Raw genomic sequence first — 144,179 nt, forward strand, 5'->3', positions numbered from 1 at the left:
TGTGTGTGTGTGTGTGTGTGTGTGTGTGTGTGTGTGTGTGTGTGTGTGTGTGTGTGTGTGTGTGTGTGCGTGTGTGTGTTGAGAAAGGCGAGACCTGCTGTGAAATGAAATATCAGTGTAATCCTGCATGTTTCGGCTGCTCGACATGAAAGCTCACTTCAAAGAGAGCGAAGAGTGTATGAACATTGTTGTGAAGGCGGCCCACCTGCAGTCAACACACACACACATTCTTGTACTTGCTGCATACTGAGGACCGGGTATAAGTGCCGACAAAGTGAGGACCAGCATTTCCACTTTATAAATCAACACAATTTTACAAATATCTACTTCATGAATGACATCTATAAAGAACTACCGGGTAGCAGTACCATAAAATGTCTGCAGGTGGAGCCCCAGAGCAAAAAGTGTGTGAAACACCAGGGCTGGAAAACTGGGTTTTTGTACCAAATTGAGGACCGAAAATCAGAGTATAGCATGATTACCAAAATGTCCTCACTTCATAAAAATTACCTCACTTTGTTGTTTAAAAACCCTCACTGGTCCTCAGTATGCTGCAAATACAAGAACACACACACACACACACACACACACATTCTTGTACTTGATGCATACTGAGGACAGGGTATAAGTGCAGACAAAGTGAGGACCAGCATTTTCCACTTTATAAATCAACACAATTACAAATATCTACTTCATGAATAACATCTATAAAGAACTACTGGATGCAGTACCATAAAATGTCTGCAGGTGGAGCCCCAGAGCAAAAAGTGGGTGAAACACCAGGGCTGGAAAACGGGTTTTTGTACCAAATTGAGGACCGAAAATCAGAGTATAGCATGTTTACAACCTAAGGAAGTGATTTCAATGAAAACAAAGTGAGGACCGGCCAAAATGTCCTCACTTTGTAAAAAAGGACCTCACTTGCTTGTTTAAAAACACTCACTGGTCCTCAGTATGCCGCATGTACAAGAACACACACACACACACAGGTTTTGCTGTGTGATAACTCTCCTGCACCAAAGCCCATTCAAAAAATCAACGATTTTACATCACAGCACACAGGAGACACAAACTGACCACACGGGGCAGCAGTCGCCCAGCAGCTCATTTTACTGAATGGACTTTGGCTGAAGTTCACTCCGATGTATTTTAACCATTTTAGGACGTTCTGCGCTCCACTTTCCTTCAGGCTAAAGTTCACACAGGCTTTATTTTGTGTGTTGATGATATTAAAATACTATCATGGCTAAAGTGCAGCCCTCCTGCTTGGTCATATTTGGTCTGGGCTGGACCGACTGTTTACCCAGACTCTTCAGAGAGGCCGCGAGGTCAAGCGCCGAGCTCTGCACTGTTTGTTTTTCATAAACGTCTCTCAGCAGCGCAGATGGACTGAGATGAGCATCATGTGGAGGAACCGAGACGGTTCAGATGATCTGGCATTTTATATCCAGATCGAGTGAGGAACTGAGGCTGGAGATGTTCTGGTCCCATTCTGGTCCCTCTTCTTCCAGGGAGTCCTGGTCAAGATAGAAGAGACAAAATTAATTTCAAATATAAAAGCTAAAGGGAATTAAGTAATTAAGTAGATCCTTAATCCAGAAGCATCAACAAGTAAAACAACAGCATGTTTCTTTCATGATGGGCCATAAAAACTCGTTTGAAGGTGCAGTTTTTACTGAATTCTGACGTCATTCCAGGAAAAATCTGATCTGAACGTGATCGTCTTACAAAGTCCTGGTGGAATATTTCTCACATTTGGCTCAGTTTACTCATCTGGATTTGAGGATTACCTGATTAGATGTTTGGTTGTTGAAGGTCAAGGTAGCTGTGGCCTCACGAAAACCTTTTCACCCTGTGAAGGTTTGCTCTGTGATGTCTCTGATGGTATCTTTGATTTTTTATTTATTTATTTTTGGTCCAAAATTCGACGTAGTATACTGTCTATATTTGGAAAAAAAAATTTGGGTCCAAAATTTGACAAAAACGACATACTATACTATCTCGTCCAAAATTTGACCAACATTTTTTTTTCCAAATATTTTTAACAGTTTTTTTACAATTCTTTTTGGACAAAATAGTATAGTATGCCGTTTTTGTCCAATTTTAGACAAACTTTTTTTTACAAAATGTTTGTAACATTTTTGTAAAAAAAAAAATACATTTTGTAAAAAAAAAAAATTACATTTTGTAAAAAAAAAAGAGTAAAATTTTGTAAAAAAAAAAAAAAAAAAAGGTAAAATTTTGTATTATTTTTTTTCTCGTCTTCACCGCGTCTCCATGATGAGATGCACCGATTTGCTACCGTGTGATTTCATCATGAGATAGTTGTGTTAACAAGGACAAAGACGAAGTGGCTACTATATTTAACGTAAGAACACTTACAGCCTTTTTCTTCTTCTTCTTTAAACGACCGACTCCAGAAATAGAAACATTTGCTCACGAGGACCTCGTACGTCACTCTTTTTAAACCTGTTTGACGTCTTTTTCGTTATCGCGGTTGGAAAAGCCTCGTTTTCAGCCCAGTCTTTGGAGGACGGTTTGGATTCCGCTGCATTATCAGCTGGAAACAGTGGCCGAACAGAGCGATAGCAATCGTCGCTGTGGGAGCAAAACACACACACACACACACACAGAGAGAGAGAGAGAAAACTGTGATCTCTCACTTTTTAAATCTTAAGCTCAACATCTGGGGAAGTGTTGATAATGAGGTCTATTGTGTCGTCGTGTTTACGTTTGCGTCTCAGGCACACGTCTGCTTGTTCTTTTATCAGCCGGCTGAAATCAGTGACTTTATGAAATGGTTTTCAGCAGCAGCAGCAGCAGCAGCGGTGATAAGCAGCAGAAACCAGACAGATTTTCTCAGCGTGGACTTCATGTTTCACGCCGCTGTATGATTCACCTGTCACAGTGTGCGTCATCTTCATCTCAACAACATATCAACATTTCACGCTCTCTTAAAAACCCCATTATTATCAGTTTTAATTGGACACAAACCCTTTTAACCCCTGGGACACTTTGCTGTGGCAGGTTTGACGTCTGTATTTTGTCTTAAGTGTTTGTATTATGTCTATTATCACTTTAAAATGAAATAGAATAAGTCTTTTATGTGTACTAATGCGCTATTTTGCACCTCCATGTTTCTACTGTAGCCTGAATGGACAAAACAGCCAGGGTGTGATTTAGCATTTTGAAATGGATGCTTGCTATGCGAATAAAGAAATCTTTTTATCTATCGAGATCGTTATCTCGCTAGCTAATGTTCAACAAGTGATCTAGGTAACAAGTACACTAGCTAGCTACGTTCCCAGCTAACAACACAACCTAACTGCATGATTAGGCAACAACATGTAATCTATGTAACAAGTAAACTAGCTAGCTACATTGCTATTTAACAACAGGTAACCAAGCTAGCTACATTGCTAGTTAACAACAAGTAATCTAGCTAGTTAACAAGTAATCTAGGTAACAAGTACACTAGCTCGCTACATTGCTATTTAACAACAAGTAATCTAGCTAGCTACATTGCTATTTAACAACAAGTAATCTAGCTACCTACATTGATAGCTATCAACACAACCTAGCTACATTGTTGGCTAACAACACATCATCTCACTAGACTGCTAGTTTAAGTAACAACTAGTTATCTAGCTAACAAGTAATCTAGCTAGCTACATTTCCAACTAACAACACAATCTAACTACATTGTTAGTTAACAAGTAATATAGGTAACAATTAAACTAGTTGGCAACATTGCCAGTTCACAAGTAATCTAGGTAACTATTAAACTAGCTACCTACATTGATAGCTATCAACACAATCTAGCTACATGGTTGGCTAACGACACATAATCTAACTAGATTGCTTTTTTCAAGTAACAGCTCGTAATCTCGCTAACAAGTAAGCTTCCTTGCTATATTGCCATCGCTGGCTAGCTCTTTTGGCTAGCTGACAGCAAGTAACTAGCGATGTAGCTTGCTAGCTAGCAATTTAACCTTTTATTCTAATAAAACCTAATTTTTCAAAAACAAAAAGTGTTTTACTCTACTAAATTTAACTCCCTAAGTTGTTTTTTTTAACATAAATTAAATACTCAAAAGTCATTTAAATTTAAATGTGTATTCTGAATTCACCTTCAAACAAATCAAATGTCTTCCACAGTGAAGTGAGGGAGTTCCTGCCTTGTGTTGACACTGACGTCGTGTTAATGTGTGAGTCAGAGAGTTCAGTAAAGTCAGAGGAGACACTTTCACACACTTTCCTTCTCTGACCCTGAGGAACTCAAACCCTTTACAAACATTTGCTTTTCTACGTCTGTGTGAAGACACATTTTATCACACAGGTGAATGTGATTTGGCCTTTTTTTTTCAGCTCTTTTCTGTACATGACATATATAGAGTAATATATTATCTGTTCTAAATCAAACACATTCCCAGTTTGTCTCTGAAACTTGGTTTTAAACTGTTTTTAAAATTATTTTTAGGATCCCAAAGGACTTTGAGCTCGAAGCACTTGAAGTTTCCTGTTGAACAAAACAGGAAATGGTGTCATTAGACAAATGGTGACGCTGTCATTTAAACCTAAATATATTTTTATGTTTGTAAAGGTCACTCCTCTCACACCGTAAATAAGATTCTAACTTTAGTTCCTGATTTATTTTTTGATTGTTAGGGATTCTTCTTATACCGCTTAATCCCAAAATGGTAATAAAAAACCCAGTATAAAAAGTTTTCCTGCAACGTCGGGTCTTTTCCGTCTAATTTAGCCGCGGGACTGCGTTAGCCACGCGCAAAAAAAGAAAATGCATAACTCGCACTGATATACTCACACAACAGTGAACACTTGGCACCACCTAGTGGACTGAAACCTCAGACGTTTAAATTTGTTTGACAAAAAAACGATACATGGTGTCTCAAAAGTAATTTTTTAACGTATAACAATATCGCAGGATAAAATATCGTAATATTTCATGGTACTGATTTGTTTGTTTTAACCCCAGTCACTAGCATTTAGCTCTTCCTAAATGAAAATGTGGCGTCATGGAGTCCAGGCACTGTTTTCCAGTTAGCGCCGTTAGCTGCGTTAGCTCCTTTAGCTCTTTTAGTGGCGTTAGCTCATTTAGCGCCGTTAGCTGCGTTAGCTCGTTTAGCGCCGTAAGCTGCGTTAGCTCGTTCAGCGCCGTAAGCTGCGTTAGCTCGTTTACCGCCGTTAGTGTGCCTTCAGTCGAACTGGAGCTGTCTGTTTGCTAAAGGAAAAGAGCAGCGCTACAAATAACTAGCGTACCTGTGTACTGCGTATGTGTGCCTCTGTTTTTAAAGTTTAGCGTTTAGAGACTCATTTTAACAATCGGGACATCACGTAAACATGACGTCGCGTGCGCTAACGTGGCCAGCACTAGTAGAAATATTAGTTTAATAATTTGAACATGTGCAACATTCATTCATTCTGCTGTACTTTGCAAAAAAATTACTGTACTGTTCTTCTTCTAAACCCTATTTTTATGTAAATTGCGCCGTTTCGTCACAGCTGACCTACTTTCTCCTCTGAACGCTCGTCCGTTTTGTTTTTGCCTCCTGAAAACCAGAGAGAATAACATGAAAGAATACAGTTTAATCCGAGCTGGAAGGGGATTTTATAACGAAGAGTGGACGTTTGGTGTCCTCGCTGTGCTCTTTTTGCCTGGAAGGGGTTTAGCGTCCGTGCTCGTGCCTGGATGCACTTTCTGCTTCTTTGGCCTCGTCTGAGAAACAGTGTCGACGGTTTTTCCACCCAGAGAAAACTCGCTCTGTGAGGAGGAAGGCGATCGAGACGAGGTCTGTGGTGAGAGTGTGGTTCACATTCCTGCAGCTGACGCAGCTGAACATCGTCTGAGTGTTTACCTGAGGTCGTGGAGGTTGGTGAGGAGTCGTCCGTTTATCCTGACAGCGGCGTCTGGACGCTCGGTAACAGCAGCATGAGACGGCACCACGGAGACTTCAGGAACAAGCAATGGGGAAACCAAACGACAACAACAACAACAACAACAGCAGCGTGTCTTTATGTACAGTTTGTCAGTGATTGTGCAGCAGAGAGAAACATCCAAACTTCTGACTCATTCACATCTTCACTTTTATCTTGAAACCTGAAAATAATAATCTTCTCAAATTTAATGATTTCTTTGTTACACGGAGCAAATAAACCCAGAAAATATTCACATTTAAGATGCTGAAAAAAAGCAAAATCCCACCCAAATGACGATTGAATTGTCAAAATAGTCGTTGATTGATTTAATGATTGATTAATAATGAATTAGTTGATTAATAGAAGCCATATTTACATATATTTGCGAAATAAATCCAGAGAAATGGGAGGTGGAGTCTGTCATTTGTCCCCGAAACACTTTTAAAACATTTTTACGTTTTATGTCTTTAACGTTTTTGTTTTTTGAAATTATTTACATTGAAAATTGTCCCTATATGTGTGTATATGCATATGTGTGTGTGTGTATATGCATATGTGTATGTGTATATGTATATGATTATATATGTATGTATATGTATATATATATGTATATTTATATACAGTATATGTGTATATGTATATATATATGTGTATATATATATATATATGTGTATATATATATATATATGTATGTGTGTACAGCGTTGAGGTAGGGACAAAAATTTACAGTTTCACAAACAACGATCATTTTTCAGCTAACGCTAGCTTGCTTGCTAACCCATACTCGAGTCGTTTTTAGCTAGCAGTCCACTATAGCTATACCGTCTTTTTGTGACGATAATAATGATTCCCGCATATACTCGCACTATTACGAAGAATTAGTAGAATAAGTATCTGAGTTGCGCCAAATTTAAGAAACCTGGTAACGGCTCGAGACGAACAAAAAAGTCCATGGGGGCCATGACCTCAACGCCACAGGAAGTCGACCATTTTGAATTTTTGGCATCCAACTTGGCGATTCACCTGTTTTTGAAATGAATGTTGTCACTCGCTAATCGTATCGTAAGCATATATTAATAATAATTATAATTTTTAAAAAACATGTGAATTTGTACTAGAAAAGATGACCAAAGATGAAAAGTTACTTAAAGGTCTCACAGATTCAATTATCGGAATTTTGACGAATTTCGTGAGATGAGAGATCCGGCTAGAAGCGCATGAAAATTGAGTCAAAGGCATAGCGCCACCTGGTGACACCACATGTATATTTTTATTCCTCATAAATTACTGTCGTAAGTTGACTCTGTCATAAATTAAATGTCCTGATGTAATCGAAGGCGTTAAGAAGGAAAATCTGGAAAATGTCATTTTTGCGTCCAAACGACTGAAATGGATCCACGTAAAAACATGCTGAGGATTTTCTTTTACTGCTGGAAAGTTTCACTCTTCGCTGCTAAACTAATCAGCTAAATTCTTTCAGGCTGAGTTCAGTTTCCCCGTCAGAGGTAAAATCACTTTTTATCCCGGCAAAATAAAAAGACAACATCCATTTAGTGGCAGCTCTTTGTTTTGCCGCACAGCGTCCAGTCAGCTCCGTGGGAGGCCGACGTTTTTTAGCAGCCGCTGATTTAACGAGACGTGGATTCTGCTGATTTTTACTGTTCCCAGGGAGAAACGACTGTCGTCTGCTAATATATCAGCAAACTGTCTGATGAATTAATCTGCTGGTTATCCAGTGGGGGTTCTCTGCGACCTGAGAGACAAACAAAGAGATGATGGGTTTTTCTGTCTCTGAAATGAGAATTATGACTAATGAGGCCATGGAAGCAGGCAGCTTCATTTGTTTGGTTTTGCTCCTGTGGAGATTATTTTCCTCTCTAAAATTAGACTTTATCGTCCCCTCGTGAGGAGAGTGTCGGTGTTTACGTCGTCTCGTCGTTGTGACGCCGATATCTCAACGATGCCTTGAGGGAATCCTTCCAAATTTGGCACAAATGTTGACTCGGACTAATGGATTGAGTGTTTAGATTTTGGTGTCCATAGGTGAAAGGTCAAGGTCAAGGTGGAGCCTTTTGAACATTAAATCTCTTCAAGTCAACAAACATTTTGGTAGAAAGTTGAACACAATCCAGGGTTTCCAGGGGTCCTTGAAATCCTTGAAAGTTTGTTAATTTGAAGGACGTGGGTCATGGAAAGTGTTTGAAAGTGTTTGTGCAAGGTAGAAGTCAAGTTGAAATTGAAGTAACTTGTTTTTGTATCATTTGTGTCCGATTTACCAATATCGCAAACTCGAGTATGTACTGAGTCCGATCAGTCATTTTAGACCATTTATATATGTATATATATCTATACATATGTATACATGTATACGGATATATATTGTATGACATTTGTGTCAACATAAAACGTGTTTCCACAAACGTAGAACAAAGGAAGAGCAGGATTAACCTATCGTCGACAGGTCGGTGGTCAAAGACGATGATGTCTTTAAGCTTTTTCTTCACTTCCCTGCTTCTCCGGCTCCTCCTGACCAATAAGATCAAAGCTGCCTCTGTGAATTTCATCTCAAGGGAGTGAAATTCAATAAAGACTTTAATAAACGGTGGCGATTAAGAGACAACTTAAGGCCAACGAACAGCGGAGAGACGACTGTGTCCAGAGTCGGACATGTAGGTCACAGACGTGAGCGCGAATCACCGTAGCAGCTCATTAGTGACAAGTGTTTGAATTTTGTTTGAAGGAAGAAGCCAAGTTGAAATTGAGGTAACTTGTTTTTGTGTCGTTTGTGTCCGATAGCATTACCAATATCGCAAACTCGAGGTTTCTACCGATACCGATATCAGTCCGATATCTCAACAACGCCTTGAGGGAATCCTTCCAAATTTGGCGCAAATGTTGACTCGGACTAAATGGATTGACAGTTTAGATTTTGGTGTCCATAGGTGAAAGGTCAAGGTCAAGGTGGAGCCTTTTGAACATTACATCTAAAGTCAACAAGCAAATATTTTGGTAGAAAGACACTGGGTAGTTCAGGTCCTTGAAATTCCAAACCCTAACCCTAATTTCCAGGCGGAAAATCCTATCCAGGACAGACTAAGGATTAAGTGTGTAGATCACGTTGCAATAGGTTAACGCGCGTTAAGACATGATGTTTGCATGCTGTGACACCAGTTAGCTCCACTAGCTGCATTAGCTCCTTTTAGCGCCGTTAGCGTTAGCCTACAGTGGAACTGGAACGGTCTGTTTATTTAAAGGAAAAGAGCAGCGCTACAAATAATGTTAGCGTACCTGTGTAACTGCGTATGTGCGCCTCTGTTCTTAAATTTTAGCATTAGCTTTAGAGACTCATTTTAACAATCGAGAGTCACGTAAACACGACGTCACACGCGTCTTTTTCCGGTCAGTCGTCGTGGAAACGGGTTGTGCGTTAGCGTTGACGCCATTAACCGCCTTAAACTAAATTAAATGTCTTTTGGTTCAAGTTGAGATTCTTCAGTTTTGAATCCCGACTCCAGGACTTCACACTCGACATCCATTTCATAATTCCTATGAATCAGATTTACGGGTGACCTTGAACGCCAAACATGGCGCTGCGATCATTTGGACGCTGAGTAGCTTTGACAGTTTGCCTTGAACGCAGATAAAAGAGAATTCCGGTGCAAACGTCTCCGTTTCGGTCGCTCGGCGGTGGAGTTTTTATTTTCCGAGTTTGTGGTTTTTTTTTCCCTCCAGAAAAGACGACTTGCGCTCGTCGCTATCCTCGCTCAAACCGGCCGCTCTGTGAGAGTGACACTAACAACATCTGCCATCTGTCATCCTGCTCCGCTGCGAGCACATTAAAGTCGAGCCGGCGATCGGGACAATAAAATAAAAATAGAGCTTGTATTGCCGTAAAAAAAAACAAAAAAACAGAAATATATTTGTGTGTGTGTGCTTTGGGGGTATTACAGGCGGTTTTAACTGCTTTATTATAATTAGTTTTTGCTTTAATGTGTTTTTTTTAGTTCATACTCGTGACTCGTCTCGTAGTAATTTGTACATTTGTACTTATTCTACTGTGTGTACCGTGTGGTCCAAAAACTGCTATTAAATCCCGTAATTGTCTGTTATTTGTCGTACTTCTACACTACACTTGACCTTTCTACCTTCCTGTTACAGCCTGATGACACACACACACACACACACAAACACACACACACACACACACACACTAACTAATGTGTGGGGCGTATAAAAGGTGACATTTACCTGACGTAGACGATGATCGGTGGTGTTTTTGTTGAGCAAACAGAGTCAGAGCAGCTGTGAAGACATGAATGAGGTCGTTGTTGTTGTCGAGGTCAGACGTCAGTCGGTGTGAACGTTACGTAAGAGTTAAATCAGGGCTGAGAATCACAGGATCAACCTCTCACGATACCTTTAATATCACAATACGACGATTCTGTGATGATCAATGTATTGCGAGAGAATCGTAGAACGATATCTAAGTGAAGATTAGAATTTTGATTTTTGAGTATATTTTGGAATTATAAGTAGAATTTTGAACTTTGTGTAGATTTTGAAAATGATTGCTAATTATTGATTGATGATAATTATTAAGTATATTTTGGAACTATAAATCGATTTTAGAATTATAAGTAGATTTGGGAAATTAAAGTAGATTTTGGAACTTTAAGTAGAATTTGGAATTATAAGTAGATTTTGGAACTATAATCAGAATTTGGAATTATAGGTAGAATTTCAAACTATAAGTAGAATTTGGAATTATAAGTAGATTTGGGAACTATAAGTAGATTTGGAATCATAGGTAGGATTTTTAAGTCTTTTTAACTGCTCTACAGTTGGACATTGCATGAAGCTTCAGCCTCAGCTTCAGCTTCAGCTTCAGCCTCAGCCTCAAAAGCTGATGTAATGAAGCCTATTTTTAGCCTAACCCCCGCTGCGTCGACTCGTTTGCTTTGAAGACCGTTTGACTAAGACCATTTGAATCAGTTCAGTCAATGACACAAGAGGGAGCTTTTTGCGGGGAAAGACATTAAACCGATGCCCCCCCTGGTTAAATATGGAACGTTCATAAAGATGAGGAACAGAAGTGAAGCTTCTTCTTCTTTTACTTCTTCTTCCCGAGAGAAGAAATAATCCCTTCCTCCTGAACTCGTGTACGAAGACCAAAATCTGATCTAGAGCTGAAACAATTAATCCTCAACTATTTTGATCATCGATTCATTGTTTTTTTTATGATTAAATGAAGATTTCGGATTGTTTTAGCTTCTTAAATGCTTCATTTTGGTTTGTGGACAAAACCGAGACATCGGAGAACATCGTCATTTCCAGGTTTGACAAACACTGATCAAGAGGAGGAAGAGGAGGAGGAAGAGGAGGAGGAGGAGCTGTCACCAACGCCGCGGGGACACTTCCATATTTTTTCCAGCCCTGGGCAGAATAAAGTATCTAATCTGACAGATAGCAGCAGTTTGCTGTTTTCTGTTGTGTTGAGCAGCGACTGCGGTTTATAATTATGTCTTTGACTCACAATGGTGGACTCTGAGGAGAGAGAGAGAGAGAGAGAGAGAGAGAGAGAGAGAGTTTATCAGCTGTGAGCCGCTACTGTGCCAGGAAATGCCTACGTTAAGGCGACCGGGATTATGGCAATAAAAAGACACACACACACACACACACACACACACACACACACACACACACACGGGAGAATAATGCAAACAAACCTCACGGAGCACAAAAAGAAAGCAAGCCTGTGAAGAAGAACGCAAACACACACTTAATCTCGGCACACACACACACACACACACACACTGAACAGGACAGATTTATGCACCTTATTACTTTGTCACAGACTGTTGCGTAACCACGTGTTGATACAGTAGGTGTATGGACATCTGTCATGATAATGTATGGACACACACACACACACACACACACACACACACGTGTAAAGCATTCATAGTGACGACATTCATTGACATCATGCATTCCTTAGCCACCCTTAACCTAAGCCTTACAACTAAGTGCCTGAACCTAATTCTAACCCTCACTAAACCTTATTCTAACCCTAACAAGACCTAATTCTAACCCTAACTAAACCCAATTCTAACCCTAATTAAACCTAATTCTAACCCTAACTAAACCCAATTCTAACCCTAACTAAACCCAATTCTAACCCTTACTAAACCTAATTCTAACCCTAACTAAACCCAATTCTAACACAAACTAAACCCAATTCTAACCATAACTACACCGAAATTCTAACTGTACCTAAACCTATTTCCAGCCCTAATTCTTACCCTAACTAAACCTAATTCTAACACTAGCTAAACCCAATTCTAACACAAACTAAACCCAATTCTAACCCTACTTAAACCTAATTCCAACCCTAATTCTAGCCCCAACTAAACCTAATTCTAAACCGTAATAAGTCTGATTCTAACCCGAACTGAACCCAAATCTAACACTAACCCTAGACGCAGGATTTGATGCACAAAATATTGTATTGATCTAAATGAGAGGTGTTCACTTTTAATTATATATGGAGAAAGTCCCGGCTTTTCCACTGTATGTACAAGCACCACATCTGTGTATATACAGTGTGATCATGTTAGTGGTCAGTCCTCTCTCTGAAGTACAAGAAACCAAGGCGTGAAAAATGATTTTCATTTAAAAACAAATCCTCAAAATTTGCCCTAGTTTGAGTAAAAAGGTCGGTGTGAGTCTGAAGTTTCCTGAACCGGCTCGTCCTCGGCGTCTTCTCTGCCCTGAGGAAATCCACGACTCCTTTGACCTTCACTCGCGTCGCTCACTCACAGCTCAGCGCCGCACTGATCTGGGCTCTGCTCGCTCTCGATAAGCAGCAAACCCCTGTGTGTGTTTTTGTTGTGTGGTGGGATTTTCCTCTTCCTCTGCTGCTGCTGCTGCTGCTGCTGCTGCTGCTGCTGCTGCTGCTGCTGCTGCTGCTGTGTTTGTCTGCTTCTAATCTCTGGCGGCAGTTAATCCACAGAACATATTCATGCCGAGGTTCTCATTGTCACTAATGAGCTGCTACGGTGATTCGCGCTCACGTCTGTGACCTGCATGTCCGACTCTGGACACAGTCGTCTCTCCGCTGTTCGTTGGCCTTAAGTCGTCACTTAATCGCCACCGTTTATTAAAGACTTTATTGAGTTTCGCTCCCTTGAGATGAAATCCACAGAGGCAGCTTTGATCTTATTGGTCAGGAGGAGCCGGAGAAGCAGGGAAGTGAAAGAAAAGCTTAAAGACATCATCGTCTTTGACCACCGACCTATCGACGATAGGTTGATCCTGCTCCTCCTTTGTTCTACATTTGTGGAAACGCGTTTTATGTTGACACAAATGTCACACAATATATATACGTATATATGTATAGGTATATATATATGTACGTATACATATATATACATATATAAATGGTCTAAAATGACTGTATCGGACTGATCGGTATCGGTAGATACTCGAGTTTGCGATATTGGTAACGCTATCTGACACAAAAACAAGTTACCTCAACTTCAACTAGACTTCTTCCTTGCACTTTCAAAACACTTTCCATGACCCACGTCCTTTTCAAGGTCCTTTTCAAGGATTTCAAGGACCCCTGGGAACCCAGGTTTGTGTTAAACTTTAGATTTACTACCCAGTGTCTTTCTACCAAAATAAATGTTTGTTGACTTGAAGAGATGTAATGTTCAAAAGGCTCCACCTTGACCTTGACCTTTCACCTATGGACACCAAAATCTAAACGGTCCATCCATTCGTCCGAGTCAACATTTGTTCCAGCTTTGGTAGGATTCCCTCAAGGCGTTGTTGAGATATTGGACTGATATCGGTAGATACGAGTTTGCGATATCGGTAACGCTATTGGACGCAAATGACACAAAAACAAATCGTATAAACAAACTTGAATGTCTCCATTCAAGCCGTCGTCATCTACTTAGTTCATGCGACGCTGATCCAGTCGCGTTATATTTCGTGTCGCCCGGTGACATGTCGCTAAGACAGACGGAGGCTACAACAACAACATTGTGCGAGTAAAGTAAAGACAACGACTAAAACGCAAAGAAATGTCCACGAAACGGTTGAAAAAGAGTTTGATGGGGGGAAAAAACACTTCTTATCTCCGCCCACCCCTGCTCTGCTGCTGTATACACACAAACGCTCCCTCAGTTAGGTCTGATAGTTTTGCTTGACAGAGCCTTACATTGTTTAAATGTAAAGCTACCTTCATTTTTATATACGTGTGTGTGTGTATATATGCATGTTTTGACCTTTTAGAATCCACATATAACGGTTAATTATTAATCCCAAACAACTTTAATGCGATTTCTACATTTGAGTTTTAAGTGTCTTTCTTTTTACTGAGGCGATCATCATTAGCGCACACTCCGCGCTTCCTTTATGACCACGTTTTATTGTTTCGGCGGCCACTTTGTGGCTCGTCTCCAACCGTCAGGCTCTTTATGAAAAGGGGAAGAGATGGTTCTGTGACCGCAGGTGAGGATGCGTTTAAGTGCAGCGACCGTTTCCTGAGTATTCTGACCGCTGAGTGTTGGGCCTGGTGTTAATGACTCTTAAGACTCTGCAAACACTGAGGTTTTTTTTGCCCTGGAACCAAAGGCTCTGGGATGTTTTGGGAGTTTGAAGCATGAGCTAATTTCAGCCGAACTGTGGCTTTGGTCTCAGGTTGTTGGCGTGTGTTGAATTATAAATGACTAAAACAAGAGGCTGCGTTGTTCACAGGTGAGGAAATGTAATGTTTGTCGACGGTGACCTTAGTGTAAACCTGCTCTTTATGATGCAGGGAACTCATTCTCATAGAAAAGGAATGTTTATTTCTGCAAAAGAAGACGGTTGTTGTTTCCGGTAATGATTTTATATAAGAGGTGCTTTGTTCTCCTATCATTAGTCTAAATATAGTAACTGAAGAGGTTTGAAGTGGAGATTTTTTTCCTTTGCTATAAGAGAAGAGAAGATAATACTGAAATAAACTGGATTCAATTACAACAACGACTTTGCCGTTAACTTCCATGAACTTCAGTGGTTGAAGGTAAATGATCTCCTTGATGGTTAATCACAGAGTCCTTAGAAGATAAGAAAGACTCCGTAGTTTAATTAGAACGATGTGTTTTCTTTACAAAAGCCTGAGATTAGAACAATAGGGAAGATTCTGGAGGAAGAACAGGTCTATCTTTGTCTTTTAATTCAAGATTACACACTCTTCTTGTCACGTTTCAGGGATTACGTAGCGCGTACATTTTAATTTAATTGTGCTTCAGAGAAATTAACATAAAACGTCGCCTGCTCGTGCCACAGGTGATGTCCATGTATACATTTACTTAATTTAGCAACATAAACAAACATTATAGAGGGCGCTAGCATAGACGTCAAGGAGCTAGCTGCCTTCTTTTAAGCCTACTATTGTAGCCATTAGTCAGATCTTGTGCGTTTGCTGATATCTGAACAGATGTGTGTATGTATATATGTGTGTATATATATATATGTATGTATATGTATGTATATATATATATGTATGTATATATATATATATGTATGTATGTATATATGTATGTATGTTTGTATATATGTATGTATGTTGTATATATGTGTATATATGTATATGTGTATATATGTATATATGTATATGCGTATGTGTATGTATATATATGTATATGCATATAAATATGTATGTATATGTATATATGTATATATGTGTATGCATATGCGTGTATATATATGTATATGCGTATATAAATGTATATATATATGTATATGCGTATATATATATATATATGCGTATATATATGTATATACAAATATACGTATATATGCATATGTATATATATATGTGTATGTATATGCATATATATATGTATATGCGTATATAAATGTATATATATATGTATATGCGTATATATATATATATATATATATATATATGCGTATATATATGTATATACAAATATACGTATATATGCATATGTATATATATATGTGTATGTATATGCATATATATATGTATATATATGTAAATGTGTATATATATGTGTGTGTGTATAAATATATAAAAATGACTGGTATGGAAGTGAAAGTGAAGCATCTGAAACAATGTGATGCATCAGAGCAACTTCCTTGTTTGTCGTAGTTTGAGTCACTATTTCACAGTTTGTCTTGTGCAGCTCTTCTCAGAACAAAGTGCATTCAAACAGAGACACAGTTTCCTGCTCTGGATTATTATTTTTTTACGTTGGATTAAACGTCGGGGAATCGTCTCTCCATGTTTTCGCCCGAGTCGTTGGATTCTCTCTGTCGACTCAGACCTGTGAGTAAAATCCTAAACTTACTGTAACGGCAGATAGAGCAGAAAGGGAAAGTCCAGACGATGGAGAGGGAAAATGAATGGTCTCATTCCTTCCACTGGTTTCTCTGTGGAGCTGAGTTCATTCTCAGAGTCACAGCCTGTACACATTTAACAGAGTCACTGTAATACGCTCCAGTGTCGGCTGATACAAGGAATCAATAATAACAACGTCATGAGACACTCAAACCACTCCTGCATCATCTCATGAACCTCTCTCCTCCTCTTCTTCTTCTTCTTCCTCTCTTCTTTTTGGATTAATTTCTAGCTTTATTTTACTTTATTTCACCAGGATAATCCCGTTGAGATTTGCAAACAAAGCAACAAAGACGACAGAGAACCTAAAAGCAGTGACAGACCAGATTGAGATTTGAAGTCATTCAGAATGAGTTTAAAATAATCCATATACCAGATTTTGGAGTTTGAACGTGTTCTGTAGATGACTGGGATGCCCTTCCCCCCCCCACATTGTGTCTGTATACTGGGGACGGTACGGAAGATTATTAAGTACAAACATGTAAAAATGTGGAAAAAAAACGTAAGGAAACGGCATGAATTCTGAGATTAAAGTCAGAATTCTGCATGAAATCAGAAAAAAGTCAGAATTCTGAGCTGAAAGATTAAATTAAAGAAATTAAAAAGGCCAGAGATTAAAGTCTGAATTCAGAGATTAAAGTCTGAATTCTAAGATTTAAGTCTGAATTCTGAAATGAGTTAGAATTCTGAGACTAAAGTCAGAATTCTGAGATTAAAGTCAGAATTCTGAGATTAAAGTCTGAATTCTGAGATTAAAGTCTGAATTCTGAGATTGAAGTCAGAATTTTGAGATGAATGTCCAAATTCTGAGATTCGTCAGAATTCTGAGTTGAAAGTGCGAATTCTGTGATTAAAGTCTGAATTGTAAGATAAAAATGCAAATTCTGAGATTAGTCAGAATTTTGAGATTAAAGTAAGAATTCTGAGATCAAAGATTACATTAAAGAGATTAAAGTCAGAATTCTGACTTTTTTCCCCTCAGAGTTTGGACTTTAATCTCAGAATTCATGCTGTTATTAATTTTTTTCATTTGTAAATTTCCCTCCTGTCCTCACTTCCATGGCACAGCTCTCCTCTCCTGCTGCGACAAACATGAATAAGTTAAAGTCCAGAATTCTTCCATTGATCCTTGAACAAACCTCGAGGAGGAGCGAGCTCCCAGAATCCTCTGTGGTTTTCATCAGAGTTAATGCAAGTTAGTTTATCATTATGGTTTTTTTAACTGAAGCCGCTGCTGAATTAGCCGAGCTCTCCATGCGTGGGAGCGCCGCGCTCGCAGTTAGCGGAATGATCGTGAACGCAGTGAGCAGGAAAACATTAGAACGCTCAAAATCAGCATTTAAATGAAAGTGGAAAAGTCGTTAAGAGCTCGACGGACGAGCTCGTCCTCGACTTCTGAGCGGGAGAGAAGTCGCGATAACGTCGGCAGCGAGTTCTCGGTCGAGTCACGGCCGCCGACGTTTCACTGCACGTACTTGGCAGCAGGAGACGGCTGCTCGCTAATCCAATTACAGCTGTCAAATAACAGCAGACAGTCATCGTCCGTGTCCCTGCACCTGGAGAGGAGGTTTTCTTAAGAGGGACGTCCGTCTGCTAAAGGTTAAAGTCGCGAGTAACGAGAGTTTTCCGCGTCCCGCGTTAATTGAAGGGAGTCAAATAAAAAAAGAGTCATTTGTGGCTAAGACGACATCTGCTGTGGAGACGGAAGCTGCCAAGGACAGAGCTTTAACCTCGGCAGAGCAGACGGTGAGAGGTAAAGGTTTAAATTAGCACGTCCTATAGGAGCTAACGCACACACACGCACCACTGAACCTTGAACGGCAATTAGCAAAGATAAGCTCTTTGCAAACAGATGTAAAGAAGTGGAGGGAAGACGTGTGTCACCTCAGGATTTATGGATCTGCCCCACAGTACAGTGCAGTATAGTACACTACAGTACACTACACTACAGTACAGTACATTGCAGTAAAAGTATTATTTTAATTGTTATTTAACACCAAATACCTGAAAGCTTTGTTTGCAGAATCAAATCAAATGTCCACTGAGACGCGTGTTCCGATCTCAACTTCCACTCAGTCTTATCTCATTGTTTTTGTTTGATTTGAATTTAATCCAGCCTCACACACAGAGCTTCAGTCTCAGTTATGAAATTGAAATATTCGCAAACCCCTAAAGGAATAATTTGACAGTGAGCTGACTTTCTTCTCAAAAACAAAAAGTATCTCGGAATGACTTGAAATTTACCGTCATAATAGTCGGCATCGCCCTGAACAAGGATCTGTCGAAAATATTGGGAAACCTCTTAAAGAATAATTTTAATGAATTTTTGAAATTCAGGAAATGATCCATTTGCCCTGATGCACGGAATGACTTGAAATTTACCATCATAATAGTCGGCATCGCCCTGAACAAGGATCCGTTGAAAATATTTGTAAATCTCTTAAGGAATAATTTTTATGAATTTTTGAAATTCAGGAAATGATCCATTGCACTTTGACAGTGAGCTGATTTTTTCAAAAAAACAAAAAGTATCTCGGAATGACTTGAAATTTACCATCATAATAGTCGGCATCGCCCTGAACAAGGATCCGTTGAAAATATTTGCAAATCTCTTAAGGAATAATTTTAGTGATTTTTTGAAATTCAGGAAATTATCCATTTTGCCCTGATGCACTTTGACAGTGAGCTGACTTGTTCAGGGTGATGCTGACTATTATTATAGAATATTTCAAGTCATTCCAAGATACTTTTTGCTTTTGTGAAGAAAGTTGCCTCACTATCAAAGTGCATCAGGGTAAAATGGATCATTTTCTGATTTTCAAAAATTCATTACAATTAAAAATCAGTTCGAGTCAATACAAGGTGTGTTGTTAGTTGGATTATTCTGGATGAAAACGGATACATTTGCTGATGAAATCCCATCGATGTGGAGAATATCGTTAATCTCTGCCATAAAATGTGAAACCAGATCATTCTTTGTCTCGTTCAGACCTCAGCGTTTAAATTTCTGCCGTAATCGCTGCAGACTTAATCCAGGCTGAATTTTGTCCTGCCGTAATCCGACAGACGGGATGAGGAGGAGATGAGTTAAGTTGAGTTACATCACCTGAAAGAAAGAAAGAAAGAATGAGTGACGGTGAGAGTTTAAGTTAAGGCCTCCTCAGATTAGTCAGTGATAAGTGAAAGGGATTTTTAGACGGCGTGAGAAAAAAGGAAGTGTTTCTTTGTTCGATTGATGCGTTTATAAAAAAGCAGAAATGTAAAAAATAGAAGTGAGAGAAGCAGCAGTTAACCTTTGACCTTTAACCTTTAAACTTATATTATTCATAACTCTGACTTTTGTAGGTTTCACAATAAAAGACAGCAGCGTTTGTTTGTTCAGCTCCTACTTCCTGAATGAATTACACGTCATGTTAAGGCTTTTATGTATTTTATTCACACGCACACACACACACACACACACACACACACACACACACACACACACACACACACACACACACACACACACACACACTCCACAGGTCAGCACATTTTTTAAAAAGTGCTTGCTCAAGATTCTGGCGTGCTTCTTTAAAGACGAACGCGTGAATCAGCAAAAACACCAGCCAGTGATTTATGTAAATGATGTTAATAAGAAGCGGTTTTAGACGCTGCAGTTGGACAATGGTCAAGAAACATAGAAGAATAAAATAAAATAGACCCTTTCAATAAAAACAAAGAAGAAGACAAAACATGGCAAACATTAAAATGCAGAAGCTGTTGTTTTTACTGAAACTGTGAGGAATCGGTAAATAACAGGATACACGTATACACTGGATTACGCTAATAATTTTAATGAATTTTTGAAAATCAGGAATTTTTTGCAATTTGACAGTGAGCTGGCTTTCTTCAAAAAAAAAAAAGTATCTCGGAATGACTTGAAATTTACCATCATAATAGTCGGCATCGCCCTGAACAAGGATCTGTTAAAAATAATTGCAAATCTCTTAAGGAATAATTTTTATGAAATTTTGAAAGTCAGGAAATGATCGATTTGCTCTGATGTACTTTGACAGTGAGCCTTTTTTTAAAAAAAAACAAAAAGTATCTCGGAATGACTTGAAATTTACAATCATAATAGTCGGCATCGCCCTGAACAAGGATCCGTTGAAAATATTTGCAAACCTCTAAAGGAATTTTTGAAATTTAGGAAATGAAACATTTGCCCATGACTAGAAAACTCCTAAGAGATAAATATCCTGGATTTGAGACCTGATGACAGATGACGTCCCAGGAACACGATCCTGAAACACGATCCTGAAATATCCTCAAAGGTCCGAAGAACCAAAAATAACTGTGTCAAACGTAGAATGATTCATCTTTGGTTATTTATTCTCACTTCCGCTTCTCTCATTTATATCCCATAGTTCCAGCGTTAGATACATCACTGGTTATCTTTTAACTAAAACATCTCCGACGACCTAAAGGTCACATGACTCACCTCGTTAACGCAGCTAGCCGCGCCGCGTCTGCGTCACGCTGCGCCGCGCTCTGACGTGGTAAAGGTCTATACGTAAGACTCCAGCTGGTGTGTGTGTGTGTGTGGAGATGTAAAGGGAACACGGTCGGGGTCAAAGGTCACTCGCTGCACACATGGAAGATGAAAAGCAGAAGGAAGTGAAGATGTGGAAGAAAACCGAGGAAGACGTAATGAGGTCAATGTCAGAGTGGAAGTCCGTCGTCGTCAAGGAAAAACTCTATATTTATCCAAGGAAAATGTGTTTTTAGTCAATTTAGGCGACAACTCATACGAGTAAAGAGTAAAGACGACTTAAAGATTGGTTTTGTTTCAACGAACAAGCTCAATTTCTTAAATTATCAATCATTTGAGCTGACTTTCTTCTCAAAAACAAAAAGTATCTCGGAATGACTTGAAATTTACCATCCTTATAGTCGGCATCGCCCTGAACAAGGATCTGTTAAAAATATTTGCAAATCTCTTAAGGAATAATTTTAATGAATTTTTGAAAATCAGGAAATGATCCATTTGCCCTGATGCACTTTGACAGTGAGCTGACTTTCTTCAAAACAAAAAAACAACGCTCGTTCTCTCTCTGTGAACTGTTAAATGTCCATTGTCGTTGACAAAATTCGTCAAAATTGCCCAAATTGATTAAAAATCCGTTCAGCCGTTAGGGCTGTTTTTACAGTGCACGAGTTAAACTCTTAATAAATAAATCCACTTTCAGTCACATCATCACAATCCAGAATATTTACACAGTACTGACTTTACTCTTTTCTGGCTGTTTAACTTTCACACGTCGACAGAATATTTCTTGGACAAAGTCGTCAGATTAAGAGACCGTTTCTGCCTTTCGCTGCGTTCCGTCAGTGTTTCCTCACCCTGTCATCACTCCCCTTCTTCTTCATCCTCTTCTTCTTCTTCCCTCTCAGTCCTGGATGACTGGATGAGAGCTGACAGACTCTCGGTTTAAAACCCTCTCAGTCTTGTGGCCCATTAGCTCTGTCAAGCGTTCAACTTTCCTCGCCGACCGCGTCTGTTCTGCAGCAGAAACCACGACGACGACGACGGCGACGACCGGCGCAACCTGAAGGAAGCGGCGTGACGGCCAAGGAGGTTTCAGACTCCTGGCAAATCAGCCCAGTGATGATATAATAATCTGTTCTGGATTAAGCAACGCTCGGTTGAGCCGGCGCCATCACCTGGCGTGTACGCATATATTTGGAATGTGGTGGAAAATCTGCATAAATTTACGTGTCCTACTTTTTTTTTTTTTTTTTCTTAGCAGAATGGAAAAAATTACATACATTTAAGACAAATTTCCCTCAAATATAACCTTATTTTAAATGTAAATACTACGTTACGGCTCTTTAAGAATCATCTGGATTTGTTCAAAGCTGCAGGGCGATGAAGTCCCGCGGGGCTTCTGGAGTGCGGCGTACGCTGCCGTCACCTGAGGCTACGCTAGCTCGCTGCTGCTGATCTGAGTAAAGGCCTCTCATCTGTGGCCTGGCTGCTTGTCAAAACCACGGCGTATCAGTTTCCACTTTCCAAAACGGGAAAATACAAACAGAGATCTGCTGTGGGAGTGAAGCAGCTCTGCTCTCGACCTTTAGAGAGTCATTTAAATTTGAAAATGTGTAGTAAATGCATCATATTAAGACATTAAATGACCATTATGTGACATCAGAGATTAAAGAAACATGTACAGCATGTTTATTATTTAAAAAAACATTCTAATTTGGCCACAAACTCTCCAAACATGTAGCTAGCTGCTAAGTACTGGAAATAAATACGATACTGGACCAAAAAACCTGCGCAAAAAAGGTAAAAGGTACAATGGAGAGTCATTTAAAGGTGAAAATGTGTCAAATATATCATATTAAGACATTAAATGACCATTATGTGTCATCAGAGATTAAATAAACATGTTCAATTTAAAATACAACCTGTTTATTCATTAAAAAAACATTCAAATTTGGCCACAAACTCTCCAAACATGTAGCTAGCTGCTAAGTCCTGGAAATACTATAACGATACTGGACCAAAATGGAGATGGGTTGAAATTTCAACGCTGAAAAAGGAGAGTAAGTTGACGACATGATACTTTTGTATGAAATACCGTGTAATGCGTGTCGCAAATTGATCAGGTTAGCTCGCTGGCTAGCAAATGTAGCTGTGAGTCTCACTTCAGGCTTCAGTTTCAGAGATTCTCTGGTGCTCCAAGCTTCGCTAATAACAGTGGTACAGTCCGTTAATTCATAGAAAACATTTTAATTTGGCCACAAATTCTTCAAACAGTTAAGCTAGCTGCTAATTACTGGAAAAAAAAACGATACTAGACCAAAAAACCCTCGGAAACCGACGTCTCAACCTCCAAAATGAGAGTTTACAATGGAGATGGGTTGAAATATCGACGTATAAATGCCGTGTAATGTGTTTTAGCAAGTTGACAAGAATAGCTCGCTAGCTAACAGCTGTAAGTCTAATGCTAACCAAATTCAGACTTCAGCAGATACCCTTAGCTGTAAGTGAAGCTGGGTCATAATTGATAAAAAAACAAAGTTTATACACTTTTTAAGACATGAAACTTGATTCTTATGAATGTTTTTACCACACAATCGTGACATAAAGCACTGTTCAGCAAGAAATTTGTCATTTTCTGACCATGAAAGTCTTTTAAAACCACAATTAAACCCGTAGTCAAAGTGATTCTTTCTTTCTTGACACGCTGAAGACACCGTGACCTTCAAACAACACCGTTCTCACGGAACTTATTTTTGTACATTTAATCCTTGAATTAATTTTCCTCCTGAACACAATGTCCTCTCTCTCTTTCCGTCCGTGCAGGTTTTAAACGGCGAGGAATTTAATTTCCTCTGCCTCAACGTAGATTTCCTTACACAATGTCATGGATTTAAAGTTCCGTGCTTTGGTTTTTATTTGTGAGCCTGACTCCGTCTTATCATAACATGTCGCGTATTTGACTTTTTAAAAAAGAACATAAGCAACTTTAAATTGTGTTTTGTGTTTGTTCTGTAAAGAATATGCATGGAATATGGAAGATGTGACGGTCGGTGAGAGCTTCTTATGGATAAATCCACCAACGTAGCCTGTGTGCTTCGCTTTATTGGATGGATTTGCACATTTTTGCACCTTTATTGTGAGTCTGCTTTGTGTATGAGGAGAATTCTTCATTCTACAGACAGACAAACTGTAAACGCATGTTTTCTTGATGAATGAGTGTCAAATTATTGATTATGATGAATAATTTCAAACCCGGTTGTGAGAAAGTATTTACTTCTTAAAAGGGTGGTTTCACCCATTTTTCCTTTTCGATTTTCGATAAAAGTTGACATTTTCTTTGAAGGAAGTGACTGACATCGACTTTTTGTCAATTTTATAATTTTTTATATTAATATAATTTCAATCCCATTTTCTCTGTTGTTGAGGCTCTGATGCTAAAATAACTCATTTATTTCAGGAAATGTGTGAATTAAAAAAAAATATTTTTTAGGTGGTGAAGTGACCATTTAACTTGCCACCACTAGAGGGCACTCTCTTCCGTTTACTCCGACTTCTTTGCATCATATTTTCTTCTTGCTTCGACTCCGTAACGTGGCTACTTCGTGACTTATTTACGATTTATTTAGTGTCTATAATATGTTTTTATGTTATGTAGAGTATATATTATTATTTTTATCATTTATTAGGTGATGCTAACTGCGTCAATATTCAGCCTTCCGTGATTTTTTGAGTTCCGACTACAAATGGAACGCACCAAAATGCCGGTTCTTATTCACACTAGGACTGAACAATTACTTGGAATTCTACTGCAATTATTGTTTTTCGCAATTTATATATTATTATTTATTCAGAATCGTTCACACTCGTCTACGACTGAATAATTTTAGTTTTGTTCTCCGCGTTCTCTGTAAATAGTGATGCACACGTACAGATTGGTCGGTTTCTCTACATATTTATGTAAAATAATATTTCAAAACAAATCTTAAACGCCGTCTTTACCGACTTTATTAAGTTGCTAAAATATGTTCCTAGCTAGCTCGTAGCTCATGCTAACTGCCACGTTAGCGATGGCAGACGTCCTGAAAAAAAACGGTTCTATGTGAGTGAAAACCACGATAAATAAATAAATAGATCTTTGCGTACGCGTATTTTAAATTAGCCACATAAATGTGAAGATAAAGCATTTTGAACCATGAATGTGTTCAGTTTCTCTCCGGATATTCGGGGTAACGATGACGAAACACTGCTGTAAAATCCTCCACAGCGACGAGTCCATAGATTTATTCCGTGTACAGTATGTGTGGGTTAAGCATGTGGAACATATGCCATCTGTTGGATTGTAATCACAGTGTGATATAAGTCAATGTTTACACGACACCAACGTTCCTGTCGCTCTCCATCTGTGTGCGTTTCCAATCACAGAATGAATATTGTGTAAGAGGATTACGTGCTTTGGTCGTGTTCTGCTGCCGGGCTTTTTTACCAACGTGAAGTTTTCCGATGATTTTTTTCACGAGTTGTTTTGCAGCAGTAGAACGGGTTTGAGTCGCTCTATCTACCGTTTGGACGTTTGCCACGAACTGCTCCGCAAAGCTCGACGTGCGGTCGGGTTTCGTTATTCGCGGGGGTTAAATCCGGAGGTCGTGACAATCCTCCCGCCTCCTCGCGACCTTCTGTGAGGAACGACCTTTGCTCCTCGTGTTCTCCGTGTACGACCTCCGACATTTACATCCACTCAGCAGCCGAGCTTTGCTCCACGCGAAGGAGACGAAGCATGAATTTATACAATAAACGCCTTTTAAATCAGGGCTGCATTTTTCAGATCATACTTTTAAAAGTGAAGAATGAATGATGATTTAACCAAAATCACCATATTTCCCAATCCTAGCATCCTGTCTTCATATAAAACTAATAACCTCTGTGTTTTAGTCACTGTTCGACTAAGAAAAATAGAGATTTATCATTTATCATTATTTTGTAGTAATTTGACAACGATTTGACTCTAACAGACATTTTTCTTGCATTTTAAAGTCAAACACTCCAGTTTTAAGCCTGAAAAGAAAGATCAGATTAGATTTGACAAGTATTTCAGTAGGATATAGGTATTAAATATAAAAATACAATACAAAAGTATGTAAAATGTGTTGATAAATTTAAAAAAATACTATGTTTTTGTGGGTTTTTGCACACGATTATTTGAGGACGTGAGCAGAGCAGGAGAAAAGTGCAGTTACGACACAATTATTGCACATTTCGATTGACTTTTCGCACAAAAAAAGGAGAAAAAACTTGGATATGGAATAATAATAATTCCTGTATAACTGTAGCAAGGAAAACTTGTCCTTCAGGTGTATCAGTATATGTTATGATTTATGCGTTAACTTTTAATTTAACTCCACTTTTATACATTTCAATGTCTTAAAAAGGTGACATTGAGTGTTTGAAAAGTTCTATAATAAAATTTATTGTTATTATTACACATGATACAAGATTAAGAAGAGTAAATATACAACAAAATGATGATAATACAAAGATAAAATAGTGTTCATTCGGGGGTCAAAGGTCACCTGACTCAAAATGTCAAAGACGATCGCTGCATTAGCATAAATCTGATTCTTTTATTATTATTTTTACACGTTTATGTTAATGCAATCTGCCGGCGCGGGGTTTTAATGACACGACTGCCTTTTTTAATTTGTAATTAAAAGTTAAGAGACGGTGATAATCAGAGTGATTATGTCAATTTGTCTCTGCTAATTTCCTTGTCTGCAGGGACTCTGTGCTTTTACGGTCACATGAATGTCAGCGCTGCAGGCCTGATGCCGGTGATGGAGGAACTTGTCAGTGAGAGGTGAGACTTCATTCTCCTTTTGTTTGTGTTTGTGTTTGTTTGTGCATCATCAACACAAGGTTTTACATCTTTACATCTGAGTCAGAGCTGATCTGCTCCTAATAGCACATGGTCTACGGGTACAGTTTGGTGTAACAGTACACGGGGGTTCACACGGGCCCTTGAAATCCTTGAAAGTTTGTGAATTTGAATATTACATTCATGGAAATTTTGGAAAATGCTCCAAAATAAATGTTCATGTATTTTTTTCTTCTAATGGGTTTGTTGAGTCAAAGTTATGAAGTTAATATAATTAGTTTATGATAAATGGTCTATGATAATTTACTCTATGATAAATGGTATATGATAATTTGCTCTACGATAAATGTTCTATTGACAAATGGTCTATGAAAAATGGTCAATCGATGAATGGTCTATGATAATTTGCTCTATGATAAATGGTCTATGATAATTTGCTGTATTGATAAATGGTCTATTGATAAATGGTGTACTGATAAATGGTCTATGATAATTTGCTCTATTGATAAATGGTCTATCGATAAATGGTCTATGATAATTTGCTCTATGATAAATGGTCCATTGAAAAATGGTCTCTGATAAATGTTCTATTGATAAATGGTCTATGATAATTTGCTCTATCAATAAATGGTCTATGATAAATGGTCTATGATAAGTCTATTGATAAATGGTCTATGATAAATCTATTGATAAGCCGTCTATATTTCCACTTTTCTCGTCTTAATGACCGCTCAAAGCTGTTTCATACAGTTTTTTCCATTCACCCATAGTTTCTAGAGCTGGGAATCGAACCAACAACCTTCGAGTCAAAAGATGACTTGCGTTACCACCGAGCTACCGTTCAAAGATCTCTGTCTCTCCAAATGGCAAAGACGGACTTTGACCGTCATGAACGAAGACAGTTGTGTCCAACTTGTCCAGCCTCGATGTTCATTGTCCCTCAGGTTATTTGAGTTTGCGCCCCCTGGTGTTCAGGACTGACTGATACTTGACGGCAAATCAACACTTAAAAATACCCCAACATCCTTTTGAGCGTCTGAGTCTTCATCCTTTTCTCGTTTGTCTTTGCTCTTTTCTTAGAAAAACACCCAGCGTGACTGTATCTGCTGCTGCTGCATTGTTAAATAAAGCAGCATCAAAGACCTGAAGTGCTTTGCTTCTTTCTTTCTTTCGAGGCTCTTTTCATCTGCACATATTTTGCTTCGGCTGAGGAAACAACAGACGTAGCAGAGGATTTTCCTCCTGCGTCGCTCTCCCTCTCTCTCAGCCTCGGCCTCGGGCCTCGTTGGTTTGATTAAAACCCGGATCCGGCTCAAAGTGTTGGGTGGTCTTTTTCGTTTTTGCCGCTTTAGAATGTAAAGAGTGTGGGGTGGTGTTTTTTTATGGGCTCCTGTGCTCGGTGAACGCTCTTCAGCCCAGAGGCTGAGAGAGTTTTTCTTAAATCATGGCTGTGAAAGTGCACTGGGATGAGGGTTTTCTTTTTGTATTTATTTCCAGCCTCTTGCTGTGAAGCACTGGATTTTTTAAGAAAAGATGGTGCATATAATGAAAGCTCCAGGCATCAGATTACACAGAGATTGAAGGCGTGTTGACTGTTTATATCCTTTATAAACTCACGGTACTTTCTCCACTGTTTGGACTGGAGGAGACCAAATCAGAGCACAGGTGTGCTTCTGCTTTTTGGACTACATTTCAATAACAACTCCTTATATGGACGTCATGGAGGTGTGTGTTTGTTTATTGGTCACATCTACAGGATTTACAAAATTGAGTCAAAGTTATGAAGTTATGTAGCGATAAATGGTCTACGATGGTCTATGATAAATGGTCTATGATGGTCTATGATAAATGGTCTATTGATAAATGGTCTATTGATAAATGGTATGATCAATGGTCTATGATAAATGGTCCATTGATAAATAGTCTATGATAAATGGTCTATTGATAAATGGTATGATCAATGGTCTATGATAAATGGTCTATGATAAATGGTCTATGATAAATGGACTATGATAAATGGTTTATTGATAAATGGTCTATGATAAGTGGTCTATTGATGAATGGTTTATAATAGTCTATGATAAATGGTCAATGATAAATGGCCTATTGATAATTGGTCTATTGTAAAATGGTCTATTGATAAATGTTCTATGATAAATTGTATAATGATAAAGTGTGTAATGATAAATTATTTATTGATAAATGGTCTATTTTGTCAAAAAGTCACAAAATAGACAATTTTTATTTTATTTTTGTTCATAAAATGCGACACAAACTTCAAAATTTGACAAATTAAATCACATTTTAAGATATTTTAAGTACTTTTTGGCTCAGGTTTGTTTATATACTTGGTGACTAATAAAACAAAACAATTATTTAATTAGATTGCCAATAGTCTGTGCTGAAAAAAAATTATATATAAAAAATATAACACACTTGATGGGTTAACTTGATGCTTAAAGGGCAATTTTACCCATTTTTTCCACTTCAAAGGAAGATAACACTTAAAATGCTGCGTTTGTTAAATTTGAAATATATATTTATTAATTTTTCCAGATCAACTCATAAAAGTTGACTGTGTGTGAAGTTATTTGTTTACAGAAATGACAGTTATGTTATATTTCACAGAGGTTCAGTAACAAGCTTGTTGTACAAAACCTTTTTTTTTTACCATAATTTCAAACACGCGAGTGTAATAATGAGACCACGTTATAGAATAATTTTAAACGTCCTTAAACTTAGCCTCATACGATGATGCGATACCAAATCAACGTTGAGACTGACGTCGCGTCTGTGACCGCAGCGTAAACAGCAGCAGAGGTGAAATGACCTGCGATGGCGATTCCTTTAGACGTTTCAGAGGCTTCACTCTGTCGCCAAGTTCATGTAATTTAATTTTAGTAGAAGTGAAGGGTACGTGCAGCCATTTGTCTTCTCAGCCCGTCCTCCCTGACGTCCTCCAGCTCTGTCAAACTCACTTTCACTGCACTGTAAATGAAGTCTGAGCCAAAGACAAAGAGTTTTCCACCTTGAGGGAAACGAAGTTTAACCTCACCTTGTTTCAGTTTTGCGATAACCTCATTTGTTATCATCTCGGCAACAACAACAAAAGTGTCTACAGAAGAGCTGCGTCACAGTTTTGTTGTCTAACGCTAAAACGTGAACATTAATGGCGGTGTAAGGTTAGCTTCTTTTCTTCCGTGTGACGATGATTGTGTGGTTTTTCGCCGTGACCCAGTTTCAGGCGGTGATTTATGAAGCGTCTTCTTTAACGTTTGTGTTAAACTGCTGCGTCATAAACATCCTTGAGAAGAGAGAGAATCTAAATTAACATAATGTGTGATTTATGATGATGTTTCTTTCTCAGCTGCCCTCGCTCTGAACCGCTGTTCACGCTCTGCATCCGAGTGTCACACGTGTTAAATCACCCACTTATGTAATGTGTAATGTGTGTGTGTCATATTTGATGGTTTGAGGACACACACACACACACACACAGGCCTAACTTTTTCATTTTCGTTGCATCAGCACAAAATTTAAGTTCACCGAAAACAGTTGTATTTGATTTTCGCGGTTTTAGATTAATTTGAAGTGCAAATATAGTGTTTTTTTGTGTATTTACAGTAATATCTGCTGACTTGTGGTAGTAATGTTGTTATGACAATTAAAAGGGTAAATAAACACAGGATAGAATAAGGCGATAAGGAGTACATAAAAACACAGTGATGTAGATTAAATATTACTCACCACTTTCTATAAATTATTTACAAAATTAGTTATAATCCTCATTTTAAATCATCTTTATTCATTAAAAAAATAGATGATTTATTATAAATACATCCTTTTTCTGATTGTAAATTGCCAGCTGTTCTCATAAATGACTTACTTTACTAAAGTAAATGGTTACTTTACTCCATATAATAAAGAAATTATTGTAAACTCAATCATTTTGAGTCAATAAACATTTTAATTTAGTCAAAGACATTTTGAACATTTTATTGTTTATTAAAATTGTCTTATTTGTTTGTTGAGTCATAGTTATGTAGCAATAATTGGTCTATTGATAAATGGTTTAATGATAAATGGTCTATTGCTAAATGGTCTTTTATAAATGCCTATGATTAATGGTTTATTGATAAATGGTCTATAATTTTCTATTGATAATGGTCTTGCTAAATGGTCTATAATATATGGTCTAATGATACATGGTCTATGATAAATTGTCTATGATAAATGGTCTATAACAAATGGTCTGTTGATAAATGGTCTATAACAAATGGTCTATTGATAAATGGTCTATAACAAATGGTCTATTGATAAATGGTCTATAATAAATGGTCTATTGATAAATGGTCGATAATGGTCTATTGATTAATGGTCTATTGATAAATGGTCTATAATAAATGGTCTATTGATAAATGGTCTATAATAAATGGTCTATTGATAAATGGTCGCTAATGGTCTGTTGATAAATGGTCTATTGATAAATGGTCTATAATAAATGGTCTATTGATGAATGGTCGAAAATGGTCAATTGGTAAATGGTCTATTGATAAATGGTCTTTGATATAAGTTAAAAATGATCATTAAATGGTTCTCAGTATGAGCTACAAGGCAGATAATTCATGAATGAATTCATGATAATTCATGTTCTCTTTCGATAAACTGGCACCAGACCCTGAAACAGTCAGGTGATCGTCGTCTGGACAGAGTCTGCACGTCCGACACATCCTGTAACGCGACACCTCGCCCTCACGTCTGAGACATTTTACACAACGGCGAGAGCAGAATTCTTCCGGGAAGTTCTGACTAAACATCGATAAATCACAGTCTACCGGAGTCAAAGTGATCGGATGACAGAAATATTATGCTCGTTTATTCGGTTTCATTCATTCCTCGTCCTCACCGTGATCTCCTGCTACGAATTGAAACGTAGCAGATGAAAAATGGCCCTAAAATACAGTTGATGGAAACAAACCAATTGAAAGTTACACTGTGCGTCAGTCAAATATAAGAAGTTTAAGTTTATTTCTGTGTATGTTGTAGTTTATTCTGGAGAATTCATCACCGAAAATTACCGAAAAATAGAAGATTCATCAACACAATAAGACAAGAGTCATATCATCAAAAATCATAAAAACCGTAACAGGCCAGTGTCCGTAATTTGCAACCCGTAACAGCCTAGCATTCATAACCTTTATCAGGCCAGTGTTCGATATTTGTAACAGGCCAGCGTCTGTAATTTGTAACCCGTAACAGGCTAGTGTCTGTAATTCGTTACCCGTAACAGCCTAGCATTCATAACCTGTAACAGTGTGTGTTTGTACCCTCTAATAGGCCAGTGTCTGAAATGCGTAACAGGCTAGCGTTCGTAACCCGTAACAGGGCAGCGTGTGAAATTCGTAACAGGCCAGTGTTCGTAACTGGTAACAGGCCGCTGTCCGTAATCCGTAACAGGCCAGTGTCCGTAATCTGTAACAGGCCAGTGTCCGTAATCTGTAACAGGCCAGTGTCCGTAATCTGTAACAGGCCGCTGTCCGTAATCCGTAACAGGCCAGTGTCCGTAATCTGTAACAGGCCAGTGTCCGTAATCTGTAACAGGCCGCTGTCCGTAATCCGTAACAGGCCAGTGTCCGTAATCTGTAACAGGCCAGTGTCCGTAATCTGTAACAGGCCGCTGTCCGTAATCCGTAACAGGCCGCTGTCCGTAATCCGTAACAGGCCGGTTTCCGTAAACTGTAACAGGCCAGTGTCCGTAATTCGTAACCCGTAACAGCCTAGCATTCATAACCTGTATCAGGCCAGTGTTCGAAATTTGTAACAGGCCAGCGTCTGTAACTCGTAACCTGTAACAGGCCAGTGTGTGTTCGTAACCTTTAACAGGGAGGCGTCCTAAATTCGTAACAGACCAGTGTCCGTAATCCGTAACAGGCCAGCGTCTGTAATTCGTAACACGTAACAGCCTAGCATTCATAATCTGTATCAGGCCAGTGTCCGAAATTTGTAAGAGGCCAGTCTTCGTAACTGTTAACAGGCCAGTGTCCGTAATTCGCAACAGGCTCGCATTCATAACCTGTAACAGGGCAGCATCCGAAATTCGTAACAGACCAGTGTCTGTAATTCGTAACCCGTAACAGCCTAGCATTCATAACCTGTAACAGGCCTGTGTTCGTAAACCCTAACAGGACAGCGTCCAAAATTTGTAACCCGTAACAGCGCTGGTTCATTACAATTAGATCTGGAGGCTTGAAAACAGGACTTTGTCAGAGTCTCTGCAGAGTAATTTAACGCTGAAGGTTGTGGCAGGGTTTACCCTCCGTACGCCTGAACCTTTCTTTAACAGAGCGTCTCCTCTCACCTCGAGCCTCCTGTCGTTAATCATCACTCTCTGCAGCAGCAGCAGCAGCAGCTGAATCTGCATCACTTTCACTTGCCTCCGTCTCTCGGCGTCAGCGTCACGTCTGCAGCGTCGCAGAGTGAGTGCAGAGTTGGCCGACGACCAAGTGCAGCGTCTTCTTCCTTCAATTATTCATTCATGTAACCTCAATAATAATAATAATAAATAAATATATTCATACAAAGAGCTTTTGCTCCTCTTCCTTCACAAAAATCCTCCAAAATAATCCGTGACAGGTCTTCTCTGCAGCTGAGGACGAGGTCGTGACCTCAAGACTCTCAGATTATGAACTGTGATGACAAATAAATACATGTTATTATGTAATGAAACACGTTACTGTCATTTTAAAAGTGTTCTGTTTCATTTTAGGAAAAACTTTCATTAATTTTGTTCAGTTAAACCTAATGGAGTGAATAACTTTATATCCGTGTGTGGCAGAGTCACATGATTTCATTGTTAAAGTCACTTTAATATCCTTATTTAAGTTGAGTTGTGACTCTTAAAATGCAGCGATGTGACTAAATCTGTCTTTTATTGATAAATTATCGCGATCATTTAAGTTAAATGTGGTTTTTAAACTTCTGCGTGAGCAGAAATTTCCAAAACATTCAAATTTATTTAATTTAACAGCGGCATAAACGTTGCTTTAACCTTAGCGACCACTTTATTAGGTACACCCGTTCAGCTGCTTGTTAAAGCACTTATTTAATCAGTTAAAGTAAAGTAATATTGTAATAATATTAATTATTATTACTGTTCGGTGCAATTAAAACCCAGTGTGTTAAATAAACGTCCCTCGTTGTCCCTGAGGGACAGAGTTGTCCACAGTGGAGACACAAAAATGAACCAAGGTCGTCCGACAGATCACGACTTTGCTGCCGGTAAAGTTAGACTGTTATTTATTTATTTACCTTCACGTCTGCAGACATGTTGACTTACTGAGATTTTATGATTTATGCAAGAATTTAAACGCCTAAAATAAACTGGACAGATTTCAGACTCGCAGTCAAATGTCTCCGCTTTTTTGGAAATCTGTGAACAAAAGCTTTCAAGACGTCACCTCGGCTTCTTCCAGTGAAACAAAGGCTGCGTCTCTGACACCAGAGAGAGGAACAATTAGCTGTTTCTTTTGCTCTCTCTTGTGGCACAAATCAGATATTTTAGAAGAATTAAGCAGGTGAAAAAGCTCATGGATTCAGAAATCATCAGATTTCTATGGTTTCAGGCCTCATTTCAATGTGGAAATAAATCAGAGATGAAGCTGCGATCTGTAATCTAAGACATGTCAGATGTTTACTCTGTCAGCGCCACTTATACGACCTCAAAATCATACGTGAATGACAAAAACAAACTAGTTGACAACAGGGTCAAACCAGTCGACTTCTTACCTTTTAAAGTTCTTGCGGTGAGGATTTAAAAAAAAAAAGATATTCACGTACATGAATGAAAGTTGGTACATGTGTTAATCATGTCAGGACGGTCCAAAAAGTCAATGAGGACTTTGCTGTAAGTCCTACAGGAAGGTCGCCATCTTGGGTTGAACGGCCGTTTTTTGGCGATTTTGGTCTTTGGCTTTGGTCTGTTTTTGTTATTTTATTATGAGGTTTCTTTTTAAAGAATGTAGCGACATGTCGGATGTTTACTCTGTCAGCGCCACTTATACGACCTCAAAATTGTACGTGAAAGACAAAAACAAACTAGTTAACACGGGGTCAAACCAGTCGTCTCAGGCTGAGGTTTCATACCTTTAAAGTTCTTGCGGTGAGGATTTTTTGAAAAGTTTAATCTACATGAATGAAAGTTGGTACATGTGTTAATCATGTCAGCACGGTCAAAAAAGTCAATGAGGACTTTGCCGTAAGTCCTACAGGAAGGGTGCCATCTTGGGTTGAACGGCCATTTTTTTGGCGATTTTGGTCCGATCATTTTCAATTTTTATTATGTTTTAGTTATTTTTATTATCATGAGGTTTCTTTTTAAAGAATGTTTTAATTGAGTGGGTTGAAATTGACAGCAAAAACCCCAAAAAAGCCCCTCATGCCCTAAAACCAACCCTTAACTCTCAAAACCCCTTAAATAAGGCAGATATAAAGTGTCAGAGCTGGTCATGTTGATTGTGTACATCCTGAAAAGTCAAACTCAGTGTGTTTGTGTCATCACTGTTTCACACTTTTGTTCTTCAAAGAGACACAAACACATTATGAATGATGGCCGTGTTCCATTTCCCTGTCCCAGTTTGCCGATGTCACCGGGCCAGCGGAAGTGGACGCGGCTAAATATCAATCACATCGCTGCTGCTTCCTCTTCCTTCCTGTGCTGCTGTGACATTAAACATCTGTATAGGAACAGGAAGCCTTCAAAGTCACGGTGAATGTGACTTTAACAGTGTTTTTTTACGCTCTGACTTTGAGTCAGTTCTCGTTGTGTTTGTGAAGCAGGGGGCGGGGTTTGTTTAACGTCACTCCACCGAAGGAAATATCGACTTTCTGTTTAATATTCGTCCAAATTGGAGTTTTAAAAACAGCAGAGACTGAAATGACTTTGCAACGGAGCGTGTCTGGTTTTTAAAAAAAGAGAGAATTATGAATTTTCACGTCTTCTGTCTTGAATAAAATCAGACTCATGGTTATTTCTTTTACCCATAATTCGGCGTCACTTAATCTGATTAGCGATGGCTTCAGGGCGGCATTTGTAAGTAGTCTGGCCGTCCTTCAGTGAGAGGACCGTCTTCTGGTGAAGTGTCCTTAAGAACGTCTTTGAGAGGACGGATACTGGTCATTTAAAAATAGACGCAGACTCTTTTGGGGACACGAGACAAAATAAACCACATTTTACTCACTTTAACCAAAGGTTAAACTAATAAAATCCACACTAACTTAAGTCTATGATAGTTGCAGCTTGTATTTGCCATGAAACAAACGGCCGTTTCTGGATTATTTGATTAAACCTCCCACCAAAGTCCAGTGAGAAAATCAGCCATTTTTACATCACAGCATTCAGGAGTTGTTGATCCACTGCTGCTTCTGTCAGTGACTTTAAATGTGGTATTTTATAACTTCTGTGTTTAAAATACTTTGTTAGAATTAACATAACGGACAGAAACGTTCTAAAAAGAGCAGCAGTAGAGCAGCAGCTTCTGTTTCCCTGTGAGCTAAAAAACGCAGATTTTCTCAATGGGCTTTGGTGCGGGAGATTACTCGGTCTACGGACTTCAGTTTACAGTCAGAAAACAGCTGTTTAACGTCCAGATTAAACAGAAATTATGTCCTGATGATTTTTACAGGCAGATAAAATCATCTTTTACTCGCTTTCTCCCTGGCGGCGTTATTTTAGCCTTCAGAAATCTGAGCTACACTTTTAACACAAATTCATATTCATGTGCCACGAACCCTTTTAATACAGACACGGTGTCGTCTGCCCCGCTGTGTTAAGTCAAACCACTCTGACTCTTATTCGAGCACCTGCGTGGCATTTGTGGGCTTGGCTTGCTTTTCGCTTTCTTGGCCTTTACCGGAGAGAAAAACGAGTAACCAGGCAACAGAGAGGACACTCGCACGAGTCGTCTGCTGCCGAGACGACGACGACGACACGAGCAAAGTGCTGTTATTTTTACAAAAGACAAAGGCAGGGAAGTGGAACTGGAGTTAAACGCGGAGTGTGATGTGCGTTAAGTAGGATTATTGGTGGTAATTACAGGTAAAAGATCCTCGTGTGAACGCTGTGCTTCTTTCATATTAAAGGCCATTATCAACACATTGTCAGTAAAGTGAAAACAATCAAACAAACAAAAGCAGAGGTTTGGTTAGAAAACAGAACAGCTCCAGTTCTTCTTCTTTTATCACAGGTCAAAGTTATTTGACGTTCTCTCAGTTCGTTCTTCTATAAGTTCCTCCAGGCTTTACACAAGTTCCCAATCACTTTTGAAGTTCTTAGACTCAGATTGAGGTTGTTCCTCCATAGTTTCTCTTCCTCTTCTTCTTCTAATAATTTCCGGCAGGCTGTACAGTGAGATGTTTGATGCTGCCTTCTACAGTTTGGAGTTCTTTATCACAGTTCCTCTCATCGTCTCAGTCTCATCCACTTCTCGTCATTCTTCATCGCAGCTCAAAGTTCTTCAACCTTACCGCCCTCTGCTCTCTTCAGTCTCTTTATCACAGTTCTTCTTTTACCCTCATCCTCATTCCTTAATATATCCAGATTCTTCCTCTCTCTCAAAGTTCTTCTCATCTCCTTAGTCCTGGATGGGTGAACCAGTTCCTCGCATCTCCTCAGTTTCGTCTTCCTTGAAAGTTCCTCAAAGTAGTCCAGAGTTCCTCAAAGCAGTCCAAAGTTCCTTAAAGTAGTCCAAAGTTCCTCAAAGCAGTTCAGAGTTCCTCAAAGTAGTCCAGAGTTCCTCAAAGCAGTCCAAAGTTCCTTAAAGTAGTCCAAAGTTCCTCAAAGCAGTTCAGAGTTCCTCAAAGTAGTCCAAAGTTCCTCAAGGCAGTCCAAAGTTCCTCAAAGTAGTCCAGAGCTACTCAAAGTAGTCCAGAGTTCCTCAAGCCAGTTCAGAGTTCCTAAAGGCAGTTCAAAGTTCCTCAAAGTAGTCCAGAGTTCCTCAAGGAACTTTGAGCTGCCTTGAGGAACTCTGGACTACTTTGGACTACGCAGTTACTCAAATCAGTTTAATGTTCCCCAATGTCAACGTTTCCTCAAGGCACTCCAAAGTTCCTCAACAGAGTCCAAGTTCCTTCCTCTAACCCTCACTTCCTCCTGAAGGCTCCTCATGATGTCATGGCAGCACCTTGAAGCTTCCACAGCTTCCTCGTCTCCTCAGTCTCTTTATCACAGTTTGAAGTCCTTCTTCATCCTCAGCCTCATTCCCTCAATCCTTCTGGATTCTTTCTTTCTGGAAAAGCTTCTCTCATTTACTCAGTACCATTTCTCCCCCAGAGTCCCCAACTTCAAACTTCCACCACACATAAATGATCTTCTATAATGAGGAGGAAACTGAGTCATATTTGACTTTGTCTTCTTCTCACTTGTGTTAAAGGTTATTCAGGTAAATTTCAAGAAACTTTGCGGTGAAGAAGTTTGACTCTTAGGACCATCTTCTACCATCTTCAGCTGTGAACAAACTGCTGCCGACTGCAAATAAAAAAAGACTTATTAAAAAAAGCTGCCAGACTTGGATTCAGCCGAAGATAAACGATTACAAAGTGAGCAAAAGACGGTTTGTAGCTTTAAATCCTGCAGATGTTGCTTCGGCTCCGCTCAGCGCCTGCAGTGTCTCCATCACAGGGACGAGGGCTGAGGTTCTTTGTCTTCACGGCTCAGCAGCAGAGCTGTGCGTTGACAGCAGGGGGTGAAGCAGCCTGATTACTCTGCTAAATCTCTGCGCCTCACGCTGAGAGCAGATGTGCTGCCTTTTCTCAAACATCGGCCCCAATTTAACGGAAAATACTTCTGCACAAACTTCTGCGTCTTCAAGGCGTCGTCATGTGACCCAGAACTTTCAAACTTTGATCAGGCAGGTTTTTGTTCCTTCACTGTTCCAATGGATCAAGACGGATATCAGTACTAATACTAGTACTAGTACCACTACTATTACTAGTAATACCATGACTACCATTACAACAACAACGACTACCACTACTGCAGCCGCTACAACCACTACTACCCCACTGCCTCTACTTCCAACACTACTGCTACTACTACGACCATTACTACTACTATTACTTCCACTACTTCTACCTCTACTACAGCTACAGCTACTATTACAACCATTAATACTACTAATACTTCTACTACTACCCTACTACTACAGCTACAGCTACTACTACAACCATTAATACTACTATTAGTTCCACTACTTCTACCCTACTACCATTACTATGATTACTACTACTACTACTACTACTACAGCTACAGCTACTACTACGACCATTACTACTAAGATTACTTCCACCACTTCTACCCTACTACCATTACTACTATGACTACTATTACTTCCAATTCTTCTACCCTACTACCTCTACTCCCATTACTACTAATTACTACTACCATTACTTCCAATACTTCTACCCAACTATCTCTATTACCATTACTACTACTACTACAGCCACTACTACGACCATTACGACTACTATTACTACCACTACGTCTACCACACTACCATTACTACTACTATTACTTCCAATACTTCTACCCTACTACTACTATAGCTACTACTACGACCATTACTACTACTATTATTTCCACTACTTCTACCCTACTACCATTACTGCTATGACTACTATTACTTCCAATTCTTCTACCCTACTACCTCTACTCCCATTACTACCACTATTACTTCCAATACTTCTATCCTACTACATTTACTGCCATACTACTGCTGCTACTAGAACTACTACTACTACTACTACTACTTCCACTAACACTGAATGGGGTAATCCATTATGAACTGATTACTAACACAGTGTTTTTTTGTAAATAATTTAAACAAATGACCTAATGTTCTGGTTTCTTTGCTCTACGTAACAGATAAATCATTAAAACTGTGTTTTTTTGGTTATTCTTCATTATTTTCTGAACCAAACGACGATCAACAGAACGATCAACAGATCGATTGAGCATTAGTTGCAGATCTCGATGTCCAGTAATGACTTTAAATGCTGTCATCAATGGATTTGCTGGATAACTAATTAGAGGTTTGTTTGAGTCGAGGCTTAAAGTCCAGTTGTTTTTCCTTCTCTGCTGTAATTACTCATAGCATCGATACAGAACATACGAGGATATGCTTCATTTCTGTAGCTGCAGACACTGACGTTATTTTTCACTCTGTTTTATTTTCTGTTTTTACCTAAACGTGAACAAAAACCTTCTTCTACTGTGATTTTAATCACCACGCCGCTCTGCGAGCATCTCTCTGCTGCTGTGATGACGGCCAAATGAAAGCAGAGTAATTCATATTTGGTCACCCGACCGTTGCCTGGCAACGAAAAACCCCGACGTTTGACTCAAGTCGTCACCGGCTCTGAATTATCCCCAAACATTTCCAGTCAGTTTATCAGCGTCAGACTTTGTTAGTTACACATGAAATATGGTATTTTTCCACATAGAAAACAAGACTGTATTTGTATCATTTGGGCTTCAGTGTGTGTGTGTGTGTGTGATATCGATCAATACGACTGATGACTAATATGAATAAAAATGGGATTCAAACAGAAACGAATTACCAGGTGACGTCCAACACTGATGTTGTTATGTATGATTATGTGGTGTCGTGTTTATATATCCTGACTCCAAACATAGTGGGAAAAAAATCGAAGTAAATTAATCCCGCCAACCAAATTTGGCCCAAAGAACTCTTTAAGGAAGTGAGGGCTGAATAAAATTCTCAATTTCTTTTTTAAAAAGTGTGTTTTTGTCACAAAACACAATCATTTCCTTCAGTCTTTATGTTCTCATCATCTGAGTTTGTTACTATGAAGCTCATTCACAATTTCCCAGTTAATTCTGGTGTTCCCCAAGGCTCCGTCCTGAGTCTTATTCTTTTGTATTTAATAACTGTCAACTCTTGATAAGAATTAAGATTTTTTTTTTTTTTCCTAACGAAGCAACGGTTGAATTTCTCTTTGGTGGCCGCCATGTTAGACGTTTACAGAAACTGCTACTAGCGCACCGGGGCGGAAAAAAAACTATACATATCGTTTGCCGTTTTTCAGAGATTCCATTACCAGATGTGTTTGCGGAGTAAAATCAAATCTTTCGGGCAGATTCAGCAGAGTTCACCCAGGCTAATTCAACCAGGAAGACCCTTAATATTCCATTTTCAAGAGAGTCTTGGGAGATTTACTCTGACAGAACTTGTAATATTTCTACCAAAGAGACCAGGACCAGCTGTTGTGGCCTTGTCTTGCTGCAATGCCTCGTTGCATTTGTGGCAAGATTAATAGATTATGATCAGATAATCCTTTATTTATCCCACATGGGTAAATTTGCATCTTCTTGGTGGATGTCGAGACTAGCATGCTAGCATGGTAACATCCTAGCAACTAGCATGCTATTATCATCAGGGTTTGTTGGTATGAAGTTAATTCAGACCACATCTAGTTTGTCCAACTCAGAAACGTCATACTCTCTTTAACATGAAAGCTTTTTTTGAATTGACTTGAATTTCACCAGTTAGTTCTGGTGTTCCGCAGGGCTCCGCCCTGAGTCCTATTAGTTTTTATTGAATAACTCTCAACTCTTGATAAGTAGTAAGATGTATTTTTTTTTTTTTTTCCTAACGAAGCAGCAGCTGAATTGAAAGACAGCTGCTCTTCGGTGGCCACCATTGTTGGACGTTTAATTTTACATCTCACGTAACTATGGACAGCAGGACTGTACGAAAACACTTGGACGTCGGGTTTCTCCGTGGACATGGTCTCCATGGTCTTCCTGGTCTTCATGATGCTTGTCGTTTGTAAAAGTAAAAGGTAGAATAAGTGCTAAGATACAACTTTTTTTAAAGCTTCACATTCTTGATGAAGTTCACCCAGAGGAGATTCCTGTCCTGACAGTTCTGGCTCCTGCTGCCAGGTGGTCGCAATTTGAGCCCACATTACTTCACAATGACGGAATCGTTTCCACGTGAGCAGATGTCACTCGCGTCTCTGTGAGTTAATTTAGCCTCACCTCTCAAGCGTGTCTTTGTGTGATGGGGATTGGAAATGGGGGGCGGGGGGGGGTTCTGATGGCTCGGCACCAGGTGCAACCCATTTCCACGTTTCCCCTGTTGCATTATGGGCAGCACTGACATCAGGATGTAGCCAATACATGATTGATAATTGGGGGATAAATTGACAGTAACGTTAAGTGAGTGGATGAAGGCGAGCTTCATGTTGGGTGGCACTCGAGTGTGTGTGTGTGTGTGTGACTCACACCTCGTAATCCAATTTGAAGTTTTTTGACAGCCGAACACTCTGGCGTCACGTCTGCCTGATGCCTCACTCTAATCTGTCTCTGATCTGAGATTTCGAATCACACGAGGTGAATTAGTCAGACATTCTGTGTGGAGAAAAAAAACGCAAAAATAGACGCCGCTACGTTTCTATTTCCTTCACTTTTTCTCTGCTGAAATCAGAACGGTGAGAGAAAAGTGATCCCATCAGTGTTTATGAGCTTTACTGTGTTTTTCACAGGAGGAATTAGCTTAGCTTTGCATAATGACTGTAAATACAGTAGGAGGTCACTCGTCTCTGCTCAGTAACAGATGTTGCAACAGGAAAATAAAACAAGTCAAAGCAACACATTTTTCTTTCTTTAAGTGTTTGTTTTATTGTGGTTAGTTTATTTTAAATAAAATTATTTATTCTAGTTGGGTGACTGCATCTTACTGAATGTCCTGCTACATAACTTTACATAAGAAATAATGTTACGTATTGTTACGCTACCTAAATTTACATAACAGTAATGTCATGCTACATAACTTTACATTAGACGTAGGTTTTTATACTATATTTATTTACGTGAGTCTTAATGTTACCCACATATTGTTATGCTACATAAATTTACGTAAGCCGCAATGTTACATATTGTTATGCTACGTAACTTTATCTTCGACTTAATGTTACGTAATGTTACACATTGTTACGCGACGCAACTTTACATAAGGCGTAACGTTGCATAGTGTTAAGCTATGCTACATATTAAGTTGCGTAACTTTTGTTAATGCTATGTAATGTCATAACATTACGTAACAATAGTGTTACATATCGTTAGGTTACATAAATTAACACAAGAAGTATTGTTACGTAGCGTTATAAATTGTTACACTACGTAAATTAAGATAAGACGTATTGTTACGTAGAGTTATATATTGTTACACTACGTAACTTTGCATAAGACTTAACGTTGTGCGTCACTTTACGTAAGCCGTAGCGTTACACAGCGTGATGTAGTGTGACGTATTGTTAGGCTACGTAAGACTTGATGCTACATAACTTTTTTGTAATTCATAATGTTACGTAATGTCTGGTAATACGCAAAGTTATGTACCGTTACGTATTTTTACATTGCGTAACTTTACGTATCATCTAAATTCAAGTGTAAGACATATCTTTGATTCCTTGGTGTTGAAAACACTCATTTTGCTCCTCCACCACCTCCTTGTTGGCGTTCACAGACGCAGCAAACTGATTCCCCTGGAGTTGAACATCTTAGAGTTTGTAATAAGCTGAGCTGAAGCCGGTAACTATGGCAACCTGAGGTCAGAACCACCGTCTACCTGAGAGCTCAGACGGTCAAAGCAATTTTGGCAGATGGTTCTTGTGATTTTTTATTTTTTTGGAGAGAGAAACTAAACTTTGGGCTCTGTGTGTTTTTAATCTTCCAGAAGGATTTTCCCACGATTGAGACACAAAGTTCAGAGCATTGTTGTGAGGCTCGAGCGTCAAGTCGTGGCTGAAACTGTTGTATCGTGTGCCAAATTGTATTTAGATATACCGTCTTTTTATGTAAGACGTAATGTTACTTGACGTTAAGCTACGTACGTAACTTAACATAAGACGTAATGCTACATGATGCTAAGCTACGTAACTTTACGTAAGACGTAACGCTGCACAATTTTAAGCTAGCAAAATTTATGTATGACGTAATGTTACATCATGTTAATCTACGTAACTTTATCTAAGATGTAATGCTACATAATGTTAAGCTACGTAATTTAATGTAAGACATAATGCTACACAATGTTAAGCTACGTAGCGTTACATAAGCTGTAATGCTACATAATGTTAAGCTACGTAACTTCGCGCAAGACATAATGCTACACAGTGTTAAGCTACGTAACTTAATGTAAGACGTAATGCTAAATAATGTTGCGTAACTTTACGTAAGACGTATTGTTACATAATGTTCAACAATGTAACTTTACGTAAGACTTAATGCTACACAATGTTAAGCTACCAGAATGTATGTACGCCGTAATGTTACACAATGTTAAGCTACGTAGCTTTACGTAAGACGTAATTCTACACAATGTTAAGCTGCGTAACCTTACGTGAGGCGTAATGTTACATAATGTTAAACTACGTAACTTTGCGTAAGACGTAACGCTACAGAAACTGTTGTATCTTGTGTCATATTTGATGTATATATACCGTTTTTTGGCCTAAATTTTAAGTTAAATTGTAAATTTGTAAGGACTTTTACAATTCCTCTATTCAAAGCACACGTACGTACACACGTACGTGAAGCAGCAAAGCCAACATACGAAGTACGAGCTTCACCACTGGGAGCAGTTTAGTGTCCATGTACAGTTTCTCGCTCAAGGACGACGAAAGAAAACTTTTGGGAAGCTCCGCGAATACTAACAAGGAAAAAGTCAAACAAGGAGAATGTGTTTTTGTGAAAGGCAGCAGAGTTACATTCATGTTCTGGGGTAAATGTGTTCCTCCTCATTCATTCATTCACAACAGCACAGACTCTGAAGTCTTTTGTCCTGCGGCACATAGTCCACACTCTCGGGTTCCTCTTCTATTCTGACCTCTCTCTGGTGTATTTAATGTCAGGACGGTTAGTGCACACTTATTGTCCTACGCTGCCTCCGCCATCGGTCACACAACATTAGCCCGGTCCACTTGGGGGGTGAAAACGGGGGGGGAGTGGGGGATGGGGGTCGTCGCGTAGCGTTCAGGTAATCAACCCCCGGGGGAGTCCGGATGAGTTTCTACGACCTGAAATGGGCTCACCTATAAAAACAGGAAGTCCTAGTTTAGTTAATGGACTGGGAAATGGTGAGTTTAACAAAGTGCTCTGTCCTGGAAACACAAAGTGGGCCAAACCACTGATGAAAAGCTGAGTTCAGTTCATTGACGCAAGAAGACGAAGCAACAGTCGCTGCTCAATTCACAATTTTCTACAACATTTAGTCAATGAAGATAGGATTCACGACATTAGACTGGTTACACTTTGTAATAATTACACATTAATAAGCTTAAGTGAATACTTAATTCAATATTTCTGCCTTCATTTTACAAACTGGACCTTTAATATAACCTCACACAAGATGCTCAGTTTGAGTAAAAACCACTTGAATTGACCGTAAATTCCAGCATTAATAACAGTTTGTAAAGCATGATTTAATTGAATACAAGAGTGCAACTAACTGCTTTTTTAATGGATTTAATGCTTAATTTATAGATGTTTAATCTGCCATTTATTAAGCGTGAAAACACAAATCTTAAACATATTACATATTGACTTATTAATCAAAAGTAAATTCAATTATTACAGTTTATAAACGACCATTGTAAATGTAAATGTTGAATTAAATATTTACTTACTCCAATCATTGTATACATAGTCATTTTAAATGATGCAACTTCATTTACTATTATCCTCGGTGTCTTACAACACACTGTATATTATTATAATAATAATAATAAGGAGGACTCCTCCAAAGAATAAAAGAGATTATTATTATTATTATTATTATTATTAATAACCCAGTTTCCCATCACTGAAAACACTCCACACTTGTGATTACGGTGAAGGACGAGGTATCAGGAGTCAGATTTATGACGGTGACGGCAGAGATTTGATGTCCAGGTAAAGTCTTTGTCAGTCGTCTGTCATTTAAAGACTTGATCCAATGACCTGGAAATGTGTCTGAAGCAGGAAGTGACAGCGTCGCTGACCCTGAAGATTCCTCCTGAATATGAATATATATACGCCCACAAACAAACAAACACTCTATAACGTATGTAAATAACTGTTACAGCAGAAAAACAAAGATGTAATGATGCAAAACTAAGTAATTTTACATAAGATGTTACCCTACGCAATCTTAAGCTACTTAACTTTACAAAAGACTTAATGTGACGTAATTTTTACATATTGTTACACTACGTTCAATGTAATGTTACATAGTGTGATGTATTGTTATGCTACATTACTTTACCTAAGATGTAATGCTACATTTGTAAAGCTACGTAACTTTAACTTAATGTAAGACTTAATGTTACACAGTGTGATGCAGTGTTACGTGTTGTGACGTAAGACGTAATGCTACATAATGTCAAGCTACGTAACCTTACATAAGACGTAAATAAACTGCATGACTTTACGTGAGGCGTAATGCTACACGTTTTTAAGCTAGGTAACGTTACGTAAGACTTAATGTTACATATTGGGATGTAGTGTTACATAATGTCAAGCTACGTAACTTTACGCAAGACGTTATTAAACTATGTAACTTTACGTAAGACGTAATGTAAGATAATGTTAAACTACGTAATTTTACAAAAGACGTAATGCGACATAGTGTTAAGCTATTTAACTCTACGTGAGACGCAATTAAACTACGTAATTTCACGTAAGACGCAACGCTACATAATGTTAATCTACATGACTTTACGTGAGACGTAATTAATCTACGTAACGTTACGTAAGACGTATTGCTACACAATATTAAGCTACGTAACATTACACAAGACATAATGTGACGTAATGTTTACGTATTGTTACACTTGGTACGACGTAATGATACATAGTGTGATATTACATATTGTTACGCTACGTGACTTTACGCAAGATGTAATGAGATATAATGTTTAACTACGTAACTTTACGTAAGACTTAATGCGACATAATGTCAAACTACGTAACTTTATGTAAGATGTAATTTTATATAACGCTAAACCACGCAGCTTTACGTAAGACGCAATGCTACATACAGTATGTCAAACAACATTAAAATGGTAACACAAACACAGCATTACGTAGGCATTAGTAAATACAAAATTAAATGTTTATAAAGCAGTGAATGAATGATTGAGGAGTAAATTGGTACTCACTTGTTCACGACTGCGCTAAAACTGACTAAGAAACATTTACGAGTCCCAACTTTTTTACTGTTGTTGTTTCCGATGTCGGGTTTTGATTTACGTCTTCCTGTAAGAGGAAGGAGGTTCCTCCACCTGACGACTGATTTTAAATTCATGAAACTGGAGCACAGAGGCTCAGACGCTATAGTTTATGATTTAGAGTGTAATAGTAGAAATCCAGGCAGCCCATTTGTCTGTAAATCATGACGGTTTTAATTCTTTGGGCCCGTTTATTTAGCAGATTTGATTTTTCCTCTCCCTCCGTCTGATGAAATATAACGATTTAATGGTAATAAATAGTAATAATAAATAGCTTAACTTCACATTAATGGTCTGTGTCTCTAATCTGCACTTTATGTCTGCACTGCAGTGCATTATATATGCAGTATTTTAAGAGAATTAATGAATAAACTTAAACTTAAATGCAACAAAATCCAAAAGCATAAAGTTTTGGATCTAAGTTTTAGTCATTTAGTAATTGGTTTATGTAAATTATTTGAAAAATAAAACCATTTTCCAGCCACTCTGGAAATAGGAAAAAATATGTGATTTTGTTCAGTTTTTGTGTCACAGAGGCTGAGACTTTGTGTAAAAACTGTAACTATTGTTGATTTTTGTGTTTTTGTGAGTGTCACAGTAACGATGACAGTCATTATCAGAGTCAAACACAGACTTTGTGTGAGATTAAGAAACCTGAAGAGAACTGAATGGTTGTTCACTGCTGATGATGATGATGTAGAAGACGACACAAAAGGAGTCTTTTGTGTCTTCCACGTCCTTCCTGTGACGCTGGTGTTTTTCTCTTTGCCTAATTTCCCAGCATTGTACCTTTTTTTCCACCTGCAGAGATTCTGGAGCTTCACAAACACAAAAGCAGCCAGTTCTCTGTCGTTGAATCTCAAATCGAGTGCGGCCAAGTTTGGGCTTTTCTCTCGTCATCGCATGCAGATTTGCTTTGTTTTGACAGTCTGTGCCGTTAAATACCAGTTTGTCTCCGGAGTCTCGCGTCTGACAGCTCGTTTGACGGCTGCCGTTGTCGTCCTAAAACACTGTCGGAACAAAGAGAATCTCTAAATACTTTCATTGCAGCAGGAAAATTACATTGTATTGTTTTTTTTATTCTTATCATTTCCTGAATTTCAAAAATTCATTAAAATTATTCCTTAAGAGATTTGCAAATATTTCCGAGAGATCCTCTTTCAGGGCGTGGACTATTATGAGGGTAAATTTCAAGTAATTCTGAGATACTTTTTGTTTTTTTGAAAAAAGTCAGCTCACTGTTAAAGTGCATCAGGGCAAATGGATAATTTCCTGATTTTCAAAAATTCACTAAAATTATTCCTCAAGAGATTTGCAAATATTTCCAACAGTTCCTTATTCAGGGCGATGCCGACTATTATGACGGTAAATTTCAAGTCATTCCGAGATACTTTTTGTTTTCGAGAAGAAAGTCAGTTCACTGTCAAAGTGCATCCGGGCAAATTGATCATTTCCTGAATTTCAAAAATTCATTAAAATTATTCCTTAAGAGATTTGCAAATGTTTTCGAGAGATCCTCTTTCAGGGCATGGTCGACTTTTATGACGGTAAATTTCAAGTCATTCCGAGATACTTTTTGTTTTTATGAAGAAAGTCAGTTCACTGTCAAAGTGCATCAGGGCAAATGGATCATTTCCTGAATTTCAAAAATTCTTTAAAATGATTCCCTAATAGGTTCAGTCTGGTCATTCTTCTCTGAACGTCTGGCATCAGTGGATGGTTTTGAGTCTTTCTTGAGGCAGATTATGTTTCATACATTCCTTCCTTCCTCGTCCTCCTGTGAACGTTTCTATAAAAGAACCTGTTTCTCAGCGGTAAAGTCAAAGATAACAAACGTCTAATTGGAACAAAACTCCGGTTTGACCCCGAGCAGAAACTGACGCGGACCTTAAAGAGCTCGTCAGCGCAAAGACAAATAATCTCCTCACTGTGACTAAAACACCACGTCAAAACTACAAAGGTGTGTAATTCCAGATTTGAAACGCAGAGGATTAGAAATGATGTTTGATTTATTGATCCTGGGGTCTGGTGAGGAATTTCTTCAGTCTTTTATAAAAAGTTTATTTAAAAAAGATTAAGCGCACGCGTGCGTCGGTTTGAGCGGTGGACGTGGTTTATTTTTCTGTGAAACACACGTCGTTGTGTTTATTTTCACTCGCTACAGCAGAGTTTTACTTTGGGAATAGGGTTTTTTTTGCCAACAGTTGACATGAATTATTGTGCTAGAATGAATTTGAGAACAAAAATGAGAAGACAGATAGGACCAGATGCTTATTTCACTCGTAGAAAGAGCATAGATTGCATCTCCAGCTCTCAAAATACGAATGATCTTCTGCATTTGCACCAAAAAACGACCTGATAATCAATATTTACGCTTTATACGCTCAGGTTTTTCCATCACGTCTGCTTTTCCTCTTGAGAAATCCTCACAAATGTAAAAAAAGACACACAATGAAGTCTCCTGACGTAGTAATTCCCCTTGTTTATGACCATTTTAACCAGTCTGCCTATATATAATATAGTATAACATAATATAATGTAATATAATGTAATAACAGGCTCGTCTTTGCCTGCAGAGATAGAAGGCGGCAGCTATTGTTTGCAAATCAGGATTCCCTCTGAAACCTTCGGCTCCAACCACAATGTTTTATTCATTTATTTTAACAAAGGAAAACGCAATGTGATTTTGGATGATACCATATCTACTCACATAGGGGGGGGTGTGATCGAGCAAAATTCAGTGTGGACACATGGTCTGCATGAGCATAAATTAGCTTAAATCATGGGACTACAGGTGCAAATTAGCTATTTAGCTAACTCTGGTACAGACCCGGTTTTGTACATGGTCCCTGTCGACTAAACTAATAAACTAAACTAAACTAAAAGCAACAAAAACGGTAGCGTGTGGGTAATAATTTGGCTTTTTTTGGATGGTTTTCCTGACTTTTAATGATATGAACTTTAATAGCTGTTGCGTTTGTCCAAAGTGGCCGCGCAAGCTAGCAAAACAAGACAAAGTATGTAACAGAAGGCAGGTGAGTTTACCCGTTTGTACGAATCAGAATCAGGCCCGGGTGTGGGTTCAATTCCTGGCTCTGCTGAGTCGACATGTGTCCTTGAGCAAACGTCTACAGAGCCTGGAGGATTTGAGGCTTTGGTGCGCGGCTTTAAACGCTTTATTATCAGAGGAGAAAAGTCGATAAACCTCAGTGGAGTCGACGTCGCTTGTTATCAGGTCTTCAGAATGATCATCATCATGATGATCTTCTCTTGCCTCGTCATCACAGTTTTTACTCGCAGAGCAGATTTCCCTTTCCTCAACATCTGAGATCATCAGCTGTGACATCCTTGCAAAGATAATGCCCCCCCCCCCCCCCCCCCGACTCCACTTTTGGGTTCTATTTTTAAATCTCCCGTCCTCTGTGTTAAGGAAGCCTCCGTCTGTCTGTATGCGTCTGCTTAAAAGCTCTCACCCACAAATGGAGCTTGTGTTTTTTGATGTTGGGCCTCAGATGAACAGAAGAACTTTCTAGGACAGAAGAAGCTCATGAATCATGGATCGATGCTGATGTTGACGTCAGGAGGAGGATTTCACTCCCGACGTCTTTTCTTACGTCTGTTGTCGTGCGTCATAATATGGACATTTTGCGTGTAAAGTTTATTTTTTGCTACAAACCAGTGTTTTACATTGTTGTGACGTTCATTCTATTGCGTCAGTGCGAGAATTAGTGCTGGGCGCGTACGCAAACTCCGTTAGCGGTGTCAACGTTAGCGCATGACGCATTTCCTCGATGACGTGACGTCGTGTTTACGTGACATCCCGATTGTTAAAATTAGTCTCTAAAGTGACGGAGTCAATGCCACGTTTATCAGTTAGCTCCGTTACCTGCGTTAGCTCCTTTAGCGCCGGTAGCATAACTGGAGCGCTCTGTTTGTTAAAAGCAAAAAAGAGCAGCGCTACAAATAACCAGCGTGTGATGCGTATGTGAGCCTCTGTTTTTTAAAGTTTAGCATTACTTTTGAGCAGGGGTGTCAACTTCCTGATGAGTTATAGGGAACTTCCTGTATCGTGGCGAATGGTCGAAATTCGCCAAGGGTTGCCATGGTCACGCTGTTTTGAATCCGCAAAACTTTTCAACAACTTTGCTCCTACATGGATTTCTAATAACGTACGCAGATTTGTAGGAACGTTCAACATAGATTAGCGAATCGCCAGAAATGGACACCAACGTTTAAAAAATGCAGACTTCCTGTTGAGTTGAGGCCGTGGTCTTCCCACCAAGTTTCAGGAAATTAGGTGCAACTCTATGCTGAAGTTATAGGGCACTTCCTGTATCGTGGCGAATGGGTTGCCGTTTTGAATTCGCAATTATAACATAATATTAAGTGGGGGGGCCGCATGTAATCGATTGGGGGGGCCACATATGGCCCGCGGGCCGGCAGTTTTACACCTGTGCTTTAGAGACTCATTTTGATAATCGGGAGTCGCGTAAACACGACGTCACGTGCTTCTTTTTACGGTCAGTCGTCATGGAAACGCGTCATGCGTTAACTTGACAACATGATGGGGGGAAAAACAACACCTGTCATCCTTCAGATGTGGATGATGTCAGTTAAATGTAAGATACAAAACCTGGCTTTGGCTCCTCCCACCGCAGCGCGACAACAATCTGATTATCTTCGTTATCGCTCCTCTCGCTCTCGCTCGTCGTCTGTAATTCTGCCCATCGGGCCGAGAATCACTCGGAGCTGTCGTTAATCCGTGTAACTGTGACAACGCGATTAGTTTCTAAAGCAGAATTCTGGCGTCTCAGAGGAAGAGGACACGGTTTTTTGTTGTACAATCAGATGTGGGTCGTATTTTCCTTCTCTCTAATGTTGTCTTGTTTGATGTGGGGCCCCCCCTGGAGCCCTCACCCCCCAAAATCTCTTAAAAGAAACCCTACATTTGTGTCTTTACTTGGTGAAAAGTTGCTTTTCACAGCTTCAAACAGTCTTTCTATTTTTTTGCCACAGTTTGTTAGCGTCGTGTTAGCAGAGAAATTCCTGCTGAATCACTGACGTGTGACGATGGTTTGGACCACGGAGGCTTGTTAGCGCCAGTCACTGCAGCAGCTGGAAGGAAAAAAACAGCCTCTTTAGATCCAATCAGTGGCTTTTTAACAGCCACCTGATACAGAGTCACTGCTGAAGGCTTCACTGTAAGAAACAGTCTGTAGATTATACGCTTATATACTGTTGGACTGGCGATTCTACTACGTATTATCTTGTAAAATTGCATTGTTTTTCACTTGTGCAGACCAGGGCGCTGGTACAGTAGCATTCAAAAGTTTGGGGTCACTTAGAAATGTCCTTATTTTTGAAGGAAAAGCTCTTTTTTTCAATGAACATAACATTAAATGAATCAGAAATACACTCTATACATTGTTAACCTCTTCTTCCCTGACCCTCTTTTTGGAGTCCCTGCTCGAAAATGACATGCCCAAACTAAATAGAGCAAATCTCTGCAGTTACAAGCTCTATGTGGATTATCATGGTATCGAACTACAGATAGCACTTGTGAGTTTCCACCAGGGGTGTAAGTTTCACTGTAGATGCCACTGTGTCAGAGTAAATGTACATGGAACACAGCATAACTGAAGGATTTTTTTTCTCGCCTAAAAAAAATATTGCATTTTAAAGCAAATATCACCTTTAAAATATGCAGTAGGAGCTTAAAAACACATGGAGGTCGTGTAACAACATGTGGACATGAGCTGTGCAAAGTCTGATGCTGCTGAAGTGAAGCAGGGTGAAATGACAGAGGTTTTAGTAAAGAGATATCTGGGCGTTCTCTCTTTCGGCACAGTTTGGCACCATCTGTGCCATTTGAGATTTCTTAGGTACCAAATTATTAAAAACCCATTTAATTTTATTTACATGTCACTATTGGTCTAAAAAGAACTTGGTTGATCGACATCACTGAGGACCGTGTCCAGATGCATCGAGAAGATGTTTGTAAGAAGTTTGTAAGAGACTATTGAGCGCTACCAGAACAGTTGGCATCCCGGTCTATCTTCAAAAAGTTCTTGAAGCCCAAGCTCTTCTTCCAAGAGCATCTTCTGCCCGAGCACTTACCTTTCACCACCTACATGATCTCCACTGTTCCTATCTCGTAAAGTTCTTTCCGAGACTAAATGCTTACATGTAAAATGTAGAAGATGGTCAAATAAAGTAGTTTTGATCTGATCCGATCTGAAGTTTTAGGAGATCAGAGTTCCTTTTTAAAAACATCCACTTATACATAACATAACTTTCTCCTGCATCATTGGTGAAGCATTGAACTAAATGTGAATCTTATGAATGGTCTGCTGTGAAACAGCTGTCCAGTAGAACCTCCTCGTGTCCGGTGAAGATGTTTTCCCAGTCGCCCCTCGTTTCACTCCGATGGCCTAATTGAGGCGGCTGCTCGCTGATTGCAGAGCCAGGAGTTGAGCTCAGCTGCAGGTCAAAGGTCATGTGTATCACGTCTCCTCAGCGCTTTACTTTAATTGACTCTGCTGCAGATTTAAGAGCAAGTGACTGCAGACAGGAGTTCTTGGTGCAGCTGCAGAATCAATGTAACTGGAACTTGGTTTTTCTGTTCGTTAAAGCTGCCACTTACTGCGCCACCTACTGGCACCAGGTGGTCGGGATCGTAGGGTAAATATTTGATAATTCTTAGGGTTTGCTCCAAGATACCTTGGGGATGGTTTCAACACCTAAGCCTCCAAATGTCTGGACTTTGTTGTTGCTTATTTTAACCAGAAAAGAGCCAGAAAATGTGCTTTTGCCCATTTTTCCAGAAAAACTTTCAATATCTGGCAGTTATTTACAATTTAATGCCATGTTTAAAATAGTGTATTAACAATTTAAAACAAAGAAATACAACGTTTTTATTGAGAATAAACACTGTAGTTGTACACAAACCCCAGATTTTGCACAGATTTTGTGTTAAATTTGAAATTTGCACAGTGTAAAACATATTAAAAGTCAATTTTCACCGGCTTCCTGCAACAGCGTGAGTAAAATCATCATAATAACCACACGTTGACTCGGACGTTGAACTTCTCAGCTTTCAGAAACTGTTGGAATTTTTCCGATAGCACAAACCGTTGCGTAATTACGGTAATGTAAACGTAACGTAAACGTTAAAGGTGCCATATGTAAGAATGTGGCCAAAAACGGTTACTACATTCAAATTCAAAATACAGAGGTCTTTTAGGTTTTCATTTTCTGACGTAACTGGCAACCTGTGGTTGCTCTGCAGCTGAGACTCTACTGACTGCAATGACTAGTAGACGGCTGCAGGTGGCGCCACATGCCAAAACATGATTTGCAGTCTGCAAAATATTTTTTTCAATGCAAATATTTTGTCTGTACTGTTGTTGTTGGTGAGTTCAGTTTGTTATATGAACATTATTCCTGAGTCTCTGTGACATATTAGGAGGATTTTATGGCCAGTTGCTTTAGATTTATTACAGAATGCACCTTTAAGCAGATTCCATAACTCTTGCAGGGCCTCAGGTACAAAGTTGTTCGATGTATTTTCTGTTTTTCAAGGCACACAACGTGAAATTTTGCAAACTGCGTCACAAACTCTCGATCTATAAAGCACCAAAACTCAGAGTAAGATCTCTTATGTGTAACTACGGTGAAACACAGAGGTCACGACCTCCCGTTTCATCCTCTTCGATTCGCGTAATCACGCGTGATTTGGTGCCGAGCCACTTTGTAGCGAGTAGCTGTTTTTTAAGAGCCTTAAATAGAGCGTTGGTGTCGCTTGTTTTCGTCCAGAAAAACAGACCAAACTGCGTCCGACTGCACAGTCTGAGACGCTGTGGTGACGCTGAAGCACACGGTGATGAATCCCTGGTTACACCAGATCAGAGCCTCGGAGATCTCAGTGCCAGAGTCATTGCTGAGTTTCCTGCTGACACAGTTGGTGTTTTTTTGTTTTCACGCGTAGCGCCCCCACACTGTGTTGGAAGCTAATGCGTTTGCACACATCAGAGCCATCACTTTCTATGGTTTTTATGGCATTCGCCGTTGAAATAAGAATGAGTCAGATAGAGACGCAAAAGGGGGGGGAGTGAGTAAAGAGAATGACGAGTGAGTGATTCTGATTCACTTCAATGATGTTGTGCCGAAAATACACACACAGTAAATCTAGTTTGGTGTTTGGTGAATCTGCAGTCCTAATATTAATATTAATTAATATTAACCCTCTTCCCTCCAGTGTTTTTGTCTGCAAAGTTCACTTCAGGATGACTAAGAAGAAGGAATAAATGCCAGAATAATTAAGAGAGCATTAAATTCAACCTTCCGTGACACTAATGGCGCTGTTTTCCCTCCTCCAGACAAACGCACATTTGATAGCTAATTAAGGACTTTGAGAATTAGGACTAAAGACATTTTGTGGAAATCTGGCACCTTGGCGTCACCATCAGACATATGTTTTTACCCGGATCTTGTGTTCACACTGATGCTTTTTTGGTCCATTTGGACTGTTGACGTTGAAGAAACACCGGACGCAAGGGAGTGATGCTTTTCTGTTGGGCAGGTCAGCCAACCATCGCTCTGGTGCCCCCAAGGGGAAGGGTACAGTTGGGGCTGGATTATTTTGGTCCTCTTCCTAATGGAAAACGCCAAAAAACACATACCGTAACTGGACCAAACCAAGCTGTTCCACTCAGGTGCCGGCTGCTTTGGGACGTGATGCTGAGAGGCGAATAACGACGGCTAAATGTGCATTTGAAAAGCTTCGAGGGGGAGGAAAAGTCTCTGGAGTCCAAATCACTGTCAGATCCCAAAAAACGAGGGGAAGCAAAATCTCTCGCACACCCGACCGACGGCCGTGTTGAGCAACAATAACATAAATATTAATGTCTTCACTTCGAGGAAAGGTCGCACCGACAAATTCAAGATGAAAGAAAATTAGCGCGCTCTTACCGAGCCCCCTTCCATCTCGCAGTTTTGTTAATGATGGATCCGTCGGGAATCCGTCGGCGTTCCCATTTGATCTGATTAGCGCGTTGGCGCCCGTGATCAAAGAGCAGGCCTCATTTGCACACCATCACTTCTTCTTTTGAACCTCGGATGAGAGTGAGAGTAAAATAATTTGCCAGAGTGGGACGAGATGTGACTCCTGACTCCAGCGGGGGGATCGGGGGGGGATGGGGGGGGGGGTGTGGTGAAGCGTGTTATTAGCATATTACAGATAATGTTGGACCGAAAAACATAAAAGTCAGACGTAAAATTGGCACGAGACGAGTTTGTGTGGACGCGCAGGACAAAGGACGGAGGGAATTGAAAAGTCCAAATGATGCTCGTGTAATGGAGCTTTTTACGGCTTCATGAGGCAGGTGATGGCGAGTTACCCCCCACTGGTGACCCCGCCCCCAACGTATGAGACCGCAAATCTCAGTAGGATTATTGTACAAATGTGAGATTAAAGTGAGCTCTTAAATTTCCGAGGGCTTTGATTTATGGCTTCTGTCTTGGGACAAAAAAAACCCTCTTTAGTCTCTGGTTTCAACCTTTTATTTGCCCAGTGAGGATGTTTTTGAACTCCAAGGTCAAATAACTCAAGATCTTGGTAAACGCGTTAATTTCGTCTTAATCTGCTGGATTTCTGGCATCATTTTAGCCACTTAAGTGTTTATCAAATCCTAACTTTTTCCAAGTTTTCCACAAATAACGAATCCTCTCTAGAGCGTGAAAACCACCGTAGCTCCGTGGTTTTCTTGTGGGGTATAAAAACCAAACTACCAAAGAATAAAAAGTCATTTAAAAGAATACAAATAAGATAATTCAAAAATAGTGTGCTGTCTGGGTTTGTCAACGCAGAACGGTGCTAGCAAGCTAATGCTAGCTACCAAACCTGGCAAACTGTGACACTCGTAGGAGAAAAATACCATAAACATCCTAACATCTGTCAATAACTACAGTATAATAATATCTGCTGACTTGTTTGGAACCTTTAACTAACCGGTGCGAGTAATGTTAGCATCAGGCTAATATCTTGTAGTTGCAGCAGGGTTTGTTTTGGGGGTTTTCTGCTGACTCATGGTTCTCTAAAGTGTCTGTAGATATTTTTTGTGTCTCGGTTGAATGTGAAAACATGAAATTATGTTTTTAAATACAGGTTAGATTGGGGTTGTGTGTCCTCGTCTGAGTAAACAATAATTATCTGACGTTTTCTGTGAGAGTTAATCATCATCGTCATGTTTGTGATGTATAAATGTATAAAAAATCCGGCGTAAATACGTATCGCGTAGAAGACGCCACGTCAAATTTGACTCTAATGTTCTTTAACTGTGTGGAGTTGGATGTTTTTAGTGTGATGAAGGACTTTTGAAGACTTTGAAGTCTGATTAAAAGGATTATTTTGACATTATTTCAGCAATATCACATAAAATTAACATGTATACATGTATTTTTTGTATCATCTCTCTCAATGATAATTATCTGACATTTTCGACCCTAAATGATGAATTTAATTGCATTTAACTAGTTTTCTAATGAAACTGACAGACGTTGCTGCCTTTTTATTTGCAAAACTAAATCGCTTGAGCGCAAGAACGCCGTAAATACGTATCGCGAAGACGACAAGGTCACCTTTTTTTCGCGAATAAAAGAGAATCCAATCAAATTTGACACTAAGGTTCTTCAGACTCAACGATTAACTTTGTAGATTCGGTCTGGAAAAAGGTTATTTTAAGACGTGAGTTCAAGTAGAACACCTGACATTTACGAGGATAAACACGTTCCTCAGGTATTGTGTCACAGCTTCTGCGTATCAGTCCTTTTAAAGCCTCTCTGATTTTCTCACTGTGATGACTCCGCTCTGATCATGGAGCACTTGTTACCGTGGTAATGGAGGAGATATAAATAATACCCTGTGGCACCTGGAAGCTTTCATTACAGCATTAACGTTTTGAGATAAACAGCGATATCAAACGTCTGGAATCGTCTGAGTGTGAACATGCAATTAAAAGACGCACCGTCGTCGTCTTATAATACGAGATAATACGAGACCTGACGGAGATTCAGGAGCGTCCACTCATTTTCAAAGTTTTACTGATGATACTTTTAGTGTTGAATTGGTTATTTTGTGCTGACAGGCTGCGCAAAAAAAATAATCCTTAACCCTCGTAAAAAGTTCTTTAACCCTTTTGTTACCAATCCCATCGTCGCCAACAGGACTTGGCACTAACTATTATCCCGTAGACCACGGGTGTCAAAGTCAAATTCAAATGACCTGGGGGCCAATGAACGACTAGTGTGGTCAAAAGGGGGCCGGCCTAGAGAACAAAAAGTTGGGGAAAGTTCTTTCGACAACTTTTTCGAAAACCCTTTCCCAAAGAAAGGGTTTTTCAAGGGTTCTTGGTAACACTAATGGTTCCAGAGAACCCTTTAAAGCCCCTTTGATGAATAAAGGGTTTTAAAAGGGGTTCTTGGTGGAACCCTCCAAAAGGGTTCTCTGATGAGGACAAGCAGAAGAACCTTATATGGTGTTGTGTAGAACTTCAGGAGTCCCTAAACGGTTAAATAATAGCCAGATTAAAAGTTATCTTTGATAAATTCTACAGCCATAAAATCTAAATAAATCCAGACGATGATGCTCATACTGTACGAGGTTTAATTGTGATTAAATTGTGGACTAACGGACGTCGTTGTTTGTGTTTTTCTCTGTCTTTTCCGTAGCGACAGCATGCCAAAGCGGATGGCTCTGATCTGCTTCCTGTCTCTGGTCATGCTGATGAGCATCCTGGGAAACCTGCTGGTCATGGTGGCCGTGTGCAAGGACCGACAACTCAGGTACAAAAGACTCGGCTTTGACCGTTTTTAGACCGTTCGTCACAGATCTGCACAAATATCACACAGTGATCATCTCAAATATGTTATTTAGGTGAAAATAGAAAGAACAATTATGTAAAAACGGCCATTCCCGACCAAGCTCTAACGCTGAAAAACCAGAAACATGCATCAATAGGACAGTAGACGTCATGTTTTATTGTCAATTTGACTCTAGTTTGGACCAAAATGGACGAAAACAGTCCATTCATGACATTATTACGTCGTCTTCCATCAAACGACTCAGTTTCTGAACTCAAACCTCTGCCTGAGCGAGTAACTCATCAGTTATAAGTGTTTTATTGTCACCCAATCAAACGTAATCAGCACAGATCGAGGACATTTCACTACGAAGAAAAAACAGTAAAACCAGTTTGTGCTCATTTTAATCAAGTTCACGCATCAAAAAACACACAGTCTGTGTGTTTATGGGATGGCATTAAAGCCGCACACACACACACACACACACACACACACAGATCTGTAATCTGAACATTACACGTTCGTATCTCACAGCGTCACAATCTGGTATTTTGAAGCCAAACATGTTGTCGGGACACGACACACGGCTCCGTCTGGACACGTTCAAAAATCTGAGCTACAGCCAAGTCAAGTGGAAGAAGTGAGTTCCTGTTTCTCTTTAGGAACTTTTTCTGACATAAACACTGAGCTTATCAGGGCCCAGGAGTACTTATGGAGACCAAAACCTGGTCCCGAATGAGGTAGAACCTCATTTCTGAGGGCTCATTTTTTAATTCCGGTGGTTTTGTTTAGACTGTTCAAACGATTGGATGTTAGTGTAATATCTTAGATATCTTACCTCAGTAGTTCTTTTTGAGAGTCCATGTAGCTCTGTGTGGATCTGAAGGTCCAGCGATCGCTATATCTGACCCCTGACCTCCAGTAACATGATCATACATGGACGGAAACGCCTAGTTTGGAGTGAGATGTGACCTGTTTGGCTTTCCGTAGGGTGGTTCCAGAACGTTCCACCACTGACTCGCCTGCGTGACGTCAAAATGGTCGTGATCGCGACCTCGTTCAGATCCACACCGGAGTTTGTGACGCCCCTGGTTTACACACACAGTACAGTCGAACAGTGTTTCTGATTGTCCTTCAAGAACCACCGTCAGAGGAATCTCGCGTACCACCTGTTGTCCACGTACCACAGCTTGAGAACCACGGTCTTTCCAAACTGCATCGCGGTTTTAAGAGTCCGTTTGGTTTATTAGTGACAGACGGAGGGAAAACACTCACAGTCGTCCACACTGACTCAAGCTATTTATAGCAGAGGCTGTGAGGAAGGACTGACTGACTGACTGACAGACAGACAGACTCACCTGCAGAGATTGGCTGCAGCGCTGCGATGCAAATAAGTGATTACCAAAGCTCATCGGTGTGTGACGCTGCGCCGACCTGTCAGGGTTTATTTTCTAATTCGACAGTGGACGGACTGATGAAGAGACCACGGTCAGACTCACTCACTTGTCTGTGTGTGTGTGTGTGTGTGTGTGTGTGTGTGTGTGTGTGTGTGTGTGTGTGTGTGTGTGTGTGTGTGTGTGTGTGTGTGTGTGTGTGTGTGTGGATAAAACTGAGCATCAATCACACAGCAGCTGTGAGACCAGACCAAACCAGAGCAGACCAAACAGTCTAGACCAAACCAGAGCAGACCAGATCAAAACAAACCAGACCAAACTAGGCCAATCAGAGCAGACCAAACGAAACCAAACCAGAGCAGACCAAAACAAGACCAGAACAAACCAGAATAAACCAGAGCAGACCAGACTAGACCAGAGCAGACCAGATCAAACCAGACCAAACCAAACCAAACCAGGCCAAACCAAACCAGACCATACCATACCATACCAAACCAGACCAAACTACACCAGACCAGACCAAACCAAACTAAACCAGACCATACCATACGAAACCAGACCAAACCAAACCAAACCAGACCAAAGCAAAATAGACCAAATCAAACCAGACCAGACCAATCCAGACCAGACTAGAGAAGACCAAATCAGACTAATCCAAACCAGACCAGACCAATCCAGACCAGACCAGACCAATCCAGACCAAACCAGACTGAGCAGACCAAACCAGACTGAGCAGACCAAACCAGACTAATCCAAACCAGACCAGACCAATCCAGAGCAGACCAAACCAGACTAAACCACGCTGCCTACTCCGACACTTCCAAATAACTTTTCAACGACGACGACAGTGACATTTTGATTGACGTGTAAACACAGTCAAGATACATTTACTGTTTATTTAAATATGTGATGCAACGCAAACAGTGAACTTTGGTGATCAGTAGTAATAGAATTGTGTATTTGTACAGAGTTTCCATCTATTAACTCAAAAATATTAAATTATTTAAGATGATAGAGAATAAAATCAGTCCTGAAAATGTACACGTCTGAATTTTGTCATATTTTCGGTGTCATGGCTTCTTGTATTAGCAGCCAGAGGTAGAAACCAGGGCAGCCTCTTTTAATTTAAAACTAAATTGCCTTTTAACCATTCATTCATTAATAAATTTATTTGTAAAGCACTTTTCATAAAGTTATCTCAAAGTGCATTCATTCATTCATTATCTCTGGGTTACCCTGAGAGGATCATGGGAAGGAGCTGGAGCCATTTCTAATGCTGCTCACTTGAATAGAAATGTTTTTTTGCTCATTTATTTTTCTTTCTTTAATAATATTCTTAAAACATGTAAATATTTTCTTAAGCAAACATGATTCGATTGCTATTCATGATTCACTTCAAACGTCAAACTTGACATAGAGTAGTTTGGATAAGAAAACGCCAGAAATATCTGCAGAAATGTGACGGATAGATCACTAAATTGTTCATTATTACATTATTGTCAGGTCATTATGTCATTATCTTATAGTAGATTATTAATATAAAATAGATTATTATACTGACGCGTTTACGCTTCTCTCTCTGAAGGAAAATCAAGACCAACTACTTCATCGTGTCGCTGGCGTTCGCCGACCTGCTCGTGTCGGTGCTGGTGATGCCGTTCGGCGCCATCGAGCTCGTGCACCAGCACTGGATCTACGGCGAGACGTTCTGTCTGGTCCGGACGTCGCTGGACGTCCTGCTGACCACGGCGTCCATACTGCACCTGTGCTGCATCGCCCTGGACAGGTAGGCACATGAACCTGTCTTTGCTCAGTTAGATTTAATAGCTCTCTGTTCAGGAGGTTATATTTTGGGTTCCGTCTCTGTATTTATTCAAAAACCACTGCGCTGACGTTCTTAAAAAACAAGAGGAGGGTTTGGAACGTCCCAAAGGAAAGCTCATTCATTTTTCATTAACCTTTCCTTCAGTGTTCGGTTTCATCTGACCCATTTTCCCAAAGCATGGATGTGGTGTTTTTCATCGTCCTCCTGCCGCACGAACACTGTTGCCAACTCCTCACTGAGTGAAGACGCTATTGGCTAAAAGTCGCTAAAGGACGTCATCACATTGGCCGTGTGTTTGTTAATTTAATGGACGCTGTAGGAGAGAGAGGAATAGACGAAAAAAGAACTTCTTCAAAGTACAGATTCTTTCTCCTTTATCTGGGCTTGGGACCTGCAAGAGTGTGGTAATTGATTTTATATTTACAGCCAGGACATCACTAAAGTGTGGCCACAAGTTACGTTTCCCGTTAGCACACATTAATAAGGCCCAGATTACCAATGCAAGTTACGTATACCGTAACCTTGCCTCACTAACACGTGGGCACAAGTTACGTATATCCCTTTGTTCCGCATTACTAATGCGTGGTCACAAATTACGTATACCGTAACCTTGCATCACTAAAGCGTGGCCACAAGTTATGTATCCCTTTTTTCCGCATTACTAATGTGTGGCCCCAATTAACGTATCCCGTTACTTCGCATTACTAAAGCGTGGCCACAAGTTACGTATCTCGTAATCTTGAATCACTAAAGCGTGGCCACAAGTTACTTATCTCGTAACCTTGCATCACTAAAGTGTGGCCACAGGTTACGTATATATCGTAACCTTGCATCACTAAATCGTTGCCACAAGTTACATATATCGTAACCTTGCCTCACTAACGCATGGCCACAAGTTGCATATCTCGTAACCTTGCATCACTAAAGTGTGTGCCACAAGTTTACGTATACTGTAACCTTGCATGACTAAAGCGTGGCCACAAGTTGCGTATCTCGTAACCTTGCCTTACTAAAGCGTGGCCACAGGTTACGTATACCGTAACCTTGCCTTACTAAAGCGTGGCCACAAGTTACGTATCTCGTAACCTTGCATCACTAAATCGTTGCCACAAGTTACATATATCGTAACCTTGCCTTACTAACGCATGGCCACAAGTTGCGTATCTCGTAACCTTGCATCACTAAAGTGTGGCCACAAGTTACGTATACTGTAACCTTGCATGACTAAAGCGTGGCCACAAGTTGCGTATCTCGTAACCTTGCCTTACTAAAGCGTGGCCACAGGTTACGTATACCGTAACCTTGCCTTACTAAAGCGTGGCCACAAGTTACGTATCTCGTAACCTTGCATCACTAAATCGTTGCCACAAGTTACGTATATCGTAACCTTGCCTCACTAACGCATGGCCACAAGTTGCATATTTCTTAACCTCGCATCACTAAAGTGTGTGCCACAAGTTGCGTATCTCGTAACCTTGCATCACTAAAGTGTGGCCACAAGTTACGTATACTGTAACCTTGCATGACTAAAGCGTGGCCACAAGTTGCGTATCTCGTAACCTCGCATCACTAAAGTTTGTGCCACAAGTTACGTATACCGTAACCTTGCCTCACTAACGCATGGCCACAAGTTGCATATCTCGTAACCTTGCATCACTAAAGCGTGGCCACAAGTTATGTTTCCCATTACCTAACATTGCTAATGCTTAGTCATGTACCGTGCAGTATTAATGCATGTCTGTGAGTTGCGTGCCCTATTCCCGTGCATTATTAATGCATGGCCACGTGTTTTAATAAAAATGAAGGACAACCCTTGAAGGCACAGATACAAGAGAAGTTTTAACTAAATTAATTAAAGGATCTAAAGATGCCGAGCTCAGCATCACAGAATTACACGTCAGGGGAGCTTTGCGCTCTTTTGTACATACATCTACCTCCACGCGCTGCAACAACACCACTTCCATTAGCGGTTCACAGCGCGGCGCTCACCCTTCATTACTCCCCAGTCCTCCCACCTCGTCCTTTATCTTCCAAACACTCCATCATCCTCTTACCATTCACTTTAATTGCCTGTTCCTTTTGTTGTTGCTCGTGTCAAGAACGCGTCTGCTGCTGATGTCGGTATCTTTTTCCTGCTCAGTCGCTCGTTGCTTGTAATTATAGTGATAAAGAAAATGAAGCAAACTCACGCTTTGTGCTTGCACTCACCTACGCCACGTTATTGTCTGGGAGCCGACAGCAGACGAGCCGCTCGCCGCCATCACCGTTACAGCGTGGAATCACTGGTAACAATCACGTCCATAATCAGTCAGTCTGCTGATTGTTATCAGGATGAATCAAGGACTTGTTTGGTCCATAAAATGTCACCAAAGACAGACAATGTTAAGAAAGCATCACGTCGTCATGACAAAAGTGTTCTTTTTCAACGCAATATTTAAAAGTAACTAACAGATAGATAAATTTAAGCTGATAACGTAAGCAGATAGATAGATAGATAGATAGATAGATAGATAGATAGATAGATAGATAGATAGATAGATAGATAGATAACTTTAAGCTGATAGATAGATAGATAGATAGATAGATAGATAGATAGATAGATAGATAGATAGATAGATAGATAGATAGATAGATAGATTACCTTATGCTAACAGATAGAACACTTTAAGCTAACAGATGGATAACGTAAGCAGATAGATAGATAGATAGATAGATAGATAGATAGATAGATAGATAGATAGATAGATAGATAGATAGATAGATAGATAGATAACTTTAAGCTGATAGATAGATAGATAGATAGATAGATAGATAGATAGATAGATAGATAGATAGATAGATAGATAGATAGATAGATTACCTTATACCTTAGATGTGAATAATTCATTTCAACATCAGAGATCTTTATTTGGCAATGTTCCTCAGCTGGAAGACGCAGTTTAAGGTTTAGCATTAAGGGTCAGTTTTAATTCAGTTCCAAGTGGCAAAGGACGAGAGGAAGGTGTAAAAAATAAGACACTGGACAGCATAAAACAATCGATATTCAGGCCAAGAGTCGCAAATAAACCTGTATAAATACCGTACGTCGATTGGATTTGCCTCATCGTAGTTTGACCTCGGCATTAGACACGCTTAGTTTAAGTACAGGTACAAGCTGTGTAAAGAAATACCAAGATCTTCTGCTTATGTCCACAGGATTGTGATTGCCAACTTCATTAGAATTAAATAAGGTTCAGGCTAAGTTCCTGCAACCTCACTTCCTACTGGTCATCAGAACTTACGCTCACCTTGTTTGAAACATCCAGACCATATGTCCTGTGAAATTTGTAGTGAAAGAGCAAAAAAAAAAGGCAGTCGTGTCCCCTGGTTCCCTCTCAGGCAGAAGCTCCAGGCTCTTCAGCTGTTCTGGTTCATGTCGGAGCCACAGTTTGGGCAGATCCTGCCCTCAGGCTCCACTCAGGGTCCCACACAGTAATCACCAGAGTCACTGAGCAGCTCCAGCTAATAGGTTTGTGTCAGAAGAACCTTTGCAGGACTTTAAACCTTTAACCCTGGACGTCAAAGAACAGGCCGTTCTAACACATGTTTGTTTTCACGGAGAGCACATTCTCGTCCATTAGCCGCGCGTGTCGTAAACACGCCAGGACTAAGAAGTCCTCGGCTGTAAACGAAATGACGACAACGCGGAGTCGCCGTGAACAAACGTCTGCAACGAGGAACAAAAGAAAGACTTAGAATAAGATGAAAATGTTTACGTGTTTGTGCAAAAACACTGTGGGGACTCTCAACGACGGCTAAATCCTCGTTTTACGGCCACTTCCGTTGTCAAAGAGCATGTTTATATCGATGCTGTTTACTGTACTTTAAGTGTTTCTTGGGTTTCACTGCTAAATAAAAACCCTTAATGAATTTTGCCTGTAAAGACACAAACCACAGCAAAATACACATATGCATATTTTGTACATGTGCACAGAAATTCATTGTTAAATTTACACTGTTCCATAGTTTAAATCCCAAAAATTGAAACTTGTGTCCATTTTTTGGCCTATTTGACCTTTTGTATGAGATTTAATGAATTTAAAAAATCTTATTTGCTCTCTGAGTCACTTTTTATGAGCAAACTGGAGACTCTGTGGCGTTCTAGCGTTTTAGCTAACTCTCTGTTGTTAGATTACCTCTCCCTGCGCACTACGCCTCCTCATGACCGTGTTTGTTTTCAATTGTTAGCTAACAGTTAGCGCTGCCAGAGTTCAATCATCAACAACACATTTCACCACCGTACGAATCCTTTTTAACTCCTGAGTTCTTTCTTTCATCATAAATAAGGTTTATATCTCAAAACTAAACAATTTTATTTCCAAATAATGTGAAATATCATCATAAATAAACCCTTTTCTCAGCCCCCTATGAGCAAACTAGACACTCAGTGGCGTTCTAGCGTTTGGCTAACTCTCTGTTGTTAGCTTACCTCTCCCTCCTCACCACCGTGTTTGTTTTCAATTGTTAGCTAACAGCTAGCGCTGCCAGAGTTGTATCATCTTTTACGCATATTTTAACAACATTTCACTGAAAACAACACATTTCACCACCGTCACGCCCTCTATCTTAGACTAGGCTAACGTTAGCTAACAGCTCTTTTATCATTTTTAACACATATTTTAACAACAATATTTCACTGAAAACAACACATTTCACCACCGTCACGTCCTCTATCTTAGACTAGGCTAACGTTAGCTAACAGTTAGCTCTTCTATAATTTTTAACACATATTTTAACAACAATATTTCACGGAAAACAACACATTTCACCGCCGTACGAATCTTTGACCACATCAGAAGAAGAATAACGTAAACACAGATGAAAAGTGTTTTATTTAGAGCGAGAAACAAATCGTGTACGATATTTGTACGACCTGCGTATAAATACTGTGTCATTGAAGAAGAAAACCAAAACAGGATGTGGACATAAAAATATGTCCCAGACATTTTATTTTCTCTACAGAGCAGAAGAAAAATCTTGTTTTTAATCAACTTGTAATGAGTATTTTTTATTCCACTTGGCTTTGTCGTCAGCCAGAGATTTTCTGTTTGCCTAAAAAACACTTTTTTGGAACGACAGCAGCACATGGCATTGGGCAAAGAAAAATATGTCTTCAAAACGTGTTAAGCAAACAAACTTGGTCGTATTTATAGGTAATGGAAGCCATTTTGTTTGTTTTCGTTGGCCAGAGATTTTCTGTCTTCTTTCTGCCAAAAAATGTTTTTTTTTACACTCATTCATTGCTTAATTAATTTGTTTCTTTTAAGTTTTAATCCCAAACATGATGGATTATCCTTCTACACACTGTTGTTTGTTCTTTGTGGAGAATAAAATCATGCGACGTCATCAGAATCCCTCGCGTCGGCCTCTAACGGCGTCGATCTGAGCTCACGTCAGCGACGAGGACGTGAAACGGTTTGTGTCTGTGGTTTTTTTGAAAGTTCAGCAGAAGAATAATGGAAGCGGAGGCCGCTGTCGTCGGTGCTGCTGACACACTTTTACCTCCATTGTTGTTCTCGGTGTAACCTGCGTCACTTCATGTTTCTCTCAGATCGGTTGAGTCATCAGCGTTTCTGTCATAATTCACCACCTGTTAAAACCAGACACTGTAAAAAAAAAGATCTTTTTAGGCTCTTAAAAACAAGGGAAACACACTTCATCCATACACAAACAGTATGGATGTAATTTGGAAAATCATAGTAATGGCATCTTATTTCTGCAGTAATCACCAAGTAATATTTAAAAAATACATATTAAAACTGTCTGATATACATGAGGATACGTTTTAATGTGTTTATCATCCGTTTTTAGGTGTAACCTTGAATGGAAGTCAACAGTAATTCTCATTTTCAAGCTATAATAATAAGAATATTACTGAAATAAATAACATGATTTTACTGAAACTGTAACCATCAAGCTCTGATTGGAAGCCAACAGTAATTTTCTTTTTTAAGTTATAACCTCAATATTATGATATTACTGATATAAACATGTTTTCACTGAAATATGATCTCCTTATAACCAATGTTACTGTCAAGCAGAAAATTACATCTTTTAATGATCTGCAAATCAAAAATGATTTCATAACAACATGATAGAGCTGAGCTGAAATACAACTTTGCGATAGTGAATTTTGTCATGTTGGGTTTTTAAGAGTGTGTTTTGTAGCTCAGCCTTTTGGTAAAAACTTAATAAAATGCAACAATTCTACTTTAAAAACACCTGACGTGTAACGCACAAACTGGACTGGAAATGCTAAACCGGAAAAATAAGGTCTATGGGATCGTGAAAGAAATGGTAAATGTTCTGTATTTATTTGGTGCTTTTCTAGTTTTAAACAACACTTTGGATTTGGTTTATTTTTATTCAGCGGTGAGTCAGGAAACTCAATATGAGAAGCCTGAAAGCAGCACAATATACAAACAAACAAACAAACATACTGAATTTTGTGATGTTGGGTTTGTAAGAATATTGTTTTATAGCTCAACCTGTTGATAAAAATGTTGTTTTCCTTATATTTAAAAATAATAAAACAAAGTGTATACTGGAAAATCTTGTTTTTCTACCTGCTGCGTAAGGCATCTTCTTCCTGGAAATGCTAAACTGGAAAAATAAGGTCTATGGGACTTAAAGAAATCAATACCTCAATACCAGGACCCTGAAAGCAGCACAGGCTAAATGGAATTCACTCATTCATCCAATGATGAAACCACTGTGTTGTTTTTGTCCTTGACCTTTCTTGACCTTCATGTGACCTTCTCCACGACCTTCACACCACAAACATGGTTCTTTGAGCTGGAGCACTCCCGAAAACAAATAAAAGGAAAATTAAACGGAGAAAAAAAAACAAAAACTGGAAAAGAAGCATCTGTTGCCTTCCTGTCGACTTCCTGTTTCAGCGGCTTGACTGACAGGAAACACCAGCTTCTGTGCGTGAGGCGAGGAAACGCAGAAGAAAACAGAGAAAGGAAGTGAACAGCTGCGGAATAAAAGCTCCTCATTCATCCAGCGTGAGCTGAAGGATGCTGAGACGAGCTGAATGGAAATGAATCAACACTAAAAATACCAGAACTGCCACGAGGAGGAGGAGGAAGAGGAGGAAGAAGAGGAAGAGGAGGAGGAGGCGATCACTGAAGAGGCTAATGTTCACCGAGGAGAAAGACAAACACCGAGGCTGCAGCAGAATACTGAAGAAAAGACGAATTAAGAGATAAAGAGCGAAGGAAAGATAAAGAAAAGTGACTTTTTTTCTTACTCCTTATATTTTCTATTGTTCTGTTCAAATACAAAGATCGCGATAGGGAAACTCGTCGTATTCTGTTTACGCTAAAGCTTTCAAAAGTAGTTTTCCTGCTATTTTAACGTCAACTTTGTCAGAGCGCTGAGGCCACGCCCCTTTGACGTAGAGAAAATCCTGTGAAAATTGTGCTAGCGCGATTTTTGTTTTTCCAAAATGGCCGACATCTGGGTGGGCGGAGCTAACGGGAGTGCGTTAGAAATTTGTTTGAAATCATGAGAGCAACGACTTTACCAAGTTTGGTTAAAATCGGTTAAAAACAACTATGTGCGACTTAGACGCGATAGAAAAAAGGCAAAACATTAGCATTTAACGTAATTTTTGGCAACACATTATTCTCTTTTTTATTTATTTCCTGACGAACTGATGAATGATTTTATAAATCCGAGCCCTTGATTTGTGATTTGTGATCGTGAACAGGCGAGAACATCTCTTAGATGTCGCTCTGTTGCTGTTGCTGAGCAGGGATTTGAATCCGCTCCAGAAAAACAGCGCTGCCATGTTTTTAAACTCACCCCAGGAACGATATATCATCCATCTTCTATCGCTTTATCGTCCACACGAGCTTTATCGAAAAGAGACGACGTCGTGTTTGTGGAAGTTCACGTACGATGTTACGCAAGACGAACGCAACGAACCTGAAGCTGCGAGAAATCTTCCAGAAATCAAAGCAAAGGCTTGTTGATCTTTGGAATCACCGACGTGAACGTTTTTCAGTTTTTTTATATTTTTATATATTTATCGTCACAGAAAAAACAACAACACACTGTGACACAACAACACAGACACACAAATGTTGTGTAGAATCCAGAGGGAACGGAGAATGTTTACAGTTCTCACGGTCGGGAGACGACGGCGTCTGAGCGCGACGAGAGTCTGAGTCTAATCTTCTCCAGGTTAACGTGTGTGTGTGTGCGTGTGTGTGTGTGTGTGTGTGTGTGTGTGTGTGTGTCTGCATTCACAAACATCCACACACACCGTTAAGAATCCGTCTGTAACCTTTCGACACACGCGACTATTTCGGGAAACCAAATAGAAAACAGTGACTTGACCTTTTTGTTTTTTCTTCTTCTTTGAATCACACACACACACACACACACACACACACACACACACACACACACACACACACACACACACACATACACACACACACACACACACACAGTGAAATGTCAGGCAGCACATGTAGGTAATGAGCTGAGATCACAGTTAAACTCTCACAGCGACTGACGATGACAAACTGTTTCTGTGACAGAGTCAAGTGTTAAAGCTGCTCTACGTCATTTTTACTGCTGTTGTTGTTATTATTCTGCATCTGTTTGGTTTTAATGAATGAAAACGATGTCATTCATTCATTCATTCATTCATTCATTGTTTGCCGTGTCCTTTAATCTGAAAACTGTCCTAAGACCTGAGAGTGAGGGAGCATTTGTGTGTATACAGCAGCAGAGCAGAGGCGGGAGGAGACGATTTCTGAAGGTTTTCATGGACGCTTTAATCTGAAAGAGTATGAGGAAACTCATAGACATAACGCATTCACAAGTCCCTTATCTTAACCATCACAACTTACTGCCTAACCCTTAACTTAAAACCAGATCTTAACCCTAAACCCAGGTCTTAACCCCATTGTCTTAACCCTAAAACTATAATCTTAACCCCAAAAATATATTCTTAACCCTAAAACCATGGTCTGAACCCTAAAACCAGGTCTTAACCCCCATTGACTTAACCCTAAAACCTGGTCTTAACCCTAAAACCAATGTATCTTGCCCTAAAACCAGGTCTTAACCCTAAAACCAGGTCTTAACCCTAAAACCAGGTCTTAACCCTAAAACCAGGTCTTAACCCCCATTGTCTTAACCCTAAAACTATAATCTTAACCCTAAAAATATATTCTTAACCCTAAAACCATGGTCTGAACCCTAAAACCAGGTCTTAACCCCCATTGACTTAACCCTAAAACCTGGTCTTAACCCTAAAACCTGGTCCTAACCCTAAAACCAGTTCTAACCCTAAAACCATGGTCTTAACCCCAAAACCACAGTCTTTACCCTAAAACCAGGTCTTAACCCTCCAAAATGCCATGTTAAGGACTGAATGTGAGTTTTTTTTAGGGTGTTCTCACAATGACACACACACACACACACACACACACACACACACACACACTCATACACACACACTCTCATACACACACACACACACACACACACACACACACACACACAGGTAAAAACTGCAGAAGCAGAGAATTTGTTTTTTCAAACAATCTGTGATTTCAGCTCTCTCTCTCTCTCTCTCTCTCTCTCTCTCTCTCTCTCTCTCTCTCTCTCTCTCTCTCTCTCTCTGACCCACTTTTCTTTTCTCTCTCATCTTTTCTCCTTTGTCCCATTTTCTCGTCTTTTTCGTTCTCTCTGTTTTCTCTCTCTCTCTCTCTCTCATCCTCCTTCCCTTTCTCTCTCTCTCTCCATTCATAACGTTCATCGCCAGCAAACGTATTAGTGAAATCACAACGTGACAGAAAACTGTTGTTCCTGCCAACACACACACACACACACACACACACACACACACACACACACACACACACACACACACACACACACACACACACACACACACACACACACACACACACACACACAGGTAGAAAGTATATAATAATATAATATGATATATACATATATATATATATATACTGTATAAATGAGACTCAGCTAAATCTCACTCTCATTGTTTGTTAACGACCAAAACACAACACAGTTTTTATAAAAATGTTGTTATTTCTGTGACTTTTTCCCTGTTTTTTCATATTTATTTATAATTAAACACAACTCATGAATATTCACTAGTTTTCAACAAGAAAGTCACTTCCAGTCTGGTGTTTTTTTACTTTATTTCTTATAATTAAACAATTAAATTTTGGAGCTTTTTATCATGGTTATATGATCATATCTTTAATACATTATCCAGCCTGGTAATAACATACTAATAGTTTGGTAACAAAGAGGTAACAACATTAACTTTATTACGTCATAACGTTATTTTCCCAAAGTCATATCCCAGTTATTATATATATGTTGTGTTTGTGTTTGTGTTTAATTAAGATTAATCTTAATCTTAATCTTATGTTATTTTTATTAGTGTCATAAATAGTTAAATAAATGAATATTACGCATAACATATTATTGTAATTTTGTTTTTATTGTTATTACCAAGTTATTACTTAGTAATAACGACAGAAATGAGCTGCTAATACCGTAATATTTCTTCTCTGTTCCTTAAAATAATAACCACACAAGTTTTACCCTTTAAAACATGAATTTACTCGTCGTGTTTTAATCTCGACTGTTTGTGTTGATTTTCCAGTTAAAGCCAAATCTTTTATATGGAATTTGTGTCAAAAAATGTACTTTATTGTGTTAAAAATAAAGAAAAATGTCTTTAACAAAACTGCAGCTGACAGGTTTTTCAGTCAAACCATAATAGAAAAAGAATTGATGCTCCTTCTTCTTCTCTCTGCTACGAGGTCAAAGGTCGCCTCCGTGTGACGCTCAATTGTCCGACTAATAAGAGTCACGGGGGACAAAAGACGAGGCGACGCCGTCCGTCTTTGACAAACTGAAGCGAACCGTCGTCGTTCTCTGCAGCAGAATTCACAGAAGTCAAGGCCGAGCCTGCGACCGTTTACTGAGCCGCGGGAAATGAAGCTGTCGGGATTTACGGCTCCGGATGATGTGGATTGTTTGAGTTCTGCAGACGATCTGTGACGGAGGACTGACGATTTACAAAAGAGAGAAGAAGAAGAACGAGGACGAAAGGTTAAACTGGAACACGAGAGAATGACAACAGGCAGAAATAGAACGACTGAAAAGACAAAGACAGAGGACACATTTTGCAAAGACGTTGGCGGCAAACGTTCGTCTCCTTTTGCCAAAGACATTTGAAATTTAAATGAGAAACAGAAAAGAAAGACATTATTTATTTATTGGACAAATTCATTTTGAATAACAGAGAATAAATGGTGAGAATAAATATCTCAACTCAAGTTTTCTTGATGAGAATCTTGTTTCTTTCTTTAGCTAAATTAGCTTGTGGCTAAATCTGGTACGAAGCATCTTTTTTCCTTTACTGAAGTTGATGTATTTTGTACACGATCCCTAACACAAATAAATGTAATAAACTAATAGAAAGTAAACTATTACTGTGTTTTCCTACCTGCAAAATTGAATTTTAACAACAAAAACGATTCTATTAGTATTGTTTTTTTAAGATTAAGTTCTCAAAATGTACTGTAAAGGAAAGCTGGACGATGGATAATATCTCTAAAGTATAAATAGCCATCTTTTTTAGTTTTCTTAGCATTAAGATTAATCTTTAAGCAGCTGATTCTGAAGGTCTGACTTAGAAAGAGATCGTCTGAAAACATCAGGGTATCGTCTGCGTAACGGCACACCTCAGATGTTATTAAGCCTTTTCCAATAGATATAATAATAATAAGCTAGAATAAGACAGAGAATGACAATAATCTGTATTTTAGAGCTTTGTTTTTATGTGAATGAGTTAAAGACTTGGTGTCAAACTTCAATACTTTTGTGGAATTGGCCGAACTTCCTTTTTGTCGCTGGAAATCAAAAATGTGACGTCTTTCGCTGTCAAATTTTGGAATCAAAATTGGAGTTGATTTCATCGTGAGTGAATCGGAATGCGGCATACCGTTTGACTGTTTGACAAAAAAAGCTTACGGAGATCGCGATTTATCGTCTCAAGGTGTTTGCGACAAGATGAGGAAAAGTTGTTTGTGTTTTGAGAGGCTGGTTCTTCTGAAGATCATTTAATGAAACTATTTTATGCTGTTCTTTAATGTAGCACTGAATAAATACGAGAGCCAACAATCAATATTCTGGTATTAACATATCATTTCAGTAGTAATAACTAAGTAATAACGCGGTAATAACAATAAAAACAAAAATGACAATCCTAATTTTTTGCAATATTCATTAATTTATTAATTCATTCCCATTTCCATATTTTAGTCGGGTTTCTTCATGAATTCATAACAACATGGTAAAATGACAGAAATTGACCCAAATTCAACGTTTTGGGTAAAAAATCCTCTTCTGTCTGTCGTCTCTCCTCAGATACTACGCCATCTGCTGCCAGCCGCTGGTTTACCGCAACAAGATGACGCCGATGCGAGTGGCTGTGATGATCGGAGGCTGCTGGGTCATCCCCACCTTCATCTCCTTCCTGCCCATCATGCAGGGATGGAACAGCATCGGCATCGACCACCTGGTGAGTCCAGTGGGTCCATGAACGAGCGTGGGGGGCTGGCGTTATAGGTCGGTAAAATCGATAGGTCAAATATACAGAAACCAGCCACTATTAGGTACATCTTGCACGTCCTGTGTTACTGTAGACGGACTTTTGCCGTCATTTCTTCCTTTGCAGTCGATCCTCTGAGGATTTTTTGCCCGTACGGGTTTTTGTTTACTCCGCCATGTTGGCAGGAAGCCTTTGTTTGTGAAGATGTGGCCGTTTTTTTATTTGTCAGCACATTTTGAATCCACAGAGATCAGGAGGGCAGATATTTTTGACAAACAGAATATAAATCCGACTCTTGAAAATACCCCCAGGCCTTGGAAACAGCCAGAGTGGACATTATTCCAAGTTGTTTCATCTCTCAGGGTCTTTGGTGATCTGGTAAAATGTCCTTTTGTTTGCTAGTTTTTCACTGTTTTTCTTTTGAAAACAGTCAGTAAAGACATTAAATGTCTGGTTTACATGTTGTCAGTAATGTAAATCTATGGATTTGAACGGAGCAACTTCCTGCCAAAAATGGCGTTGTTTTCATTCTTTGTGTTGCATACAAAACTGCTGAAACTCAAGCAGAGCCATTTCTTGCTATATGTCTTGCTATAGGGCCCCACAGCCACCAGGGGGGCCCCAAACTGCAAGTTCAAACTCATATTTTATTATTTTTTTGAGAATTAAAAGTACCTGTCTTTATTTGCATGTATTGGATGTATTATGCATAAGTGTTTGTGGGGTAATCAGAAAAAGTTAGGAATCTCTACCTCGAGTTTGAAAAAAATAGGGGCCCCCCAAATAGTATCTGGCATAGGGCCCCCAAACAGCTAGAAACGGCCCTGAACGCAAGGCTTGTGAGAGTCTGAAAAACGTCTGAAAACCACTTTTTGCCACACGGTAAAGACACAATATGTGTCCGTCCTGAACGCGAAGAACAAAGCGGAGAAGACGAGTGGACAGGTGCGTTTGGACAAAGACAGACGACTGCATCAGGACGAAGCTGCGAGATTCGTTCCCCCGAGCGGCGGCGGCGGCGGCTAACCTCGCTCACCTCGTCCAGCCTTTATCTGTATGCCAGAGGAAGTTTCGTTGCGAGCAGGCTGTCATCATCGTGACGGGTTGGCTCAATTTTTGGCAGCGTTGGCAGGAAAAGCGCACACACACAGACACACACACACACACACAGTTGACAGCACAACCGCAGTCTAAAGTTAGCGGCGTTAGCGTCTCTCTGTGGGTCTCATTAGCGCTGTTGAATATTCTGAGTAGCCCGTCGACTCTGGCACAAACCACAGATCCAAAACTACAAAACAACCGCAGCTCAGGTGTCGGCAGAGACTTTACAAACGCCTCGCGAAGTCAAGCCTTCTATACACTTTCCACCTTCGTCTGCTTTGGTTTCAAGGCTTTGGCCAAACGTGGCGATATCTTTGGTCGTGCCTCCAAATCGGTGATTTTGACGGTTTTGAGACCAAAGAAGTGTCCGAAATTCAGGACGAACATCTCCACGTCTACTGAAGAACAAACAGAAATGTTCGACTATTAATTTGGTCAGAGAGCGTCGTCGCTGGAAGAGTCGTGAGCGCGACGTTTGACGCAAGAATCAACGCTAACAATGCTGAGCTGTAGATTAAAGCTAAAAAGACTTCCTTAAAAATCCTTTAAAAACGTGCGTTAATCTCCAACATTTAGCGAAAGAAAATGTCTCAAATGTCAATATTTAACAGAGGAGTCTGTTGCGCAGGAAGTACTGAACGATTCTGTGAACGAATCGTTTTAAATCGACTGGTTCTAATGATTCAGTTTCACCGAAAACTCGTGCTGGGCACATTAACGGGGGTTAGCGGGGCTAACGGCATGTTTACGTGACTCCCGATTGTTAAAATGAGCCTCTAAAGTAACGCTAAACTTTAAAAACACACGTACGCTGGTTATTTGTAACGCTGCTCTTTACGTTTAATAAACAGACTACTCCAGTTCAACTGTAGGGGCGCTAAAGGAGCTAGCGCAGCTAATGGAGCTAACTGGAAAATGGTGTCACGCGTCTTTTTCCGTCAAGGAAACGTGTCATGCGTGCGTTAAAGACGCCGTATGAAAGAATGTGGCCAAAAACGGTTACTACATTCAAATTTAAAATACAGAGGTTTACTTTTAGGTTTCGTTGTTTTCTGACGTAACTGGCAACCCATGGTTGCTCGGCATCTGAGACTCTACTGACTGCAATGATTAGTAGGCTGCGGTAGGATGCTTACAGATACCGAATTTTGTTCAAATTGGATGAGGTTTATCCTTTTGTTCTTTAACAGTTTTCCCATCATAAGAGTGGGATTTCAAATACTGTGAACACACACAAACACAACAAGCTAACATTATTAGCACGTTTTCCCCGTGTTCTATATTTAAATGCTGTGGAAGACAAAGCTCAGAGCGAGCGTTAACACTTTAAAAATGTCGGCCCATTCATGAAAACGGCTTCACATTTACACAACGGGGAGTTTTTCGGCCCTCGTGCAGGAATATGAATCGATCTCCGCGTGATTCATCGCGGACGCCTCGAGCCGCGGGGTTTCCCGCCGAGATGAGATGAGATGATAGCGCAGGAGGAGGTAAAAAAACTGGGCTGGGACTTGACGGTGATAAATGTTGACGTGAGGAGCCGTGGCTTCTCCCCGAGGAGCCGTGTTCCTCTTTCACTCCACACTCTGAGAGCCAGAGCGTGGGATTTCTTAAGTGGCTTGTTTTCAAAGTCTGGAGGCATTTTTTTTTTTACGGCAGAGCTTTGGGGGAAGAGTTTTTCAGAGATTTAACATCTGGTTACTTTGGGACATTCTTCAAACTGAAGAAGAGACGGGGATGATATCGGACAAAGAAAAAAGTGAATTCCAATACGAACAATAATAATAATAATAATAAAAAAGCTCCTAAAAGTCACATTAATACCACTCGAAGCACAGTAAATAGCTGAGTCATGTTACAGTCTGCTGTCTATGAAACCTTTATGGGAGGAGAATGTTTGTGTTTGTGAGATGTCTGGTTATATTTAAGCTGTAAATGCAACAGCATTAATGTGTTTTTTTAACAGTTCAGTGGTTTAAAAAATGGAAAACAAGTCAATCAAACTGGTTTTGGGCCATAATCAAGGCTATTCCCAATGGTCAACCAGTTTAATATTGGGTTTAAATTGGTTTATGAACAGTTAGAAATGTCATTAATGCTCTATGGGCCCCATAACCCGGAAATAAATGCGGAAGTCTGAAGGGCGGCGCTCTTTCCATTCATGTAATGCATTCATGGGTGTCCACCACCTCACGTCTCTCTCCGGTCTCTTTTCCCAGATTGAGCAGCGGCGCCACAGCGAGGGCAGCAACTCCACGTCCTGCGTCTTCATGGTCAACAAACCGTACGCCCTCACCTGCTCCGTGGTGGCCTTCTACATCCCGCTGGTCCTCATGGTGCTGGCCTACCAGAGGATCTACATCACGGCGCGGGCCCACGCCCTGCAGATCAGCATGCTGCAGCGGGCCGGCGGGGCCGGCGGCGCCGGCGTGGACTCCGCCGACCACCAGCGCAACCACCGCATGCGGACTGAAACCAAGGCGGCGAAGACGCTGTGCATCATCATGGGCTGCTTCTGCCTGTGCTGGGCGCCGTTCTTCGTCACCAACGTGGTGGACCCGTTCATAGACTACACGGTGCCGGACAAACTGTGGGCCGCCTGCCTGTGGCTGGGCTACATCAACTCCATGCTCAACCCCATCCTCTACGCCTTCCTCAACAAGTCCTTCCGGCGTGCCTTCCTCATCATCCTGTGCTGCGGCAGGAAGAGGTACCGCAGGCCGTCCATCCTGGGCGCCGGCGCACCCTGCACGGCCACGCAGATCAACGGCTCCACGCATGTACTCAAGTAAGTCGTTTTACAAGTCTGGTTGATAGCAGTGCTGGGCGCGTTAGCGGCGTTAGCGGCGTGCGGACTGACCGGAAATAGACGTGCGTGACGTCATGTTGGCGTGACTCCCAATTGTTAAAATGAGTCTCTAAAGTAACGCTAAACTTTAAAAACAGAGGCACACATACGCAGTAAAGAGCTAACGGCGTTAACGCTAACGCACATTAACGCATGATGCGTTTCCACGACGACTAAGCGGAAAACACGCGTGACGTCATGTTTACGTGACTCCCGATTGCTAAAATTAGTCTCTAAAGCAACGCTAAACTTAAAAAAAAAAAGGGGCACACATACGCAGTACGGGGCTAACGGCGTTAACGCCAACGCTAGCGCACATTAACCCATGACGCGTTTTCATGATGACTGACCGGAAAAATACGAAGATGTTTACGTGCCGTGGCACCAGAGTCCAGGCACCGTTTACCAGTTAGTGCTGTTAGCTACGTTAGCTCCTTTAGCGCCGGTTAGCTGCGCCTACAGTGGAACTGGAGCGGTCTGTTTATTAAAGGAAAAGAGCAGCGCTAACAAATAAGCAGCGTACCTGTGTACTGCGTATGTGTGCCTTTTAAAAGTTTAGCGTTAGCTTTAGAGACTAATTTTAACAATCGGGAGTCACGTAAACATGACGCTTGGCGCTGTTAGCGCTAGTTGTTTTGGCTGAAATGGTCGTAATTACATTCAGAGGATGAATTTGGGGTTTGTGAGATGGGGAAGTTTGGAGAAGGAGACGTTTGTTTTGTTCAAAAACTGGAACTTTATTCTTTTTTCAGTTGTTTGGTAACGACGGTGCAGTTATTCACATTCAGTCGTTCTTGGAAAATCCTCATTCTGCTTTTTTTCACCATTGTTGTTGTTTGTAACTCAGCAACAGCTGCAAAGAAGGGAATACACTTCCTGTTTCGACCTGGATGGTCACATGATGATATTGAGGTGTGTTAGTTTGGGAGCATTTCTGCTGATGTGACGTCTGCACAGACCTGGATTACGTTGGGATTAGGTCAAACGGACGCTCTCTAAACTGACAGTAGGTGAATGGTTCATTCCTCTCTGTGATGGACTGTTGACCTGTCCACGACGTGACCTTGTTTTTCATCCTGTGTCAGCTGAGATTGGATAAAGTGGTAGAAGATGGATGGAGGTGGAGTGATGGATGTTTCCTTTGTATCAAGAACGAACCAATGGGCGACTGACCAATGATTTATGGACGTTAACAAAGAGCGATATTTTCTGCCTTTATTTAAGGAAATGGTCTGTTGTTTCTTATTCTTATGTTTTGACTTTTTTTGGATTTAAATGGACATAGAGTTACAGTATGTTGCTTTTACACCACTATAAAAGGATAAAAGCAGACGTCTCAACGTCAAATTCTATCACGATATAGCAATAATGCTATATCCATTTTTCCTCGTTTTCTGAAGCATTTACAGTCTGAAAATGGGATTTAGAGCAAGGAAACGTCTGGAAACCCTGATGTAGTCCGACCATGAAGTGTTGTATTCTATGAAATATAACAGCAAATGACACAAAAAATGCTTCACTTAAATAGAAATTATTCAAAAAACATGAATGGTTCATGGTTACGTACGCCGTAAAGTCGCTCAGTCTGACAATCTGACATCACAGAAAATTGTAGCTAAAACTCATCAACAATGTTTGTTTGTTTGATTAATAGTTGATTTGTACACTCATTTCATGTGAAACGGTGAATTCAGTCCTTAGTCCAGTTTGTGTTTTATTTGTTAAACTTTAGTTCCTCGTCATCTATTATCCCAAGAACATAAACTTTTATATCCAAAAACACAATTACAAATAACAGATAATATTATATGAATCATAAAAAAATACTCTCGACCGTGTGTTTCCAATTCAAAATATTAACAATTAAATATTGATTGTTTTCCACAATAAAATCACCACTTTGCAAGACAAACAAAAGACAATAAGACAAACAAAACATTAAATGAACATAAAATGCAACATAAGTTAAGTTTGAATTGGCTTTTTTTTCCCGTCTGTAGCTGTTTTCTTATTTATATTTGAGTGTTGAGTTGTTTTATTTTGTAGTTTTGTTACGTTGAGAAACAGAAAAACCGCTGAAAGAAAAGAGGAGGAAAGGAAGAACCCTAGTGAACAAGGTAAGGAGAGGAGACGAGGAGGAGAAGGAAAGGGAGGAAAACCAGGTAGTAAAATTAAAGAGTGAGTGATAGTGAGAAGAGAAATAAAAGTTAATGGAGTGAGAAGAGGTTTTATTGAAGGTAATTGGAAAAGAAGAGAGAGAGAGAAAGTAGGACAGGAAGAAAGAAGCCGACTGAGAGTAAAAGAGGAGGAAATAAACTTATATAATATAATATATTAAAGGGAAATAAAAGTAAAGTAAAGATAAAAAATGAAGGAGGGATAAACGAGAAGATCTGGAGGGAATAAGTCTGAGGGGAAGAAAGAAGACAATTTCCCGCTCTTTTGTCATACGAAAAAACACGGCGTTTGTCTTTTTCACGGTTAAAAAAAAAACATCAGTAGAAAATACATCATAAATCATATATTTCAACCATGTCTGTGGAGACGCTGCTTTCTTTACTCGCCGGTTTCCATGGCGACCGCTGTTGAGCGACAGCTGAGCGCACTCCCGCTGTTAGCTCCCGCGGTTAGCTGCTAATTAAGACGATTCACGCTCAGCGGTGAACAAACGCTAAAACAAGACAACAAGGTCAGAATGTTTGACATTGATCCGTCGTATTCTGTCTTAATAACACATTTAAACTGCTTTATTTAACCGCGACGCGGCCGTTTGTCAACCCTGCACCAAAGTCCGTTGAGAAAATCAGTGATTTTAGCTAACGGGGAAACAGGAGATACTGGTGCACTGCTGCCTCCTGTGGCCACTTTGTGTCACTGAGGTTAATGTGAAGAAGGATTTTAAACTCTGAAATCACAAATATAATATATGTAAACTTAGTAATGAAGGCAGCGGTGGATCAACAACTGCTGTTCACCACTTTGTAAAATCGCTGATTTTCTCTATGGACTTTGGTGTGTGCGGAGTGTGCGTTATCTAAATGCTTCGTCCGTATTTCCGGGTAAAAAGTAGCCGGTATCATGTTTTCGTATCACGTAAAAGTTTCTGGTGACATATTTGTTGGAATCGAGATATAATTTTGTTTTTCCGGCTTTAAAAACTGTTACACAAGTACAAATATCTCCTGAAACCTTGAGAACAAAGAGCAATTATGTGACACAAATAATAAGACGCAGAGACATAATACGAGGAACTAATTAGCAAAAACAAATAAAAGCTTCGTAAAATACCTCGGATAGTGTGGATGAGAAACACTTGAGGTTCAGATGTGTTTTTAATTGGCCTGTTGAAGCTGAGATGACTCACATTTTAGTGACATTTAGTGATATAAATAAACACATTGTGTTTTACCTATGAACACATTAAAAGATGATAATAATTCCTCTTTCAGACGCCGTCGTATTGTTCATCATATCTTTTTCATCTTATCAGGAGATACGAGGATGATGATGATGATGATGATGATGACAATAGGATGTGATTGGTTTCACTTCACTCCAGTGTTCACACTTCGGCAAAATCAGGAGCGTTTGAGTGCGGAGAAGACGTTAGAATAAAGAAAACAATGCTGATTTCAGGCTCCGTTACGCGCTCGTCAATCGAAATAATGACGACAGGTGAGAAGAGTTAGCAAATTAGCTCTTTATGTGACACCAACCAAAAAAAAAAAACACAGACTTTAATTATCACAAGTCATGCAAAACCAGTCAATTTAATACAGACAATGAATTAAAAATCAGTCCCAGCTGGGAAATAAACAGTCAGTCAATCTGGCAGCACAGTGTGTGTGTGTGTGCGTGTGTGTGTGTGTGTGTGTGTGTGTGTGTGAGAGAGAGAGTGCGGATGGAGATAATCCCTCAATCCCACTCCACACTTATGTTCCTGCGTTGAAAATATTTGCAAACCTCTTAAGAAATAATTTAGATTTTTTTTTTAAATTCAGGAAATGATCCATTAAAAAAAGTATCTCCGAATGACTTGAAACTTGCCATCATAATAGTTGGCATCGCCCTGAACAAGGATCTGTTGAAAATATTTGCAAACCTCTTAAGGAAATTTTTTTATGGATTTTTGAAATTCAGGAAATGATCCATTTGCCCTGATGCACTTTGACAGAGAGGTGACTCTCTTCTCAAAAAAAAAAGTATCTCGGAATGACTTGAAATTTACCATCATAATAGTCGGCATCACCCTGAACAAGGATCCGTCGAAAATATTTGCACATATTTAACACATGCCGCTAACACATGACGACTGACCGGAAAAAGAAGTACATGCCTCCTGATTCTTAAAATGAGTCTCTAAAGTAACGCAGTTTTTCCGGAGTCCAGGCACCGTTTACCAGTTAGCCCCTTAAGCGCCGTTAGCGCACCTACAGTTGAACTGGAGCGGTCTGTTTTTAAAGTTTAGCGTTACTTTAGAGACTCATTTTAACAATCGTGACATCACGTAATTCTTTATTCACCGAGCGTCACTTACTTATTTACATTATTTTATCATATCTATCGTCTTGTTTATCACGTAACCGTCCAACGGTTCACGTTACAGGCGTCACACTTGGCAGTTGACTTGGCGCCAGTGTTCGCATCGCCGACTTTGACGTAGTTCGGATAAGAAATGCGACAGATATGACGCAAAAAGGAGGCGCCGCTGTCCCGTAGCGTGGAATCCCGACAGAATCGGAAGCAAGTGTTTAAAAGATAAGAAATATGAGTAACATCGCCTTTGATAGGATTGAAAACATAATCCTGACGCAGATTATGGTCCCAGCAGGTTGTTATATTTAACTTTTAAATTAAACGTGACATTTTCTTTTTTTGATTGATTTCAAAGTCTTTATCTGTAATTACATTTTTAATGAAGCGACACGAATCTTACAGCACACACTCCACATCTCCCAACTTTAGCCTATTATTTTTTTTTTTTTTTAATTGGCTTTGCCTGTTTCAATTTGGTGTCAAAAAAAAAAGAAAATCAAAAATCAAACAGCAGCGACTCATTTCTACATTTCTGCGAGAAAAATTCATCATCGTAGAGACGCAGCGAGCAATTAGCTTCAGCAGCCGGAGCATAAAATAGAGCGGAGGGAAGCAGCGTGAGCTCGACGTCAGGCGGTGAAACCACCGACTGAGGATGTGAAGTGAGTGTGATTGGAAATGATTTCCCCCCCAAAAAAAGGTAAATTAACCAATAAATATGAAGGAGAGAAACCTTGGAATGATGTCTTTACGATCCTCAGGGTTTCAGCTCGGCGAAGAGGCTCTAAACTCAGCAGGTGGAGTTTTTACTGGAGAAAAAAAACTGGATTATTACATGATTCACTCACTTCTCTCCAGCTGAAAATATTAGCGTTAAATTAAAATAAACAGCTGCTGCTGCTGGTAAATGTTATTCTGTTTGAATTCAAGCCACTTGTTCCTGGTCCCATTACGGACATTTCCTGAAAATTTCATCCAAATCCGTCCGTGATTTTTTGAGTTATGTTGCTAAAATACAAACGAAAACATATGGCTCCTTGTTGAAGGTCAATTCTGTTTATTTGCCCATAAATAACATTATTTTTTAGTTGTTGAAAGATATGTAAAGACAGCCGGTCTAACGCATGTCTTAACTACTTTTAAACCCGCAATAAAACTGACTTTTACAGCCGGAAACTGAAGTTTGTGAACGGCTCATTCCTCGCAACCAAAGTCCATAGAGAAAACAAGCGATTTTACTAAACAGCAAACAGGAGTTGTTGATCCACGGCTGACTTCATCAGTAACTTCAAATGTGGTATTTTGAGTCTTTGGTGTCTTTGGTGTTTGGAATCCTTTGTTCACATTGACCTCAGTGACATGAAGTGACCACACGAGGCAGCAGAGGACCAGCAGCTCCTGTGTCCTCCATGAGATAAAAACGATGATTTTCTCTATTGACTTTGGTGCAGGGGAGAATGAGTGGTTTATAACTAACTGAGTGTAAACACAACAAGGAAATTCCTGGTAATTTTCCAAAACATTTCTATGGGATTGAGAACTTTAATTTGGGAATTTTGGAAATATTCCAAATTGGAAACTTTCCATTGGAATTAATGGGAATTTTTGCAACTCCAATGATGATAAATAATAAAACTCATGATGATGAAAAAATATTTATTATTTATTTATTACTTAGTGAAGACACATCTTACATTAACCATCACACCTCAGTCCTTAACCCATAACCCAAATCTAACCCTAAAACCAGGTCTTAACATCTTTAAAAATCCCTTTAAAGTCATGGGGAAGAGACACAATGTCCTCACAAAGATATAAACACACACACACTCCTGTCTTGCCTGCTGTCAGTGTAAACTAACCTTGTTTTTCCTTTTTTTTTCTCCCTCCTTTCATCCTCCTCCTCTCATGTTTCCCCCCTTTGTTCCCCTTTATTTTCCCGTTTTTCTTCCTCATCCCCCTCTCCTCCTCGTCCTCCTCATCCTCCTCCTCGTTCTCCTCCTCCTCCCTCTTTTGTTACCTTTTATTCTCCTAATTTGCTTCATCCTTTGCTTATCTAACCCTTTTTAATTCTGTCTCTCTGAATCATTCGTTCTCTAATTCCCTTTGACCATCGCTGCGTAATTCATTCTCCATTTTGTTCATCATCGTCCTCCTCCTCTTCTTCCTCCTCCTCCTCCTCCTCCTCGTCCTCCTCTTCTTCCTCCTCCTCCTCGTCCTCATCCTCCTCCTCTTCTTCCTCCTCGTACTCCTCTTCCTCCTGCTCCTCCTCCTCTTCTTCCTCCTCCTCCTCGTCTTCCTCCTCGTCCCCCTCTTCCTCTTCCTCTTCCTCTTCCTCCTCCTCCTCCTCCTCCTCCTCCTGTCTCTCCAGTGGCTGCTCCTCTGCCTCCAAGCTCCTGCTCTGGTTCTGCAACACCAGACCAGTGCCTGTCTAGCTGCTGTTTGTGTAGAGCGTCTCCAGGCTCTGATATCAAGTGAGTCTGCAGCCTCACACACACACACACACACACACACACACACACACACACACACACACACACACACACACATGATTACATGTCATTACTCTACAGATTTACGACGCTAACGCGGCCGCTGCGTCTTTATTGGTCTCGTGAGTTGATTGAATTACGGTGTTTTTACAGTTGACAGTAAACGTCACTGAATCAGTGAATGTGATTTAATTTCAGGCTGAATTTAGGCGGCTGCTTCTCCGTCAATCAGCAGATATAGTTCGATAAATATGACTTTTACTGTTTTTTTACAGACAAAAGTGAATGAAAAACAGAAACTAATGCTTTTCACTGCATTGAATCAGCGTCATTTTATCAAAATGACTGAGTTTCTCCTTCTTTTTTAGCAACTTCCTGTGTGCAGATTTTGAAAAATCAGTCTGAATTGTTCACGATGATCACCGAATCCAACTTTATTTATAAAGCACTTTAAAAACAGCTGAAACAAAGTGCTGTACATCACAGATAAATAAACAAAACAAATAAAATGTGTGATTAATAGACCTAAGAACAAACGATAAAACAATCATAATACTGTCGAAAATAAAAAAAAACAGCACAAATAAACAGGTCATACAATAAAAGTATAAACTATAGTTGGAGAAATAACTATAAAAATAAAACCTGAGTTTGTTCCCGTTCAGTTTTGGTAAAAATCAATTTTCAAAGTTTCTTGTATTCAGTCTCAACACGGCGTCTCCGGTGAGTTGTCGTCAACAATACAACAACAAAAAAAAAATCAACAAACTGTAAAAACGTGAACACCGCGATCGGTCGATCGGAGACGCCGACCCTCTGCGACCGTCGTGTGGAGGACGGCGTGAACAGAAGGTGAATGAGTGAATTTAATCGTCTTCTCCGCCTGTTTCTCTCTTTTGTGTTTTCAGACTTTTATTTTCTTTGTGTTGCTTCAGTGAGACCTGTCTGCTCACATTATTGATCCCACTCAGACGCCTGGAAGGAAAATCCGCAGAGAAAACTATTATTTTCTTTGGCACAATATAGAGATATATATAAAATTTCTTCTTCTTTTTAAAAACAAGTTATCATCTTCAACCCTAAAATGTTACATATGGCGACCCAGTGTCGCACAGACAGGGTATCCGCGGGGTCTTAAAAAGTCTTAATTCCAATAATTTGTATTTAAGGCCTTAAAATGTCTTAAATTCTCCTAAAATCTCATAAAAGGCCTTAAATGCGATTTTGAAAGCTCTTAAAAATCTATTAACGTGACTTTTATTTAAAACATGCAACTACAACACGGAACTAAAGTAGGTCACCTGTGCTTCCCGGGGAGAATTTATCGAGCACCACTAGCTAGCGGGCCGTGCGCGCGCCGCGGTGTGTTATAGCTTAGCATAGCAGCGGAGAAAACTTAATGCCGAATTGCAAGTTCAACGATTTGTGGCTCCAATTTTAATGGGTCTTAAATTGTATTCATTATGGTCTTAAAAAAGTCTTAAAAAGTCTTAAATTTGACTTGTTGAAACCTGCAGAGAACCTGACAAATCACAATATCCAAATTTGTGCTAAAGTTGGCAACGTTTTTTACAGCCGTATAGGGATACATTGGTGTAAGAATCGTTTCCAAAGACATGTTGTATGTTATTTAAAAGATTTAGACATAAATATGAAGTAAAAGGTTGGGGGAAAATTCTGCAAATTTGTTTGGGGACCATTAAAAAATCTCATCTGTGGCTCAGAGCCAGACTTTGGGAATCAGAGTTATAGACTTTTCTATGGATCTTCAGATTTTAAACTTTAAACTAAATTTCCTCAAACCCAGACTTTATGAAACACTGATTTATTCAGTATCCTGTTATAAATGCGACCCACAAATATAAGGTGCAATAGCAACTTACTGCCACCACCATGGACATTAGGTTGATTGTGTGGTCAGGAACCACTAGAATTTGGTACTTTTAATTGTATGCACGACCATTCAATGGACGTATTTTTGCCACTATTTCAAAACCACTCAACGCAGCGGTGCTGCTTTTTGTTTTATTTTGAAAGAGGACGTCTAGTGGAGGATGTCTTCCTTCTGATGGCAGTTTCAGATTAGATCAGACGGCGCTCACGGGCGTCGTTGATTTCTTGATGAGTTTGGAAGGAGAAATGAAGGGAGGACGAGGAGGAGGAGGAGGAGGATGATGATGCTGCTGCTGACGGCCGTTTCAGACTCTAATTACAAAGCTGTTTGTCTCCCGGAGGCTTTTCATTTAGACTTCTTCCAGACGAAATAAAGAGAAAAAACCAGAGCAAACACAGGTTTGTTGACCACATTTTGACCTCAGCTTAAAGCTGCAGTACGTTCAAGAACTTTAACTGTTGTTATTTTTATGTTTTTGCCTGTTATGTGTTCGCCGCATCCTTAATGGTGAAAACGGACTCTGTCAGGCAAAACTATCAGACCTGACCAAGGGAGCGTACGTGTCCATACACCAGCAAACACTTTGATGTGTTTTCAGTTCAAACTCAGTGGTGCTGGTTTTTTTCTCACGTGTCCGACGAAGATCTCGACAAACGCCGGCGACGCCAGTCTCGGACTCCGTGGCTTCACTTTGGTGCAGATCGCAGCGCCATTTTCAGAGCTATAAGTGTGAACGTCGTCATAGCTCTTTAAATGGTACTGCTCTATGCAGCCACATAACCAACTGTGAGGAGGAAGACGACGTGAAAGGTGCCGAGGTCTTTTTAGGTTTCGTTTTCTGACGTAACTGACTGCAATGACTGGTAGACGGCGGTAGGTGGCGCCACATGACGCCATAACATGATTTCAAAACATAAACATGATTTGCAGTCTGCAAAATATTTTTTTTAACGCAGATATTTTGTCTGTACTGTTGTTGTTGGTGAGTTCAGTTTGTTATGTGAACATTATTCCTGAGTCTCTGTGACATATTAGGAGGATTTTACGGCCAGTTGCTTTAGATTTATTCCATAATGCACCTTCAAATGTCCGCGTACTCTTTTGTTGGTCGTATTCCTGACTGTTGGCTCTCTACTGCCCCCATGGTTTCCGGTGGTATACTACTAAGTACTCTCTCTTGTGTCTTGAGTATAAATGGGCCTTCTCGCTGTAGCCTCCGGGCCTCGCCACCCGCGGTGGAAACACAACACTGTCAAACGCTGTATTGTGCCGACCCCGTTATCAGTAAAAGGCCCATTTCTGATCTAACCGTTCGCTCACCTGTTCTCGCCTCGAGTCAGATTGAGCCACGCGGCTCCAAACCTCATGTCAAGGAGTGATGGCAGAAAGGATAGCGCATAAAATCCCTGGCTAAAAACAAAGCATCCGTCTTGATGCCTCTGCATTTGCTGGAGTGTGATGGACTCCCCTCCCTCCCTCGAGTCTCCGACTCCTGCTGAAATTGCAGATGGTATCGCTGTGACAGAAAAGGGAAGGAAGTTTTTTGTTTGCAGCGATGGAAGCTTTCGCCGTCTAATCCAGCGCAGCTTGGTGGGGGAGCTGCCGTCGTCAGGTCCTGATGAGGGAAGTTGACAGCGACGTCGGGGGAAGTCTGTGGCGTTTAAGATGTGTGCGTCACACTCTGTGTTTCTGAACTTCTTCTTCCGTTCAGCGCGGGATTAAACGTGTCGTACATAACAGTCAGTTTCTGAGGCGATTTTAAAGTCTCTCTCCAGGGAGAAGCAACTAAACCCAGAATAATTTTTTAATCCGCTCTTCTTTTCATCGTTATTTTTCCTCTTTTCTCTCAAACTCGTGGTCTCAGTACGCAGTGTGATGTACCACAGCCGGGGAACATCTGTCAGTTTTGGTTTGAAATTTGTCTCTGAAAAACTTTTTGAAAGCCTCTGCATCAATAATTAAAGTTGTCTGAAGAAAAAAACAGGCTGAAGTCTTTACCCGTGAAAATCCAGAGAAGAGAAGCCCAGACTTTCCTCTCTCTCTCTGTGGCCACTTCCTCCAGCTCTTCTGGGGGAATCCTGAGGCGTTTCCAGGCCGGGAGACTTTAGCCCTGTTCGGAAAGGGATTAGTTTTACTAATTACAATTTACCACAGGTCATCTGTAATATTAAAGTAATCGAAGTAATCGGAAATATCAGTGAAACACTTGGGAGTGGTTTATTGCCTCGTTGTTACCCCTTTCTGTGCTCCCGCGACGGGTGTGCCCTTGATGAGTGTCCCCTAAATGGGTGTACCCTTTTATGGGTGTACCCTTGTCCGGTGTCCCTTAGATGGGTGTACACTTGACCAGTGTCCCCTAGATGGGTGTGCCCTAGACGGGTGTACCCTTGACGGGAGTCCCCTAGATGGGTGTACCCTTTTATGGGTGTACCCAAGATGGGTGTCCCCTTGACCGGTGTCCCCTAGATGAGTGTACCCTTTTATGGGTGTACCCTTGACGGGAGTCCCCTAGATGGGTGTACACTTGACCAGTGTCCCCTAGATGGGTGTGCCCTAGACGGGTGTAACCTAGATGGGTGTACCCTTGACGGGTGTCCCCTAGATGGGTGTACCCTTTTATGGGTGTACCCTTGTCCGGTGTCCCCTAGATGAGTGTACCCTTGACAGGTGTCCCCAAGATGGGTGTCCCATTGACCAGTGTCCCCTAGATGGGTGTGCCCTAGACGGGTGTAACCTAGATGGGTGTACCCTTGACGGGTGTCCCCTAGATGGGTGTACCCTTTTATGGGTGTACCCTTGTCCGGTGTCCCCTAGATGAGTGTACCCTTGACAGGTGTCCCCAAGATGGGTGTCCCATTGACCGGTGTCCCCTAGATGGGTGTACCCTTTTATGGGTGTACCCTTGTCCGGTGTCCCTTAGATGAGTGTACCCTTTTATGGGTGTACCCTTGACCGGTGTCCCCTAGATGGGTGTCCCCTAGATGGGTGTACCCTTGACAGGTGTCCCCTAGATGGGTGTACCCTTGACAGGTGTCCCCTAGATGGGTGTACCCTTGACGGGTGTCCCCTGGATGAGTGTACCCTTGACAGGTGTCCCCTAGATGGGTGTACCCTTGACGGGTGTCCCCTGGATGAGTGTACCCTTGACAGGTGTCCCCTAGATGGGTGTACCCTTGACAGGTGTCCCCTAGATGGATATCCCCTTGAAAGGGGGCCCCTAGATGGATATCCCCTTGACCGGTGTACCCTAGTCCCAGCCAACTTCACACGACTTCACGGACACAGTGTGGCTCCCGGTTTAATCGCCCCCGTCACCTTCTGTCGTCATGTTTGTACTACGCTACCTCTAGATAGCACACGTCAACATGGCGCCTCCAGGCTTGAAAATCTGAGGAAAACTACTTGTAAACAAGAGATGTTTATGCCCGGTCTATTCGCACCGGGTGAGTATTACCTGGGGTCATTTTCCCAGGTAAAAGTTGATGAATCGTGCCTTGACATCGTCTGGTAATGATTACTGACGTGGCACATTCAGAGAGGACTACATCCAAATAGTCCTAGCACTTCCCCACAAGGCGAAAAAAACCACACTACATTTACACGTAGACAGAAAAACAAAACACTGTCTTTGTGTCGGACAAGTTATGAATCACCTGTGGGGCAATTATCAACATACTGCTGACAAAACACCTGTAAACCACACTGCATGTTCCCCATCATTCTCCTAATCTAAGATTAGACACTGAATCACCGCTGCAAGGCACTGTGGGAAAACTCCGGGGGCTCCAGGCAAAACACAACTTCAGACTGTCTCATTAAATTCTGTAAGTTGTGTTTGGCCGCGAGGGACAAACTCCTCAAAGACGTGACATATACGCTTTGTCACGTCCAGGCCTTGGCTGCAGGACGTGGTTAGTAACCAGAGTTCCAGTGGAAGGAACACTTGTTTGTGCAGCTACAAAATGCTGCCAAAGTCGTCCACACATCACAAATCTGATCATTAAAATGTGTTGTGATGCTGCTGCTGCTGCTGCTGCTGCTGCTGCTGCTGCTGCTGCTGCTGCTACTGTTTTTCTTGTCTCTGACGGCTTTTGTGCACTTTTGGGTAAAAGTCAAAGAAAAGCGTGGACTTCACACCAGATTCTCATTAACCTCCTATCTCGATTCCGTCTGATGTGGCGTTCCCTCGCCGTGGAAAACCACACAGATCTGTGCCGACTCGTTCGCGCCAGCGTTTCGCTCCTGTTTGCCGGCGGCAGCGTCCTCCTGATCTTCTCTAATGCTTTCTGATGTGTCTTCAGATCAGCTTCAGGGAGCAGCAGCAGCAGCATGAGGAGGAAGAAGAGTCGCCGGCAGGATTTAATCCCATGAAAGAGCAATTTTCTGATTCCTTCAGATGACCTGGTGTCAGAAATGTGAACTTTAATCAGTGGTAATTCAGGCCTTTTTGAAGCGTGGAAGTCTGACAACTTGAAAACATGACATTACAAACAGATTTTTAGCGAATCAACAAAATGATCAGCTTAAGTCTACGATATTGTAAGATTATAGTCTGGCCTGTCAGACAGGAAATTGAAATCTGTGCAGATTTGTAAACGGTTTGTTCTCTGCAGAGAAATCAGTGATTTAAGATCACAGCACACAGGAGTTGTTGATCCACTGCTGCCTTCATTAGAAAGTTCACGTCTTACTTTGTGACTTCAGTGTTTGAAATCCTTTGTTCAGATTGATCTCAGTGACACAAACTGACCACACGAGGCAGCAGCAGACCAGCAGCTCCTGTGTCACCGCGAGCTAAAAACGCAGAATTACAAACTTCAGTTTCCAGTTAGAAAATGTTGTCTCAAAATAACAAGATAAAGCATTCAATGTATTCTAAAGATGACATAGACTCTAGAATGTGTAGATTTTGTTCGGTTGGTCTTTTGCTACGTGGCTAAATCATGTTTTCTTGGTGTTTAAATACAAATAACCACATTTAAAACACCCTTTAAAGTCTAAATAAACCACTGTTGTTCAGGTGTAAATCACCACCACCAGACCTCCCTCAGCTCTCAGCCCACTTCTTGGCATTGTTTGAAATTGGGTGGAGTTAGCGTCAGGCGAGGATTCCATTTGTCGTCTGAATTTGGAATTTCCGAAGGTCTTGGAAGACTCAGATTTCCAACTCGGAGAAACCCAGAGTAACCTCACGTAACCTTAGAGTTAGGATTCCAAGATGGCCGCCACCATACAAACACTGCTACTTTATGCCTTTATGTGATATTTGTTTCAGAGTAAATCAGCCGTACACTTAGCACTGTTTATTTTTTAACTGTAAAGCGTTGTTATCGTATTGCTAACAACAGCTAGCATTGCTTCCTCTCGTCTCCTCAACTTTTCTTTTTTAGTTATTTAATTTATTAGCTAACCCTGTTTTACTCGTGGACGCCTTGACTCACAAACATTAATCTTCCCAAACTGTCACGACGTTAATGTATTTTCTGTTTCCTTCTTTCTCTCTCGCCCTCTTGTTTTTTTTCCTCTTTTCATCTTCTCGACACAAACCACCGCGCGAACAACAGAAAACACAACTACACTTTACTGTAATTGAGGTGATGACACTGCTCTCACACCTGCGATGACCTGAGAACGCCTCGTTCTTAGAGGTCAAGAACTGGAGATTCATGTATAATTTTAGTTTGAATCGTTTTTGCACGAAAGTCTGTGTTTAATCTCTTTTCTATTCAAATCCACTCGTCCATCAGTATCACAGTGGGTGGTGTGTGTGTGTGTGTTTCGGCTTCTGGTGGATAAAGAAACATCTGTATAAAGTTTCCAAATTTCTAATTTAACACGCAAAATCTGGTGTTTGCTTATAATAACTATAGTGTGTTTTCTAAATGTTTTTCTTAATTTTTAATTGTTTAAAGGCGCCATATGCAATACTTCAAAATACAGAGGTCTTTTTAGGTTTCGTTTTCTGACGTAACTGGCAACCCGTGGTTGCTCAGCAGCTGAGACTCTACCGACTGCAATGATTGGTAGACGGCGGTAGGTGGCGCCACATGACGCCAAAACATGATTTCAAAACATAAACATGATTTGCAGTCTGCAAAATGTTTTTTTTAATGCAAATATTTTGTCTGTACTGTTGTTGTTGGTTTGTTATATGAACATTATTCCTGAGTCTGTGTGACATATTAGGAGGATTTAATACCTTTAAATTGTAAAGATATTGAAAATTATTCTGGCAAAATCACTGAGTTGGAGGATCATTTTCTGGCCCTTTTATGGTTATGATTTTGAGGCTTAACCATTATTAAATTACTCTTAAATCATCAAGTGCTGGATTTACTTTAACATTCAGAACAGTCTGGTCAACAGAGACCTAATTAAAATCGAGCGGATGTTAATTTAAGTTTTCATTGAGAACTTTAAACTCGTCAGCAGCAGAGGTCAGTGTGGACGTCACAGTCTGAAGGTCAAACTCGCTGAGATGATGAATGTTCACCGCGCCGCTGCCCGAGATACGCCACAAGTGTTTAGCGTGAGTGAGTGTGATCACGTCCTCGTGTCTCCGTCTCCGTCTCTGGCCTCATTAAACAAATCCCCCGTCCATCGTCCCGTCGGCTCAGCTGTGGACAAACAACACCATCAGCAGCAGCAGCAGCAGCATGATCCAAATGTTAGCATTAGAAATATATAGCGAGTCGACGTCGCTCGTGCAGACGTCAGCGATTCACGTTTCCCCACGTCGTTCATTTAAGGCCTTTTCATTTGTAAATGAGCTCAATCTGTGAATCGGTCTTTATTTATAGAGCACTTTTCATTCATTCATTCATTCATTCAGATAAGTGCTTTACATAAAACATCCACCACACCGGAGCTCACACACACACACACACACAAAGGTGCTGAGGAAAAGATATGTCAGCAGTATGCAAATGAGGGAGCACCAGAGTCAAGAGTGAAATATATATATATGGAAATGAATAAAACCATGAAATAAACAAATTAAATAAGACATACTATAAGAGTTCATATGAAATCAGAAAAATAGGCAGAATTAAACTACGGATCCGTTGAAAATATTTGCCAATCTCTTAAGGAATAATTTTAATGATTTTTTTAAATTCAGGGAATTATTCAGGAAATGATGCACTTTGACAGTGAGCTGAGTTTCTTCTGAAAAAAGGAAAAGTATCTCGGAATGACTTGAAATTTACCATCATAATAGTCGGCATCACCCTGAACGAGGATCGGTTGAAAATATTTGCAAATCTCTTAAGGAAAAATTTTAATGAATTTTTGAAATTGAGGAAATTATCCATTTGCTCTGATGCACTTTGACAGTGAGCTGACTTTTTTCAAAAAAAAAAAAGTATCTCGAAATGACTTGAAATTTACCATCATAATAGTCGGCATCGCCCTGAACAAGGATCTGTTGAAAATATTTGCAAACCTCTCGTACGCCCACTAATGTCATGTGACCACCATGTCAGTGAGGGTGAGACAGTGTTTCTATCCTGGAATCATAACCGTTTCCAGTCACTTCACAGACGGCAGCGTAGCTCCTAACAGGATTTTGATGATGTTTTCGATGTAATTTAACTGAAAAACACTCGAGTGATAGAAACAATTCACATCGATGCTGAATCCTTCACTCATCAGAGCATCAAATCAGCGTTTGATTACATATTTGATTGAGGTTTTACACAAATTTCTCGTCAACATCCGACGGACCAACAAACTCGTCTGTTTCCAGCAGCCGCTGCAGCGTCGTCGCCGTAAGTCGTCAGTCGAGGGGATTTCGGCAAACGGCAAAATGTGGCAGTAATTTTGGGTTCTGCTCCGGCGAGAAACCGTAACCTGTTTCCTTTTGAAAAAGCTCCAAAACGTTGGAGGCGAATTTCACGGCCAGTTTGGCAGCAGGAAGTGTCTTTGGTCGGGGGGGGGGTTTGTGTAAACAGCTCGTAATGGTTTGAGACCGCACACACACACACACAGACACACACACACAGATGTTTCTCCTCTGACTGTACACCTAATGCTGGCATGTGCACACACACACGCACGCACACACAATAATTCTTCTCATTCAGATTCAGTGAAGCCTACAAACGACACCAGTGAGAGTCGTCACTGCAGCCAAACGACTTTATAATATACTTTACTTTTTTTATGGCTGCTGTTGTTCTTCAGTCATGTTCAATATTTACACAACTTATAATACAACAACAGCAACAAAAAACCTGTGGACGTATGATTCCAAAATGGCTGCCACTGGCGTTAGCAGTAAAAACACTCTACTTTTACCGTTTATTGCACTTTTATGGCATTTGTTTCACATTAAATCAGTCGTACACATAGAAGTGTTCCGTTTTTAGCCTTAGACATGTTACCTACTGTGTTAAAATGTTGTTTATGGAGTGTTATTTTACTGGTATTGCTAGCTGTGGCTAAAACTAGCTAGTGCAGTGGCGTAGCTTACGCGCCACGTAGGTAAGCACTGTATTCTCGGTGAAAAAGGGCCAGGATTTCCATATAACTGCTTAAAAATGTGCATGTATACACAATAACGAGCTTCTTTGACAGACCTTGTAGTGAAGTAATTTGTTTTTGTACATAAAAGGTGAGGATGTTGTACTTGTGGGCCAAAACATTAAAATCATGGAAGTTAGCTAACTAGCGTTTATAATATGTCGAACCTCCTGCTTAAACATAAAAACTTGAATTAAATCAACTCTAGTGAAGTTTTGAAGACCTTAACTTAACTAAAAACCAAACAAATCACCTTTACACACTTAACTACTATCACATTGTTAGTATTTAAATTCAGTGTCACTCTATATCTTCAATAGAGGGCGACACATATGGGTTTTTCTATGACATTGCTGATTTTTATGGAATCGGTTAACCCATGATTTTTTCCTCCATCTGATAAAATATAACAATTGAATGATAATAAAATACACAAAAAACTTCAGTAAGCAGTCATTGAACACTGCAGTGCCATTATATACAGTATTTTCAACAGTGCTGGGCGCGTTAACGCGATAGCGGCGCTTAGCAGCGTCAATGTTAGCGCACAACACATTTCTATGACGACGACCGGAAGAATATGCGTGCCGTCATGTTTACGTGACTCTAAAGTAACGCTAAACTTTAAAACAGAGGCACACATACGCAGTACACAGGTACGCTAGTTATTTGTATCGCTGCTCTTTTCCTTTAATAAACAGACTGCTCCATTTCCACTGTGGGCGCGCTAAAGAAGCTAACGCAGCTAACGGAGCTAACTGGTAAACGGTGCCTGGACTGGTCGACATGGAAACGTGTCATGCGCTAATGTGCTTTAACCTAGCGCCCAGCACTAATTTTCACTCAAAACTATGTATAAACTGAATATTAAAGGCCAAAAACTAAAAAATACGTACATTTAGTGACTTTGTGTTAACATATAACATCTTCGTTCACCTTGAATCTTCTTCTTTCTTTCACCTTCCTGAAAAAAGTACAAACTACATTAAAATTCAGGACCGTATCCGTTTGAGAAGCGAGTCCATTTCTGTTTTTTTTTTTGTTGACGTTTAACAGGCGCCGCTGATGAATGGAGCTCGGCCGCAGCGGAGCAGAGTGGATTAAAAGCCTCTGAGATATTTAAAGTTCTCCTCTGTCGTGGGTTTTACTGTCACTGAAGTCACTTAAAGGAGTCGCAGCTCGGTCAGCGTTACTCAGTCGTCGTCAGCACCAGTTTGTTTCCAGTTAAACGCGGATCAGTGACTCATTTTCCCGTCGTTATAAAAGGTTTTCACTAAGTCTGATCTGAGGTCAGCACACGAGCTCTGATACCAAGGTTTTTCCATTCGGTCTTAAATCGGTAAAAAGACCTGATTTGTTTGTGTGAAGCTCAGGATTTTCCCCGTTTTTTGTCGGTCGCTGCAGTTCGAGCGCCCGTCGCTCGTGCGTTTCAACACAAACGCAGCAGATGGTTTCACAGACTGAACCATCTGGACAGGACACGGACCAAACCATGTGTCCTTCTTTTGTAGTCGTGATTTACCTGATGCTGCAGCAGCATGTTCACTCAAAATCTATTCTGTTACATGATGAATAATAATCTGCTGACAATGAGCTCCTCACCTTTTTGGACGCTGAGATTAGGAGACGGTGAATTAGCTGAATTAACGTTTAGCTAAATCCCTAAACAGAATTCCAGGCAGCAGCCTTATTTTTAAAGGAAAAGTCCTTCATTTAATGAATATAACATTAAATTAATCAGAAATACACTCTAGACTAATGGAATTACAAAAAAACAATGCAAAATTGCTAAGTAGCTCCCCCTCAGGCCAAATGCCGATGGAGCGGGACGAAACTTAGTTTCGCCGAATTTCGAAACCGTGTTTCGAGCGCTTGAGGTTCTGTCCACGCGGAAAAGTAACGTAAAAAGCGGAATTTCCCTAAACGACTGTAATACATATGCCAGGCCTGTATGTGGCGCTGTAGCGGAACAGTAGAAGAAGACAAAGAAGAAGGGGTGGCATTTTTTTAGATTTTCCCACTCTGTTTTTGACCTGTTTTCAAAAGATAGCGTTTCAGAGCTCCCAAATCGCTGTTTCTGTTTGGATTAAACGTAGATACGATACAAAACGTTAGCGGATTAGCCAAAACTCGTTTACGCGTGGACAGTTTCTGAGTTGAATTTTGAATAAAGTGCTTAAAATAAGTGCTTGAAATACTCACTGTATGTTTGTCTAAAGTCTAAATGGAAAACCAGGCCTGGATCTCACTTGTGTGCGACCACGACTCTTATACAATACACTTTTGGTTGTTTATCGTGAGAAATTCCATTGAAATAATCAGATAAATTATACGATAATGAGTGAGGGTGTGTTAGTAAATACACCCAGAAATATACGTTTACCACAGCTGCTCGGTGCTGGAAAAACCTGATAAACGACCTTGAAAGTGCTTGAAAATGTGCACAAACCTCCTCAGATACAGAATACTACTTTTTTTTGATGGAAACCTACAAATATGGATGTGTCATTCTGCTTATTTTTATGTTTTATTTGAACGTTTTTCGATCCCAGTATTTTTTTAATCTAAATCTAAATCCCTTCCTTCCGTTTCCAGGTATTCTGTCCTTCACAACGGGAACCACGCGGTGCAGGAGGAGAAGAAATCTCCGCTCACCGAGTCCTGTTTGTGACCAAACGACGACTCCTCGGTCACATCTCCGCGCTCCGGGCCTTTTTCCAGGGATGGAAGCGTCCTCCAGACGTCCAACAACACCGACACTTCAAAACTCCACACCACCAGAGACCTGCTGGGACTCCAGGAGATCCGGGAGATCCAGGAGATCCAGGAGATCCGGGAGATCCAGGAGATCCAGGAGATCCGGGAGATCCAGGAGATCCAGGAGATCCAGGAGAGGAACGTGACTTTTACCGATGAAACTCAAACCTGTGATCTTCTTCTATAAAAAAAGAGCGTCAGGGACCGGAAACAAAAGCCAGTTTTCAGTCCGTGGTTGGTTCTGCGCTCGGTCAGACTGAAAACCCACCGTCGCTCACAGGAGAATTTCCACGGCACCAGATGTGATGAACGACTGTGTCTGGGAAAGACGTGGAATCGTGAATTTTGTTGCCAAAGCTATTTGATAGAACACACGTGTACATGAAGCTTTTTTCCAGCAAAAAAAAAAGGATCGTTCCTTGTAAAAACGACGATTTGAGCTTTTAAAAGCAAGTGTTATCTGTTATCCACGAACAGACGCAGCAGAGAGTTTAGAACAGTATTTCTTTTATTTACTTACTTATTTTATTTTATTTTTTTTGTCTCCCAGGTCAAATCTTTCCAGCTTTGTTAAATCCTCACTAAGCTGAGAGGGAAAATGCAGCTGTGAATCCTCCTGAACCCAAACTGTCCAAGTGCTTTATTACAGAGGCTGCTACTCCATCATCATCATCATCATCATCATCATCATCATCATCACAACAGGAGTTCATGAGTTCACTTTTCACGTTTCCACATAATAAGACAAACATGTTAGATACGTGTGGAAGAAGAACGGATCTACAGACACTGTGATGTGTGTGTGTGTGTATTGTGAGGACCAGGATAGTCCTCATGGAGACCAGAACCTGGTTCCTAATGAGGCAGAACCTCATTTTTGGAGGAACTGGTTTAATTGTGGTTAGGGTTAAGGTTAATGATAAGGCTGTACCGACAGGAAGTGATGTATTCTGAGGTGCACTTCAAAGTTCTTAATTATAGTTCGAAGTTCTCCTTCCTTTGCCATCCTCAATCTTCTTCTTCTTCTGGTTCTTCTTCTTTAGCTGGTCCTATACCTAAAACCTAAGTCTCATAAGGTGGTACTGGTCTTCACAGTCTGTTCCACCTTAAAAGGTTGAGAGGACCATTTGTGAGAGAGAGGACATCTTCATCTTCTTCTAATCAGCTTCAGCTGTAGATGGAGATGATTACTCTGAGGTGCACTTCAAAGTTCTTGATTACAGTGTGAAGTTCTCCTTCCTTCTCATCCCCAATCTTCTTCTTCTGGTTCATCTTCTTCTTTGACTGCTCTTCAATCTAAAACCCAAGTCTCATACGGTGGTGCTGGTCTTCAGAGTCTGTCCCACCTTAAAAGGTTGTGAGGACCATTTGTGAGCAAGAGGACATCTTTCTTCATCATCATCTTCTTCTAATCATCTCCAACCCTGTACTTTGAGGTGCACTTCAAAGTTCTCAGCTACAGTTTGAAGTTCTCCTTCCTTCTCATCCTCAATCTTCTTCTTCTTCTTCAGGTTCTTCTTCTTTGGCTGGTCCTAAAACCTAAGTCTCATCAGGTGGGACTGGTCTTCACAGTCTGTCCCACCTTAAAAGGTTGAGAGGACCATTTGTGAGCAAGAGGACATCTTTCTTCATCTTTCTTCTTCTTCTAATCATCTCCAGCGCTGTATTCTTCAGTTTCTTTCTTCTCATCCTCATTCCTCACTCTGGTTCTTCTTCTTCTTCTTTTGGTTCTGGTCCTAAACCTAAAACCCATGGTTAAGATAAGGGTTAGGAACTAGGAAAAGCATTAATGTTCAAGTGTCCTCACAAAGAATGCTCTACAAGAATGAGTGTGTGTGTGTTTGTACGTATGAAAACACCGTTGTTTGTTTCACGTTCATCTCTACCTCACTTTGAGGCGATGCTAAAGAATGTAGCAGACTTTATTTCTGGTAACACTTTACATTACAATCATATTAAAATAGTATTGGTATAGTTTAATATATTAATATAATGGCTATTATTTGGTGATAAGGAAGTAAGGTTATGGTGATACCATCATAAAAGCTTGGTAATAACAATTGGAATCGTGTGCGGGACAATTATTTGCTGCTGCTGCTGCTGCCACCTTGTGGTAATAAGCACTACTAACGAGGCAGTAATGAGGTCACTGGAGAAAAGTTATTTTTACTTCATTTAATGTTATATTTAGGTCAATATTCCTAAGAGCTCTTCCCTCTTTGAGCATGAGTTTGCCACGTTATGCTTTCAGCATATTTTTGTGAACACGAGGTACCTTTGAGGTTATTTTAGGGGAATATTCTAAACAGTATTTGGCCCCTTTTGGGGGGGAAATGGAGCTTTAAAAATAAACATATTTGCATAATGAAAGCATATTTATACACTCCCGTGTTGATACGAGTGATAAAAACCTAAAAATATGTGCTTAACTATGGAGAATTATGCAATTAATCAAGATAAATGTCAATATATATAAGAAATGTTATTATCGCCTTATTACCACAGTATTACATTATTATTACCAAGCTCGGAATGCAATTCAGTGTTTTATAGAGCTAGTGTTACTTTTAAGAACAGCTAAGGCAAAAAAAACAACAGAATGTCAAGAAATTAAACTGTAATGTAAAGTTTGACCATTTTTTTATTTGTTCGCATTCATTTCAAGCTGTGTCTCAATTCAGCCGTGGCCTATTACGTAGAAGTACGTTCACACTGACGATCGTAAAGTTTTTGTTCCAATTTTAGTCTATCGCGATAAAACTATTTAATTAGTCACTGGAATCATAAAAGTAAAAGTTACAACGAATATAAGCCAGGACTATAATTTTATAATATTATTTCATGATCTTTACACTATAGATATTGTGCGACTTTGTGTGTGTAATTTGTTGGCGTGACAGATTATCGTGCGCAAACACCGATAAGATCGCCAACGCTGCGCTGAAACGTCACGTTGTACCATGTTAGCACTGTTGCCTGGCAACAGAATTGCAGCTAGACGTTGTGTAGTTCGCTAATGCTAACGTTACGTAATACGAAAACAAGTTTACAGTTGGGTTCAAGCCTGGTGCTTACATTTAAAAATATGTTTCATCGTGATTTTCGGCCACGATCTCCTTGAAGAAGCCTTGAAAGAAGGAGACGCAGATAACACTAATGATTTCAGGAAAGGGCTGATCACTGGATTGAGACACAGCCTAAAATCCAACCATTTCCCCTTCATACCTTCATATACTTTACTGGTTTCTCTCAGTTATTATTCAGTTTCATTTCGTTTCCCTGGCTCCCCGTGTCCTCCATTACAGTTTACACCACAGGCACGTTCACACAGGGTTCCCACGGGTCCTTGAAATCCTTGAAAGTTTGATATTCGGGTAAATGTGTCCCTTGTTTGACGTGAGATTCCGTGCAGAACAATGAGCGAGTAAAGTTAACGCCTTGGGCGAAGACGCTCTTACAAGTTGCCCTCCCATCTTTTAGCTGTGACCAGCACATTGTGTCCTTGAATTTGAGGCAAATCGGTCCTGGAAAGTCCTTGAATTTGGTATCAACCAAGGTGTGGGAACCCTGTTTATAACTAGTTTGATGTGGTTACTTGTTACGTGCAGTTTACTTCACAAAATCCACTTTACTGGTCCAGCGATACTGAATCATAACCACATAACTATTAACACATGAAAAACATGGATAAACACACAGAATAATACATTCCTCATTGTTTTACATTTGAAAAACCTGATTGAGATCGACTTAATTTTTTTAACTTCCCGTAACACGATGACATTTCACTGCAGTGAAAAACTGGATGAGAATGATTTTACGATGCTACAGAAAACAGTGGAAGAAAAGAAGAAAGAGGGAATAAACACGTTCTAATCAATACTTTCATATTAACAATTGATTGAGTGGGTCTGTATAATGTGAGGTGAGAGGAACTCTGCAGCTCTATAAAATACTAGAGTTGTTTTTCAGCTCGTTATATTGTTATCGCAACACTTTGAGCGGGAAAAACCACGAGCTAATCAATAATAGAGTTGAATTTATAAGATGGATACAAACATCAATGCCTCGCTTTCTTTATCCCAGTTTCCTCCTCTTGGTTTGTGGTTACGTCATCGCTAACGTTGTGTTTCACGTCTTATCCACGCAGAAACAGAGCGTTTTGCATTTCTTTTAACGTTCTTTTTACGTTATACGTGAGAAGAAATGTCTTCATACGCATAAAACTAAACGCTGTAGTACATATGCCTGGCCTGTAGGTGGCACTGTAACACTACAACAGAAATACACACAAAAAAAAGCAAAGAATAAAGAAAGGAATACACCAACTCAAATGTTGAGCTAAAAATGTACGGTCTACGTAGCGTACCTTTATAGCGATCTGTACCATGTCTACCCCAATTCTGTTGCTAGGCTAACTCCAAAAGGATAATACTGTAATCTCCAACGGTGGCAAACTCGGCTATAATCTGCTATATAACACTAAATTCCAAAGAAAAACAACCTTTTATTACCAAAAAATGTCCTTTTGAGGTCAAGTGGCAAATATGTACAACCAACTTTGACATCTGTGGTCATCAAATTTCAGTTTTTAGACGTACACAAGTCCTTTTTGGCGTAAACCTTTTGAAATATGTTCAAATGCTTCGTTATTGTTATAGAAACACGCTAAAGAACGGCAACTCAAATGTTTAGCTAAACATGTACGGTCCACGTAACGTACCTGAATAGTGATCTGTACCATTTACCATGTCTACCCCCAATTCTGTTGCTAGGATGACTCCAAAAGGATAATACTATTATCTCCAACAGAGGCCAAATCAGTTATAATCTGCTAAATAACACAAAATTTCAAAGAAAAATTATCTTTTATTACCCAAAATGTCCTTTTGAGGTCAAGTGGCAAATATGTACAACCAAATTTGACATCTGTGGTCATCAACTTTCAGTTTTTAGACTTACAAGAGTCCTTCTTTTTGGCGTAAACCTTTTGCAATCTGTTCAAATGCTTCATTTTTGTTAGAGAAACACGCTAAAGAATGGCAACTCAAATGTTTAGCTAAAGATTTGCGGTCTACGTAATGTACCTGAATAGCGATCTCTACACTGTCTAGCCCCAATTCTGTTGCTAGGCTAACTTTAAAAGGTCACATGGTTTGATCTCAACGTAACATACTGTATACTGCATTTTAACTACATTTAAAAGAAAAACAACATTTTATTACCAAAAATTACCATTCATTATTGACTTATAAACAACGTTCTTTAACTCTTTTTGTCAACGAAACGCTGACAGTGTTTAAAAACACCTCGTACATTAGGTCTCAGTGAGCAGACGTTAGCCTCGGAAAAAAGGCTTTGCAGAAGATCAAATGCTCCCAAATTAGCTAATTAGACGAAAACAGTTGCCGAGCGCTGATTCACTGGCACCAGAAAAAGAGCCAAAAAGCTCTTGACTGGAAACAGGCGTGAGGACGATGTAATTACAAACTCTCACAGAGACGAACCATTGACCCAGTTTGGTTCAAGTCCACACTTGAAAAGCAGCAGCAGCCGATCTGCTGAAGACGACGACGATGATGATGATGATGATGATGATGATGATGATGATGACTCCAGATTCATGAATACGAGGCTCGCGTATGAGCGGCTTCAGTCAGGCGGCTCGGTCGCACCATCGCACATTAGCGCGCTTCATCGTAGCTCAGTTCACTTCAGTTCACTTCACTTATTTACAGCCGGTGACGCGGTTTTTACTCTGTTTACACGCAGAAAAACAATGACTTTATGAAACCAGCGGGTCATAAATGATGATTGGAGTAGAACACAAGTAAATGTTATCTGTTGAACCAATTCCATCATTACTTGAGTCTCGAAAAAAGCTAAAAAATTAGCATCATTTAGCATTTTTGTGAATTAGTTTTGGCTTTAAAGGCGCCATATGTAAGAATGTGGACAAAAAACGGTTACTACGTTCAAATTCAAAACACGAGGTCTCTAAGGTTTCGTTTTCTGACGTAACTGGCAACCCGTGGTTGCTCGGCAGCTGAGACTCTACTGACTGCAATGATTAATAGACGGCGGATGGTGGCGCCACATGACGCCAAAACGTGATTTCAAAACATAGACATGATTTGAAATCTGCAAAATATATTTTTTAATGCAAATATTTTGTCTGTACTGTTGTTGTTGGTGAGTTCAGTTTGTTATATCAACATTATTCCTGAGTCTCTGTGGCATATTAGGATTAGGATTTTATGGCCAGTTGCTTTAGATTTATTACATAATGCACCTTTAAAACACCGGGTTAGCGTATTTTTATTTTTTTTGGACTGAAAACTTTTAAAAGATTAGTGGATGTAGCCAAAGGAATAGTTTAAAAACTAGTTTAAGAAAGAATTATGTCAATATTTTAGGCTTTTTATTCACACTGAGCTCTAAAAACACAATTATTTTGGAGTTTCCAAACCGGCGTAGCAGCGTTACAGCGCCACCTACAGGCCCGGCATATGTACTACAGCATTTTCAGGGGTTTTTGTCTTTTTGAGAACAAAAATAGAGAAAAAAAGAAGGAAAGTTCTGTTTCTGTGTGGATGATTTTCAACTTCAAACTAAAGAAAATAATCTGATTTTTGGACATTTCCATTTTTACATCCTGTTTGTTTTTTTCTTCCATAATTGAAGCACATGCACTTTTTTGTGACTTATGGAAAGATGAGTTTAGCAGCGTCATCTGATATATAAAGTATTTTATGAACATAGACTTATTTACTCAGATAAACTCCCGCCAAAAACCAAGCTGTGGATTCTCTCTCTCTCTCTCTCTTTTGTCTTTTTGTTGAATATTATTTATTTCCCGTAAATATAGAATTAAGTTCAAAGTGTTTCCACTGCCATTTTACCTGATAAAGTCACCCTGATTTTTTGAATGTTCAGTTTTTAACGATGTTTGGGGAGAGAAAGTCAGAACGGGGGATTATTATAAAGCAGAGTTTGTCATGCTATTTATTTTTCTTTATAAAAATGTGTTGAATTAATGATCAAAAGTTTGTATATTTTCATCAGGTAACTGTGAAATGTATAGATCACGATCATGCAAAACAAAACAAAAATATTAAAGTAACGCTCATTTCTCATTTACACTTTACTGCCTCGTCTGTCTTTTATTTCATTAAATTCATTAATTATTCATGATTTATTTGGTTCCTTTTGACTAAAAACTGATTTTAGCCATTTATCTATAGCCTATATTACCTTAAGAACACGTTCTCTGCTTTACATCACAATTCTATTGACTTTTCTGGCAAGAAAACTGACTTTTGTGTAACTTTGTAAACTACTCACTCCCCCACACCAGATCCCATTGAAAAAAAGAGTGATTTTACCTCACAGGACAGAGGAGACGTTGGTGTCCTGCAGCTTCCATCAGTAACTTCAATTGTAATTCTTTGACACCAGTATTTGAAAGTGCTTTGTTGGGATTTACTTCAATACCATAAACTTACTGAAGGAGGCAGCAGTGAAGCAGCAGCTGCTGTGTCCCTGTGAGCTAAAAACACTGGTTTTCTCGATGGGCTTTGGTGCAGGAGCGTAACAAGTTACGTAAAACATGAAAAATTAGTTTTGGAGAATTCACAAAGGTTTTAGATAGCGTGAAATCAGCTAAATCTGTCGCTAACATCGTCCAGATCATTGTCCGATTGGTTGTAGGTCTGTTCAGTTGCGTATTGGAGCATTTTCAGCTACGTCTGTTGGTCACAGCTAGCTAGTTGCTAGCTAGACAACAAAAGTTTGGTATTCTATCGGCTTTTATCTTCAAGGAGACAGTTTTTTGGGCGGAAAATCTCAAATAGACGGTCTTTTGTTTGCGTGTATACAACCGATACGATAACTTTGACGAAACCGTGATGTCATAGCCCCGCCCCTTTCTTGCTTTTGCATTCATTGCCGCCATCTTTGTCATCTTCTTGTGTTTGGAGTCCGTACACAAATTGCTGCACTTTTTGCGCACCTTCCCCATATTCTTTGTTTTTTTGGTTGCATTTCTGTGGCAGCGTTACAGCGCCACACACAGGCCTGGCATATGTACTACAGCATCTAAAAATATTGCGTACTGAGAGCTGTGTTTGAACAGTAAAATGCACATTTTTGAGCCTTTGTTGGACAAATTAAATGTATGTTTTTTTCTCAATGGATTCTGGTTCACAGATGAAAGTGACCTTCGCGTGAAGCAGCCCACGCGCTCGCTAATATTAGCTCTCGCTGCAGAGCGAGGCCACGAGAACGTTGTGATGCAGAACTAAATTATGCACAATTTTCTCCTGAAAGGCCGAAGATTAATCATGTTTTTTTTTTTAACACCCACAGATTTCTTTTGGAGAAAACATCTGTTTGCTGTTGTTGTTGTTGTTGTTTTCCTTCACTTGGTGGCATGAATTTATGTTTTCATTATTGTTTATCGAAATCCCGCTCCGTGTTTTCTTCACTTTGCCGTTCAATAACCACCCACTTTCACAGCTGCTGTTTCTATGAAACACACATCAGGCCGTGTGTGTGTGTGTGTGTGTGTGTGTGGGAAGCTCAGCTAGCGTCTAAATTTAAAACTCGCACATGAAATCTAATGAGCATAAGTACAAAAAGTGTGAGGGAAAAAAAACACTTTTTGGAGCCGTATTAAAGTCATCACGGTCAGGTCAACGTCTATTTCAAGACGCTCTCAATATCAAAATCTATATTTTTGCTTTCAGCCGACACTTAGCGCCTCAGGAATCTCCGAATCACAGTCATCAGACGTCTGAGTTGGTCTCACCTGTCCATGTGAGAGGTGAACTGTGGCGTGAACACCAAAAGCTCACCAGACGAGAAGAAAACGTGTTTTTTAACTAAAAAGGGAATGGAATGTTTGATCAAAGAGGAGTTTATAGATGCTGATGTTACGCTCGAATAAAAGAACAATTGAAGCCTAAATTTGGCCCAGAATGCACTGCAGCTCCTGGACTTCTAAACATCTAAATACCCCTTTATCTGGTGGCTGTTGAACGTAATTTCAAGAGCTACAAGCGTCAAATAAAAACAGTTTGGTTTAAAAACTGATTTGCCAGTTTAAAAAGGCCAAAAAGTAAGTTATTGATCATCTAAACCACGTGTCAAACTCAACATGTCATTTTATGTGGCCTGTGAGTGATTAATTGGTCTTAAAAAATCTGTGTTAAAATAGGTCTATGCTGCTTTAAGGCGTGCGTTGACCATAAACTACATTTCCCACAATGCATGGCGATTGTATTACCCGCAAAGTGACGGCACCGCCACTAGATCGCAGTGTATCATTGTATATGCATCATGCGACGAGTGAAATTGAATAAGTAATAAATACAGAAAGTTATTTATCAATATTTTATGTAGTTATGTGTTTTAAGTATTTACCTTTATTTTATATTATATTTGGTTACATTTATTCTGTATGACAGTTACATCTGGCTCTTTGAGGGTAACCATTATGCTGATGTGGCCCTCAGTCAAATTGAGTTTGACACCCCTGCTCTAAACCAACAATAAATATCATTATATATCATAATATCATTATTTACAGACAAAGATGTCAAAACTACAACATCACTGGAATTTTCCTTACTATACTATTCACATTGATTATAATGTCATAATATTACATTTTTCTCACATTGTCATGGTTTAAATATACAATTTTGAATATTAATATTTGTTAAATAAAAGTACTTTAAAGCCTGATACATGTAAAACCAAAAAAACAGACCCAGAAAGTAACAATAATAGTGTTTTTTTATTCAAAATTCAGTCAAACTTGAGGTGAAAAGTTCAAACTCAAACAGAGAATGAGAAGTAGTTACCTCGTGTTACCACAGAGGGCGCTGTGAGCGCAACTTAGGCCTTAACTCCGCTTTGAACGCTCTCTTGGTTCATCAGGGGGGAAAAAACACGACAACAGTCATGTTTTAGTGTGAAAATAGAGGACGTTATGGGTTAAAAACGTGCTCCTGAGTGGACAAACAGGACAACAATTTAGTCATTTATCTGAAAAGACGAAGTGTGGACGAATTTTAAGGCTCTAAACCAGAGAGGAAGTGACGAACAAATCTGCTGACTCACTGTTAGCTTAGCGGTTAGCTGCACTGCGGAGGCAGCAGAGGGGGCGTCACGTGACTGACGGTAAGTGTAATATTCAATAATGTTGTTGTTGTTGTTGTTTGTGTGGAGAGGAAATACCTGAAAATACCTTGTTTTATATATATATATATATTAGTTAAAAGTAATAGTTTAAATTTAAAACCTTTATTTCTACAGGTAACCTCATTGAGATGCAGGGAGACATGTTTTGAACAGATTTATACCAATTTATACCAATTTTACTCACAGGAAGACTTAATAATACAATAAATTCAACATAAAGTGTCACGTAAACGCAGATAAATGTACTAAAATAAGTTTAAAATATAATTCTTAAACGTCACCACGTTGTACGTTTCTGTGTGAACTCACCTTTCTGATCTAAAATGGCATGAATTATTTACATAATTTTATACACGTGATAGTGTTTTAAATGATAACGGTTATGAATTTTATGTTATTTACGGGAACAAAAGTCAGTTGTTTCTCCTCCTAGTGACACAGTGATCTTCATTTACATAAAAACACAACACAATGTCGTCACAACACTGAAAATGTCTGCAGAATCTTCTTTACTACATCTGATCTTTTTTTTTTAAACCGTACTTAACACATAAAAAACACATTTTGCCTCTATTGCTTATAAACTGTCACTTTAGTGTTGTTTCGTGAAATTCAAACTATTTTTTCGAAGCATAATGTTTACTTTTGTGCCTATTTATGACTTATTTAATTTAAAAAAGCAGGACTTTGACGCCGGCGACCACGTTACCTCTTCGTCACGTTTTAAGAAAGGTGGATTCTTTCTTTGTTCTGCAAGATTACGGCATTAATGGTCGGGTATTTTCATGTTGTTTTTTTAAAAAACGTCTTCTCCTTCATTCACGACGCTGAAACGTGTGCGACTTCTCTTCCGTTGCTGTGCAACAGTTCTGATAAAAGGCTAATTAAAGATTAAAAAGAGATGCCGATAATCCCGGTGTTGTTTAGCGATAACGGCGGCGCGTGTCAGTTAGCCCAAAGTGTCTTTTAAAGCGCTTACATCCGTCAAAGGAGACCCAGCCAATCAAAGGCCTGCTCTTCATCTTCATCTGTGTGTGTGTGTGTGTGTGTGTGTGTGTGTGTGTGTGTGTGTGTGTGTGTGTTTGCTCTTTTGTCAGTGAAGCGCTGACGAATCGCAGACTCTCTCAGGAAGATTAAGTCGGCAGTTGAGACAGGAGGAAAAAAGTCTGCCAGATAAAGCACATAAAGAGCGTCTTCCTCTTAGCGCAGATACGCTAAGAGAGTGATGAATGAAAGAGTATTATGGGAGTCTGCTTTGTGGAGGGTGAACGCTCTCACTCTGTGTTTGATAATCGCACAGTCACTCAAATCTGTTACGGTGACACTCTGGGGACACTGACGACGAGGCATCATCACCGATTATATTTTCATTTTCTACTGATATTTTCCGTTTAATTCAGTGATTCATTGTTGATGAAAAGGATCATTTTCTGGGCCCCATAAGGTTGATATTCAGGCTGACGTTGATGTGGGTTTGTCTGTGGTTTTTCATGGTGGCCCCACCCATGTTTGTCCACGTCAAGGCCCCAAGCTAGCTAGCTTAGTACCCACTTAGTAGCCTGGAAAGTCTAATAACTGGACATGGGACTTGAATTAGGCCCCTTATGGTTTCGGTAACCCATATTGTCAGCCCAAACCTAAATGTAGTGTCTTGATTTGGAAAATTAAGCTAATGTTGAGGTGCCTGGTACCTGTATTCCCATGAGCGACCATCAGGGGGCGACCCCCCCGAAGTGTTTCGTGCTTCTCACTTGATTTGCTGGTTTCACATCTTGTTCTTCATCCATTTTGTAAATCGTGGTCTGCTAGCGCTGCCGGAGCTAACGACGCGAAACCATAACAGCTCGATTTTGACAGGAAGTGGCACTGTTTACGTCCATAAATTTGTATAACCAGCAACTTATACATTCAAGTAAATCAGGAAATAGGTCAGGTATGTTAGGGTAGCGTGGCGTCCATTTTGTGGCTCATGGTCTCTTAGCACTCTGGTAGTTGATCAAAAGAATCAAAAGAACGCCATTTTGGCAGGAAGTGGCACTGTTTACATCAATAGATGTAACTGGTAGCACATCAGCCATCTCTTTACTGGCTGTTTTCACGATCTTTTGCGCTAGGATAACAAAACAGTCGCGGTTTGGCTAACGGGAGAACGTTTTACCAAGTGTTTTGTATCATACGAGTTCCTATTCTGCACCTAACGGACATTTTGGGAGCCTGATTTTTGGAAAACACTTCCCAGAGTGAAAAGAATCTCATAAATGCCACCATCGCATTTTCAAGGCCTTTGAAAGTTTTTGAAAATCCCACTAAATAGACAGAAAGAAGTTAAGACGCCACCTACATGCGCCCTTGCGCTTCCCTCTCATCTTAAGCTGTGTCAGGTCCTTGAATTTAAGAGAATTGGTCCTGGAAAGATCTTGAAAAGATCTTGAATTGAACAACATATTATGATAAAAGCAATGCCGTGTTTACATAAAACTTATTAAAGCAAAAAATAAAAAAAAGCTAGAATGCTGATGTCCTGTGGATGGAAGGCATAATCTGGAGAAGAATGTACAGGTGTCTAAATGAATGTGGAATGGTATTCAGGCCAAAGACGAGGCAGACGATCTGTTTGCGGATGTTTGTGTGTTAATTACACAGGAAGACGCCTGGAAATGAGATAATGAAGGATGACGCGAACAAAAGGTCCCTCGTCTGACACGGATATTAAAGCTGCAAGGTCAGCATGTTAGCGCCGTGAGGCTGGAAAGACCCTGTGCATTTTTATTAATCGTATACAGCGTGTGCATATTAATCAGCCACAGCTTGAGACTTTTACGCTGACTCGGCACAGATCAGTTGTGCCTCACGCCAAAGTAAAAGCCTCAGTTTGGTGCAGCGACGCGTCAAATAAAGTTTTTTCAAACGTTTTATCGACAACAAAGAAAAGCAGCATTAAAGGCTGTATTTTATGCACGTCAAATTACGGGCGCACAAATGAGAGCGAAGTAGCTTTTGCGATCCGTGTCACAAACATATTTTAACTTTTTTGAAAAGCAAGCTAGCTAGCCTGGTGATATGTTGTCGTCCTTCCTCGAGCAATGCAATAACCGATATGCCAGGTCAAATATCAATATTTTAATTAATAAATTAAGAAGATTGGGGCGGAAGTTTTAGCTACTTCTCACGGACGTTTTGTTTTCCTCAGACAGATATAGTGACGTAGCGCGATATATAATTGTCTTGCAACATGTTGATTATCACAGAATCGCGATATTATTGGTATCATGGACCTCGTATCTAATATCGTATCGCGAGGTACCCGTCTCTAAGTCAAACTGGTCTTTGTTCACCACTTCTTCTGTCAACTTCTACCTTTAGGGGTCGCCAAACCAGATCTTCTACCTCCGTCTCATCCTCTTCTTCTTACACCAAGTGTCCTCATGTCCTTCCTTCCTTCCTTCACAGCATCCTTGAACCTTCTCTGTCATCTTCAACATCCTTTCCTCTACCTCCTCTGAACTTGACCAAAAACCATCTCAACCTTGATCTTGATCTTACTTGATCTCCAACCAGTTCAACCTGCTCATTCCTAATCCTGTCCATCCTGGTCAATCCCAAGGAAAATCTCAACATCTTCAACTCAGCCAGTGTCACCGTTTCCATGCCGTTCATCACAGCAGGTCTCACGACTGTCTTGCTTTGGATGGTTGACCCCAGGTGTTTAAACTCATCCAATTTATTTACCACTCCTCTTTCTATCATCTTTCTCCAACTAGCCTTCGTTCCTCATGTCTCCAGTGCAGACCTCCACCTCTCCAGGCTCTGTTTTCCCATCTTTATCAACCTGCATATGGTAAATTCAGGAGATACACTAAGAATGAATGCACTTTTGGTCGACTCGCGAGGCGTCAGGTGGGCGAATATGACGCCGCAGAGGTTTGGAAGTTGCAGGACATTATGTTCTGTTTATGTTCTCCGGCAAAGTTTAAAAAAGCTTTATATCACAGCGTCTGACAGCCGCCCTGTGGGGAAATCACAGTGTCAGACGGCAAACTGCAGACGGCCAAAGCAAATGTCTCACCTGCCAGAAATCATCGCAGATTGTTGAGGGGGCGATTAATCAGGCGTTTGTTAAACAGCAGCCAGTCTGGGCCTGGAAATCAGGACCAATCCGTGATCACTGTGTCCGGCGAGTGGACTTTTATGGACACTTGCTGTCCACGATAATGGGCCAGAAGCCTCAGGCAGTGTCAAATTCCTCTCAATGATGTGGTTTTAAAAATGCTAAAGTTGTAAAAGTGCTTGTCCGACATGAAACTTTTACAACAGTGAGTGAAACAGGAAAAACAGACTTTAGCATAATGTGTTCACAGTTACGGTAGATAAATGCTTTACGTAGCGCGTGAAGCCTCGTAAACCGCTCTGGACGGGAGCTAAAGAGGAAGTGTTGAACTTATGCAGCTCATGTAAACAACCTGACATCTGCTATAGTGCCACTAGACTGTAGATGTTAGGGAGACGTGCTGAATGTTATATGAGGGAACTTTAAAGGGATAGTTGGGGCTTTTTGAAGTGGGGTCGTATGAGGTCAAAGTCAAAATGTGTGTCAGAATATAATTTTATCTAAATCCTTATCAAGTCATCTATGGACTGTTTCTCACAGATCTCCACAGATATCACACAGTTAGCATTTTAAATATGTGTTTCAAATCAAAACAAGAATAACTTAAGCTGCAAGCAGTCCGGCGTTTCGCCCTCAGACAAGTTCGTTCAAGATGGACGCCAAATCCAAAATGGTCCCAATGTGTTTGTCTTGGGCCGAACCAAATTCCCACCAAATTCCGGTGAAAGTTTCGGTCCCACTCCATAGGCGTTTGAACTGAGGGGGGTGCTACTGAGCAATGTTGCATTGTTTTTTTCGCAATTACATTATTTTATATAATTTTTTCGCCAATTCTGATTTGCGTGCCAATTTTCACGCTTTTGTGACGTCAGCTTCTCCGTATCGTAATCCGTTAAACGGATGAATAACTGCCAGATATCGTAAGTGAAAGTGAATATTTCTGACAATTCTACAGCCATAAAATCAAAAGTGACAGGTTCTATTTCCCGTGTCGCGTGAAAACAGATTAAAATGAATCTACTTTGTCAAAGGGTGAATGTATTTTTTCTCAGTTTGTTGAAGCTATCGTCGTCGTCGCTATTTGCTTAATTTATTACGTGATGCGTCTCGTCTCTGCTTGTCTTCCTGAGGTCCTGGACAGTTTCTCAATTGGAATAAAAAATGAACTTTTTTTGTGAAAACGTGGCTTTTAATTTCATCACTTTTTCTTTAACCTCCATTAATCTTAAAGAGGAAGACACTGATGAGATTTACAGGTTTAGAAGAATAAAGTGTGTGTGTGTGTGGGACCTGGGATTTCACGGAAGGCAGTTTGAAATATAACAAATCATTTTATTTAAAGGTGTAGTGTGTACAATTTAGCTACAGCTGCTGGTGAAATTGCACGTTTAAAGTGAATATTCCACATCTTACTCTTTTCATTCCAAATGTGTTGGAGCAACAAAACTTAAAGGATCTTTAGTTTGTCCATTGCGGGCTACTGTAAATCTTCAACCAGTCCAGCGTTTTGCCCTCAGACAAGTTCGTTCAAGATGGACGCCAAATCCAAAATGGCCGACTTCCTGTTGAGTCGAAGTCATGGTCCCAATGCGATTTTTTGTTGGTCTTGGGCCAAACCATGTTCGCTCCAAAGTTTCGACTCGCTCCATAGGTTACCTGAGGGGGCGCTACTGAACAATTTTGCATTGGTTTTTTACCATTCCAATGGCCACCTCCGCAGAGCTGACCCGGTTCCTTATTTACTTATCGGAGATTGATTTTTTATTTTGATCTAAAATATCTATGTCTCATTCCCACAACAACAGAGGAAGTTGGGATTGAAAAAAAAAAGTCACTTCCTTTTAAGAAAATAAAAGCTCTACACTGTTTACTGTATTTACTGAGTACAAGACCAGAAAAATTGTCAAATTTGGTCGAATTCCACAAACACGGCAACATCACAATAACAATTTTAAGTTTATCCTTCATTTAACCAAGTGGGGGAAAAAATGTGCTTCAATCTTGTTTGTGTAAGTTAATTGTGACATATTTACCCAAATTTCTCATAAATAGTACACACTGGACCTTTAAAAATGTCCCTACATGTGAAAATAGTGACACGATGATGAAAATATTTATTTTAAATCCTCATTCTACAAGTAAGTAAGTTATTTTTATAATAAATTATTAAGTGATAAGTCTCTGAAGTGTTAGATATGTTTTATTGACTAAGAAGCAGCTCAGTACACACGCACATGTTCAGCCATGTAAACATACATATATATTGCATGGGATTCATATAGAAGCACATCAAACACAGAGTGTCATGAATCATAAATCACAGTAAAATAATAGAACAGCATGTTATGAATGACGGCTCTGCTACAGACAGTGATTTATCTTTTTTATCGTGTTTGCACAGAGTGAACGTCGTCGTGTTTACTTTTAGAGTCTGGATCTCGGCCTGAATCTGAATCTGCTTTGGCAGCGTTCTCTCTTCTCTCTTCACCTGCTGCACAGACCATCATTTTCCTGTCAAATAGAAAAACGGTTCAAACCCCCCCAAGGACGAATATCCTCAAAGAAACATCACTCATTCATGAAAGGATGCTGTGGCTCTCAGAGATGAGCGCATGAACCAGTGTGTGAAAAAACACCACGTCATATGTTTTTGAAGCTCTGAAACCTTGAAGAACTAAGAATTATGACCATCAGCCTCTCAGTAGATTAGAAATGACCTATTTAATCCTTATGCCTGTTCTTCTGACACCATTTTTTTCCAAGATAACCTTCACTTATGATATCTGGAAGCTATTCAACCGTTTAGGAATTACGAAGGACCAGAATTTACAACTGTTACTACAGTTTGAATTTTCTAGATATCACTAACGGTCCAGGATTTATGGTAATGAGAAGTATGCACGTCAAATCCTGGACGGTAACAGAAGAGTTAGATCTACAACTACAACTACTACAACAAGCCTTCATACGAGTTCGTTCAAGATGGACGCCAAATCCAAAATGGCCAACTTCCCGTTGAGTCAAGCTCATGGTCCCAATTCGATTTTTTGTTTGCCTTGTACCGGACCACGTTCCCACCAAATTTTCGTGAAATTCGGCGAAACTAAGTTTCGGCCCACTCCATAAGAGTTTGACCTGAGGGGGCGCTACTGAGCAATTTTGCATTGGTTTTTAGCTATTCCATTATTTTACCATTTTTTCCAGCAGTTCTGATTCGTGTGCCAATTTTTGTTCGTTTTCACGAATAATTTAAGCGTCTTGCCCTCATACGAGTTCGTTCAAGACGGACGCCAAATCAAAAATAGCTGGCTTCCTGTTGAGTCGAGGTCATGAAATTCCTCGACTCAACAGGAAATTCGCCGAAACTTAAGTTTTGGCCCGCTCCATCAATTTTACATTGGTTTTTCGCAATTTCATTATTTAAAAAAATGTTTTCGCCAGTTCTGATTAACGTGCCAATTTGCGTCCGTTTTCACAGACGACATTCACCAGCACGCCGTGCGTTTGTGACTTTAGCTTCTCACGTGAAAGTGAATTTTTGTGACAATTCTTAAGCCATAAAATCAAAAGTGACAGGTTCTATTTCCCCGTCTGTCATGTGAAAACAGATTAAAAATAAATTCTCCTTTGTTGAACATCTTCATCATCATCTTTCTCAGATCAAATACAACACAGAGCTGGCGAAAGAAGAAGAGAGAGACTTTAAAACACACACAGAAGAAGAAGAAGTCCTTCGACCCACACACACAGAGTCAATTTAATCAGGGAGAGAAAATCTTAATCTAATGAGAGTTTAATGTGGTTACATGTCATCGGGGGGGGAAAACTCTGCGGCGTTGTCAAAGTTTCCTGTAAACAGACTCACGACACATTACGCTGATTAAACATCCACAAACTACGATACGACACGGGGTCGAACACAATATCAACACATTTACTGTATGTGCACCAATAATCCTGATCGTCATTTAAACACTTTAAAAATGTCCAATGAGACCAAATCCTTCAGTTTCAAACAGTTATGTAAGTTATTTTTTCAGGAAGAGGAAGGGAGTCACATATTTAAATGTTCTTTATTTAACCTAATTCTCAGTACGGATCATCGGAACTGACAACAAGAATAAGGGCCAATTCCAATTCCTATCTTAACCCTCAAGCTCTACCCTTAATCTTAACTGGCCTCAAAACCAAGTGTTGAGGGTTATTTTGTCACTCAGAAATGGGACACTCCTTAAATGCAGATACGTCTTCAGACTGTAGGGGGCAGAATAACGCGAAAGCTGCGTCCAGTCTGTCAACTCCAAAAAAGAAGAAGAAGAAGAACACATTTACGTCGGGATTATTTATTACGATCCGTTTGTCAGTCAAGTTATTAGGTTGTCAGTTAGTTATAAGATGATACTCATACAAATATTCAGCTGACAGTTACCACACACCACGGCTTATTGAAAAGTAAACCATAGCAAACCATCGTAAAATAAAAATAAATGTTACGCTGTTATGTAACAATGACGTCAGTAATCCATAATATGGGCCTAAATTAAGATAATACAATGGTTTCCATCATTTTTATATCTCTATTAACAAAGAAAATACTTCATTTGTAGCGCACTCGTTTCGCTGCTTTCGGCGCCATCTTTGTTATGCGAAAACGTGCAATGCATTCTGGGTAGCCCTTGCTCCCAAGGGTGGTCTCGGAAAATCTCAATATTGAGGGCGATACAGCGCAATTCAAGCGATTCAATCATTTTAACTTCACGTATAAAACTAAAAGAGACGAAGTTAAGGAAAAACGTGATATATTTCACAGCGGGCCGAACACAGCTGTATTGTGGGCCGTATGTGGTCCACAAGCCTTGAGTTTGACTCATGTAAGCTACAGTAATAGATGTCAGTTTTATGTAATGATGCTGTCATTATAATGGCATCATGAGCACATCTTTTCTCTGTGGGTGTCGTCGTTGACCCTCTTTTATTTACTTTAACCATGAATAATTACAGTGGTTTTGTTTTCTAATGCGTCCATATTGTATTCCGATGTTATCGCCATGACAACGCGTCACCTCGTCGAGGCTCGCAGCTGTGAACCGTGCTGTTTTTGTTTACGCCGAGACGTCGGTCTTTGTCAAAAATGAAGTCTCTTCAAAGGAGGAGGAGGAATTTTTTTGGTGCTTTTGATCCGTTTGTGTTTGTGTTAAACTTTGCTCGTGTGTAACTTTTGTTGTTGTTGATGTTATTTTTCCTGCCTCGTTCTGTCTTTGTGAACAGAACTCTTGTCTGATGTGTGTTTATGTTAGAATTCACCGCCGAACCTTTTTCCGTTGACGTTTCTTTGTGTTTTTCAGTCAAACGCTCAAATCTCGTTTTACTACGTCTACGCTGCTGTTCTCCTCCATCTGCGTGAAATGTGTTAAAATCAATCACTTCCTGTGTGCAGCATGAAAATGATGCTGGCAAACACAGAAACACAATTTATATAGCACTTTTCATACAGATACAAAATACTTTATAAGGCTAGAATAAATCATTGAAAAAGAAGATGAGGAAACACCAAACACAGAGCTATAGACAGATAAATATAATAATATTAATGCAATAAATTAAATATATAAACTTATAGATATGTAATATTTCCAAAATGCTGTAAATTATAATAAGCACATGCAAAAAATTGGGTGGATTAAAATGAACATAAATTTCACATTTGAAAACAGTTGACAGTCGATGATTTTCTCGATTAATCGAGTACTTGTTTGTAAAATGTAAAATGTTTCCCAAACCTGGAAATGATGATGTTCTTGAACGTCTTGTTTTGTCCACAATCCAAAATTAGTCCGTTTCAATTATTTATTTGTCAAATGGAGCAAAGAAACCTGAACATATTCACATTTGAGAAGCTTAAACGATCAGAAATCTTGTCAAAGTAGTAGAGTATTTCCGATCGTCCTCCAAGTACCACCAAGGGAAGCTTGCGTACCACTGGTGGTACTCGTACCACACTTTGAGAACCACAGATGGACCACGATCAGAAAGTCTTAAAAATCTGACGTACGACGAAACGCGTTGATTAAAACAGTGTGAGCGGCCATGTTGTGAGTTCTGTGTGTTTTACAGTAGAGTAGTAAAGTTTCCACCATCTTCAGCATGGATTTTCCTTCTCCTTCTCCTTCTCCTTCTCCTTCTCCTTCTCCTTCTCCTTCTCCTTCTCCTTCTCCTGCTCCTGCTCCTTCTCCTTTTCCTTCTCCTTCTCCTTCTCCTTCTCCTCTGCCTCCCACTGCTCCCTCAGGTCATGTTCCACCTTATCAGGCCGGTGCATTCACCAGCCTGTGTTGTTTCCACAGAGAGTCTGTGGACCTTTACCTCTGAATCATGGAAACAGACCAGAGCAACAGAGACGGTTTGCCAACAAATAAAACATTTACATCAAACTTTTGAGTAAAGAACTATCTACAAATCTGCAAAAAGGCTTTAATTTCTTCTTCTTCTTCTTCTTCTGGCTGAATGTCTTTGTAATAACCGTAGCGTCAGTGCCTGATTGCCGGTTTCCCGTTCCCTTCCCTAATCTTTGTTGTTTATTAAAGATCTAACTCAATATGATGTGAAAGCTCCTTCACATCAGTCACGTCCACAGAGAGAAGAGATAACGTACGTGGGTTGTGTTTGAGTCGGTGTCGTTTAACAGTAAAGCCAGTTTTTCCACTCGTCGACAAACCGCAGTGGAACTGGTCGTGACATCGTGAATAAGAATCGAAAATAGAATCACAATTTTGTACGGTGGCCCACTGGTGTCCACAGTTTCCCATAGACCATGTTCTATTAAAGTAGAGCTGAAACTGGTGATTGAGACCATTAACTGGTCAGGAAAATGTTCACTGACATTACAAATCAAGTGAAAAGTAGGCAGCAGAGTCGGCCCCCTGGTGGCTGTTCAGTATATTCTCATATTAACACCCACACATTTTTTTTGTTTTCCAAAAATCCAATCCACTGTTCAATTGTTCTACTGTACTTGTCCCAGTGTGCAAGCACAAGTTATTTAATTATACTAGGTGGCGCTATGCCCCCTATCAGCCTGGATTTTGCCATGTTTTCGTCGCTGTTGTCTTAATCTTGTCGTGTGTACCAGATTGTCCTGTGGTCTATGGAGAAATTCGATTCAGTGATTTTAGTCAGACGAACGCAGTAATTTGTGTTTCTCTAATATAGTCATATAGACGCGCTAAGCTAACGGAATATTGGCTAATTCCCTCTCGATAGTCCTGCTTTTGTTGCTGCAAAAGAGCAACATGAGAAAGAAAGTAGGAAAAGTCAGGTTAATAATCTCTCTAAGACAGATTGAGGCCGACAGAGCAACAAAAACAGATTAGTGCACCAGTGTAAACTGGAACAAATGATTTTGTGAGAATGCTCATCGTCTCTGTCGGGCCAAACGCGATTGCTTATTCACAACAGGTTTAGCAGAGGACGAAATCAATTACACGTGTGAAGCCTCTGCTTTTTTTCGCGCAGGCGGACGACGAACGACGGTGCGGTATGCAACCGGTCGGATATTCATTACAGCAGGCGAAGCAAGTCTGATGAGATTCTGGCAGCGACGGAGAATAACAAGTGGAATTCATAAAGTGGAATGATGAGCAGTGAGGTGGGTGAGGAGAACATGTTAGCCTGAGCGTTCTAAATCACCACTGCTTTCGTCTTTGTTTACAGACGACTAACGCTGGTGACATTTTCCAGACAAACTGCTCTGTTGTCTGAGCCTTAAGTAGAAAACAATCCACTACACACAGATTTTAAACAGATTAACCCGTCCTGGATGTCAGATTATAAATGAGGACCAGGCTTTTGGCCGTCAGGAGAAGCCATCACCTGCATTTGCAAGCTGAGCGTTGAGTTATTGGGGAACTTTTACTACAATTTTGTAAATAGTTATTTTATTCTATTTTTGTGTATTCTTTCAGCATATTCAAGTGGGAAGTTGGGACATTTAAAGGGCCTTAACTCAACTGGACCATTTCTGGAGTTAGTAGAAGAACCCCGCCGAGTTGAGCACCCTCGGCTGGTGAAGATTATATGATGATTCAAAGAGCAGGTTCTGAGGAGACTTAATGTCCTGTTTCCAACATTAAGAACAAACACAAGCTGCTTCCACAGATGCACTTTAGTCCAAATCTATTCTCCAAATTGTCTGTAAGTGCTGGATGTGAGATTCTCAATGTTCAGCTTGTCCTGGACGTCAGATTAGGAGTAGGAACCATCTGGTTCCAAACTGGTTTAACGCTCTCTGCCGATGAAGATCATATGATATGGTCAAAAGTTCCAAAGTGGCTTCTAAAGCGACTTCATTTCCTGTTACTAAGATCAAGTACAAACACAGTCTGCAGTTTAAAGATGCACCTTAGTCTAAATCTTCAGATTGTCCAGAAGTGCTGTATGTGAGAACCCAAATGTCCACACAAGTCATGCGGACGTTTACCATCAACTACACACAGATTAACCTCAGATTATGAACCATGAAACTCTGCAGATGAAGACCATCTGGTCAAACATTCCAGAGCAGGCTCTAAAGGGACTTTAGAGAAGTCCACGCGTTCGTGAAATCATCTGGAAGTGCTGTATGTGAGAACCTAAATGTCCATAAACGTTGATCTGGACACTTTCCAGACCTTCTGGTGTTGTAGCGCTGTATGATGTGTCACGTCGTTGCAGGATAGGGTTTTGTTGAATCTCTAGCTTCTTTGTCAGGTCCTTCAAACAAAAGCTTTTCCACATCAGATAAAACCTGAAGATCACCGAATCCCCCAAAGCTGCTCAGTTCCCCGTTCGTAGCATCATAAAAGCCTTCGTTGCGTCACCACCTGGTCCCACCTTCAGCTCGCTCCCAAAGCTCCACTGCAGGTGTGCGGTGTATTTTTAGGATATGTTGGGTTGTGAAGGTTTTCACAGCAAATGTAGGCCACATAAGGAGGATCATGCAAATGTGGACAGACCTAGAGAAAATGTGGACTTGTTGTCGATCCACTGCCGCCTCCATCTGTAAGTTCAAACGTGTTGTTTCGTGACTTTGGTCTTTTGAAGTCCTTTGTTTCGTGGCAGCACCTGTTTCCCTGCGAGCTAAAGAATTCGCAGATTTTCCCTCCGGAGTAAGCAAACATCAGTGAGGACACATGGAATAAACATGTGTGACAATGACGTGTAATGACAGAGCTGTGGATTAAACAAACGTCTCGCTCTCTCTCTCTCCGCAGCTTCAGATGAAATCAGAGGCAATCCTCGCTCTTTAGTTCACCCTCCGTCGCCATCCGTCAGATGCTCTGACAGCGAGCCATTATTCCTTCATCCCGCGCGAGGTCTTTTCATCTCAAACTCCCGTACTTTAAAATGGATTTTCACTCACAGCGTCCGTCCGCAGCCAACCTCTGTGATTGTTCTGCTTTGAGGCGGCGGAGGGAAATGAATAGACATTAAAGAAGAGGAGTTTACGCTATTGTGTCCTGGTCTAAGAGTCTGACAGGTCAGAAAGAATAAGACTGAAACGTTCATTTAACAACATGAAACCGTATCTCTACATCCTCTAAAAACCAAGAGAACAGTACATCAAATGTCCTGTAGACCACACTGTCATGTCGATGAGTTTTTGTTGTATGATAAGACCCTCTAAAGTCTTAGGCTCCGTCCCAATACCTACCAAGATTCCCCTCGTTGAGGGAAGTGGTATTGGGACACCACTACATGCAAATTAGCGTAGTGAACGTAACAAACGTGCTAACCTACATCACATGTTGACAATTCTACCGTTTGAGCGTGCTAATTTTCAGATACATGCTGTTTGTTTTTCCTCCGTCAACGCCGTTTTTTCCTCCGTCCTCGTAAAACGCTATATCACAAAATGAGATTGAAATCTGACAAGTCCATGGTATTCGTGTTCAAGTGAACGCCGGTACGCACAACCAAAACACTGGCAAAACTACCCAGATGTAGCAGAGCTGGCTGGCGGCTTTACTTCGAGAGCATTTGCCCGTCATGTAGCTCGGCGGGTAGCCCCTCGCTAGCTAGTTAGCTAGCTGCTTTCATAAATCCTAAAGGTCCTTTGGATGTATATCAAACCAACATATTCCAACACAATTCGACATCGTGTGGCAGATGCGGCCGCCATCTTTGTTGAAAAATATCAGCCGGCTCGCTGGATTTGCAAAGCATCATGGGTAATTTCATCTTTCACTTCTTTTTAAGCCCCCATCAGAGCTCACTACATTTTGAGGGTTGAGTATAAGGAGAAAATCGCACTTCCCCTTGCTCGACCCTACACGTGAGCGCGCAAAATGTAGGGTTAGGGCAAAAATGTAGGGTTAGGGCAAAATTTAGGGTTAGGGGAGGTATTGGGACGGGGCCATAATTTTGTAAGAAAAAGACATAAATAATAATAAAATAGGGCGTTCTCTGAAGGCAGTGCTCGTGCCCTAAAAATATAAATCAACCAGAGACCACTTCAGTTCCTGTCTCATAGACTCTCAGATTCAAAGAGAACTCCACCCGTGTAAAAGCTGAGTGTGTTTGTGTTTCTAAAAAATCTAAGCTCATGTGTATCCTCTTCTGCCTCTTCACTCTTCACTCTGCTCCATAAAATACCCTCATGCTGTGTTTGTAGAAGCCACCTGATACCAGCACTTCACTCCACTCCACTGCCTCCTGGGTCACGTCCACAAATCTATCATCACTGACATGTAGAAAAAGGATTTGTGGGAATAAATGTTCTGGTTCTGGTTCTGTGGTCGTGTTAAGAGTCTTTTCTGGGCCTTTAAGAATTAAAGAAGAACATCTGCAGAACTAAATATCATATTTACTGCTTTTCATAGTATATTGTATGGATCACAACGGAAATAATCGCATTAAATGACAAGGGCAAGTGGTTTATTTCTGTTTTTGGTATAAAAAAAGTATTTTTATTTCTCAGAATTGTTAAATTTATGTATTTGTGTAGTGCCAAATAACATTATCTTAAGGCATGTTATAAAGCAAACATTTTTTTCTACAATGGTTGCTTTGAAGTGTTGGGTAACATTATATACTGATTTATTTACCCATCCTTTTATTTTTTCCCCTAATTGTTCGTATTAATCACAGAAAGGTCATTTTAACTCCTCCTTTTCCCCCAAAAAAAACATTAAAAAAAAAACCTTATTTGGCCTTTAAGGGCTTCTGTAGATAATAGCTGCTTTTTATGAATCAGAAATTTGAATATGATTAGTTATCTCCTTTAAAATGAACATGGCGGTTATCATTACATTACATTACACACTCATTTCTGGCCTTTTATATAGTTTTTCACTAGCATTTGTTATTAATATCCTCTAGAAAATAACCTGTGTTCTGTGCTGACATCAGGTGTGTAGAACAACAAAATGCCCCGCCCACAATGACTCTGTTTGGATAAGCCTCGACCAATGAGAAGGCCTGATGCAGCAGCAGTTAATCAGTCCATTTAAATCACCTGTAAACAATCACTTAAGCAGCTAACGTCACTGGAGTCAGCAGGTAAAGTTTTCTGTTAGCTTAAATGTTAGCTTAAAAGTGTTAGCTAAAATGCTTGTTCACCAGAAAACAAACACATTTTCAGCTATCACTCAAGTTTAAGTGATAGTTCAGGTTATTTAAAGGTATATTAAGTACTTCGACATGAGTCAGTGTCTTATATAACACAACTCTGTGCACTTTGTGTGCTAACAAACAACCAGGGACACAAGCTCAGTGAAACCATGGCCACTTAGCTAATGAAAATATACACTATACTCTATGGTATCTTAAGAGTATGTGTGTGACATTATTTGTTAATTAAACAGCGTGTATTGATTATAAACTGAAGTTTATAAACCTTTGGTGCTCCCACACCAAAGTCCATAGAGAAAATTTGCATTTTTAGCTCACAGGGACACAGGAGCTACTGGTCTGTTTTTACCTCGTTTGGTAGGATTTTGTCACGTAGGTAAATCTGAATTAATTATTTAAAATGCCAAAGTCATAGAATAATTCATTTTTACATATTTATGTAGTCAATAGTGGATTAACAACTCCCTGTGTGCTGTGATGCAAAATCGCTGATTTTCTCTATGGGGTTTGGCACAGGGAGTGAGCGCTTTACGAAAACGTTGGAAAACATTGACTGACTGCAAAATTAAATCTTAAACACAATAAAGGATTTTAAAATCACAAAATAACACAATTTAACTTAACTTAATGTAACATATTACTATATCTTTTTGAGACTCGGGTGATTTTTAAGTGAAAAAGCTCAAGTTTTTGTTCTGTTTTTATTGTGTTGTCTCCTTGTGTTTGCATGTGCAGGATTTGACTGAATACAAATTATTTTTTTATCTGCAGGGATCAATAATAAATTCTGTCCCGAGTCTTCTAATCACGCTCTTTGGGAAATGCTCATGGACAAACTGCCCTACGGAGACTTTAAAGAAAACGGGTAGGTTTTTTAAAAAACTTATTTTATCATTCATCCAAAAGTAAGAAAATACTGCAGATTGTGGAGGAAGGTTGTTTTTGTGTGTATATATGTATATGTGTATGTGTATATATACATATACATACAATATATGTATACAAATATATATGTATATATACACATACATATATATATATATATCAAATGAAATGTTATGTTTTTTCCTCTAATTTTGTCAAGTCAACTCGAGTAATACGTAAATGTCGACAGGTCGGAGTTTGTCTGTTAGCGAAAGATCAGAAAATCAGATGTTGGCGTCGGTTAATTAAAAAAGTTAATTAGAAATGGAACATTTCAGTGATGTTTTCTTCCCTTGACAAAGGCTATAACACTGATGACATCCAATCAAGTTCATTATATTAAAATGTGTTTTCAACAGGTCCCTTTTTAACAATGTACAAATATAATAATAATCTTTATTTGCGTGTTACTTTTATAATAACGTGCCCATGTTTCTGACATTTTACTTGGCTTAAAATAGACTTAATAATAGAACGGCATGAATCATCTCATCATGAACACCAGCAGCACCTGGATGGTTTTTCTGTCGTGCCAAAATAAAGTCATTGTCTGCCAGAGAGTGAATCAGATCCTCCTGCTGGAGCACAAACAGCCTCTGAGAGCCGTAGATATGTGACGTCTACAGCTAACGTCTGTGCTGAAAGCAAAGGTGACTCTTTAGGGCTGAAACAACGACATGATTCAGATGTAAAGCTGTGAAAAGTTTGCATGAGGGTTAAATTAGATGTATGCAACTAAACACAAACACAAAATGTCCCTAAATTAGAAACTAAGATCCAAGTCCTGGGGAGATGTCAAAGTGTCCACACTGCAAAACCTTTATCCAAAAGTGTCCCGTCTGGTAAAATGAATCACAAATACATATTTACTCTCACCCAGCTGAACCCCACGGGAGGAACTTTTGTTTTCCATCACAAACACATATTATTTCCTGCTCCTTCTGCCAAAGGCCTGAAGCACTTGACTTGTCATTTCTCTGCAGAGTCAGTCAGACGTTCAGACTCTGTCTATTGGCGTAAGTGAAATGTGAGGATGAAACAGAGCTGCATGTGTGAATTAAGGCTGAGGAACACTCCTGTAAACGAGAATAGATGGAAGTTGTCGTAAAAACGAGGCGCCGCCTGTGATTTATATGTGAAGGAACTTAAAGGAGCGGGGGATTTTTAGAAATAAGGATGATCAATTACACCTGCTGAGGCTGTTTTATATAACTTAAGCTCGCACAGATGAAGAAGAAAATCCCAGCAGCAGCACGCCAATCTGCTCAGTCAGCCACCTCACACACACACACACTCGTATGTAAACATATTCCCACTATTATCGTTCAAATAATTGTCCAAACGTAATCATTTTGTCGTCCAAAATTTGAAATTTTTTTTGGAAAACAATTTTTTGGTCTAAAATTTGACAAATACGTCATACTATACTATGTCATCCAAAATTTGAAGAAAAAAATTGAAACATTTGTTTTGATCCAAAATGTGACAAAAGCGTCATAGGTTAGTATGTCGTCCAAAATTTGACAGTTTTTTTGAAAAAAAAAAATTGGTTCAAAATTTGACAAAAACGTCAATGTCGTGTAGAGTCACCTTTTACTGCCACTCAGCACCTTGAGTGCCAAAAATGTCCCATCTGTATAAACTGCAATTAGAAAATGTAGTTATTTTTCTTCTTAAAATAATATTTTCTCTACATTTTGATCCACTTTTTTTAGATCGAGAAGACTGAAGTTGTTAAATGGGTTTTTTCAGGTTGAATTTAAACTTCCAAATCCGATAAATCAGATAAAAATGCTATATAGTTTTTATGCCACGTGATAATGAGACGTACTTTGATGGAATAACACAGCCTGGGATATGCAATTGATGACCAGAAACATTTTGTGGCACTAAGGTGTTGAAAGGGAGTAAAAATTAAAAGTAAAATGTGCATATTGTGAGTTTTTGGTGTTAAAAATTGTGTTTAAATAAGGTATACAAATATATAGAGGTGTATATTTCAGGCACTTGTGCATTGGCTTCACTTTTCCAAATCCAGAGATTGGGTTTTTATTTTTTATGTACATGTTGAAATAAATAAAGCCAGAAAAAATCAATGGAAAAATAACATGAGACATTTTTGGCACTAAGCTGTTGAGAGGGAGTAAAACATATTACATCTTGAGTTTTTGGTGTTTTTGAGTTTTTTGGAGGTCATTCATTAGAACCTCGGTTTCAGGCACTTGTGCATTGGCTTCACTTTCCAGATGTTTGTATGTTTATATACATCTTGTCGAGATAAACAAAGCCAGGGGAGCGTGTGATCGATGTTTAGTCTCGCGTCTGAGCGAGCAGCGGAGCGTCCTCCTCCTGTCGCTGGTGTCTTTTGAGGAAAAACCGCGTGACGGATTCTTTCAGCAGATTTTTTTTAATACGTCTGGAAAAATGCACGTTTTAGTCATCACACAATGATCTACTGTGTTTTATCAGTGTTTTCCCCTGGTGGTGGTGATGGTGGTGGTGGCAGAGTCCCAGTGGTGAACCTCTTGACAGGGAGAATAATAGTGGAGTCCCAGTGGTGAAAGGGTTTTTGTTGATGTTCCAGGTAATTGTGGAGTCCAGCTGTCATTGTTTTCATCCCGTCACGCAGGGCGGTCCTCGTCAGTCCTGCTGACAGGAGGACAGACATTGATGTGTCTCCATGTGCTTTTTGGCCTTTTGGCAGTGTGTTCACGTTTGGAAACCGTATTTTATTTTGTGTATATGTGTGAGAAGATCTGCCAGTTGCATTGTCGTTTTAAACCCATTCTGTGTGGCATAGATGTAATTACCCTGGTGATCCAGCAGGTGGCAGTGACACCTATATAAAAAAATAGACATAATAAGAAAAACTTTTTTTTTTTTTTTAAATGAATAACATAGCTTTTATTTTAAGATGGAGAATACAAATATACAGATGGGATATTTTTGGCACTAAGGTGTTGAGTGTGAGGCTTATTTCGTGTTTTTTGGCCGTTTATCTGCATCTTTAAAACAAGGAAAAGTCGTAAAAAAGTTAACGATTTGAGGAAAATATAAGACCATATCTTGTCTCATGTCACTATAAAATATTCATTTTAAAACCATTCTCTGGCATAGATGTAATCACCCAGTGATCCAGCAGGTGGCAGTGACATCAACAACAACATTTTATTTTTTTTAATTATTAGGACTGATATTCGTTAAAGAAATCTATAATTTTAAGATGAAAAATAAAAATATACAGACGGAACATTTTTGGCGCTAAGGTGTTGAGTGTGAGGCTTATCATGAAACACAGGAAAATGTGGCATATTTTGAGATTTTAGCATTTCAAATGTAATTTAAAAGGGATACAAAGCTACTGAGGCGCCCCCCGTTGGTCATTGATTAGACTGCAGGTGAAACTTTCTTGGGATTAAAAGCTTTTTTAAGGTGGCCGTTAATCGTAACGACTCAATAATAGAATTGACGTTATACTCTCCAGTGTATGATGTAATTAAACAGTGGGCTGAAGGTTTAATTAAACCCCCGCAGAGCAAATGTTGTCTCATTTGGTCTTAATAAGAATAAAATGACCAGCTGTGAAACGTAGAAACTGCACAATTTGACCTCCACTTATGGATTTAACGGCCTAATCTTCGCAGAACTAATTATTATTTAAAAGATATATGTATATATATATACAGTAAGGTGTACAATAAAAGCACAAATGTGGGAGTCCTCACTCGCACAGTGTGACTTCAAAGTGGACAAATGAATCACGTCTCCATGGAAACCAGCAGGAGTGAAGTGTGACTTTTAATGAACTAACTCACCACGAGTTCTTCCCGGGAGCCAAAAAAAAACGCAGAGCGCCGAGTGTGATCCTCGCAGGCATCATCAGCCGAGTCGAGCCAAACCTCTCACTGACCGTCTGACCGTGTGTGTGTGTGTGTGTGATCCCTCGATAATCCAATGATCCATTCATTTCCAGTCGTGTGTTTTGGCGTCGTTGCGAGCAGAGGGTCATCACACACACACACACACACACACACTGCCCGCGGCCTCCTCCACGCCATCTGCTCGCCGCAGTAGCGAGCGTCCCCTCCGGCTCCCTGTCGGCCACTTGAGTGACTCCAGTCATGGCTCAGAATTAATCCAGTGCAGCAGCAGAACAGACACTTGTTGGTTCATTGTGTTAATTTTTTGTCTTTGCTAACATTGGCGACTCGCTGCTGAAGTGGCGGCGGCGGCGGTGGTGGTTTGTCAGGCCGTGTTTGAACATCGAGAGATTATTTTGGGTTTTGTGGTTTTACATTTACGCATTTCAGCATTTAGCAGACTTAAACCCAATTTATACTCTGCATAAAGTGCTCTACGTAGGTTACGGAGACCCCTCTACGTCGCCGGAGAGCCTGTCGGAGAGTCTCTCCGTCGTCTCCGGCTCCACAAAATATTTGTGTCCGTCACTCCGTCAAGGGACAACGGAGATGGCAAGGGCTGCGATTGGTCCTCAAGACCGGCCGAGATAACCCTGCTCTGTGCCGGCCACTGTGCACCGAGCGTCCACAGAGGCGGAGCTGATCACTGCCGACAACGTCGCTGCCACTCTATAAATATGTCATATCTTAATACACACAAGAAGTACAACAACCTTGCGTAGCGACCCCTACTGATCGGGTGGGATACAGTTGGATAACGCATTACGCATTTGTAGAAGTATAATGTGGCCTTTACAAGAGAGGAATAACGTACATTGAAGAAGTCTTGGAAAGAACCTCACCAGTTCTTAAAAAGCTCAGTTCCCATACCGGGAGCAGGGCCGCCTGGGTGAAAACCAGGAATCCTAACCCTAGACCATATGGGATTGATGCGTCATTGGTTAGCTGTTGGCTTTGTCAAATCAAAGCTAGCAAACACAGAAGGCGATTTGTTGGTTCGCTTTGTTGAGAGCCGCTGATCGGCCGTTGCTTCATCGCAGAAAATTTCAACTCGTGCACCAGAAGCGACTTGTGCGATAGACGTGATGGCCGCGATTTTGTTGCGTCACTGCGCACCAATCGCGTCTATCGCACCACAGGATCATTTTGTACATTTTGTGATGTTAGGGTTACCTAACCAATCGGTTAGGGTTATGCCGATGTTGTGGTTTAAGATATTGGGTTAGGGTAAGCATTAGCCACTAACCATGTTGGGTTAGGGTCCGATGTTATGGAAACGTCTGCAGAGAAGAAACCGTCGCCTTGTGTAGTTTGGGGAACACCACCCCCACACAATGACGATTCTCAATGCTAATTGACCGTTACGTCGCTGCGAAAAATTCCAACTCACTTGCCATTGCGATGAACTGCAAATTACATTCCTTTTAATTGTATTTACCGCCCTCTACAGTACCATCACGGTCCACCAGGGGCTGCAGCCCACACCAGTGTGTGTGTGTGCTTCATGTATTTCAGAGTACAGTCGGTCAGTAAACGGTTGCAAATAGCAGCATCAAATTTCACGATTGGCTGATTTAGATCTTTTCTATTAACGGGCAGGCGTACCTAATAAAGTGGCCAGTGATTTCATGAGTCTAAAGGCGGACAGAGGGAGAGGAAGTGAGGAGGGAAGTGTAGCTCATGTAAGAGTGTGCTGCTGACAACACTTTGTGACAGCAGACATAAAATACCTCTTGGCTTCCCCTTGTTGAAACCCTGGGTGAAATATAGAAACGTTCCTTCACGGAACACTGGGGCTTTGACGACATGAAACAAATATTCCTCTGGATGACAAGCGCTATTTTATCCACGACTTTCTCTCTCTGCTGCTGCTGCAGAAAGACTTCACCTGAACTCACTCTGTCACCGTCTGTGGAAAAGCAAACAAAGACGCGGCAAAGCAGTGTGACGTCCTGGCATTTCTGAGAAGAAGAAGAAGAAGAGGAGGAGGCTTTTGTCCAGGTAGCAAATAAAAAAAACCAACTGGAAAATATCCTCTGAAATATCACACACACACTGTGTGGATTATGTTAAAGCTGGGGTTAGTACGTCTGGGATAAATAAAGAACACGGTTACCATGAAAACCTGAGGTTATACAAGGAAGTTCCGCTGGTACCTGCAGACCTTATCTTCAGCAGAAACTATGGATAAAAGCCGTAAATATGAAGACGCCACTGAATCGTCACCATATCTGTTTGTAAGATAGAGAAACGTGGAAACTCGCAAGAGGTTCTACAAGAACGTTTGCGTGTAAATGTGCTTCTACAAGTCAGCGCTCAAAGAAAACGAGAACGTACAAACGAAGGCGAACTTTTGCTGAGAAATCACCGCTAACGATGAGCGGAATATGAACGTGGATATGGACACAGATACGGACACGGAGCGCCGATACGGAACACTGACATGGAACAGATATGGAACGTGGATATGGAATATGGAGCGCAGACACGGAACACAGACATGGAACGCGGACCCTGGATACGGAACACAGACACGGAATGCAGATATGGATATGGAACGTGGATATGGAATATGGAGCACAGACACGGAATGTGGATACGAAACACAGACACGGAATGCGGATACGGAACGCGGTTATGGAACACGGAACGCATATACGGAACACAGACATGGGACGCGGATACGGAACACGGAACACAGACATGGAACATGGAATGCGGATATGGAACACAGACACGGAACGCGGATATGGAACGCGGATTTGGAATATGGATTACAGATACGGAACACAGACACTGAACATGGACAGGGAACACGGATATGGAGTGTGGCTAGGGAGACAGAACGTGGATACGGAATATGGAGCGCAGACACGGAACGTGGATACGGAACACAGACACTGAACATGGACAGGGAGCTCGGACACGGAACACGGACACAGAATTTGAATGTATGTCATTAATTAGCCATTTTCTAAATGGTTTGAAAAGTTCTCGTTTACATTTCAGAGGAGCGAGTTTCCCTCGTGAGCGTGAGCTCGACAGTCGCTCATATGATCCAGAATTTCCAGCCTGGGAAGCGAGAGCTGGTTCTGCGAGAGATTAACGTGGTGTTCCCGATCGACGTGGGAGTCGCCGTCGTTCTCCTGACGGATGTCATTTAAGAGAGAGGCAACAAGGCGTGACGGAGACGATAATCACCGCTGTGTTTCCTCACATCTCACTCTCTGTGTCTTTGTACCTGGAGGACGCCCAGAGGTCACAGCAGGTTACTGCAGGAGGTTTTTTTTTTGAATCACAGTGATTTACTTTATTTATTTCCTTATCATCAGAGCAGCCATAAATCACGTCCCACCTATTCTCCCCCTCCTCCCAGACCTGAATACATATCGATCTCTGTGTTCTTGTCTGGACTTAAATTAAAGTGTATTTTCCGTGTTCTGTCGCGACGACCTCTGCAGAGAACGTCCACTCCTGAGTTTGGGAACAAAGCAGATCGCGCTGATAACAGTTTTTTCCTGGATTGTGTTTGTCACTGTCGTCTCTCACAGCCTCTAAACCTGGTGAACCCACTTTATTTAATATTTACGCCACATTTCTATCACAGCGAAGGGTTAAAAATGTTACTAAAGGTATGTAAAAAGTCACTTTTTTTGTCGTGTCGTAACCATGTATCACCAATAGGGTGCGCCAACGCAATGTGGGAACAATTTGCGTCACTTCTTAGTGACTTTAGACACTAATAAATGAGCATTTTTATGACTGATTACACACACTCAGAGTCTTTGGAGTTCCTCTTAATTCCTCTGGTGGCGCTCTAGTGCCCCCTATTGACAAACAACAGTGATGTGCTGAATATCTTTGGGAAAAAAGGCATAAATTAGTGTGAAATTATGGAAAAGGAAAAAGAAAACGAGACCTAAAAGTGGTTTAAATGTACAAAAACTACTTGAGGACATGGACCACATGTGTGATGTGTCTCAGGCGACAGGTCACAGGTTCAATTCCTGGTTTGGACAAATCTATAATATATGTATATATGAGATATATATAATTTATTTATAATATAAAAACAAAAAATGCCAGAAAAACTTCTTTTTTTTAATACTAGACAGTTTAATCTCGTCTCATCTCCTCTGATCAACAAATAGTCCTATAGTTTATTAGTGAATGCTGCCCCCTGGAGGTAGAATACAGTCACTGACTTGCACATGGCAGAACTTCAGGCTTTGACTGCATAAAATTGTTCTTTTAAACTTGGTTGTTTTACTTATTTTCACATTTTGTGTTGTTGTTTTTTATATATTACGGTGTGTGGTATGTTTTAATGTTTTACAATGGTGAATTTGTGGGAACTTAATTCATGTGTGATTCATCTTTATTTAGTCTTTATTTGATTGTGAGATGTTGATTACAGATAACCTTCTCTTGGCTAATCAGGAAATATCTAATCCAAACACTTTATAATAACAATAATAATCTGCACTTACTCAACTGACACAGGACAAAAATCAGAGTTTCTCCCAAATTTAAATTTTCTAAATGACTTAGGACAATTTTCACGTCTTATTTTTCAGGGTAAACTAATTAAAAATGACAAAAATCGTCTTAAAATCCAGTTTCATCATCGTCACAAAGCCATTTCATGATCCTCTTTCGACCTTTTAAACACGACCTTTAGTTCTTTAGTTCCTGTTCTTTTCTCACTCCACTTCCCACAGAACAAGTCGTTGTTTGTAGATTATTATTTAGTCTGAACAGAAGCTGCACAGCGACCTTTTCTCTGCAGGCTGGTTATTTTTAATCTGGCTTAGATTAGACGTTATAGACTCAACCATCGAGCGGACAAACCTCAAGGATCCTCGCTCACCTTGAAACCTGCGCTGACTTTTTTTTATCCTCACTCTGTGTTTGTCGTTTATCATCCAGAGACTTTGAATCATTAATTAGAAGCAACAACAGATTATAATCCAGTCAGAATGAAGTTCATTAATCCTCAGAGGAAACCATTTAAAATATGAAGTTCTGGCTTTAAGCGCGACTTCTTCTTCTTCCATGTTTTTTGTGAAGAACAGTTTTGTAAATAATAATTGGTATGACTGAACGCTTTATTGGAATGTGCCGAGTCACTGCAGAGCGAACACACGACGACGACGTGGTGTCTTTGTTTGTCGAGTGCAAACACGACTTTGTTTGTTTTTGCTGCACAACAGACGTCAGAGCGCTGCTCACACGCCGCACTCAGGCCTGTGTGTTGAACACGAGGGGCGTGGGCCACGTGTGGTCCACCCAGTCAAGTTCAGACGACCGTCTTTGTTTGTTTTTATATTCACAGATTCATTTTTCAACCTAAATACACATTTTTACTAGTGCTGTCAAACGGCGTCGTTAATGCACGTTAGCGCACGATGCGTTTCCATGACGACTGACCGGGATAAAGACACACGTGACGTCATGTTTACGTGACTCTGATTGTTAAAATGAGTCTCTAAAGCTAACGCTAATTTTAAAAAACAGAGGCACACATACGCAGTACACAGGTACGCTGGTTATTTGTTAGCGCTGCTCTTTTCCTTTAATAAACAGACCGCTCCAGTTCAACTGTAGGCGCACTAACGGCGCTATAAGGAGCTAATGCAGCTAACTGAGCTAACTGGTAAACCGTTCCATGGACTCCGGTGACGCGGCACGTAAACATGACGTCATGCGCGTCATGGAAACGTGTGCGCGTTAACCTATTACGCGGCACTAATTTTTACAGTGAAACATTGAGCGTTCACACACTTTTATTTTGAAATTCAACTAAATCAGAAATGTGCTGAAAAATTTACTTTTTTGGGACTTTTGACCATTTTTTGAGGCCCCTGATCTCAGACCATGTCTCGTATTTAAATTGGTGACCTGGTCAGTTTTGGCTGAACAGACGGCTGTGACCTGACAAAACAAACATTTAATGACCCATTTATTGTCAAAACCCCCCCAAAAAATACGTCGTTCGTGTTTGTTTTTTAAGAGGGCGCAGTTTTCAAAGGCTTGTTAGAGTCAATAAAAGTTCAAGTGCAAACACATTCCTGTCTAACGGTTCGTGAAGAGACTCAGGAGTGTTTGTGTCAACAGCCTCATGTTCAGACCTGCTTCTCATTCACGTCAATGTTCCGTTCATTAATATGATTTCATATGAGGGCTGTTCTTTAAATACCTGCTCGAAGTAGTAGCCATTTGAATCCAGCAGGGGGCACATTTAGGGTTTTCTTAACATGTTATATGTTACGTGTTTTTTGGTGTGTTCCATTTTCTTTCTGTTTCTGGTTTGAATGGTGAGGCTATAAGTGTAAATGTGTAAAATAATAACCGTAAAACAGTAAATAGAGAGAGAATGACGAAGAGAAGTATTTTTTTATTAATATACAGTATGTAAATAATATATAAGCAGAAGAATATTTTTTCATAAATGAAGTCAGGAGTAAACTGTGGAGAAAACTGACCTGGATTTGGATAAAAAGCTTTCATTTGAAAAAAATGTATAAAAAAAAAAAAGTGCATAGTTTCAGTTTAAAAGTAAATTAAATAAACTTTTTAATTTTACAAATGTTTTTGTAGATTCTGTATGAAACAAAAACAATCAAATTTAAAGCTTAAACGTTTACAAACGCGTTTGCAGACGACTCATTTATATTCACTGCCTTCATTTCATCTCCACCCTGTTTCACCACAAATGGAAAACTTTAGTTTTCAAAACCCCAGAATTAGTTTTAAGCATTAAAATCCAAATTTTTTAAAGATGACGCTAAATTCCTTCCACTTCCAGAAAAACCCGTTTTTAAATTTTTCCTCAGGCTAACAGCAGCGGCCGCCGCCACTCGTAGGACGAGAACATCCAGTTTTCCCCCGCTTGGATGTTTGGAATATTATTTGGACACGTTTATTATTAAATTTACATAATTTACATACTTAAGCCGTAAGCGTTCAGACCTGGTTTGAACAAACATCCTTGTTGAGAGAAGCAACGGTTAGTTAGTTTGACTGTTAACAAAACACTTGGTTTTTAACTGAATTTACAACTGCGTTGGTTGTCGGTACAAGTTTGGGGCGAATCAAAGCACTTTTTGTGTAACTCGACCATAAAATGTTACCATATCTCCCGAAAAAGAGATTTTAATCTGTAACTTTCCTTGTTTTTTGTTTTTTTTCACCAATTACAACAACAAAAATCACGTGTTGATCAGTGTTAATATTGTGGCTATGACGACAAATTAATTCACATATGGGTCGCGAAAAGTGGAAAAAATTATGCAAATTCCACAAATATTTTTGATACACAATTAATGCATGGATGTTCTGTTTTGTTTTGTTTTTTTATAAAAAACGCAAACCTGGTTAAAAACTCAACAAAACGACACTTTAACTCAGAAAAATAGTTGACTGTGAAGTTAGCTTCACGTCGGATATTCTTTCAGTCACTTCCGTCTTATATTAATATCTTTATAGGTATAAACAAAGCGGTTTTTGACAGACTTTAAATTTAAACAGAACTTTGACAGGGATGAAGAAAACCGCGCAAACCGCACAATTCTCAATATATTGAGCTCCAAGAAACATGCATTCAAGGACCCACGCAAATTTAGACTCCACTTACCACTGTAAGCATATTTCCAGCATATTATTTGAGCTTTTATTTTTTAAAGTTACTGTGGAGAAAACTCTGAACAGTCTTTGCACTAAATTACATATTATTATTGTGGAGTTAGCGATGGGACAATTATGGGATTAATCGTGATTACAGTTTTAGTTTACCGTTTCCCTGAGAACTTTATCTGCCCGGACTCGGACTAATCTTCTTTAATGATGGGTGACGTTAAGTTAATACCAGGTCTGAAAGGGATCATAAACGCACACAAACACACAAAAGCGGTGATTACGAGGTACAATTCAAGATTAAACTCGTCTTCAGACATCCTTACGTAGTGTGTGAAAAGTCAAAACTGCCTCAATATGAGATTCTCCGTGTCTTTAAAACATCAGTTTTCCAGTTGAGACAATAAAAGTCATCTGTTACAAAGGACACGTGTATTAAAACGTTCACAAAATACACATGAACAGTATATTAGGCACTAGTGTCGGCACTGTGGTTCAAATACATGAACGGTGCAAAAATGTATGACAGTAAACAGCTTCACCAAAAAAAAAAAAAAGGTACACATTTTCCCTTGATTATTGTTATGGTATGATTGATAAATTACAGTACATTCATGGTTTAGGAACCGCCTGCTCGTGAACGTAGATTCAGTCAAAACAGCAACAGCTTTTACAAAATATATGACATCGACAGCTACTAAGACGTCCCGTTTCTGTTAAAGCAGCATTTTTTAAACGAGCCACGAAATCCCCTAAACTCAACGCTAGCTGAGAAGAATTATTTAAAAAATGTCGGACGTTGACTGATTTTCTGACATTTTTTTGCAAATTATTAAAATCAATTAATGAAAAGCAATTCATTCGTACGTTGCAGCAAAATCAGTAACTGACGTTCAAACTAACGTGTAAAATTTTCATTTTAAGTACAACGTACTTAAGCTAGCATTTAGCATGCTAATACGTAAACAGTATAAATTTGTGTTTCTCAAACTTTCTTGAAGAAGACACATCTTTTTAAAAACTATCGTGACCCAGAATACGACATAAATCATCGGTGCGTAACGTAGCGACCGCGATATACGGTCATATTTGTCAACACCTGATATCGCTTTGAATTGGTAAACAAACAGTTTGTTGGAGAAATTCTGCATTTTTACTTTTTAGGATTCCCCAAAAATCTCCCATGATCCATTTCTGTTAAAATTCAACCGTTAAAATTTAAATTTTAACTGCAAAGTACTTAAGCTGCATGTCTTTTTTTTTTTAGCATTTAGCATGCTAATAAGTAAACAGTATAAATTAGTGTTTCTCAAACTTTCTTTAAGAAAACACACTATCATCCGTCCATAACGTAGCGACCGTGATATACGGCCATATCTGTAACACCTGATATCCCACACATCATTTTTCAGCAATTGTACTTTTTGGGACCCCCAAAAAAATCCCCCGTGATTCATTTGTGGGTCCCGTCCCAGTCTTTGGGAACCATTGATGTACATTAATGCATTGGTTCCACATTTTTAAGGCACAAAGGTAATAAAGCACGTTTTTGTTTTGCATCAACTGTTCATTCGATTTCTAGCATTTGGCTTCGCAGTCTCCGTTGGACGCGGGGACGTTTTGGACGTAGTGGACGGCGTCTGCGATGGTGAAGAAGACTCTGTCTCCGTCGTCTCGCTCTTTGTCGTCGGGGAAGTAGTCGCCTCTTTCCAGCGTGTCCAGCACAGACGTGCTGCACTGAGCCAAAACCACCTTCACGCCGACGTCTCTGTAATCTTTGCGCACCTCCTTCAGAGCGTTCACGCCGGCCGTGTCCAGAAACAAGATGGCGCTGCAGTCCAACACGACGCTGCGGGGGCGAGGCTTCCCATCTGGCGTCATGCTAACGGTCACGGTAGCGTCGGCGCCGTCCTTCTCCGACATGTCCGTCACTCCCGCGACCTCCTCCAGCTCTTTGTTGTTGTTCTTCGTTCGCTTCTTCTCGAACTTCAGACGCCGCGTCTTCTCCTTCACCGGGTCGAGGCCCACGCGGCCGTACAGCGACTTCTTGAACAAGCTCTGGTTGGCGTAGTAGATCGGCGCGTCGTAGCGGAAGACGGCCACGCCCGGGTGAGTGTGGAGGCCGCGGTAGGACGACAGCGCCTCGTAGTGCTCGCGGCTCTTGGCGCGGCCCAGCTCGCGGACCTGGGCTCGCTGCGTGCGGCCGAGCACGCAGAAGGCCGACACCAGGAGCCCGACGAGGAGGCCCAGCTCCGTGTTGACCAGCGACGACGTCAGCATGGTCACCAGCCAGATGGAGGCGTCCACGGGGTTGGCGCGCCACATGCGGGGGATGTCCAGGAACTTCCGCAGCGCGCCGCGGAGGTTGACCACGATGATGACGGCGAGGACACACCTGGGCAGCAGGAAGGAGGGATAAAAGGTGACAGTTAGCGGCGCTCAGGAACATAAAAGAGCGCTTGAAAGTCGTTATCTTCAGTGAGTTGCGTCGTCATCGTCGCTTACAAATATTGACACAAGCGCAGACGCCGATGACTCGAGGTTTATCAGCAGGTCAACACTAAAGCCCAATTTATACTCCTGCGTAAAGTGCTCTGCGTAGCTACGCAGAGTCCTCTGCGTCGACGCAGAACCTGTCGAAGAGCCTCTGCGTCGTCTCCGGGTGCACGGAATATTTTTTAAGTGTCCGTCACTCCGTCAAGGGACAACGGAGACGGCAAGAGCTGCGATTGGTCCTCAGGACAGGCTGAGCGAAGCTGCTCTGTGCCGGCTCTCAGTGCGCTCCGGGCGTCCTGACAGAGGCGGAGCTGATCCCCGCCGATAACGCCGCTGCCGAACTACAAATACGTCATATCTTAACACACACAGCACATGTTTAGACTCTAAATGGCCAATTTCTCGCCTCAAATTATCTTAAAACTGCGTTCCGTGACACAGAAAAGTGAGAAACGGCCACTTTTTCAACAACAACAGTCTTTCTCTCTCTTTCTTTCTCGGACGCCATTGCTCACTGTAGCCAGAAGCACAACAACCTTGCGCAGCGACCCCTACTGATCGGGCGGGAAATTGCAGCGAGTGTCCGTCACCACGACGCAGAAGTATAAATGCTCGAGGCGTCTCCGTGGTGACGCAGACGGATAACGCATACGCAGTCGGAGAAGTATAATGTGGCCTTAAAGGGAAGCAAATTTTGTAATCTTAACTAAACAAAACCCTTAATTCTAAAACAAACAGAAACACTGGAAAGTGCAAGGACTTTGAAGTTGGTGTGGAGAATTTGAGTCTAATAATTGTCTTCAAAACGGCTTTAAATACACAATATTTTTACTGTTATTATTTGTTTGTTTTCAGTATGTCAAAAATGCTATGTATGTACATGTGTATATATATTACAGCTAGTAATTTTAAATAATAAACCTCTCGTGTGAATGGTTTTCACCGCAGGTCGAGAAAGGGGTGATTTGCATTTTCCTCAGCGACTTCTGTCTTCTCAACATACAATTAAGAGACACGTGTACGTATATATCCCCCGGTGAGGAGTCGTGAACAATGTTGTGGGACTGTTCAAGAGTGAAATAACTGGGCTGAGTCAAACAGGAAAGACGGCTCTGAGCGGCTTCTTCAGACACATGCGTGCTATTTTTAGACGGACATTGGAGCTCGCAGCTCGTTCAGGGTTTTACGACGCGATTTAAGCGTTCGTTTTTCTGCACTCGAGGGATAAACTGCTGCTTAATCGCTCTGTTTCAGTCATTGTCGTACAGTCAATTGAGTTCTTTGAGTACTTTTTAAAGGTCTTTATGTGAAGTTGGTAGGGGCTTTCCATAATAAAAGCATGTACACCAGCCAAGCCAAGTTTGATACATTATTTAGTGATAAATTAAGTCCCATTTCTACAAATATCTCTTGTGTTTCTTGCCCAAATTCCACCAAAGTTGGTACTGTACACACTGGTACCCTTCCTAAATGACCTGCCAAGTTTGACACTTGTCAAGCGAACCATTTGACAGTTGCTTACTTCTGAAGGGAATAGAAGAGCGGCGCAATAACCAGAAGCACCAGCAGGAGGACGACGGCGGTGATCAGGCCGGACACCTGCGTCTGGCACCCCGTCGACTCCTTGACCAGCGTCTTGGTGAGCGCGGCGCTGGTGGTGAAGCAGCGGAAGAACGACGGCAGGATGTTGCAGAAGCCGATGGCGTACATCTCCTGGTTGGCGTCCACCGCGTAGCCGTGCTTCTTGGCGAACATCTCCGACAGCGAGACGGTGATGGCGAAGCCCACGATGGCGATGGAGAAGGCGTCGACGGCCACGTTGGGGATCAGAGACCACGCGGGCAGCTGCGGCGGGAGGAAGCCCGTGGGAATGTCGCCGGCCACGCTTGAGCCGTACGCCGCGTTGAACTCGCCGAAGTGCGACGCCAGGGTCGCGATGATCACCACGAAGAGCTCAAAGGGAATAGGGGCCTGGGGAAGGAAACGCGAGCGGACTCATGAATGCTTCTCGAGCAACACTCCGGAAACAAAAACGTCTTTTTGTCCTGGTCTACAGAAGATCTTTACCTTCAGCTTGGATTTGAAGCGATCGTTGAGCTCCTTGGTCGGCACCAGGACCAGCAGACACACCAGACTGGTCACCAGGTCGCAGATGTTGGTGTTCCCCAGGTTGGCGAGTATTCCGTACCACGTCTTGAACAGCGTGAACCAGCCCTGAGGCCGGGGGATCTTCAGGCCCAAGAGGTACTTGATCTGCGAGGTGAGGATGGTCAAGGAGGCTCCTGTCGCGAAGCCACTGAGGAGCGAGTCCGAGAGGTAGACGGAGACGAAGCCCACCTGGAAGAGGCCCATGAGTACCTGGGGAGAAGTGGTTAGCGGCAATACATCGTCAACGTCAACGTCAACTTAGATATGCAAATTTTAAAATGGCTCTAAAAACAGTCTGGAATCACGTTTCCTGATATTTGAGTAAGGAGCGTATCTGATCGTAGATAGGATACAAACTTTTTTTGTAAACGCTACAAATTAACTCATAAGGACAAGTCATTTACGATAATCGTGATAATGAAAACAATCAACACGTTGCTAGTTCTTTGTACCGCAATCTCTTACCTGGTAAACCCCCGCAGTGAACGTCACCGTAGCGCCCACTGTGATCGCGTAGCAACTCCTGTCGCACACCCACTCAGCGCTGCCGTTCCCCTGGCCAGCCAGCAGGACGTCGCTGTCGTTACCGACGAGACCACCGCCGCCGCCGCTCTCGGTGAGGTATCCCGCCAAAGCACACTCCCGGTCCACGACCTGGCCCACGAGCAGGCAGAGGACGCCGAAGATGCCCACGGAGATGTGTCTGGAGGTGCCCAAGAGGGCGTAGATGATGGAGGAGAAGAAGGACGTGTAGAGGCCGTATATCGGGTCCTGGCTGGCCAGCAAAGAGTACGCTATGGACTGCGGAACCAACAGGATTCCGACGATCAGTCCCGACATGGCGTCGCCCAGGATCCAGTCCCTGAGCTGGTACTTTGGCAGCCATTTCAGAATGGGGAAGAAGCCCAGCACTTTGGATTTGGCCTTTTTGGAGGTGCACGTGCAGTGTTTCTTCAGCCGCTGTCGCAGCGCGGCGCGGCAGCTTTTCTCCGGTCCGTTGTCCACTCGCTCGAGAAGGAGAGGCTGCAGATGATCGCCGTCTCCTTCTCCTTCTGCGGTGGCGGCGGCGTCGTCAGGAGTCATGATCTCCTTCAGGACCTGAGTGTGCGACAAAGAATGAGGTCCTACCAACATCTGAAAACACTGGGTGCCTTTGCTCCATGTTATTAAGAGACTGAAAACAGTCATTAGTTGACGAGGCTTTGCGTGACTTACGCTAACGCCCTGCTAACTGAGGCCTCCCGACCTGTGCTGTGAAACCACTGCACATTTCTAATATTTTTAGCTGACGCAGAGAAAACGACTTCCTCCTGTCGACTCGTCTCGTCGCGGTAAAGATTAGAGACTTCCTGTTTTTTCCACACAGTCCGGCTCATACTTCTATCATACAGAGCTGTAACTGATGATTAGATCAATACATAAGACTTTGTAGTGCAACCAGATAATACTCTCTAGATCAGGGGCTGCCAAAGAAAGGGTCGGGACCCACAGATGGGTCATGAGAGATAGTTTTAGGGTCCCCCCGGACAAATTACTTTACGCAATATTTATGTATTTAGGAATTTAGGAAACATCGGAGAAGGAAAAAATGTGTTAGCCAATTCAAAATGACACGTATATGGCTGCAAATAAGGCATTAGGTTGTAATTTGAGTCAAAGAGAGTTTGTCTTTATGCGTCCCCATAAAGATATATTCTAATTTTAGTAGCTGAAAAACCAGGGGAGCTTGTTTTAAATAATAATAATTTAAAACAACACTAAAAAATATATTTTTTTTTTTATTATCGAAAAACTTCATGATTTACTCGATGAGTGATAGTTTGTTTTAGCTCAGTTTCAAAGAGACGGTTGTTCTATGTCTACATGTCAATGTTTCTTGCGTTTTCACTGAAAATCACGCAGTTAATCGGATTATAAGTGATAGGAATCTGCTGTTGTTGTTAATGAGATTACTGCTTTGTGGCTGCGGGTTATTTAAACGTTCACAGAGGATCGATAACACATTAAATAACGTAGAAACGTGACGAACTGCAGTCGCGGAGAAACCCGAGCTCGTCGCGTATGAATGAGCTCTTTTGTAAACAAAGTTGTCAACGTGGAGGACTCCAACTGAAACTTTAGCTTTTTAAAAGTCGTTACACGTGACTGTTAAGTCTTTGACGTCAAAGTTAAACAAAACAAACAGACACGTACAGGTAACATACG

General features: G+C 40.3%; 2 protein-coding genes across 2 annotated transcripts; one reads left to right on the top strand and one right to left on the bottom strand.

Moving 5' to 3' along the window:
- Window positions 1-26,677: 26,677 nt before the first annotated feature.
- Window positions 26,678-98,847, top strand: htr4 (5-hydroxytryptamine receptor 4; the record flags this gene model as incomplete). Its single annotated transcript, XM_083905918.1, has 6 exons — window positions 26,678-26,736; window positions 58,768-58,881; window positions 61,879-62,079; window positions 74,599-74,752; window positions 78,103-78,671; window positions 98,772-98,847. Exons 1-6 carry the CDS (start codon window positions 26,681-26,683, stop codon window positions 98,845-98,847), a joined length of 1,170 nt encoding a protein of 389 aa, XP_083762044.1. The 5' UTR covers window positions 26,678-26,680.
- A 40,061-nt stretch (window positions 98,848-138,908) lies between these two features.
- slc26a2 (solute carrier family 26 member 2) lies at window positions 138,909-143,057 on the bottom strand (the record flags this gene model as incomplete). Its single annotated transcript, XM_083906106.1, has 4 exons — window positions 138,909-139,725; window positions 141,349-141,797; window positions 141,894-142,184; window positions 142,440-143,057. 4 exons carry the CDS (start codon window positions 143,055-143,057, stop codon window positions 138,909-138,911), a joined length of 2,175 nt encoding a protein of 724 aa, XP_083762232.1.
- Between the last annotated feature and the right edge of the window lie 1,122 nt (window positions 143,058-144,179).

This window comes from Microchirus variegatus (assembly GCF_963457635.1).
Source record: "Microchirus variegatus genome assembly, chromosome: 19".
NCBI lineage: Eukaryota > Metazoa > Chordata > Actinopteri > Pleuronectiformes > Soleidae > Microchirus > Microchirus variegatus.